Genomic DNA, 123,557 nt, shown 5'->3' with positions numbered 1-123,557 from the left:
GACCACAGTGATCCTCATTACATGTATGACACGCGCAAAACGACCGACTACCGGTCCGCGGATAATAAACGTCCTCATTACGACGACAACACAACCGTGTACCGTAATGTACGTAATACACGCAACCAAACTTACCGCGTCCACAGACCGGAACCACGTCACGGACCACAACATAACCCTAAATCCTATTATGCACGGAAACCACAACGGAATCCACGCCAAAATACATCCCGCGAAGACGCGCGAACCAACAGACCACTCTCAGATGATCCGGACTTTACGGCTAAAGTCCGCATTTTCTACAGAATTATTAAAACTGTACATCACCTCAAAAACGTCTCGGAACGGGACCCTCCCGTCACGATAACTCGTATGACAAAAAATCTTGCAACGGTTATTAAACCATTAGCACCCAGCTATGATACGGCACAACTAATTGGGGATAACGCTAAACATTGGGAATACACCACGTTAGTTATCCTACGTAACCACTACACAGAGGCGCTGAAAACTGTAATCACACAGCTAGTCAACTTGCCTAACCTTGAGTACCAGGACCCTCTCCAGGTGGCGACGGGCTGGGCCAGACGCAGCTTGGGCCGCCGTCTCCTACCGGAAACCCTGCAACGGACTGAGACATTGCTGGCAGCGCTTCTGTCGACCCAGGAGACCGACGAGGACTCCGACACCACATCAGAGAGGACTGACGCCGACCAGCTCATCACGGCGATCATGGCCCAGACGGTGGGACCTAGGACCGCACGGGGACCTCCTCCACCACCTGCCAGGAGGACGGCAGGACCGGGGACGGCAGGACCGGGGACCCTACACAGACCCCAACAGCCCAACACAGACACTGCGGGACCAGATACTTCGCAGAGACCTTCTCAACCACCTAACAGAGATACTACGGGACCAGCAACATCGCAGAGACCTTCTCAGCCACCCAGCAGAGACACTGCGGGACCAGAAACCTCCCAGAGACCTCCCCGACGTTCTCAACCGCCCAACAGAGACACTACGGGACCTGAGATCTTCCAGAGATCTTCTCGACCTTCTCAGCCGCCCAACAGAGACACTGCGGGACTGGAGAACACACAGGGACCTCCTCTGCGGTTCTCCATTCCACCGATGGCCACACCCCCACGCCCGGGGACGCTGCAGACGACGCTACAGGTGCACGACCCACCCCACGTCGTCACAGACATTGTTCAGCTCGACGCGGCTACCCCGACACCACAAGGGGCCGCCTCGAAAGTTCAGCCGTCCAACAGAGACACTGCAGGACTGGAGAACACACAGGGACCTCCTCTGCGGTCCTCCACTCCACCGATGGCCACACCCCCACGCTCGGGGACGCTGCAGACGACGCTACAGGTGCACGACCCACCCCACGTCGTCACAGACATTGTTCAGCTCGACGCGGCTACCCCGACACCACAAGGGGCCGCCTCGAAAGTGAAAATCCCCCCCACGGGGCCCAATACAGACTGTTTTGCTACCCCAGATGGAGGGGATATGACCACAGACTTGTACACCATTACACCGGTTAAGAAGGAAACAGTTGAGGAGAACTCAGAGTTTGATATACTGGACTCCGACTACGTCGACATTCCCGAATCGGAACTCCGGTCTCCCTCCCCCTCTCCTCCTCCTTCTGCTCAGAGACGATTGCGTAAGGCCAGAGTCAAGACAACCCCCTTGGTTCCAAAGATTGTTTGGGACGTGAACACTCCAAAAGGGCCTGATCCCTTTCCCTGTATCAGCAGCACACGCAGACCCACCAACACTGCCAGGAAGATACATGCCCGTCTAAATTTAAATTGAAAGCAGACTTCCCCATAAGCCTACAAAATTAGGAGGGGAAATTAAAGGATTTAAATAAAACCAAAACGTTGGTTTATGCCCTCTTCTTTAGACACCAGACATGTTTGCAAAACACACACAATAACAACTTTTTGTATTAAAAAAAACAGACTGTCATGGCAAGGTTAAAACACAAACTGTATACATGTCATGAACTTTTTAATATGTTGTTTGCAATATGTCGGGGAAACCCAAAACACCCTACTCGAGGAGGACTGAATGAGAGATGACCACTGCCTGCACTGCGACGAGGGAGGAGTCGTGCTCGGGAGGAAGAGCTGCAGATGGACAGTGCATCGGACTCCGCCGCTGCTTTGCAGCGTCGGAGTCCACCACCCCCTCCTCCCCCTTACCCTAACCATCACCCTGACCTCTATACCTAACCCTAACCACCTAACCCTAACCCTTTTGGTGCCTTTAAAGGTGCAGTACCTCACGGCCGGGAAGTACTGCAGCTCGAGTGCTGCGAAGCCTGCCACCAGATAGATGGTGTGATCCTCCTCCTCGGCCAACTCCATTAGCTCCATGGCCCGGGGGAGCACACAGGGGTAGCGGAAGTGGCTGATGTGCTCCACCACCTGCTTCGCACACTCCCCGTACTCTAGGGAGTCTTTGGGTCTGATCTTCTCATCACTCTTGCCCTGCAGCTGGGTGATCGGCAGATATTGGTTGGTCTGGAATATGTCCTTGAGGAGAACAAGCACCAGCTCTGTGCCCAGGACTGCCGGATTTGCACTCATGCATTCAGTCAGGGGGAACAGCCGCTCCACCCTGAGCTGTTGCAGAGGGACTTTGGTCCAAAGGTACAGCGGTGGGGGCACTGTCCCCGCACTCGCTGAGCTCCATGGGGCAAGCCCGAGGAAGCCACGCCGCCGACTTAGGCTTTCAATGTGGACCGAGCTTGTGCCCAAGCTCACACTATACTGGCGGCTCAGTATGCTGCGGGGCTGGCCATGGAAGAACTCCTCCAGAGCTAATTCTAACTGGTAGGCCTTCCAGGACGGGTCGTAACCACCCTGGCTTCTGGCCGACAGGAACATGGCCTCCAACACCATGTGGACCACCGACCGCAGACCCCCACCCTCCAACTCCCTGAAAGGCACGAGCATTGGCTCCTCCCTCAGGAGCTCCTGAAGCCGCTCAATGCGGAAATACGCCAACGCCGTGAGGGTCTTTTGCAGCCTCTTGCCCTCCATCAGGATGACCGCCTCAATACGGGCTGGCAGCTGATATCCACCCTTGCTGGCAAGGTCTGCCATGTGCCGCCCATACCGCTTGGCCCATTTTAGGAGCTCCTTGGTGGTGTTATGATGAAGGAGCCCACAGGTGGCGATGGCACCACTCACTGGGTGGGAGTAGAAGGGGGTTTGGTGCTGGTGGGTTGCATCGCAATACATTTGCAGGAAATTCACCTTGTTGCCCTCATGCACCCGGATTACCTGCCACAACTTCTGGTGGACGTCAATTGGTTTGCCATCCAACAATGACTGGTAGTTGGCAGCCTCGTGCAGTGACATGTTAGTATAAATGTTGGCATTCAGGCCACACAGTCTATCGATGGCATAACGTGACCACATGAGGTCCACTAATGGGTCGGCGTGGTAAATGCTGGTGGCAACGTGCACACTCATTTTGTGGATTTGGCCAAGATCTGTCACAAGGTCATTGACAAACAGCGGCTCGATGTCCTTCTGTCAAACTGGCCAAGGGTAATGAAAAAAGACAGCCCCGGGTCAAGCTGGACAGCTGCCAAAGCTTCATCCAGCAGCTGCAGGATGAACAACTGGTCCTCCCTGCAGACACGGAAGGTGTCTAGCTCCATCAAATTATTTTTTTGAATGGAGGGCCTGTACCTCTCTTCGACTGGGATGCTGCCCAGAGCTTCACTGAAGGCTGTGGCCAGCATGCCCGACACCTCGTTCGTGTACTTCAGTGCAGTGAAGCGACTCTCTAAGCTGCCGCCACTGCCTGAGTCGGTCCCGTCTGGCACAACGGCAAGCTTCAGTGCCCACCCTCCATCCAAGAACCCGATCTGGACTGCGTGGACGTGGCTCCACAGCTTCAGGGCGCTTTGGGATAGGGTGGTGAGGTGCAGGTGTTTCTTCAGCTCAGGCCATTGAGGCCGAGCCGAGTTCTTTACCCGCAACTGTGGCAGAAAAATACGGTGCACCAACACCTTTATTCCCGAAAAGCTCTTCAGCTCGAGTATTGCCCCATCGATGTCATGGGTTAAGTGCATGCTGCTTGGATCGCTGTGCACCGTGGGGTGCACAGCTACTTTGACGTCCTCCGATCGGAGGAAGTCCTCGGTGCAGGGAAAGGCGTTGTAGGACTCCAGCAGCAAGCTGGAGTTCTCCTCTGCTGTCTCCAAGAACTCCATTGAACCCCTAACACTAACCACACTGACTGCTGTTGAATGGCTGTTGTTTGCTGAGAAACTGAGCTCTCCCCAATGCACTCACTTATATAGCCTCTGTTTCTCGCCTTTTTTTTATAAACACTATAAACTTCAAAAGCCTTAGGGCATCACAGTTTACGTCTTAAAATGTTTTTTTTATTTTATTTTGATGTATTTTCTCACCCTCTTTCCATTTATGGAGTCAAATTTGAGCTAGGACTTATAGTTTTTGCGTTATTCAATGTTTTGCTTATAACTCATCACAGGAGTGTCCCAGCGGCTTGGGACCACCACAGGCGTGTTCAGGGTGCTTGAAACTATAAGATTATGTATGTTGCCGATGTTTAGTGTTTTGCCATCATATAGATATACACTTTTTTTCGTTTTTTTTCTTATAACTTGCCAAGAGAAGGTCGGACACTGTCGGACGCGACGTCTTTCCCCCATAATTCGACCACGCTGAACACGATGGTGTGTGTCTCTTACTGCAGTTATCAGTACTCTTACAGTAGTTATCAGTACACTTACAGTAGTTATCAGTACTCTTACTGCAGTTATCAGTACTCTTGCAGTAGTTATCAGTACTCTTACTGCAGTTATCAGTACTCTTACAGTAGTTATCAATACTCTTACTGTAGTTATCAGTACTCTTACTGCAGTTATCAGTACTCTTACAGTAGTTATCAGTACACTTACTGCAGTTATCAGTACTCTTACAGTAGTTATCAGTACTCTTACTGTAGTTATCAGTACTCTTACTGCAGTTATCAGTACTCTTACAGTAGTTATCAGTACTCTTACTGCAGTTATCAGTACTCTTACAGTAGTTATCAGTACTCTTAATGCAGTTATCAGTACTCTTACAGTAGTTATCAGTACTCTTACTGCAGTTATCAGTACTCTTACTGCAGTTATCAGTACTCTTACTGCAGTTATCAGTACTCTTACAGTAGTTATCAGTACTCTTACTGCAGTTATCAGTACTCTTACAGTAGTTATCAGTACTCTTACAGTAGTTATCAGTACACTTACTGCAGTTATCAGTACTCTTACTGTTGTGACGACCCCACCACTCCACTAGGGGCCTCTGTGTTCTTTGCTGCTTTGCTCTCCCTTTGCAGGTTCCAGGTCGTGGGAGGGTCATCTTCTTGATGAGACGCCTGGCTGGTGTGCTGTCTATATAGTGCTCACCCTTCTGCAGATCTGGGCTGGCTCTTGCTGCTGCAGCCATTGCTTTGTTCTATTTGTTTGCCACACACTCACACACATGCTTACACTACTGATTAGTGACATTTATATATGTTCTGTTGTTTATGGTCTTGGTTGGTTGTGAATAAATGTTAAGTTAATTTCACTCGATAGTCTGGTCTCCCATCTTTGCCACAGTCAAGAGCCGGGCTGTGACAAGTGGGGGCTCGTCGGTTTTCTTGTTGACCGGGTTGTATTAGTGTAGTTGGTAAGATCTGCTAGGTGTGACGTCAGTGAGCGGTTGTACCATGTTAAGTTCAGTGATTGGTGAATGACTTCACATTCTGTTGACGCGGGAGACTTGGACTAGAGTGGTAAGCAAGGCATTTTTTTTTGGTTAATTTAAGTGGCTGTAACAGGAGGAAATTGTGCTAATGTTTTCTGTGTTTTGTCCTATGTGTGATCACTAGAGTTGCCGTTGTTTTGTCCCTGATAGGTGAAGAGCAACTTCCCTTGGAAGATTGCTGGGGGGTTTTGTAGTGTGGTGTTAAATGTGGCTGGAGCAGTAGTCTCGGGAGCACGTCCCAAGCTGCTGGTGGGGTCGGCATTTACTGCTTGCTCCACCGGGCTTGCGGGTTTCAGTGCGTAAATACCCACCGCAAAAACGCCTGAAGACTAGGGGGGGGAGTTAGTTAGTTTTGATTAGGCAGTTAGAGGGACAAGACCACGGTAAGGTTTTTGTTGTGCTGGAGCTGAGTGATGGCTAGTGTGGAGGATTTTTTGCGGGCTCCATCAGAGGAGTGGTTGGAGCGCTGCTCACGGGAACAGTTAGTGAAAATTGCTGAGTATTATGAGTTGGATGTTGGGGATAAAAGAATGAAGGAAAACATTAAGGCAATTGTGAAAGCTAATCTGTTTGAAACAGGGGTTCTCAGACCCAAGTTGCATGTTGCTGGTGCCGGGCTGGATGTTTCGGATGCGCTTGTTAGTGAAGTTGGTTTGACGTTTGAGCAGAGGAGGGAATTGCTTCTGCTGGAAACGGAACGGGAGAGAGCGAAAACGGAACGAGAGAAATTTGTTGTGGAGAGGAAGCGACTTGAGTTGGAGGAGCGTAGGCTGAGTTTGGGTGGATCTGAGACAGGGGTGAGTTTTTTCTGCTCTAACTATAGTTGAGATTAGAGAATATGCGACAGTTAAAGCTGCAGTGTTGCGCTCATATGAGCTTGTACCTGAGGCATATAGGCAGAGGTTCCGGACATGGGAGAAGTCGAGTAGGCAGACACATGTTGAGTTTGCGAGAGAGCAGTGTACTCATTTCAGTCGCTGGTGTTCTGCTGTGAAGGTGGATACTTATGGTGCTCTATGTGATCTAATTGTTTTGGAACAATTTAAAAACTCTGTTCTTAGTCATATTGCTGTGTATATCAGTGAGCATAAAGTGAAGACTGCCGCAGAAGCTGCCACCCTAGCAGATGAGTATGTGCTCACACACAGGATGGAACATGAGTATAGCGGTAGAGATTGCAGGAGCGATGCCGGGTTGCTCAGTACTGCAAGTAAGTGGGAGGAAACGCATTATCATGGCCTGAGTAGACCAGGGCGTTCTGTGCAGGGTCGAGTGCCAGTGGACTTAGGGAAGGTGTGCCACTTCTGCAAAGGCCAGGGGCATTGGAAGGCTGACTGTCCCAAAGCTGGACGTGGGAAGGAAGGAGTACAGGTTAAGTCGGCTGCGTGTGCTACCTCTGTGCCATATGTCGGGCCTATTTCTTGTCAGCAGGTGGAGGCTGAAGTGAAGGAAGGTTTGAAGGAGTCGTTCTCGGCTTTTCTGTCTGATGGGTGTGTGTCTTTGGTGGGCAGCGACAGTTCTGTACCTGTAAAAATCCTAAGGTATACTGCTGCTTTTAATTCATATATTGTGAGTTCGGTGTTGCCATTTTCTCATCAATCTGATACAGGAGATTATGTCCTCATGAGAGGCATGAGTTTGACAGTGTCACCTGTTCCATTGCACAAATTTGTGTTAAACTGTGGGTTGGTCCAGGGTGAGGTTGCTATGGCGGTGCGCCCCGCATTGCCTATTGATGGCGTAGATATCATTCTAGGGAATGATCTGGCAGGCAGTTGTGTGTGGGCTAAGAGTTCACCACCGCCAATTGTGACTACTTCACCCTTGGTTACAGGAGAGCTGGATGGAGGTGCTCGGGGGTTTCCTGAGGTGTTTACAGCTTGTGCAGTAACACGGGCCATGTGCCATGCTGAACGGGACCTTGACCAGATTGAAAAGGGTGACAAGGAGACATTCCCGGTGTCCTTTCCTGATCCTCTTTTGTCTGTTTCCTGCAGTGACCTCATGGCAGAACAGAGAGCAACAGTTGTCACTGTTGCAGATGGAAGGAGCACTGCTAATGGTTATTTTGTGCAGGATGGATTGTTGGTGAGGAAGTGGATGCCACATGGTGACAATTTTGTTGGTGATCCAGTGTTGCAGGTTGTTGTCCCGACTAAATTTCGCACTGAGGTTCTGAAGGCTGCCCATGATCACTGTGGGCATTTGGGAGTGCGTAAAACATATGTATATATTTTGCGTTACTTTCTTGGCCTCGTGTGAAGAGTGATGTGTCCAGCTACATCAGAACATGGTCTCTGGTTTAGCTTCTTAGGTCTTCACATCTCACATTCTCATCACATCGCCCTCACGCCCCTCCTCCGCTCCTCGGCTGGAGGGGACGGGGAGGGCCCCAGAGGAGCCTTAACTCCTATCCCTCACCCTGACCTCTAACCCTTACCCTAACCATCACCCTGACCCTAATTAGGAGCTTCCCTAACCGAAACTGAAATTTTCAGAAAGGTCGTAGAGAGACGGGACCACCACAGAAATGTTTCTCTCGGCCCCCTGAGCCACAAAATGGGCTCATTTCGACTTCTGGAATTTTCATTTAATTGGCTTTTAAAAATTCCCTGAATGAGATACAGGTTTGATTCTTGCACAGATGGATTCGTCATATTTTTCTGCAGATTTTGATACTAATTTCATCAAGATTGCTCACCATGCAAGAAAAAACCAGACACCAGATGGCGCTTGACCTAATATATATGAAAATGGATGCATTCCCCCATCTAATCTATTTCATTCATTTTTCTCGACATTCTCAGAGCTGTCACGTGCCCATATGTTATCCAATTTGAATGATTTCAATGTCAAACTAAACATTTTTTTACACTCTTTCGATTACAATTGACTGTTTGCCATTTTCGAATGGAAAAAATTTTAATTGTCTTGTTGTAATACAAAGATGGTATATATGCGCCACATGGCTCAGATGACTCAAAATGGTCTGAAACATGCTCCTAAACACTTTTGGGAAGTATGATTTTTCTTAGTGACACTGGTGAAATATCACCAAATGAAAACATTGAAAATTTCAAATGTTATTATAGGGTCCTATCGACTCCAAATGGCCTGAAACGTGCTCCTATGCATGTTCTGGAGACACGTTATTCCAAAACACTGTCGTTTTTCAGTCACTCCCACTGACTTGAATGGGAAACTTCAAACGATTATAACTCGGGAACCGTAGGTCGTAGAGACTTGCAACCAAGATCCGTCAGATGGTTTGTGAGGGTGCTGAACACGCCTGTCTTGGTCCCGAGTCTCTACGACCTACGGTTCCCAAGATACAGAACTTTTGGAACCCAAAAGTCACGTGTATCTCCAGAACGGAAGCTCGTAGAGAGTCGAGGGTGGTACCGTTGGAAAGCCCACCCCGTGAGATGGGGGGGTAGGTCTTGGTTTCAAGTCTCTATGACCTTCACATGGGACGTCACTCAGAATGTGGCTCAGATGACTCAAAGTGGCTCAGATGACTCCAAATGGTCTGAAACATGCTTCTAAGCAGAGACTGAAACAACAGTTTTCCCAAACTCATGTCACACAGGCAAATTTACACTTCCAAGGCCCATTCTGGGACATGGAATGTATGGGGCCACATGGGACATCACTCAGAATGTGGCTCAGATGACTCAAAGTGGCTCAGATGACTCCAAATGGTCTGAAACATGCTTCTAAGCACAGGCTGAAACAACATTTTTCTCAAACTCATGTCACACAGGCAAATTTACACTTCCAAGGCCCATTCTGGGAGATGGAATGTATGGGGCCACATGGGACATCACTCAGAATGTGGCTCAGGTGACTCCAAATGGTCTGAAACATGCTTCTAAGCACAGGCTGAAACAACAGTTTTCCCAAACTCATGTCACACAGGCAAATTTACACTTCCAAGGCCCATTCTGGGACATGGAATGTATGGGGCCACATGGGACATCACTCAGAATGTGGCTCAGGTGACTCCAAATGGTCTGAAACATGCTCATAAGCACAGGCTGAAACAACAGTTTTCCCAAACTCATCTCACACTTGCCCATTCTGGGACATGGAATGTATGGGGCCACATGGGACATCACTCAGAATGTGGCTCAGGTGACTCCAAATGGTCTGAAACATGCTTCTAAGCACAGTCTGAAACAACATTTTTCCCAAACTCATCTCACACTTAGGCAAATTTACACTTCCAGAGCCCATTCTGGGACATGGAATGTATGGGGCCACATGGGACATCACTCAGAATGTGGCTCAGATGACTCAAAGTGGCTCAGATGACTCCAAATGGTCTGAAACATGCTTCTAAGCACAGTCTGAAACAACATTTTTCCCAAACTCATCTCACACTTAAGCAAATTTACACTTCCAAGACCCATTCTGGGACATGGAATGTATGGGGCCACATGGGACATCACTCAGAATGTGGCTCAGATGACTCCAAATGGTCTGAAACATGCTCATAAGCACAGGCTGAAACAACAGTTTTCCCAAACTCATGTCACACAGGCAAATTTACACTTCCAGGGCCCATTCTGGGACATGGAATGTATGGGGCCACATGGGACATCACTCAGAATGTGGCTCAGGTGACTCCAAATGGTCTGAAACATGCTTATAAGCACAGGCTGAAACAACATTTTTCCCAAACTCATGTCACACAGGCAAATTTACACTTCCAAGGCCCATTCTGGGACATGGAATGTATGGGGCCACATGGGGCATCACTCAGAATGTGGCTCAGATGACTCAAAGTGGCTCAGATGACTCCAAATGGTCTGAAACATGCTTCTAAGCACAGTCTGAAACAACATTTTTCCCAAACTCATCTCACACTTAGGCAAATTTACACTTCCAAGGCCCATTCTGGGACATGGAATGTATGGGGCCACATGGGACATCACTCAGAATGTGGCTAAGATGACTCCAAATGGTCTGAAACATGCTCATAAGCACAGGCTGAAACAACAGTTTTCCCAAACTCATGTCACACTTAGGCAAATTTACACTTCCAAGGCCCATTCTGGGACATGGAATGTATGGGGCCACATGGGACATCACTCAGAATGTGGCTCAGATGACTCAAAGTGGCTCAGATTACTCCAAGTGGTCTGAAACATGCTCATAAGCACAGGCTGAAACAACATTTTTCCCAAACTCATGTCACACAGGCAAATTGACACTTCCAAGGCCCATTCTGGGACATGGAATGTATGGGGCCACATGGGACATCACTCAGAATGTGGCTCAGGTGACTCCAAATGGTCTGAAACATGCTTATAAGCACAGGCTGAAACAACATTTTTCCCAAACTCATGTCACACAGGCAAATTTACACTTCCAAGGCCCATTCTGGGACATGGAATGTATGGGGCCACATGGGACATCACTCAGAATGTGGCTCAGATGACTCAAAGTGGCTCAGATGACTCCAAATGGTCTGAAACATGCTTCTAAGCACAGTCTGAAACAACATTTTTCCCAAACTCATCTCACACTTAGGCAAATTTACACTTCCAAGGCCCATTCTGGGACATGGAATGTATGGGGCCACATGGGACATCACTCAGAATGTGGCTAAGATGACTCCAAATGGTCTGAAACATGCTCATAAGCACAGGCTGAAACAACAGTTTTCCCAAACTCATGTCACACTTAGGCAAATTTACACTTCCAAGGCCCATTCTGGGACATGGAATGTATGGGGCCACATGGGACATCACTCAGAATGTGGCTCAGATGACTCAAAGTGGCTCAGATTACTCCAAATGGTCTGAAACATGCTCATAAGCACAGGCTGAAACAACATTTTTCCCAAACTCATGTCACACAGGCAAATTGACACTTCCAAGGCCCATTCTGGGACATGGAATGTATGTGGCCACATGGGACATCACTCAGAATGTGGCTCAGGTGACTCCAAATGGTCTGAAACATGCTTATAAGCACAGGCTGAAACAACATTTTTCCCAAACTCATGTCACACAGGCAAATTTACACTTCCAAGGCCCATTCTGGGACATGGAATGTATGGGGCCACATGGGACATCACTCAGAATGTGGCTCAGATGACTCAAAGTGGCTCAGATGACTCCAAATGGTCTGAAACATGCTTCTAAGCACAGTCTGAAACAACATTTTTCCCAAACTCATCTCACACTTAAGCAAATTTACACTTCCAAGACCCATTCTGGGACATGGAATGTATGGGGCCACATGGGACATCACTCAGAATGTGGCTCAGGTGACTCCAAATGGTCTGAAACATGCTTATAAGCACAGGCTGAAACAACATTTTTCCCAAACTCATGTCACACAGGCAAATTTACACTTCCAAGGCCCATTCTGGGACATGGAATGTATGGGGCCACATGGGACATCACTCAGAATGTGGCTCAGATGACTCAAAGTGGCTCAGATGACTCCAAATGGTCTGAAACATGCTTCTAAGCACAGTCTGAAACAACATTTTTCCCAAACTCATCTCACACTTAGGCAAATTTACACTTCCAAGGCCCATTCTGGGACATGGAATGTATGGGGCCACATGGGACATCACTCAGAATGTGGCTAAGATGACTCCAAATGGTCTGAAACATGCTCATAAGCACAGGCTGAAACAACAGTTTTCCCAAACTCATGTCACACTTAGGCAAATTTACACTTCCAAGGCCCATTCTGGGACATGGAATGTATGGGGCCACATGGGACATCACTCAGAATGTGGCTCAGATGACTCAAAGTGGCTCAGATTACTCCAAGTGGTCTGAAACATGCTCATAAGCACAGGCTGAAACAACATTTTTCCCAAACTCATGTCACACAGGCAAATTGACACTTCCAAGGCCCATTCTGGGACATGGAATGTATGGGGCCACATGGGACATCACTCAGAATGTGGCTCAGGTGACTCCAAATGGTCTGAAACATGCTTATAAGCACAGGCTGAAACAACATTTTTCCCAAACTCATGTCACACAGGCAAATTTACACTTCCAAGGCCCATTCTGGGACATGGAATGTATGGGGCCACATGGGACATCACTCAGAATGTGGCTCAGATGACTCAAAGTGGCTCAGATGACTCCAAATGGTCTGAAACATGCTTCTAAGCACAGTCTGAAACAACATTTTTCCCAAACTCATCTCACACTTAGGCAAATTTACACTTCCAAGGCCCATTCTGGGACATGGAATGTATGGGGCCACATGGGACATCACTCAGAATGTGGCTAAGATGACTCCAAATGGTCTGAAACATGCTCATAAGCACAGGCTGAAACAACAGTTTTCCCAAACTCATGTCACACTTAGGCAAATTTACACTTCCAAGGCCCATTCTGGGACATGGAATGTATGGGGCCACATGGGACATCACTCAGAATGTGGCTCAGATGACTCAAAGTGGCTCAGATTACTCCAAATGGTCTGAAACATGCTCATAAGCACAGGCTGAAACAACATTTTTCCCAAACTCATGTCACACAGGCAAATTGACACTTCCAAGGCCCATTCTGGGACATGGAATGTATGTGGCCACATGGGACATCACTCAGAATGTGGCTCAGGTGACTCCAAATGGTCTGAAACATGCTTATAAGCACAGGCTGAAACAACATTTTTCCCAAACTCATGTCACACAGGCAAATTTACACTTCCAAGGCCCATTCTGGGACATGGAATGTATGGGGCCACATGGGACATCACTCAGAATGTGGCTCAGATGACTCAAAGTGGCTCAGATGACTCCAAATGGTCTGAAACATGCTTCTAAGCACAGTCTGAAACAACATTTTTCCCAAACTCATCTCACACTTAGGCAAATTTACACTTCCAAGGCCCATTCTGGGACATGGAATGTATGGGGCCACATGGGACATCACTCAGAATGTGGCTAAGATGACTCCAAATGGTCTGAAACATGCTCATAAGCACAGGCTGAAACAACAGTTTTCCCAAACTCATGTCACACTTAGGCAAATTTACACTTCCAAGGCCCATTCTGGGACATGGAATGTATGGGGCCACATGGGACATCACTCAGAATGTGGCTCAGATGACTCAAAGTGGCTCAGATTACTCCAAATGGTCTGAAACATGCTCATAAGCACAGGCTGAAACAACATTTTTCCCAAACTCATGTCACACAGGCAAATTGACACTTCCAAGGCCCATTCTGGGACATGGAATGTATGTGGCCACATGGGACATCACTCAGAATGTGGCTCAGGTGACTCCAAATGGTCTGAAACATGCTTATAAGCACAGGCTGAAACAACATTTTTCCCAAACTCATGTCACACAGGCAAATTTACACTTCCAAGGCCCATTCTGGGACATGGAATGTATGGGGCCACATGGGACATCACTCAGAATGTGGCTCAGATGACTCAAAGTGGCTCAGATGACTCCAAATGGTCTGAAACATGCTTCTAAGCACAGTCTGAAACAACATTTTTCCCAAACTCATCTCACACTTAAGCAAATTTACACTTCCAAGACCCATTCTGGGACATGGAATGTATGGGGCCACATGGGACATCACTCAGAATGTGGCTCAGGTGACTCCAAATGGTCTGAAACATGCTTATAAGCACAGGCTGAAACAACATTTTTCCCAAACTCATGTCACACAGGCAAATTTACACTTCCAAGGCCCATTCTGGGACATGGAATGTATGGGGCCACATGGGACATCACTCAGAATGTGGCTCAGATGACTCAAAGTGGCTCAGATGACTCCAAATGGTCTGAAACATGCTTCTAAGCACAGTCTGAAACAACATTTTTCCCAAACTCATCTCACACTTAGGCAAATTTACACTTCCAAGGCCCATTCTGGGACATGGAATGTATGTGGCCACATGGGACATCACTCAGAATGTGGCTCAGGTGACTCCAAATGGTCTGAAACATGCTTATAAGCACAGGCTGAAACAACATTTTTCCCAAACTCATGTCACACAGGCAAATTTACACTTCCAAGGCCCATTCTGGGACATGGAATGTATGGGGCCACATGGGACATCACTCAGAATGTGGCTCAGATGACTCAAAGTGGCTCAGATGACTCCAAATGGTCTGAAACATGCTTCTAAGCACAGTCTGAAACAACATTTTTCCCAAACTCATCTCACACTTAAGCAAATTTACACTTCCAAGACCCATTCTGGGACATGGAATGTATGGGGCCACATGGGACATCACTCAGAATGTGGCTCAGATGACTCCAAATGGTCTGAAACATGCTCATAAGCACAGGCTGAAACAACAGTTTTCCCAAACTCATGTCACACAGGCAAATTTACACTTCCAGGGCCCATTCTGGGACATGGAATGTATGGGGCCACATGGGACATCACTCAGAATGTGGCTCAGGTGACTCCAAATGGTCTGAAACATGCTTATAAGCACAGGCTGAAACAACATTTTTCCCAAACTCATGTCACACAGGCAAATTTACACTTCCAAGGCCCATTCTGGGACATGGAATGTATGGGGCCACATGGGGCATCACTCAGAATGTGGCTCAGATGACTCAAAGTGGCTCAGATGACTCCAAATGGTCTGAAACATGCTTCTAAGCACAGTCTGAAACAACATTTTTCCCAAACTCATCTCACACTTAGGCAAATTTACACTTCCAAGGCCCATTCTGGGACATGGAATGTATGGGGCCACATGGGACATCACTCAGAATGTGGCTAAGATGACTCCAAATGGTCTGAAACATGCTCATAAGCACAGGCTGAAACAACAGTTTTCCCAAACTCATGTCACACTTAGGCAAATTTACACTTCCAAGGCCCATTCTGGGACATGGAATGTATGGGGCCACATGGGACATCACTCAGAATGTGGCTCAGATGACTCAAAGTGGCTCAGATTACTCCAAATGGTCTGAAACATGCTCATAAGCACAGGCTGAAACAACATTTTTCCCAAACTCATCTCACACTTAGACAAATTCACACTTCCAAGGCCCATTCTGGAACATGGACTGTATGGGGCCACATGGGACATCACTCAGAATGTGGCTCAGATGACTCCAAATGGTCTGAAACATGCTCTTAAGCACAGTCTGAAACAACATTTTTCCCAAACTCATGTCACACTTAGGCAATAAACATGCTGAGTTTCAGACTCCTGTGACCTTGGAAAAGGTCAAAGGTCAGCCGTTTGCTGACCTAGAGTGACACAGACTCCTGTGTTTGATGCAGCAATGTCGAAGCTTCCATTTAGTATAGAAATGGGCCTGATACCTCTCACTGTCTTTGAAATATGAGCCTTTGAAATACTTCCAGATTTACATCTATGAATTCCAGATTTACATCTATGAGCACCAAAATAGATGAGAACTTGGAGGCACTCTCTGGCTTGATAACTCACTGGTCATGGTACCTAGAGTGACACAGACTCCTGTGTTTGATGCAGCAATGCCCAAGCTTCCATTTCCTATAGGAATGGGCCTGATACCTCTCACTGTCTTTGAAATATGAGCCTTTGAAATGCTTCCAGATTGACGTCTATTTTGGTGCTCATAGATGTAAATCTGGAATTCATAGATGAGAACTTGGAAGCACTCTCTAATTCAAAAAGGCAGTGAGGTAGGGGTTTGAAATTGGAGTATGTCCATCGGAGCGCCACAGGCGACCAGGGCACCGAGTTTCAGACCCCTATGACCTTCGGAAACGTCAAAGGTCAGCCGTTTGGTGACATCGGGCCTATAAAAGCCTTAAGCAAAGCTTTTTTGGAATAATTCAAAGAGGAGTATGTGCATCGAGACACCACATGCGACCAGGGCACCGAGTTTCAGCCCCCTATGACCTATGGAAAGGTCAAAGGTCAGCCGTTTGGTGACATTGGGCCTAAAAAAGCCTGAAAAAAAGCTTTTTTAGAATAATTCAAAGAGGCATTGAGGTAGGGGGCTGAAAATTGAGTATGTGCATCGGAACACGACACGGGATCAGGGTGCCGAGTTTCAGACCCCGAGTTACAGACCCCTGGAAAGGTCAAAGGTCAGCCGTTTGGTGCCATCGGGCCTAAAAAAGCCTGAATCAAAGCTTTTTTGGAAAAATTCAAAAAGGCAGTGAGGTAGGGGTCTGAAATTGGAGTATGTCCATCGGAGCGCCACACGCGACCAGGGCACCGAGTTTCAGACCCCTATGACCTTCGGAAAGGTCAAAGGTCAGCCGTTTGGTGACATTGGGCCTAAAAAAGCCTGAAAAAAAGCTTTTTTAGAATAATTCAAAGAGGCATTGAGGTAGGGGGCTGAAAATTGAGTATGTGCATCGGAACACGACACGGGATCAGGGTGCCGAGTTTCAGACCCCCAGTTACAGACCCCTGGAAAGGTCAAAGGTCAGCCGTTTGGTGCCATCGGGCCTAAAAAAGCCTTAAGCAAGGTTTTTTTTAAATAATTCAAAGAGGAATTGAGGTAAGGGGCTGAAATTGGAGTATCTGCATCGTGACACCACAGGCGATAAACATGCCGAGTTTCAGACTCCTGTGACCTTGGAAAAGGTCAAAGGTCAGCCGTTTGGTGACCTAGAGTGACACAGACTCCTGTGTTTGATGCAGCAATGTTGAAGCTTCCATTTAGTATAGAAATGGGCCTGATACCTCTCACTGTCTTTGAAATATGAGCCTTTGAAATACTTCCAGATTTACATCTATGAATTCCAGATTTACATCTATGAGCACCAAAATAGATGAGAACTTGGAGGCACTCTCTGGCTTGATAACTCACTGGTCATGGTACCTAGAGTGACACAGACTCCTGTGTTTGATGCAGCAATGCCCAAGCTTCCATTTCCTATAGGAATGGGCCTGATACCTCTCACTGTCTTTGAAATATGAGCCTTTGAAATGCTTCCAGATTGACGTCTATTTTGGTGCTCATAGATGTAAATCTGGAATTCATAGATGAGAACTTGGAAGCACTCTCTAATTCAAAAAGGCAGTGAGGTAGGGGTTTGAAATTGGAGTATGTCCATCGGAGCGAGTATGTCCATCGGAGCGCCACAGGCGACCAGGGCACCGAGTTTCAGACCCCTATGACCTTCGGAAAGGTCAAAGGTCAGCCGTTTGGTGACATCGGGCCTATAAAAGCCTTAAGCAAAGCTTTTTTGGAATAATTCAAAGAGGAGTATGTGCATCGAGACACCACATGCGACCAGGGCACCGAGTTTCAGCCCCCTATGACCTATGGAAAGGTCAAAGGTCAGCCGTTTGGTGACATTGGGCCTAAAAAAGCCTGAAAAAAAGCTTTTTTAGAATAATTCAAAGAGGCATTGAGGTAGGGGGCTGAAAATTGAGTATGTGCATCGGAACACGACACGGGATCAGGGTGCCGAGTTTCAGACCCCGAGTTACAGACCCCTGGAAAGGTCAAAGGTCAGCCGTTTGGTGCCATCGGGCCTAAAAAAGCCTGAATCAAAGCTTTTTTGGAAAAATTCAAAAAGGCAGTGAGGTAGGGGTCTGAAATTTGAGTATGTCCATCGGAGCGCCACACGCGACCAGGGTACCGAGTTTCAGACCCCTATGACCTTCGGAAAGGTCAAAGGTCAGCCGTTTGGTGACATCGGGCCTATAAAAGCCTTAAGCAAAGCTTTTTTGGAATAATTCAAAGAGGAGTATGTGCATCGAGACACCACATGCGACCAGGGCACCGAGTTTCAGCCCCCTATGACCTACGGAAAGGTCAAATGTCAGCCGTTTGGTGAGATCGGGCCTAAAAAAAAATTATTCAAAGAGGCATTGAGGTAGGGGGCTGAAATTTGAGTAGGTGCATGAGGACAATACTAAGGATCAGGGTACCGAGTTTCAGACCCCTATGACATACGGAAAGGTCAAATGTCAGCCGTTTGGTGAGATCGGGCCTAAAAAAAAATTATTCAAAGAGGCATTGAGGTAGGGGGCTGAAATTTGAGTAGGTACATGGGGACAAGACTAAGGATCAGGGTGCCGAGTTTCAGACCCCTATGACCTACGGAAAGGTCAAATGTCAGCCGTTTGGTGAGATCGGGCCTAAAAAAGAATTACTCAAAGAGGCATTGAGGTAGGGGGCTGAAATTTGAGTAGGTGCATGGGGACAAGACTAAGGATCAGGGTGCCGAGTTTCAGACCCCTATGACCTACGGAAAGGTCAAATGTCAGCCGTTTGGTGAGATCGGGCCTAAAAAAGCCTGAAAAAAAGCTTTTTTAAAATAATTCAAAGAGGCATTGAGGTAGGGGGATGAAATTTGAGTAGGTGCATCAGGACACGACCGGGGATCAGGGTGCCGAGTTTCAGACCCCTATGACCTACGGAAAGGTCAAATGTCAGCCGTTTGGTGAGATCGGGCCTTAAAAAGCCTGAAAAAAAGCTTTTTTTAAATAATTCAAAGAGGCATTGAGGTAGGGGGATGAAATTTGAGTAGGTGCATCAGGACACGACCGGGGATCAGATTGCCGAGTTTCAGACCCCTTTGACCTACGGAAAGGTCAAAGGTCAGCCGTTTGGTGCGATCTGGAAAGTTTATGGCAACGATTTTTTGCTGTTTTGGGGAATTTCTGCCTGATTTTTGACTATGTCGTGTGCCACCGAGCCTTCCATTAGGATTTTTTGGTCCCATTGCAATAGGACCCCCGCAGAGCTAGTTAGCTTTGCTGAGGGTCTACAGAGTTGGGACTTTGGGAGCCTAATAAGGGTCAGAGGAAATGTCTGTAGACCAAGTTTCATGCCGTTTAGTCTATTTTTGTAGCAACGGCGAGCACTCAAATGTAGGAAAAGCCGAATGTTCACAGCCCCGCCCATCGAAAAGTACACGTCCGATCAGCACGAGATTGACGTCTACCCGCTCGTCTCGGGACCCCAAACGACATATCAAAGATTCAGACTCCTGCGACCTCTGGAACATGAGTTCCTCCTAAAACATCCACCCGGGCCACAGGGTCTAAGACTGTATAATTCTGACAGGATCTGATTTTCACTTTTTGACAAGGGCAAAAAAAAATTCTAAAGAACTTTGGGCTTTTTTTCCTTGGGATTACTGTTCAGTGTCTCCAGGGGATCATCTGTTCCGAATCTGGGGGCCCTGGGGTCAAAGGTCGCCGCACAGTGGCCAAAAAGACAGTGTGAAATATTCGAATTCATTTTTGGAATAATTCAAAGAGGAATTGAGGCAGGGGTCTGAAATTAGAGTATGTCCATCGGAGCGCCACAGGCGACCAGGGCGCTGAGGTTCAGACCCCTGTGACCTACGGAAAGGTCAAAGGTCAGCCGTTTGGTGAGATCGGGCCTAAAAAAAAATTATTCAAAGGGGCATTGAGGTAGGGAGCTGAAATTTGAGTAGGTGCATCGGGACACAACCGGGGATCAGGGTGCCGAGTTTCAGACCCCTATGACCTACGGAAAGGTAAAATGTCAGCCGTTTGGTGAGATCGGGCCTAAAAAAAAATTATTCTAATAGGCATTGAGGTAGGGGGCTAAAATTTGAGTAGGTGCATGGGGACAAGACTAAGGATCAGGGTGCCGAGTTTCAGACCCCTATGACCTACGGAAAGGTCAAATGTCAGCCGTTTGGTGAGATCGGGCCTAAAAAAAAATTATTCTAATAGGCATTGAGGTAGGGGGCTAAAATTTGAGTAGGTGCATGGGGACAAGACTAAGGATCAGGGTGCCGAGTTTCAGACCCCTATGACCTACGGAAAGTTCAAATGTCAGCCGTTTGGTGAGATCGGGCCTAAAAAAAAATTATTCAAAGAGGCATTGAGGTAGGGGGCTGACATTTGAGTAGTTGCATGGGAACAAGACTAAGGATCAGGGTGCCGAGTTTCAGACCCCTATGACCTACGGAAAGGTCAAATGTCAGCCGTTTGGTGAGATCGGGCCTAAAAAAAAATAATTCAAAGAGGCATTGAGGTAGGGGGCTGAAATTTGAGTAGGTGCATCGGGACACGACCGGGGATCAGGGTGCCGAGTTTCAGACCCCTATGACCTACGGAAAGGTAAAATGTCAGCCGTTTGGTGAGATCGGGCCTAAAAAAGCCTGAAAAAAAGCTTTTTTAGAACCCACAGCCTGACATATGTGTTACAGCTCTCTGAGAGCTTTCCAACGGTGTATGTCACACACCCCAGGCTGCTTCCTTTCAAAAGATACAGCACTTAACGAGGTAAAAAAGCTCAATATTTGGCGCCCCCTAGCTCTGGATAGGAAGGGTGTGGAGCTTTTGTTCAAAGACGCCCCGACTCAGCTCGTTGGGCCCTTACCGTAGATGCCTTGCTCATGGCCATCGGACCCACGCTTTAAAAGTTACAAATTTACCCCTCCCCCACCTTGATTTCTGCCTCTCCTGAGCCAGCTCATGTTGCTTTTCTCAGTTCTGAAGCCAATTTTAATGGGATATTCAAAAGTGAGCTAGCTCCCTCTGCTTCGCATATGTTTTGCAGCTGTATGAGTTGTACCCATCACCAAATTTAGGTGGTCCTAACCCTAATCCAACCCCAGCTATGATGTCATCAATTGCACCCACATTTCCATTCCAGATGCCAAATATTGGCCTATACCATAGCAATTTCACATGACTTTAGCCCACATTTCTCGGCAACGATGCGACGCAGCCAGCTCATTTGAAGGCCGCTATACTCAGGACGTAGAGAGCTACGAGAAAGCACGTGTTTCGTGGCGCTTGAGCAAACTTTGGTCCCAAAGATGGCAGTAGCTGTACGGCGCTGACGCATGTTTGACAGCGTCTCGGGGTTCCCCCTCTCCCGATTGCCTTGGTTTGCCTTTTGCAACTCCAGAGACAAAATTTGATGATTGCTTTCAATGTTGCCAAACAATGGGATAGAGACTAGGGAGCCCTTCCGGCTGAAAGCTGGGGTCGTGCTGGTAAAGCGTGTCAATTTTGACACTTCTGACACAAAAGGAAGTCATTAAACACTTAATTAAAACATCTGATTAAGATTTGACTTTTTACAATGGCAGTAGATAAAAATCTGGATTTAGTGGAATCTATATTAAAAAATGGAATATTTAGGTTAAACTGCCCCTAGTGGGCATTTTTAGAATTAAAAATGGAATGTTAGGGTTATACTGCCCCTAGTGGTCATTTTTGGAATTAAAAAATGGAACCTGGAATATGGGGCAAGACTGACATCTAGTGTTAAAATTTTATATTCCGTATTTTTTATTTTTTTTGGAATATCAGCCTTCACCATTCATTGTGTATGGCAAGACCCTACCCTCTATACCTAACCCTAACCACCTAACCCTAACCCTTTTGGTGCCTTTAAAGGTGCAGTACCTCACGGCCGGGAAGTACTGCAGCTCGAGTGCTGCGAAGCCTGCCACCAGATAGATGGTGTGATCCTCCTCCTCGGCCAACTCCATTAGCTCCATGGCCCGGGGGAGCACACAGGGGTAGCGGAAGTGGCTGATGTGCTCCACCACCTGCTTTGCACACTCCCCGTACTCTAGGGAGTCTTTGGGTCTGATCTTCTCATCACTCTTGCCCTGCAGCTGGGTGATCGGCAGATATTGGTTGGTCTGGAATATGTCCTTGAGGAGAACAAGCACCAGCTCTGTGCCCAGGACTGCCGGATTTGCACTCATGCATTCAGTCAGGGGGAACAGCCGCTCCACCCTGAGCTGTTGCAGAGGGACTTTGGTCCAAAGGTACAGCGGTGGGGGCACTGTCCCCGCACTCGCTGAGCTCCATGGGGCAAGCCCGAGGAAGCCACGCCGCCGACTTAGGCTTTCAATGTGGACCGAGCTTGTGCCCAAGCTCACACTATACTGGCGGCTCAGTATGCTGCGGGGCTGGCCATGGAAGAACTCCTCCAGAGCTAATTCTAACTGGTAGGCCTTCCAGGACGGGTCGTAACCACCCTGGCTTCTGGCCGACAGGAACATGGCCTCCAACACCATGTGGACCACCGACCGCAGACCCCCACCCTCCAACTCCCTGAAAGGCACGAGCATTGGCTCCTCCCTCAGGAGCTCCTGAAGCCGCTCAATTCGGAAATACGCCAACGCCGTGAGGGTCTTTTGCAGCCTCTTGCCCTCCATCAGGATGACCGCCTCAATACGGGCTGGCAGCTGATATCCACCCTTGCTGGCAAGGTCTGCCATGTGCCGCCCATACCGCTTGGCCCAATTTAGGAGCTCCTTGGTGGTGTTATGATGAAGGAGCCCACAGGTGGCGATGGCACCACTCACTGGGTGGGAGTAGAAGGGGGTTTGGTGCTGGTGGGTTGCATCGCAATACATTTGCAGGAAATTCACCTTGTTGCCCTCATGCACCCGGATTACCTGCCACAACTTCTGGTGGACGTCAATTGGTTTGCCATCCAACAATGACTGGTAGTTGGCAGCCTCGTGCAGTGACATGTTAGTATAAATGTTGGCATTCAGGCCACACAGTCTATCGATGGCATAACGTGACCACATGAGGTCCACTAATGGGTCGGCGTGGTAAATGCTGGTGGCAACGTGCACACTCATTTTGTGGATTTGGCCAAGATCTGTCACAAGGTCATTGACAAACAGCGGCTCGATGTCCTTCTGGCCAAACTGGCCAAGGGTAATGAAAAAAGACAGCCCCGGCTCAAGCTGGACAGCTGCCAAAGCTTCATCCAGCAGCTGCAGGATGAACAACTGGTCCTCCCTGCAGACACGGAAGGTGTCTAGCTCCATCAAATTATTTTTTTGAATGGAGGGCCTGTACCTCTCTTCGACTGGGATGCTGCCCAGAGCTTCACTGAAGGCTGTGGCCAGCATGCCCGACACCTCGTTCGTGTACTTCAGTGCAGTGAAGCGACTCTCTAAGCTGCCGCCACTGCCTGAGTCGGTCCCGTCTGGCACAACGGCAAGCTTCAGTGCCCACCCTCCATCCAAGAACCCGATCTGGACTGCGTGGACGTGGCTCCACAGCTTCAGGGCGCTTTGGGATAGGGTGGTGAGGTGCAGGTGTTTCTTCAGCTCAGGCCATTGAGGCCGAGCCGAGTTCTTTACCCGCAACTGTGGCTGAAAAATACGGTGCACCAACACCTTTATTCCCGAAAAGCTCTTCAGCTCGAGTATTGCCCCATCGATGTCATGGGTTAAGTGCATGCTGCTTGGATCGCTGTGCACCGTGGGGTGCACAGCTACTTTGACGTCCTCCGATCGGAGGAAGTCCTCGGTGCAGGGAAAGGCGCTGTAGGACTCCAGCAGCAAGCTGGAGTTCTCCTCTGCTGTCTCCAAGAACTCCATTGAACCCCTAACACTAACCACACTGACTGCTGTTGAATGGCTGTTGTTTGCTGAGAAACTGAGCTCTCCTCAATGCACTCACTTATATAGCCTCTGTTTCTCACCTTTTTTTTATAAACACTATAAACTTCAAAAGCCTTAGGGCATCACAGTTTACGTCTTAAAATGTTTTTTTTATTTTATTTTGATGTATTTTCTCACCCTCTTTCCATTTATGGAGTCAAATTTGAGCTAGGACTTATAGTTTTTGCGTTATTCAATGTTTTGCTTATAACTCATCACAGGAGTGTCCCAGCGGCTTGGGACCACCACAGGCGTGTTCAGGGTGCTTGAAACTATAAGATTATGTATGTTGCCGATGTTTAGTGTTTTGCCATCATATAGATATACACTTTTTTTCGTTTTTTTTCTTATAACTTGCCAAGAGAAGGTCGGACACTGTCGGACGCGACGTCTTTCCCCCATAATTCGACCACGCTGAACACGATGGTGTGTGTCTCTTACTGCAGTTATCAGTACTCTTACAGTAGTTATCAGTACACTTACAGTAGTTATCAGTACTCTTACTGCAGTTATCAGTACTCTTGCAGTAGTTATCAGTACTCTTACTGCAGTTATCAGTACTCTTACAGTAGTTATCAATACTCTTACAGTAGTTATCAGTACTCTTACTGCAGTTATCAGTACTCTTACAGTAGTTATCAGTACACTTACTGCAGTTATCAGTACTCTTACAGTAGTTATCAGTACTCTTACTGTAGTTATCAGTACTCTTACTGCAGTTATCAGTACTCTTACAGTAGTTATCAGTACTCTTACTGCAGTTATCAGTACTCTTACAGTAGTTATCAGTACTCTTAATGCAGTTATCAGTACTCTTACAGTAGTTATCAGTACTCTTACTGCAGTTATCAGTACTCTTACAGTAGTTATCAGTACTCTTACTGCAGTTATCAGTACTCTTACAGTAGTTATCAGTACTCTTACTGCAGTTATCAGTACTCTTACAGTAGTTATCAGTACTCTTACAGTAGTTATCAGTACACTTACTGCAGTTATCAGTACTCTTACTGTTGTGACGACCCCACCACTCCACTAGGGGCCTCTGTGTTCTTTGCTGCTTTGCTCTCCCTTTGCAGGTTCCAGGTCGTGGGAGGGTCATCTTCTTGATGAGACGCCTGGCTGGTGTGCTGTCTATATAGTGCTCACCCTTCTGCAGATCTGGGCTGGCTCTTGCTGCTGCAGCCATTGCTTTGTTCTATTTGTTTGCCACACACTCACACACATGCTTACACTACTGATTAGTGACATTTATATATGTTCTGTTGTTTATGGTCTTGGTTGGTTGTGAATAAATGTTAAGTTAATTTCACTCGATAGTCTGGTCTCCCATCTTTGCCACAGTCAAGAGCCGGGCTGTGACAAGTGGGGGCTCGTCGGTTTTCTTGTTGACCGGGTTGTATTAGTGTAGTTGGTAAGATCTGCTAGGTGTGACGTCAGTGAGCGGTTGTACCATGTTAAGTTCAGTGATTGGTGAATGACTTCACATTCTGTTGACGCGGGAGACTTGGACTAGAGTGGTAAGCAAGGCATTTTTTTTTGGTTAATTTAAGTGGCTGTAACAGGAGGAAATTGTGCTAATGTTTTCTGTGTTTTGTCCTATGTGTGATCACTAGAGTTGCCGTTGTTTTGTCCCTGATAGGTGAAGAGCAACTTCCCTTGGAAGATTGCTGGGGGGTTTTGTAGTGTGGTGTTAAATGTGGCTGGAGCAGTAGTCTCGGGAGCACGTCCCAAGCTGCTGGTGGGGTCGGCATTTACTGCTTGCTCCACCGGGCTTGCGGGTTTCAGTGCGTAAATACCCACCGCAAAAACGCCTGAAGACTAGGGGGGGGAGTTAGTTAGTTTTGATTAGGCAGTTAGAGGGACAAGACCACGGTAAGGTTTTTGTTGTGCTGGAGCTGAGTGATGGCTAGTGTGGAGGATTTTTTGCGGGCTCCATCAGAGGAGTGGTTGGAGCGCTGCTCACGGGAACAGTTAGTGAAAATTGCTGAGTATTATGAGTTGGATGTTGGGGATAAAAGAATGAAGGAAAACATTAAGGCAATTGTGAAAGCTAATCTGTTTGAAACAGGGGTTCTCAGACCCAAGTTGCATGTTGCTGGTGCCGGGCTGGATGTTTCGGATGCGCTTGTTAGTGAAGTTGGTTTGACGTTTGAGCAGAGGAGGGAATTGCTTCTGCTGGAAACGGAACGGGAGAGAGCGAAAACGGAACGAGAGAAATTTGTTGTGGAGAGGAAGCGACTTGAGTTGGAGGAGCGTAGGCTGAGTTTGGGTGGATCTGAGACAGGGGTGAGTTTTTCTCCTAGGGTCTCTGGTGTATTTGATGTTGTGGGTAGCTTGCGGTTGGTTCCTCAGTTCTGTGAGCGTGACCCAGACATTTTTTTTTCACTCTTCGAGCGTGTGGCCGAGGGTAGGGGGTGGTCCGACTCCGATCGCACGTTACTTTTGCAGTGTGTGTTGACGGGTAAAGCACAGGAAGCGTACTCTGCTCTAACTATAGTTGAGATTAGAGAATATGCGACAGTTAAAGCTGCAGTGTTGCGCTCATATGAGCTTGTACCTGAGGCATATAGGCAGAGGTTCCGGACATGGGAGAAGTCGAGTAGGCAGACACATGTTGAGTTTGCGAGAGAGCAGTGTACTCATTTCAGTCGCTGGTGTTCTGCTGTGAAGGTGGATACTTATGGTGCTCTATGTGATCTAATTGTTTTGGAACAATTTAAAAACTCTGTTCTTAGTCATATTGCTGTGTATATCAGTGAGCATAAAGTGAAGACTGCCGCAGAAGCTGCCACCCTAGCAGATGAGTATGTGCTCACACACAGGATGGAACATGAGTATAGCGGTAGAGATTGCAGGAGCGATGCCGGGTTGCTCAGTACTGCAAGTAAGTGGGAGGAAACGCATTATCATGGCCTGAGTAGACCAGGGCGTTCTGTGCAGGGTCGAGTGCCAGTGGACTTAGGGAAGGTGTGCCACTTCTGCAAAGGCCAGGGGCATTGGAAGGCTGACTGTCCCAAAGCTGGACGTGGGAAGGAAGGAGTACAGGTTAAGTCGGCTGCGTGTGCTACCTCTGTGCCATATGTCGGGCCTATTTCTTGTCAGCAGGTGGAGGCTGAAGTGAAGGAAGGTTTGAAGGAGTCGTTCTCGGCTTTTCTGTCTGATGGGTGTGTGTCTTTGGTGGGCAGCGACAGTTCTGTACCTGTAAAAATCCTAAGGTATACTGCTGCTTTTAATTCATATATTGTGAGTTCGGTGTTGCCATTTTCTCATCAATCTGATACAGGAGATTATGTCCTCATGAGAGGCATGAGTTTGACAGTGTCACCTGTTCCATTGCACAAATTTGTGTTAAACTGTGGGTTGGTCCAGGGTGAGGTTGCTATGGCGGTGCGCCCCGCATTGCCTATTGATGGCGTAGATATCATTCTAGGGAATGATCTGGCAGGCAGTTGTGTGTGGGCTAAGAGTTCACCACCGCCAATTGTGACTACTTCACCCTTGGTTACAGGAGAGCTGGATGGAGGTGCTCGGGGGTTTCCTGAGGTGTTTACAGCTTGTGCAGTAACACGGGCCATGTGCCATGCTGAACGGGACCTTGACCAGATTGAAAAGGGTGACAAGGAGACATTCCCGGTGTCCTTTCCTGATCCTCTTTTGTCTGTTTCCTGCAGTGACCTCATGGCAGAACAGAGAGCAACAGTTGTCACTGTTGCAGATGGAAGGAGCACTGCTAATGGTTATTTTGTGCAGGATGGATTGTTGGTGAGGAAGTGGATGCCACATGGTGACAATTTTGTTGGTGATCCAGTGTTGCAGGTTGTTGTCCCGACTAAATTTCGCACTGAGGTTCTGAAGGCTGCCCATGATCACTGTGGGCATTTGGGAGTGCGTAAAACATATGTATATATTTTGCGTTACTTTCTTGGCCTCGTGTGAAGAGTGATGTGTCCAGCTACATCAGAACATGGTCTCTGGTTTAGCTTCTTAGGTCTTCACATCTCACATTCTCATCACATCGCCCTCACGCCCCTCCTCCGCTCCTCGGCTGGAGGGGACGGGGAGGGCCCCAGAGGAGCCTTAACTCCTATCCCTCACCCTGACCTCTAACCCTTACCCTAACCATCACCCTGACCTCTATACCTAACCCTAACCGCCTAACCCTAACCCTTTTGGTGCCTTTAAAGGTGCAGTACCTCACGGCCGGGAAGTACTGCAGCTCGAGTGCTGCGAAGCCTGCCACCAGATAGATGGTGTGATCCTCCTCCTCGGCCAACTCCATTAGCTCCATGGCCCGGGGGAGCACACAGGGGTAGCGGAAGTGGCTGATGTGCTCCACCACCTGCTTTGCACACTCCCCGTACTCTAGGGAGTCTTTGGGTCTGATCTTCTCATCACTCTTGCCCTGCAGCTGGGTGATCGGCAGATATTGGTTGGTCTGGAATATGTCCTTGAGGAGAACAAGCACCAGCTCTGTGCCCAGGACTGCCGGATTTGCACTCATGCATTCAGTCAGGGGGAACAGCCGCTCCACCCTGAGCTGTTGCAGAGGGACTTTGGTCCAAAGGTACAGCGGTGGGGGCACTGTCCCCGCACTCGCTGAGCTCCATGGGGCAAGCCCGAGGAAGCCACGCCGCCGACTTAGGCTTTCAATGTGGACCGAGCTTGTGCCCAAGCTCACACTATACTGGCGGCTCAGTATGCTGCGGGGCTGGCCATGGAAGAACTCCTCCAGAGCTAATTCTAACTGGTAGGCCTTCCAGGACGGGTCGTAACCACCCTGGCTTCTGGCCGACAGGAACATGGCCTCCAACACCATGTGGACCACCGACCGCAGACCCCCACCCTCCAACTCCCTGAAAGGCACGAGCATTGGCTCCTCCCTCAGGAGCTCCTGAAGCCGCTCAATTCGGAAATACGCCAACGCCGTGAGGGTCTTTTGCAGCCTCTTGCCCTCCATCAGGATGACCGCCTCAATACGGGCTGGCAGCTGATATCCACCCTTGCTGGCAAGGTCTGCCATGTTCCGCCCATACCGCTTGGCCCATTTTAGGAGCTCCTTGGTGGTGTTATGATGAAGGAGCCCACAGGTGGCGATGGCACCACTCACTGGGTGGGAGTAGAAGGGGGTTTGGTGCTGGTGGGTTGCATCGCAATACATTTGCAGGAAATTCACCTTGTTGCCCTCATGCACCCGGATTACCTGCCACAACTTCTGGTGGACGTCAATTGGTTTGCCATCCAACAATGACTGGTAGTTGGCAGCCTCGTGCAGTGACATGTTAGTATAAATGTTGGCATTCAGGCCACACAGTCTATCGATGGCATAACGTGACCACATGAGGTCCACTAATGGGTCGGCGTGGTAAATGCTGGTGGCAACGTGCACACTCATTTTGTGGATTTGGCCAAGATCTGTCACAAGGTCATTGACAAACAGCGGCTCGATGTCCTTCTGGCCAAACTGGCCAAGGGTAATGAAAAAAGACAGCCCCGGCTCAAGCTGGACAGCTGCCAAAGCTTCATCCAGCAGCTGCAGGATGAACAACTGGTCCTCCCTGCAGACACGGAAGGTGTCTAGCTCCATCAAATTATTTTTTTGAATGGAGGGCCTGTACCTCTCTTCGACTGGGATGCTGCCCAGAGCTTCACTGAAGGCTGTGGCCAGCATGCCCGACACCTCGTTCGTGTACTTCAGTGCAGTGAAGCGACTCTCTAAGCTGCCGCCACTGCCTGAGTCGGTCCCGTCTGGCACAACGGCAAGCTTCAGTGCCCACCCTCCATCCAAGAACCCGATCTGGACTGCGTGGACGTGGCTCCACAGCTTCAGGGCGCTTTGGGATAGGGTGGTGAGGTGCAGGTGTTTCTTCAGCTCAGGCCATTGAGGCCGAGCCGAGTTCTTTACCCGCAACTGTGGCTGAAAAATACGGTGCACCAACACCTTTATTCCCGAAAAGCTCTTCAGCTCGAGTATTGCCCCATCGATGTCATGGGTTAAGTGCATGCTGCCTGGATCGCTGTGCACCGTGGGGTGCACAGCTACTTTGACGTCCTCCGATCGGAGGAAGTCCTCGGTGCAGGGAAAGGCGTTGTAGGACTCCAGCAGCAAGCTGGAGTTCTCCTCTGCTGTCTCCAAGAACTCCATTGAACCCCTAACACTAACCACACTGACTGCTGTTGAATGGCTGTTGTTTGCTGAGAAACTGAGCTCTCCCCAATGCACTCACTTATATAGCCTCTGTTTCTCGCCTTTTTTTTATAAACACTATAAACTTCAAAAGCCTTAGGGCATCACAGTTTACGTCTTAAAATGTTTTTTTTATTTTATTTTGATGTATTTTCTCACCCTCTTTCCATTTATGGAGTCAAATTTGAGCTAGGACTTATAGTTTTTGCGTTATTCAATGTTTTGCTTATAACTCATCACAGGAGTGTCCCAGCGGCTTGGGACCACCACAGGCGTGTTCAGGGTGCTTGAAACTATAAGATTATGTATGTTGCCGATGTTTAGTGTTTTGCCATCATATAGATATACACTTTTTTTCGTTTTTTTTCTTATAACTTGCCAAGAGAAGGTCGGACACTGTCGGACGCGACGTCTTTCCCCCATAATTCGACCACGCTGAACACGATGGTGTGTGTCTCTTACTGCAGTTATCAGTACTCTTACAGTAGTTATCAGTACACTTACAGTAGTTATCAGTACTCTTACTGCAGTTATCAGTACTCTTGCAGTAGTTATCAGTACTCTTACTGCAGTTATCAGTACTCTTACAGTAGTTATCAATACTCTTACAGTAGTTATCAGTACTCTTACTGCAGTTATCAGTACTCTTACAGTAGTTATCAGTACACTTACTGCAGTTATCAGTACTCTTACAGTAGTTATCAGTACTCTTACTGTAGTTATCAGTACTCTTACTGCAGTTATCAGTACTCTTACAGTAGTTATCAGTACTCTTACTGCAGTTATCAGTACTCTTACAGTAGTTATCAGTACTCTTAATGCAGTTATCAGTACTCTTACAGTAGTTATCAGTACTCTTACTGCAGTTATCAGTACTCTTACAGTAGTTATCAGTACTCTTACTGCAGTTATCAGTACTCTTACTGTTGTGACGACCCCACCACTCCACTAGGGGCCTCTGTGTTCTTTGCTGCTTTGCTCTCCCTTTGCAGGTTCCAGGTCGTGGGAGGGTCATCTTCTTGATGAGACGCCTGGCTGGTGTGCTGTCTATATAGTGCTCACCCTTCTGCAGATCTGGGCTGGCTCTTGCTGCTGCAGCCATTGCTTTGTTCTATTTGTTTGCCACACACTCACACACATGCTTACACTACTGATTAGTGACATTTATATATGTTCTGTTGTTTATGGTCTTGGTTGGTTGTGAATAAATGTTAAGTTAATTTCACTCGATAGTCTGGTCTCCCATCTTTGCCACAGTCAAGAGCCGGGCTGTGACAAGTGGGGGCTCGTCGGTTTTCTTGTTGACCGGGTTGTATTAGTGTAGTTGGTAAGATCTGCTAGGTGTGACGTCAGTGAGCGGTTGTACCATGTTAAGTTCAGTGATTGGTGAATGACTTCACATTCTGTTGACGCGGGAGACTTGGACTAGAGTGGTAAGCAAGGCATTTTTTTTTGGTTAATTTAAGTGGCTGTAACAGGAGGAAATTGTGCTAATGTTTTCTGTGTTTTGTCCTATGTGTGATCACTAGAGTTGCCGTTGTTTTGTCCCTGATAGGTGAAGAGCAACTTCCCTTGGAAGATTGCTGGGGGGTTTTGTAGTGTGGTGTTAAATGTGGCTGGAGCAGTAGTCTCGGGAGCACGTCCCAAGCTGCTGGTGGGGTCGGCATTTACTGCTTGCTCCACCGGGCTTGCGGGTTTCAGTGCGTAAATACCCACCGCAAAAACGCCTGAAGACTAGGGGGGGGGGAGTTAGTTAGTTTTGATTAGGCAGTTAGAGGGACAAGACCACGGTAAGGTTTTTGTTGTGCTGGAGCTGAGTGATGGCTAGTGTGGAGGATTTTTTGCGGGCTCCATCAGAGGAGTGGTTGGAGCGCTGCTCACGGGAACAGTTAGTGAAAATTGCTGAGTATTATGAGTTGGATGTTGGGGATAAAAGAATGAAGGAAAACATTAAGGCAATTGTGAAAGCTAATCTGTTTGAAACAGGGGTTCTCAGACCCAAGTTGCATGTTGCTGGTGCCGGGCTGGATGTTTCGGATGCGCTTGTTAGTGAAGTTGGTTTGACGTTTGAGCAGAGGAGGGAATTGCTTCTGCTGGAAACGGAACGGGAGAGAGCGAAAACGGAACGAGAGAAATTTGTTGTGGAGAGGAAGCGACTTGAGTTGGAGGAGCGTAGGCTGAGTTTGGGTGGATCTGAGACAGGGGTGAGTTTTTCTCCTAGGGTCTCTGGTGTATTTGATGTTGTGGGTAGCTTGCGGTTGGTTCCTCAGTTCTGTGAGCGTGACCCAGACATTTTTTTTTCACTCTTCGAGCGTGTGGCCGAGGGTAGGGGGTGGTCCGACTCCGATCGCACGTTACTTTTGCAGTGTGTGTTGACGGGTAAAGCACAGGAAGCGTACTCTGCTCTAACTATAGTTGAGATTAGAGAATATGCGACAGTTAAAGCTGCAGTGTTGCGCTCATATGAGCTTGTACCTGAGGCATATAGGCAGAGGTTCCGGACATGGGAGAAGTCGAGTAGGCAGACACATGTTGAGTTTGCGAGAGAGCAGTGTACTCATTTCAGTCGCTGGTGTTCTGCTGTGAAGGTGGATACTTATGGTGCTCTATGTGATCTAATTGTTTTGGAACAATTTAAAAACTCTGTTCTTAGTCATATTGCTGTGTATATCAGTGAGCATAAAGTGAAGACTGCCGCAGAAGCTGCCACCCTAGCAGATGAGTATGTGCTCACACACAGGATGGAACATGAGTATAGCGGTAGAGATTGCAGGAGCGATGCCGGGTTGCTCAGTACTGCAAGTAAGTGGGAGGTGATATGGAAATTTTGTACTTCTTGATGAGAGGCATCTGAACTGAAGACTTACACATGAGAAGGTTTGGTGAATGTAAATGTGTCCTGTGACCTGTGACGTGTGGCCTGTGGCCATTTGTGTGCGTTTTGCAACCCATGGGTGTTTTGCGACATAGGTGTGGTTTATGACCCAGGTGGGGTTTGCGACCCATGCAAGGTTTAGATAAACATCGGAGTTTACGACTTCCATCCCTGTGAACTGAGTGAAAACACACCCACAAGAAGATGGATAAATATCATGTTTGTCTCACAATACGTTGAGTCTACACTTTGCAACAGACCAGCATGTTGTTCTGTGAATTCTCCTCTTGATCAAGATTAAATCCCTGTTTGGACCTTGAGCTGACTCCGATCTCCTTCCTCCAGTTCTATACCAACGGGTAATTATTTTAACACTTTGGCGCCCAACGTGGGGCCCCAATATCTTTCCCTCTCTTCGTACCAGAGGACCTGAAGACCTTAAGGCAGAGGAAATAGAAATCCTCTGAAAGACCTCCACCGCGGGGCTCATATAGCCTCGTTTGGGACAGGAGGCCAGGTCCTCTGAAGAGGGGGCGGTGACGGGGCCAACCACAGAGGGGAGACGGACCAGCCAGGCAAACAGAGTCAGGGACTCATCGAAAGGGTAAGAAATTTCTAATAAGTAAAGCAAGTCGGGAACTTGGGGGATCGATCTCTTAGAATAGGTCAAAGGACCTAATAGGAAAAAGGAAATAAATAGAATCAAGCCCAGGCTTGGGGGAGCAGGACTCTCTTAGATTTAGGGCAGGACCCTAAATCCAGGTAAGCTGTCTTTGGAAGGACAAGGATTAAACTAATCCCGAAGGCCTGCGAAAACAAAAAGACGTCAGGGAGGGTTAGAGACCCATAGGTAAGAGTACTCAAAAGGAAAAGAATTGAAAAGACCGGTAAAATAGAAAAAACGTTTAAATAAAAATACGTATTGAAAATAATTAAATAGATAAATAAATAAATAAACAAATAACTAACAAATTCAAGCTGGGAAATTGTAATAGTTGTTTTAAATTGTTGTTGTTGTTTTTTTTTTTTAAATATTGTTGTGAACCTGACGAGGTTCAATATATATGAGATGCAAAACGAATGAGCCAGAAAGCTCTAGATAATGTAAAATATATAAAGAAGTGGGAAGAGAAGTATGGGTTTAAAGGAAAGTTGCAGGTGGAAGAGTGCAAAGAATTGGTAGAAAAAATAGAGGAAAGGTCAAAGGGAAGTGAGAAAAGGCAGAACAAAGAGGGATACACACAGGCGAAAGCATGGTTAGAAGAGGCAGAACCAAGGAAGAGAGGAATGTAGAAACAGAAAGTAAAAGTAAGTGAGACAATGTAAAGAAGAAACTGAGAAAAGAGAGGTTGAAGAAAGGAAAAGATAGGAAGAAAAGGAGAAAAAGGAAAAGAAAAAGATTCAGTATGTAATAAACTTTATCCTGTTTTGTACTCCAACCGAGATAAACAGGATGACAAGTATGTGCCTCTGGGTCTCCACCCTCCCCCGTACAACATCCCTCAGCCACCACTGCCTCTTGTCCAGGCCTCAGCTCCACTCCTTCGCCCTCCCTCTCTCTTCGCATCTACTCTCTCCACTCCTGCACCGATAGCAACAGCCCTAGGAAGCACCTAATTGGTGTTGGAACTGCTGGGATACAAGTTACGACTGACCATGAAAAGCCAAGAAAGGCGGAACAAAAAAGGCAAGTGAAATATTTGTCATGGATGATGATGATGATGATGATAATGATGAAAATTATGCTAATTCATTCACTGATGTGTATTTCCGAGGCAATGTCAATCGTGGAGGCTGGAGAGGGAGAGGAAGAGGAGAAGGACGGGGAGGACGGAGATTTGGAGATGAGAGCTGCTACAGTTGTGGTAAATTTGGACATTGGGCTCAAGAACGCAGAGCTCCAAAGGGCAGAGGTCAAGGAGGCTGGCGGGGGAGAGGAGGAGCAGGGAGACCCAGACGAGTTGATGATTCATCGGCGTGACTAGCCAATAAATCAGGTCATGCACAGTCACACACACACACACACACACACACACACCAAGACACAGAAGATGAGGAAGAAGAAGTATGTTCACTAGAAAGTGCTGAAATATTTTTAAGCATGAATCAAAAACCGATTACCGATCTAAAGACAAATACAACAGTCTTAGCAGTGGTTGCAATCTCAAACCTGTGTCCAGTGAATCTGTTAGGGAGAGATTTAATGGAAAAATTAGGAATAGGAGTAATTCCAACCCCGTTGGGCATGGAAGCCTGCAGGATGACAAAAATACAAATGTCTCAAATGACAGAATGATACTTACTGACTGATAAAGAAGAAGAGGAACTGAAAGTTGTTCCTGAAAAACTATGGTCTAAAGGGACAGCAGATGTAGGGCTAATACGGGGTATATGACCAGTAGAAATAACCCCGAAGGGTTCATTTAGGCCCTACCAAAGACAATATCCATTGAAACAAGAAGCAATAACAGGAATACGGCCAATAATCAAGGATTTATTGGCTGGAGGGATAATCAGAGAGTGTCCAGATTCACCATGTAATACACCATTATTCCCTGTAAAGAAGGCGGCACCGTCACAAGGATGGCGCATGGTTCAGGATCTGCAAGCAGTAAATCGAGCAATAATACCAAGAGCTCCTTTAGTTCCTGATCCACATACTTTATTAAACGATCTGGACCCGAAAGTAAAATACTTCTCAGTAATAGATCTGGCAAACGCATTCTTCTCAGTTCCAGTACATAGAGATTCACAATTCTGGTTTGCATTCCAGTTTGAGGGTAGAAAATATACATACACGAGAATACCTCAAGGTTACTGTGAAAGTCCAACTATCTTTTCTATGGCCATGTCTGCAAACTTAGCAAAATTTGAACCCCCGTGTAAAAGTCAGATACTATTATATGTGGATGACATCTTAATAGCGTCTAAAACTGAAATAGATTGTAAAACAGATACCTTAGCTATATTAAAGTTCTTAGCTGAACAAGGACATAAGGTCAGCAAAAATAAATTACAATTGTGGCAAACGGTTGTAAAATATTTAGGTTTTAATATTTCACAGTCAGGTAAACATCTAGACGAAAAAAGGAAAACAGCTATTTTACAAGCACCAAAACCTACAACCAAAAGACAAATGATGTCTTTCTTAGGTATGACTAATTTTTGCAGACAATGGATTGCTAATTATGCTGAAATAGCACAACCGCTCCAAAATACTATATATGACCAACCTATGGCAGCTCAAGACAAAATAACATGGACTCAAGAAACTAATGATGCTTTTGTTAGACTCAAACAAGTTCTAGTGAGCTCAGCAGTATTAGCTTTCCCTGATTACTCAAAGCCGTTTGTTCAGACTTGCGATGCAAGATCTGGTTTTATGACTAGTGTTCTAACACAACCATTTGGAGGAAAACAGAGACCTATTGCATATTATTCATCAAAACTTGATAACATCACAAAGGCTATGCCACCTTGTTTGCAGGCAGTACAGGCAGCTGCACTCAGTGTGCAGAGTTCTGCTTCTATAGTGTTATTTCACCCACTGACACTTCTGGTGTCACATGCGGTCTCAGCACTTCTAATGCAGAACAAAATAGCCTTTATGTCACCAGCGCGACATCTTAGTTGTATGACTATCTTACTGTCACAGCCACATCTCACTATAGAGAGATGCACTACATTAAACCCATCAACCCTGCTACCAAATGAAACAGATGGAATAGCACATGATTGTGTAGGAGAAACTAGTGCTAGAGTTTTACCAAGACCAGATCTCACCGATGTACCACTTGATGCTGCTGATATTGTGATATTTGTAGATGGCTCATGTAAAAAGAATCCTGACGGGACAAATGTAAGTGGATATGCTGTAGTAACATCTGACAAGGTTTTGAAGTCAGGCTCCTTACCGTCGCATTTCTCTGCACAGGCAGCAGAACTTGTTGCACTTACAGAGGCGTGCAAAATAGGGAGAAATAAAGATATAACTGTATATACAGATAGCCAGTATGCATTCTCGACACTTCACGTGTTTGCACAACAGTGGAAAAATAGAGGCATGGTAACATCTACAGGGAAACCTATTACACATAAAGATCTCATTTTGCAGCTACTGGATGCCATTCAACTGCCAAGAAAAGTTGCAATATGCAAGTGTGCTGCACATACTACGGGTAAAGATTTTATTTCAATGGGAAATAAAAAAGCGGACGAGGAAGCAAAACGAGCGGCTGCTACTCAGAAAAATGTAGATGACATTTATACTACTGAGACTACGCTTACACATATAGATCATGACATTTTGAGAGACATGCAAAATAGTTCACCTGAGACTGAGAAAAACATGTGGCGAAATAAAGGAGCCACACAGACAGAAACGGGGATTTGGGAGAGCCTCGACGGAAAGCCTATACTACCAAAAAATGTATTTAGATTTGCTGCGATATTGAGTCATGGGATTACCCATGTCTCAACAGGAGGGATGGTATCCACAATAGAGAACATTTTTACTACATATGGATTTCACAATTACACAAAAAATTTTTGTGCCTCATGATTGATTTGCTCTAAACATAATGCTCAAGGTAGATTACGTCCTAAACCAGGTAAATTTCCAGAAGCGACATACCCATTCCAATGTATCTGTATGGATTTTATTGAATTAAACAAAGCTGAAGGAAAGAAATACTGTTTAGTAATAGTGGATATGTTCTCCAAATGGGTAGAAATTACACCAACAGTGAACAATGATGCAATAACTGTGGCCAAAATTTTAGCTACAATAATAGCTCCAAGGTATGGTTTTCCAGAAAAGATTTATTGTGATAACGGTCCTCATTTTAGGAATCAAGTAATACAAAAGCTATCGGAAATATTTCCAATCCAACTCAGGTTCCATCGTCCACAGTCAGCAGGACTGGTGGAAAGAAACAATGGAACTATTAAAGCAAAACTGAGGAAGGCTATGGAAGAAACAGGGAAGAGTTGGGTAACATGTCTACCAGCTGTAGCATTAAGCTTACACATTCAACCTAACAGTACAGGATTATCACCATTTGAAATATTATATGGAAGGCCATTTAGGGTACCGCTAATAGATACAAAGGGAGATGATACAAGATTGACTGAAACAATCGTTGACTACATGTCAAAAATGATGAAGAACAAAAGTGTTATGTCTACAGTATCTCCTCCTACAGATCCAGCACCAACAGGAGGGCCAATAAACCCAGGAGATTGGGTGTTTATCAAAGTCCTGAGGCGGGGGATTGGTCAGCTCCCTGCTGGAAAGGACCCTATCAAGTGTTACTGTCTACACCCACAGCAGTCCGCATAGCTGAAAGACAGACTTGGATCCATCTCACACACTGCAAAAGAGCACAAATACCACTGTCAGATAAGTAGAAGCATTCACCATGCCGGATTTAAAGCTATGCTTGATAACTGTTTTATGTGTGACCACAATTGCATTCCTTATTTCAAATATAGTGACACAAGGCCAGGTATACGATAAAATGAGGGAAAGAGCTATAGGAATACAATCCAGGTGGGACACTAGTAGAGGTGTAGTGATAATAAAATGTACTGAAGGGATGAATTGCATTGCTCAGATTGATGCATGTCAGGTTTTCCCCTGTTCAGGACAACACTTTCACTGGCCGGAGACAGAAAATTATATCTGTGTCACCACGGAGGTATGCAGCGCATATAGAAAAGCGTGGGGTAGAACTGTTCATATAGGTGGGTGTGCGTGTGAGAAGTGGAGTTGGGTAATTGCTAATACAGGACCACGGGATTGGGGATACAACCCAAATTCTAACTTGAAAAACCGACTGAAAATTATCAAGATATTTGCAAAACAAAATATTTGCAAAACAAACAATTGCATGCCTGTAATAATAACACTTAAGACTCCTAAACACACTGATAACGGAACATATGTGTTGGGAGCATGGGGGAGTGGAATAAACAAGGTTGGGATATTCCATATAATAGTGTCCCCAAGCCCGAGAAAGCAGATAACATCTGTAACAGCCACACCAACCAAACCGACTTCGATGAAAAATAATCCTGTAAAATATATAGACATAAGAAATATGAAGGAAACGTATGCCCTAGAAACAGGATTCACAGACTCAAATGTATGGCTACAATGGATCGTTCACACAGCCCGAAACAGCAAGTTATCCTCTTCCAATTGTCTAGCATGTGCAGCAGCCAGGCCGGGGTTAGGCACAGTGCCTTTTCCCCTTAATCCAGATAATGATCCAAAAGGTTTTCGTTGCATGCTAGAATTATACAAATCAGAGAGTGCTACAAACTGCACCACTTTGAAACTTCTGTTCCCCCCAGTGTCATCACAGATTAAACCACCTTGGTTTACGCCATACACCGGGAATTATACCTGCTTGACACGAAGCAGAGGTACTGTGTCAGTAGGAGTATTGACAACCTGTAAAACCATCATTGATGTAATTAAGGGCGAGAGCAATGTCACTGATGACATAGTGAATGATCAAACCATGGCCAGAGCTGATGTATGGTGGTTCTGTGGAGGTAAGATACTCAGAGCAAAATTACCAACTGATTGGAAGGGAACTTGTGCTATGGTACAATTATTAATGCCGACATATATTTTACCATATGACACGACATTAGAAAAAGTGACGACACATAATTTACGAACAAAAAGAAATGCACCAGCAGGATCTTTTGACAGCAGAGTTTATATAGATGCAATTGGTGTTCCTCGAGGTGTTCCTGATGAGTTTAAAGCCAGAAATCAGGTTGCTGCAGGATTTGAATCACTCCTGGCTTGGTGGGTAACCGTTAATAAGAATGTGGATTGGATAAATTACGTCTATTATAACCAACAAAGATTTTTAAATTACACTAAGGAAGCAATTGGGGGCATACATCAACAGTTAGATAAGACTAGTTTAATGGCATGGCAGAATAGGATGGCGTTAGATATGTTGTTGGCTGAAAAAGGAGGAGTATGTAAAATGTTTGGAGATATGTGTTGTACGTTTATTCCTAACAATACAGCACCTGATGGCAGCATCACTAAGGCGTTGAATGGATTGACCTCCCTATCTGCAGAGTTAGCTGAAAACTCTGGTTTTGAAGATCCTCTGACAGGATGGCTCCAGGACATTTTTGGAAAATGGGCAGGTTCTATAAAAACTATGATGTTATCTGTAACCGTAATGATTACCATTCTAATCGTTTGTGGATGTTGTTGTATCCCCTGTTTGAGAGGACTGTTACAGAGACTCATTGACACCGCTGTGACTAAAACAACTATGCTGTACGAAAGGATCCCCACCACCGATGATCACCGAGGGGACTATGAGAATGCAGCACAAGAAAATGTTACTTCTGATCTGACAGATGATGATTTATATGGTAACCTCTTTGATGAGGATAAGGACACTACGGACTAAGAGATAATTGCTGTTATATGTTTATTCTACTGATTATGATGAGACTACAGAAAATCTAACGGAAGTTGTAGTTTTCTGAATTGGCCGACTAGAGCCACTTAGGAGAAAAATATTCACAGCATTTGTACATATTGAAGGTGACCCCATTGTTTTTGTTCTTTTTACGTGCAAGGGATAGTTGAACTAGGTAGGGATAGGTCCGTAGCCAAGCCCGATAGGTTGACTAGCTTGGCGAGGACATTTATGTTTTGTTTTTGGGGGCAACAATGTAATCAAAATGCTTTTGAATTTATGCTTATTTTTATATAATTTCTGTGCCTTGTTAAATGGAGTACCTGCGGGTGGTTGCCGGGGCAGCGGGACCGTGAGAGAGTTTCCCTTTCTAGAAGGATAATGGATAATAAGAATGTTTTGAACTGCCTGATAGGGTTTTCGATCTCACACTTCACAAAATGTATGTTATGATTATGCTTAGAATCAGCATAAACAGGAGGGATATGATATGGAAATTTTGTACTTCTTGATGAGAGGCATCTGAACTGAAGACTTACACATGAGAAGGTTTGGTGAATGTAAATGTGTCCTGTGACCTGTGACGTGTGGCCTGTGGCCATTTGTGTGCGTTTTGCAACCCATGGGTGTTTTGCGACATAGGTGTGGTTTATGACCCAGGTGGGGTTTGCGACCCATGCAAGGTTTAGATAAACATCGGAGTTTACGACTTCCATCCCTGTGAACTGAGTGAAAACACACCCACAAGAAGATGGATAAATATCATGTTTGTCTCACAATACGTTGAGTCTACACTTTGCAACAGACCAGCATGTTGTTCTGTGAATTCTCCTCTTGATCAAGATTAAATCCCTGTTTGGACCTTGAGCTGACTCCGATCTCCTTCCTCCAGTTCTATACCAACGGGTAATTATTTTAACAGGAGGAAACGCATTATCATGGCCTGAGTAGACCAGGGCGTTCTGTGCAGGGTCGAGTGCCAGTGGACTTAGGGAAGGTGTGCCACTTCTGCAAAGGCCAGGGGCATTGGAAGGCTGACTGTCCCAAAGCTGGACGTGGGAAGGAAGGAGTACAGGTTAAGTCGGCTGCGTGTGCTACCTCTGTGCCATATGTCGGGCCTATTTCTTGTCAGCAGGTGGAGGCTGAAGTGAAGGAAGGTTTGAAGGAGTCGTTCTCGGCTTTTCTGTCTGATGGGTGTGTGTCTTTGGTGGGCAGCGACAGTTCTGTACCTGTAAAAATCCTAAGGTATACTGCTGCTTTTAATTCATATATTGTGAGTTCGGTGTTGCCATTTTCTCATCAATCTGATACAGGAGATTATGTCCTCATGAGAGGCATGAGTTTGACAGTGTCACCTGTTCCATTGCACAAATTTGTGTTAAACTGTGGGTTGGTCCAGGGTGAGGTTGCTATGGCGGTGCGCCCCGCATTGCCTATTGATGGCGTAGATATCATTCTAGGGAATGATCTGGCAGGCAGTTGTGTGTGGGCTAAGAGTTCACCACCGCCAATTGTGACTACTTCACCCTTGGTTACAGGAGAGCTGGATGGAGGTGCTCGGGGGTTTCCTGAGGTGTTTACAGCTTGTGCAGTAACACGGGCCATGTGCCATGCTGAACGGGACCTTGACCAGATTGAAAAGGGTGACAAGGAGACATTCCCGGTGTCCTTTCCTGATCCTCTTTTGTCTGTTTCCTGCAGTGACCTCATGGCAGAACAGAGAGCAACAGTTGTCACTGTTGCAGATGGAAGGAGCACTGCTAATGGTTATTTTGTGCAGGATGGATTGTTGGTGAGGAAGTGGATGCCACATGGTGACAATTTTGTTGGTGATCCAGTGTTGCAGGTTGTTGTACCGACTAAATTTCGCACTGAGGTTCTGAAGGCTGCCCATGATCACTGTGGGCATTTGGGAGTGCGTAAAACATATGTATATATTTTGCGTTACTTTCTTGGCCTCGTGTGAAGAGTGATGTGTCCAGCTACATCAGAACATGGTCTCTGGTTTAGCTTCTTAGGTCTTCACATCTCACATTCTCATCACATCGCCCTCACGCCCCTCCTCCGCTCCTCGGCTGGAGGGGACGGGGAGGGCCCCAGAGGAGCCTTAACTCCTATCCCTCACCCTGACCTCTAACCCTTACCCTAACCATCACCCTGACCTCTATACCTAACCCTAACCACCTAACCCTAACCCTTTTGGTGCCTTTAAAGGTGCAGTACCTCACGGCCGGGAAGTACTGCAGCTCGAGTGCTGCGAAGCCTGCCACCAGATAGATGGTGTGATCCTCCTCCTCGGCCAACTCCATTAGCTCCATGGCCCGGGGGAGCACACAGGGGTAGCGGAAGTGGCTGATGTGCTCCACCACCTGCTTTGCACACTCCCCGTACTCTAGGGAGTCTTTGGGTCTGATCTTCTCATCACTCTTGCCCTGCAGCTGGGTGATCGGCAGATATTGGTTGGTCTGGAATATGTCCTTGAGGAGAACAAGCACCAGCTCTGTGCCCAGGACTGCCGGATTTGCACTCATGCATTCAGTCAGGGGGAACAGCCGCTCCACCCTGAGCTGTTGCAGAGGGACTTTGGTCCAAAGGTACAGCGGTGGGGGCACTGTCCCCGCACTCGCTGAGCTCCATGGGGCAAGCCCGAGGAAGCCACGCCGCCGACTTAGGCTTTCAATGTGGACCGAGCTTGTGCCCAAGCTCACACTATACTGGCGGCTCAGTATGCTGCGGGGCTGGCCATGGAAGAACTCCTCCAGAGCTAATTCTAACTGGTAGGCCTTCCAGGACGGGTCGTAACCACCCTGGCTTCTGGCCGACAGGAACATGGCCTCCAACACCATGTGGACCACCGACCGCAGACCCCCACCCTCCAACTCCCTGAAAGGCACGAGCATTGGCTCCTCCCTCAGGAGCTCCTGAAGCCGCTCAATGCGGAAATACGCCAACGCCGTGAGGGTCTTTTGCAGCCTCTTGCCCTCCATCAGGATGACCGCCTCAATACGGGCTGGCAGCTGATATCCACCCTTGCTGGCAAGGTCTGCCATGTGCCGCCCATACCGCTTGGCCCATTTTAGGAGCTCCTTGGTGGTGTTATGATGAAGGAGCCCACAGGTGGCGATGGCACCACTCACTGGGTGGGAGTAGAAGGGGGTTTGGTGCTGGTGGGTTGCATCGCAATACATTTGCAGGAAATTCACCTTGTTGCCCTCATGCACCCGGATTACCTGCCACAACTTCTGGTGGACGTCAATTGGTTTGCCATCCAACAATGACTGGTAGTTGGCAGCCTCGTGCAGTGACATGTTAGTATAAATGTTGGCATTCAGGCCACACAGTCTATCGATGGCATAACGTGACCACATGAGGTCCACTAATGGGTCGGCGTGGTAAATGCTGGTGGCAACGTGCACACTCATTTTGTGGATTTGGCCAAGATCTGTCACAAGGTCATTGACAAACAGCGGCTCGATGTCCTTCTGGCCAAACTGGCCAAGGGTAATGAAAAAAGACAGCCCCGGCTCAAGCTGGACAGCTGCCAAAGCTTCATCCAGCAGCTGCAGGATGAACAACTGGTCCTCCCTGCAGACACGGAAGGTGTCTAGCTCCATCAAATTATTTTTTTGAATGGAGGGCCTGTACCTCTCTTCGACTGGGATGCTGCCCAGAGCTTCACTGAAGGCTGTGGCCAGCATGCCCGACACCTCGTTCGTGTACTTCAGTGCAGTGAAGCGACTCTCTAAGCTGCCGCCACTGCCTGAGTCGGTCCCGTCTGGCACAACGGCAAGCTTCAGTGCCCACCCTCCATCCAAGAACCCGATCTGGACTGCGTGGACGTGGCTCCACAGCTTCAGGGCGCTTTGGGATAGGGTGGTGAGGTGCAGGTGTTTCTTCAGCTCAGGCCATTGAGGCCGAGCCGAGTTCTTTACCCGCAACTGTGGCTGAAAAATACGGTGCACCAACACCTTTATTCCCGAAAAGCTCTTCAGCTCGAGTATTGCCCCATCGATGTCATGGGTTAAGTGCATGCTGCTTGGATCGCTGTGCACCGTGGGGTGCACAGCTACTTTGACGTCCTCCGATCGGAGGAAGTCCTCGGTGCAGGGAAAGGCGTTGTAGGACTCCAGCAGCAAGCTGGAGTTCTCCTCTGCTGTCTCCAAGAACTCCATTGAACCCCTAACACTAACCACACTGACTGCTGTTGAATGGCTGTTGTTTGCTGAGAAACTGAGCTCTCCCCAATGCACTCACTTATATAGCCTCTGTTTCTCGCCTTTTTTTTATAAACACTATAAACTTCAAAAGCCTTAGGGCATCACAGTTTACGTCTTAAAATGTTTTTTTTATTTTATTTTGATGTATTTTCTCACCCTCTTTCCATTTATGGAGTCAAATTTGAGCTAGGACTTATAGTTTTTGCGTTATTCAATGTTTTGCTTATAACTCATCACAGGAGTGTCCCAGCGGCTTGGGACCACCACAGGCGTGTTCAGGGTGCTTGAAACTATAAGATTATGTATGTTGCCGATGTTTAGTGTTTTGCCATCATATAGATATACACTTTTTTTCGTTTTTTTTCTTATAACTTGCCAAGAGAAGGTCGGACACTGTCGGACGCGACGTCTTTCCCCCATAATTCGACCACGCTGAACACGATGGTGTGTGTCTCTTACTGCAGTTATCAGTACTCTTACAGTAGTTATCAGTACACTTACAGTAGTTATCAGTACTCTTACTGCAGTTATCAGTACTCTTGCAGTAGTTATCAGTACTCTTACTGCAGTTATCAGTACTCTTACAGTAGTTATCAATACTCTTACAGTAGTTATCAGTACTCTTACTGCAGTTATCAGTACTCTTACAGTAGTTATCAGTACACTTACTGCAGTTATCAGTACTCTTACAGTAGTTATCAGTACTCTTACTGTAGTTATCAGTACTCTTACTGCAGTTATCAGTACTCTTACAGTAGTTATCAGTACTCTTACTGCAGTTATCAGTACTCTTACAGTAGTTATCAGTACTATTAATGCAGTTATCAGTACTCTTACAGTAGTTATCAGTACTCTTACTGCAGTTATCAGTACTCTTACAGTAGTTATCAGTACTCTTACTGCAGTTATCAGTACTCTTACAGTAGTTATCAGTACTCTTACAGTAGTTATCAGTACACTTACTGCAGTTATCAGTACTCTTACTGCATTTATCAGTACTCTTACAGTAGTTATCAGTACTCTTACAGTAGTTATCAATACTCTTACAGTAGTTATCAGTACTCTTACTGCAGTTATCAGTACTCTTACAGTAGTTATCAGTACACTTACTGCAGTTATCAGTACTCTTACAGTAGTTATCAGTACTCTTACTGTAGTTATCAGTACTCTTACTGCAGTTATCAGTACTCTTACAGTAGTTATCAGTACTCTTACTGCAGTTATCAGTACTCTTACAGTAGTTATCAGTACTCTTAATGCAGTTATCAGTACTCTTACAGTAGTTATCAGTACTCTTACTGCAGTTATCAGTACTCTTACAGTAGTTATCAGTACTCTTACAGTAGTTATCAGTACACTTACTGCAGTTATCAGTACTCTTACTGTTGTGACGACCCCACCACTCCACTAGGGGCCTCTGTGTTCTTTGCTGCTTTGCTCTCCCTTTGCAGGTTCCAGGTCGTGGGAGGGTCATCTTCTTGATGAGACGCCTGGCTGGTGTGCTGTCTATATAGTGCTCACCCTTCTGCAGATCTGGGCTGGCTCTTGCTGCTGCAGCCATTGCTTTGTTCTATTTGTTTGCCACACACTCACACACATGCTTACACTACTGATTAGTGACATTTATATATGTTCTGTTGTTTATGGTCTTGGTTGGTTGTGAATAAATGTTAAGTTAATTTCACTCGATAGTCTGGTCTCCCATCTTTGCCACAGTCAAGAGCCGGGCTGTGACAAGTGGGGGCTCGTCGGTTTTCTTGTTGACCGGGTTGTATTAGTGTAGTTGGTAAGATCTGCTAGGTGTGACGTCAGTGAGCGGTTGTACCATGTTAAGTTCAGTGATTGGTGAATGACTTCACATTCTGTTGACGCGGGAGACTTGGACTAGAGTGGTAAGCAAGGCATTTTTTTTTGGTTAATTTAAGTGGCTGTAACAGGAGGAAATTGTGCTAATGTTTTCTGTGTTTTGTCCTATGTGTGATCACTAGAGTTGCCGTTGTTTTGTCCCTGATAGGTGAAGAGCAACTTCCCTTGGAAGATTGCTGGGGGGTTTTGTAGTGTGGTGTTAAATGTGGCTGGAGCAGTAGTCTCGGGAGCACGTCCCAAGCTGCTGGTGGGGTCGGCATTTACTGCTTGCTCCACCGGGCTTGCGGGTTTCAGTGCGTAAATACCCACCGCAAAAACGCCTGAAGACTAGGGGGGGGAGTTAGTTAGTTTTGATTAGGCAGTTAGAGGGACAAGACCACGGTAAGGTTTTTGTTGTGCTGGAGCTGAGTGATGGCTAGTGTGGAGGATTTTTTGCGGGCTCCATCAGAGGAGTGGTTGGAGCGCTGCTCACGGGAACAGTTAGTGAAAATTGCTGAGTATTATGAGTTGGATGTTGGGGATAAAAGAATGAAGGAAAACATTAAGGCAATTGTGAAAGCTAATCTGTTTGAAACAGGGGTTCTCAGACCCAAGTTGCATGTTGCTGGTGCCGGGCTGGATGTTTCGGATGCGCTTGTTAGTGAAGTTGGTTTGACGTTTGAGCAGAGGAGGGAATTGCTTCTGCTGGAAACGGAACGGGAGAGAGCGAAAACGGAACGAGAGAAATTTGTTGTGGAGAGGAAGCGACTTGAGTTGGAGGAGCGTAGGCTGAGTTTGGGTGGATCTGAGACAGGGGTGAGTTTTTCTCCTAGGGTCTCTGGTGTATTTGATGTTGTGGGTAGCTTGCGGTTGGTTCCTCAGTTCTGTGAGCGTGACCCAGACATTTTTTTTTCACTCTTCGAGCGTGTGGCCGAGGGTAGGGGGTGGTCCGACTCCGATCGCACGTTACTTTTGCAGTGTGTGTTGACGGGTAAAGCACAGGAAGCGTACTCTGCTCTAACTATAGTTGAGATTAGAGAATATGCGACAGTTAAAGCTGCAGTGTTGCGCTCATATGAGCTTGTACCTGAGGCATATAGGCAGAGGTTCCGGACATGGGAGAAGTCGAGTAGGCAGACACATGTTGAGTTTGCGAGAGAGCAGTGTACTCATTTCAGTCGCTGGTGTTCTGCTGTGAAGGTGGATACTTATGGTGCTCTATGTGATCTAATTGTTTTGGAACAATTTAAAAACTCTGTTCTTAGTCATATTGCTGTGTATATCAGTGAGCATAAAGTGAAGACTGCCGCAGAAGCTGCCACCCTAGCAGATGAGTATGTGCTCACACACAGGATGGAACATGAGTATAGCGGTAGAGATTGCAGGAGCGATGCCGGGTTGCTCAGTACTGCAAGTAAGTGGGAGGAAACGCATTATCATGGCCTGAGTAGACCAGGGCGTTCTGTGCAGGGTCGAGTGCCAGTGGACTTAGGGAAGGTGTGCCACTTCTGCAAAGGCCAGGGGCATTGGAAGGCTGACTGTCCCAAAGCTGGACGTGGGAAGGAAGGAGTACAGGTTAAGTCGGCTGCGTGTGCTACCTCTGTGCCATATGTCGGGCCTATTTCTTGTCAGCAGGTGGAGGCTGAAGTGAAGGAAGGTTTGAAGGAGTCGTTCTCGGCTTTTCTGTCTGATGGGTGTGTGTCTTTGGTGGGCAGCGACAGTTCTGTACCTGTAAAAATCCTAAGGTATACTGCTGCTTTTAATTCATATATTGTGAGTTCGGTGTTGCCATTTTCTCATCAATCTGATACAGGAGATTATGTCCTCATGAGAGGCATGAGTTTGACAGTGTCACCTGTTCCATTGCACAAATTTGTGTTAAACTGTGGGTTGGTCCAGGGTGAGGTTGCTATGGCGGTGCGCCCCGCATTGCCTATTGATGGCGTAGATATCATTCTAGGGAATGATCTGGCAGGCAGTTGTGTGTGGGCTAAGAGTTCACCACCGCCAATTGTGACTACTTCACCCTTGGTTACAGGAGAGCTGGATGGAGGTGCTCGGGGGTTTCCTGAGGTGTTTACAGCTTGTGCAGTAACACGGGCCATGTGCCATGCTGAACGGGACCTTGACCAGATTGAAAAGGGTGACAAGGAGACATTCCCGGTGTCCTTTCCTGATCCTCTTTTGTCTGTTTCCTGCAGTGACCTCATGGCAGAACAGAGAGCAACAGTTGTCACTGTTGCAGATGGAAGGAGCACTGCTAATGGTTATTTTGTGCAGGATGGATTGTTGGTGAGGAAGTGGATGCCACATGGTGACAATTTTGTTGGTGATCCAGTGTTGCAGGTTGTTGTCCCGACTAAATTTCGCACTGAGGTTCTGAAGGCCGCCCATGATCACTGTGGGCATTTGGGAGTGCGTAAAACATATGTATATATTTTGCGTTACTTTTTCTGGCCTCGTGTGAAGAGTGATGTGTCCAGCTACATCAGAACATGGTCTCTGGTTTAGCTTCTTAGGTCTTCACATCTCACATTCTCATCACATCGCCCTCACGCCCCTCCTCCGCTCCTTGGCTGGAGGGGACGGGGAGGGCCCCAGAGGAGCCTTAACTCCTATCCCTCACCCTGACCCTAACCCTAACCCTAACCTTCTTTTATCTCTAAGCCTCATATGAGTTATTAGCCAATTTCTTTCTCCGTTTGTTCCCCTTACCTTATTACTGTCTCTGAGTCCTACATTATTTGCACACACACACACACACACACACAAAAACACCTCCGGGGGACTCCCAGCTGGATGCCCTCACAGTAAGGCCGGTTGCGCCTGGCGCTCCCCGTCTCCCTACGCCGGGGGGGAGCCCGGTGTTCTTTTCTTTTATACAAACACATACACACACATATACACATGGGAGGTACTATCAGTTTCTGTAGGCCAGTGCAACCTAAAGTCTAATAAACCACTTCAAACCCCAATCCTAACCCCAAACCTATCCCTTACTGCGCCGACGTCGAAGTGCTTCCAGTTGTTATTCCGCCATACTATATAGTTATCCTTGTTATCCGCTTAGAAAAATTGGCATGTTTCATTTTGTGTAACCAAACTTGGGTCGTGTAACTACTCACGTAACCGTATTTAAATAGGGACAACGTGGAAGTGCTTGGTCGCTTCTAACTTCACCCCCCTTTGGATCCTAAGGACAAGCTACATGCTAGCAAATTAGCGCTGCACTGAGTGCGCGCAAGAGCCATTGAGTGCACGCACAGAGGAGAGGGAGGTATGTATCACCTCGTCTAAGATCAGAGCAGAACATAGTTCAGTATGGAAATGCGGTGGTGTTTTCCTTTAAGTCTTAAAATGTGTTGAATCACTTAATCATCATTTAAATGTTGATTATTAATTCAGCTGAATTATTTATTATAAGAATTATAGATGAATCTATCTTAAGTCCCAAGTTTTGTTTAAAAAAAAAAAAAAAAAAAAAGCTAATGACTTAGACTTTTGTAGAGCTTTGGCTGCTAATCCAGTTGATTGATAAATTCCTCTTCTATAGGACTAGTGAACACATAATGAAATATTTTATTTATTAATATTTTCTTTGCTGAACAGACTGAGAGAACTATTTTTTACCACTTGACCAGAACAACAATACAAAATGGCTAATTTCGAGGATGTTTCCGCACTCATCCCTCAACAACCGTTCATCCCAGGTTGGTTGCTCTGGTGATCCCACAAAAGAGCGGCTCTGTGCAGCGGGGGGGGGGGGGGGGGGGGGGCGTGGCTTCACCGCCCTGTGGTGTGACGTGACCTTGTCAGTGGGCCCCGCGCGCTCGAGTCCAGCATGGCGTCCGCAGTGAATTCTCCGGCCTCACAGACTCGTCTTCCCTCCCCTGGAGTCCAGCACCAGCGGCTACTGGAACAGCGACGCTAGCAACTCAAATTGTGTAAGTTTTTGCCGCCACGCTTGTTTGTCACCTCAATGGTGGAACAGACTTGGACAGAACACCTGCTACACACCCCTGCTAATTAGTTAAATTGATACACCTGCTAACTATATACCACTTGTATTTCTGACTTGTAGCTAGCCGTTTCTGAATGCTAGTAGCCACCCTTGGGTGTGCTTTTCCCCCCATGAACCCACCTGTCATGGCAGGTGTGGCCATTTTGCTCGGGACCCAAAGAAGGGCGGTGTTGTTGCTAGTATGAGCGCTTCTAAAGAAGGTTGCAAGCAGCATCACCAGGCCAGTTACGGACAGCCATGTTTTGCTGATGCTAAAACTAATAGTAGTTGCAATAGTCTATATAAAATAGGGCTGTTTGATTTTGCCCAAAAATAAAATCCAGATTTTCTTCTCTCAAAATCCAATTTTCGATTAAGATTACGATTATTTTGTGAAATGACAAAAGGCAAAGAAATTATTTCAAATATGCTGTTTTTTATTGAGCATTTGGCAAATAATTTCCCCATTGGGATTTGAGTGCAAACCTTGCTCTTATTAAACAAAAAATCCCTGGAGGGATTAATATAAAGAACAATTAATGAACTTTTGCCATCTGGCTTTGCTCCATGTTATCTTCTTGTAGACCTCTTGTAAAAAAAACAAAAAAAACAATCCCTTTGGGATGAAGAGAAAAACCTCACTTTCACATGTATCTTAAGGTGTGTCCATTAAACAAAAATGAATGAATAAAGTGCAGAACTTTAACTTTATCGATTTTACGATTTTCACGTTTTTAACATCGTCCTAACTACATAATCGCGATTACAATTTAAAATCGATGAATCGAACAGGCCTAATATAAAAGTAGCCTGCTGTTCTGTATCTGAGGGTCCAGGCAACATGATGAGGCTCGACAGTGACACAGAGCACATAGTGGGAGGGGAACGAGGGACCAGCAGGCCCCCTAGTGGTAGAATGTGGGTGTTATTACAGGCATAAAATGATGTCCGTGTTCATCTGTACAGGATAACAGCAACATGAGGAGCTCAATCGTGTTGCTTCATTGCAATTTGTCACTTAACTGTAGTCCTCCTTTTAAACTTGAAACTGTCCCCTGTATGTATCAGGACCTTGCTCTATTTCCATGCCATGTAAAGTGATCATAATTGTTTTTGTGATGATTAAAATATAAAATATTTTTGGTGTACAGTATTCCATAACATAAAAATGATCCTCCCCAATACACAACAGAGCACATCATGATATTCTTGCTTATATTCCATACAGGATGAGTTTGTGTGTGATATCCTGCATCACCAGGAAAGCCTTCTGGAAAAGAGTGGAGGACCTAGTGAGAACCCCGAAGATGCATGAAAATGATGTAAGTGTGTTCTTCTGACAGATGGGACCATTTGAAAAAAAAAACCTTTGTCTTTTTCATAAGAAATATTCATGAAGCACTGACCTGACATGAAAAAAAACACGTTGGCAACATCTCAAACACTGTCCAGCAGAGAGACAGTGGGAGTAAATTAAAGCAGGTCTAGAATACCGCCAAGATGCAACAAAATGATCAACAACAAGTAGAAAAATACAACATTCTTGAATGGAGTGTGTGGGGAAAGTGTTTTGTCCCGTGTGGCATTTTAATCAAATGTTAGTGAACACAGTTGTGCTGTTAATGGGTCTTTAGTGTCACATTTTATTGAATTCCAAATAGACGTTGCAGAGATGATCGTAAATAATCAAATAAGAAAAATAAGAAAATGTCAATACTTAGTGATCGGTTGATTATTTGCTTGTCAACGGGACCAGGGGGAATCGCACAATAAAAGTATGATGTTATTTACGTGCGTGCAGAAATGGCAATGCAGAAACGTTTAGAAGTTCAAATGATTGCTCAAATATTAATGGATTTTATAAATCATTCAGCCCCCAAAGAACTTCTGAAGAATCCTGTTTTTTTGAGTGCACTCAACCAATCGCTGCGCCCCAGAAATACATTTGTGTGGATGCTGTCTGCCTGGCTGCGGTGAGCTGGGAGCTCTCTGGGAGAAACATTTTTCACCACTCTTTTCCCTCTTGCCTTGGACAATGTACCCGTCACTCAGTGACTTGATGCAATGTGAGAGCTGCGGGGAGGCTTGCTCTTGGTGGTGGTTGGGTCTCCGTGTGGCGCTCCGCTGTGTGTGTGAGCGCTACTGAACCGTGCCCCCCCCTCCCCCCCTCATTATTAAATAAATAGAATCTCTCTCCTTTTCAACGGTGCTTTTTATAGAATCTTTTGTTAGGATATTCCAAATACTTTCCCTCCCATGTGTTTCTTGAAGGACTTCAAAGGACAAACTCTCAGAGCAGTTTAACATGTGTAATGAGAAGATAAAGGGCTATGTGCCCACCACACTGCACGGCCATTTTCTTGTGGACTGTTGACTGATTAATAGTGGTGTAAGAAGTATTCAGAGCCTTTACTTAGAAGTAAAAGCCACAAAGCAGTGATATAAAAATACATAATTACAAGTAAATGTTCTGCATTCACAATCTTACCAAATACAATCCAGAAGTATTAGCAGGAAAAAGTGGTAAAACTATTCATTATGGCTTCCTCCAGTGTTATTTGTATTTGTATTTGTATAAATGTAATTGTTTTTACTCACACATTTACACGTGAGCAGCTTTTTAACATTGTAGCCGGTTGAGAAGGAGCTAATGCCGACTCTATGTACCGGTGGGTAATTTTAGAAATTTCACAAAGACACCACAGTAACGAGTTTGTCTAAATATTTGAAATAATAATAATTGCTGTGCGTCAAATTCATCTGTAACTTTGTTTATTGTGCATTTGGTCCCTTTTTTTGATGAATGAATTACACTCAAAATCCAAGAGTGGGAGATGAAGAGACAGAGACTCTATATATATAAAATAATTTAAGAGGTGCTGCATTATTTGTCATATTAATATTATATCAATATTTCATTCAATACCAGTATATCACAACACCCTTAAAGCGATCCTTATTTGGATCAAAATATATTCCACAAAATTGCACTTTTGCAGTTTTAAATTGGCTACATGTAACTTGGATACGTTCCTCCAGCTCTGTTAAATGTTTCTAGAAGAAGGAACACACTACTTTGTTCCTTGTTGAATCAGAAGTCCACATGGCTCTCACATGTACTTACGTGATTTAAAGAAACCTGCATCACCAGTGGTATCCTTTGGTCTCATTAAAGGATAAAATAAGATGTGTTTAGAGCTGCTATAATGGCTTCCAATCCAAACCCCATGTGGGAATGTTTGAAAGTATGCAAATGAGCTTGAATCACCCCAAGGCAATCTAACCTGACCGGCTATTCAACCACATCACACCATCTTTGTTCTTCTACCTGATCTGATGGGGTCCAGCGGGTGCTGTCACACATCTCAGATGAGATCTTTGCTTCCTGACCAGCATGTAGACACGGATCTCTTTTGGTGTGTAAAAGGCGGAGCTGATCAGGATCATTCCTTGTATTTCAAGCGGCTTGATAAATATTGTTCCGTTCCTCCTCTTGATCTGTGCACATCAGACATCCGCTGAGCTCTGCTGCTTCTTTATTGCGTTCCTGGTCGATTAGCCTCGGGGCTGTCTTCAGGGCCTGGGGCCAGTGGGAGCAGACGGGGGGTAGGGGAGGGTGGCTGCATCTGCTGGGGGACCTCCTCTAGGGGCCCCACTGTGGCCTGGCTGGGTTTTCATGACTGTCTTCAAAAGCACAGTCCCGTAGAGGGAGGGTGAGAGGGGAAGGCGCTGCGTCGACTGTGGCGCTGCCATTGTTATTTCCCATATGCCCTCAGTCTCTGTGCAGGTCTGAGGTGGCGCCGCATGTGAACACCGAGCTGCTTTTCACTTCCTTGTTTACATGTTTTTCAGCCTCGAGGCGATCAGAAATGCAGAATGTACACGGCACTACCATCCAATGAGAAGCATTCTTAATGGTTTTTTATTTTCTGGCAAATTGTCATGTAACCTTTACTTCATAAGCATCAGATTAATACTCATAAAATGCTAATATAAGTTGCCATATTGGTAAACAAAGTAGAGAATGTCCCCACAGGCCTAGCGTACTTAGGATGCCTATAAGATAATGTAATAAAGATTGCTTTTAAATTGTCTGTAACACTTGGCCCATCACATTTCCAGCCCATCAAATTTTCAACCTCATTGCAGCTTTAATATTGTATTTATTTTTAATCATAAATAAACAGTTTGTTTCTTTTTTACCCTTTTTGTGTGTGTATATTTGGGTTTTTTTCAACAGTGGGTGGCAGCAATACACCAAGATTACATCTATATGTTTATAAATGAAACCAGAAGAACAATAAGAAACGGCTGTCAACATGTTTTAAATATGATTCCATCCCTCTTTAAAACACGATTGCAGCCAAATGTATAACTGCAATGTCTGGTATTTATATTCCGTTTCCCTTCTGCACGAAATGAACATACCTCAGGAGCTAATTAACAAGCTGTGGAAGTGGACAGCACTTTGGATTGGATGATGCGTCTCCTGTGCAGGAGGGCGTAGCCTCCTCGTACCTCCTCTCCTCTTGACAGTGGGTCCTCTGGGTGCTCCTGCTGTCACACAAGTTTAGTGTCAGACAGTCGGGCCGGCAGGGACGCACTCACCTTGACGTGATCAACTCGGAAATGAAGAGAACTAAATCCGGACCGTCAGGATGACGGACGTGTCGACCCTGAGGGATTTAGTCTTTTTATTTCTTGCCTTTTCTTTCTTTTCCTCTCCATTCACACGTCATTTCTCTCCGGCCTCCCTTTCTTCTACCAATCGTTTCTGTCTTCCATCCATCCTCGTTTCACCCCTTCCTGTCTGTCGTGTGTCGCCTCTTAGTTCTTATATTTTTCTTTCATATTTTCTTCCTGATTGCAAAGCCTCTTCTCACGTTTCCTCGGTCTCCACTACAGCCACGTTTTCTTGGAGAGGATTATTATGTTCAGCAGACTGTATTGTGATTACATGTTCACATACTCTAATCTGAGTTTAGGTGCAGACCTGCAGCTGACCAGCTAAGTGCTTTTGTTTAAAAAAAAATAAAAAATCACGCCACAGTGTGTTATTTCTAGCTGGGTTAATCTTATTTCTCTGGGCACTTTGATAATGGAGAGGACTTGAATAATGAATGGAGTGTATAATACTCTTCTTCAGGCCTGCTGAATGAATTAAGCAAGTGCCTATAAGTGAGTTTCACTAATACAGTTCCCTTCATTTCTCCTTTCAGTTCAACTCTTATTTAGTTTTTTTCATTTTATCATAAATATACATTTATATTATAGAGAAGTAGAATGATAAAATGTTATATACAATTGTTTCTCCCATGTCACGACTAGAAGGATCTCTCTCTCTCTCTGCTCACATCTCTGGCTGGAGTTTATTTATTTTGATAGATGTTTCATTAACTCTTAAATACCTGATTTGGTTTATGGGATAATATGAAAGAACTGACATGGACCACGTTTTTGCTGCATGTCCACTTAGTCATATTTGCAGTGAGGAAAAAAACACCAAATTATTGTAATTATTGAAAATACTCTGTAAGACATTTGATTTCAGTGATGCCACTATTTTGAATGCTTAAGTATCCATTACATTATATGTGAAATATGCGAAATCAAAAGAAATAATGATGATGAGAGAGAGAGAGAGAGAGAGAGAGAGAGAGAGAGAGAGAGAGAGAGACTGAATAGAAGGTGTAGAGAAGGGAAGATGGACAGCAGCATCTCCAGCTAAACCTTTTTAAAAGACATCCATCACCCTGGCCTCAAGTTTCCAGAGAGTAACACAATATCTGTGTCTGTGTGTGTGTGTGTGTGTGTGTGTGTGTGTGTGTGTCCATACTTGAACACAGGTAGCCTATTGCGTGTAGACTCCAGCAGTCGCCCGGTCCCAAGCTGGTTTGTCTTCTGATGATAATAGAAGGTGACTAATAGCGAGCGCAGAGGTAGCTGTCTGCCTTCGCTCCGGTCACATTCTCATTTGTTGCTTCTGGCATCGGATGAATTATTGAGTTTGGGGTGTCTTGGCTCCCACCCCTCCCCTCTTTGCATTCCCTTACTCTGCTCCCAAGGATGACAGCCACCATGTGTGTGTGTGTGTGTGTGTGTGTGTGTGTGTGTGTGTGTGTGAGAGAGAGAGAGAGTGTGTGAGACAATTAAACACAGCTTCCATCCTCATTCTGTCATAAAAAGTCTTCCCTGCATGAAAACATCTCTCTCTCTCTCTGTCTCTCTCTCTCTCTCTCTCTCTCTCTCTCTCTCTCTCTCTCTCTCTCTCTCTCCGTTTTTCTATCCCTCCTTAAATAAATGTCTCGCCAGTCTTAGCCCAGCTCTATAATTCTGCTTATTCATGGTTCTTTTAAATCCACTTGCATAAGGAGGTGTGATTCATATTAAACATATCGCCCAGATTGGACCCAACACATCTCCATTATTGCACGAGAAAATGCAATATACCTTTCAGCTGCTTGTGAATAATGCAGGTGCCCTCAGTCTCCACATGCCGCTAACGCTTACACGCCTTCAGCTCAACTTACCGCACAGCGAGTACGTTATGATATCAATACGGGTATTACGAAGATCAATTATTCACGCGGCGGAGCCCCTTTTTTTCACCTTTGCGTTCACGTCAGAAACACGCGGCGCTGTGGTGCGTTCGAGGCCCAATCCGTTCTTAGAGGGTTTAATTCTATTTATAATGACGAAACGCCACGTAAAAAGTCAAGTCTTTGCACGTGTGTGACTCAGTTTAGAAAGAGTGCGTTTCGTCCCGCCTTCCCTGTGATTAAACACCACTCAGCATCAAAGAGAATATTAATAAGAGCCACAAACGTTTCCGCCTAATTGTGGAGTATTGATCCCCTGGCTGAAACAGCAGTCTCACTGGGGAAACGGAGGATTCCGGTGGAAGATTATTATTATTATTATTATTATTATTATTATTATTATTAGTAGTAGTAGTAGTAGTAGTATTATTAGTAGTAGTAGTATATTTAAAAGTTTGCTTAATACTAGGAGAAATGTAATCAGGAATTATGCGTAAAATGATATTTAATCAATATGAATTGTCAGCCGAGTGGATGACAAATACGTTAAATATAAAATAATAATTGTAATAATTTTAACCACAGCATTATATTAATAATTTTAGCATTGTTGGCCTATGTTAAAGGAATAATACACCGGACTAAGCCGAGTGAGAGTGTGCCTCTATCATCTGAAATGAAAATAATTTAAGTAAAGCAATACAACAAAGAGGAAAAATACTTACTGATTCAATCGATCAAACAAAAGAAATAAAATGAAAGTACGTCTTAATAATGTCCCCGTTTCGTCGGCAAACCTGTTGTGTATCCAGTGCGTCTCTCCCTAGAGTTCCCAGCCAGACTGCTACTCCCAACTCCTCCACATAACTTTGTTTTATACCAATATATAATTAATATTGCATCGTCATTACTTAATAATTTCAAACCCCACGCACGACACAACCCGGTGACTGAGTGCATCCATAATTAAAAGCGCACTAATCAGAGGAGGAAGAGGCCTTTACGCAGCGTGGAGAGGACGCACATTCTGCCGTCCGCGGTGTGAAGATGGAGGCCCTTTACTTTTCAATGGCGCCAATATCATGTACGACAATGCATATTTAATCCCAGCAGGGATTTAGGGAGTCATCAATAAAACAATCGAGCGACTTCCCATTAAACAAAGATCGTATCGCCGAATGCGGGATGTGAAGATAGGAAATCCAGTTTGTTAGAAAGTTCACGACCTTTTTAAGCCTTAATAAAATAGATGCTGCCCTTACATGTCTCAAAATTAAAAACAATACAATTAAATAAAGCACAATAAAGTCGCTGCCTCAGAGATTTTTCTTTTTTGTTGTTAGAAAATAACCAATAATTTATTAAGTTTAAACTTCACACATTTTTTTTTCTTCAAGTGAAATCAAGAGTGAGAAAGAAACGAACACTTAAATTAGGTGATGCCGTATATATCTGGGCTAAATAATAAATATATATAGCTCACCTGTAATGTTCACATCAAAATACTAAAATATAGCAGCAGCCAAAGCCACATGGATGTGTCTCATATGACAGTTTTTTAAATAATTCAAGATAAACAGACTCGGTGTGTCATACCGTGTGAAATTAAATTACTGTAATGATTCATATTTGTGCGTAAATTACCACCAAACAGTTAATGAAGAAATCAGATTTCTTTCGAGGTAATACAAAAAAAAAACGTGTTGTAAAAAGTGTCTGAATTAATAGTTTTTAAAAATGAAGACGTGAAAACACAGTTGGTGGTGTGCTTCTGAGCGTGAGAGCCAGTGATGTGGAGGATAAATTCAACCAACATTACAAAAAAAAAAAACATCATCATCTTTCTCTTTTAAAATGACAAGTTAACAGCCCGTCCATGTCGCCTCTAAACTCCGTCTATAGTTATACAATAAAAAGTCCCTGAATGTGACAAACTGTCAGGGTGGGTTTGCTGAAAGTTCATATTCAGTGTGTGCAAGAAACATGATCAACAACATTAAAACCAGCCCCTCACAGATCCATCACGCGATCATTTATCAGTCCAATATTAATAATACAATCGGGAAAAAAGTGCAACAACGAAGAGAGAGAGTGACACAAAATGAAAAATTTAAAAACGTCTTTTTTGTGTGTGGAGATAATCCCAGATGAGACGTGAAGAGCTGTTGATAAATCCCTGTTAGTTAGGCTACTTAGGCTATTATTAATCACTCGATCAAAAATGTAGTAGGCTATTTTATTCATGATGTGTGAAACTCAGTGGACCGCAGAGTATTTCATTCGTTTCTGTTTTTGCCGCTGGTTGCAAAACCACACTCGAACCACATTCTTTTTCAGGTCCAGTTTTTCGGCGATGGCCGCGATTTTTTCCGAGGAGGGCCGCGGCTGGATGGCAAAGTACGCCTCCAAAGAGCGCTTCTCCGGCGCGGCGATGGAGGTGCGCTTCCTTTTCCTCTCGTTCCCGCTGAAAAGGTCCGGCTTGCTGCTCTTCTCCCGGTACGCAGCCTCGGCTTCCTCCAGCCAGGCCTGGAGAACCGGCTTGAGCGCAATCATGTTGTTGTGGGACAAGGTGAGGGACTCGAACCTGCAGATGGTGCTCTGGCTCAAGGACCCCACGCCGGGGATCTTGAGGTTGGCCAGTGCCGACCCGACGTCCGCCTGGGTCACTCCGAGCTTGATCCGCCTCTGCTTGAAGCGCTCGGCAAAGGCTTCCAGCTCCCTGGGATCCGACTCCACGTCGTTGACGCACGCCATGCCGCCGTGCACCGACAGAGAGTGAGGGTGGGCCATGCTGGCCATCGCCTGGTGCAGCTGCCCCATGGTCTGCAGGTGGTGGTGCGGGTGCTGGTGGTGGTGCGCCGACGTCGTCATCCCGGGAGGCTCCGGAGCACCCATCCCGGTCACCGCCAGGCTGGTGGAGAGGTGGTCCAGGAGGTCCCCGGCCTCCAGGCTCTGTCCGAGGTGGTGGTGGTGGTGATGGTGGTGGGAGGGGACGTGGGAGATGGGCACGGTGGTGGAGGAAGAAGAGGAGGCTGAGGTGCAGGGGACACTGCTCATGGTATGGTAAGTCACGTCTGGTTTGAACGGGTGACTCTTGCCGTGAGAGACAATGCTGTCAGCAGCCGCCAGAGCCTCTGCCCGTGCCAGCAGGCTCTCATCAAAGCCTCCGAATATATTGCCCTGCAGCTGCAAGCAAGAGTGCGCATACTGCAGTCAGTGGGGAATTCTGTCAGGCAGCTCTCAGGATCTAAAAAACATTTTCCAAAGGCAAGCAGCGCCGAGGAGAGGAGAGAACCCTCCTCAAAGCGCAGGTCATAAAAATTAATATGAAAGCCAGAGCATTGCTTGAAAAGACATGTGGATGAGAGGGGGAGGGGGTGGTGGGAGGGAGGGGGGGGGGGGGCAGAGGAGAGAGAGACGAAGAAAGAGAGATAGTGGATAGAACAAAGTCCTGTCAAATCAACTTTACAGACATTTCCAGTGTGATATTTCCCCTCCTCTCCCCCCAGTATCCTCTACAGCCGTCCCCCCCCCCCCCCGACCTGAACGTACCTGCGGGGCGGGCAGACAGACTCTGCGCATGCCCTCCGAGCCTGAGTGCAGGCCGGGATACTTGGGCTCGTGCAGAGCCGGGTGCATGGAGAAATGCTGCTTGCCGTTCATGGTCATCATCCTCCCTGCAAGCACCTCGCGAGCAGTGTGGCCCCTGACATGAAAGCCGGGGAGCAGGACAGCTACAGAGCTCCTCTGCTCTCCCTCACCAGACTGAGCTGTTCACATCAGCCGCGCCTCCCGGCAGCCCTCTCTCCCTCTTCCTCCCCTCCTCCGCCTCCTCTCCTCTCCCTCCCACCTGCTCAACTTACAAGTTGCAAACATGTTGGCCTTTGTGCGCAAGCGTCAAATGAACCCAGCCACAAAAAATCACTAATAATATTCAAATGCAACCTTGTTTTTGTGGTGATATCATTATAATTACGCCACAGTTGACATGAAGTCTAACAGAAAGAAAACCAGCGGTCCAATGACATCAGCACCATGGACAGCGAAGCGCCACGGAGGCGGCAGGCTGCTCTAGCGCTGTCCGTGGTGCTGACAGCGCTCCCCGTGTAAATCTACATCGTAGACCGATAGATTCAATACAATGTGATTCGCATCAAAGCCTACAATAATTGAACGATGATTTTGGTGCTTCAAATCTAAGAGGCGAGGCCTGCAGGTTGCTGAGTTGACCCAAGGGCCTTGGCCTGCTCCCCTTCCATGGGAACGCCCATTCTCGTGTGGCCGCCCGGTAACTCTCAACGTCGGCGCGGACGGGGCCGAAAGAGGAGCCAGGCGGGCACAGGCAGACCGACGACACAGCGGGTCCATCCGATCCTGCTCGCAGCCTCTCTGGTTCCCCCCAGACTCTGAATAATTTAGCTGCACGGTGGCAGGCATCCATTACCACGCCGGCGTGTTCTTATTCATTACACAGATTAAAACAGACGAGGACTTTTCTCACCATGCAAACCTGTTGCTGTCTGGGGAGACAACTAAAGGGCTTCACTCGGATTTGTGCATCTTGCAGATGGAGATAACTTAAAAAAAAAATCATTTAAAGTGTGTTTGAGATTTTTAATCACAGACATGGAGTCTATATGTGAAACAGTATAGCAATAAAAATAATGTATTTTAAGAATATATATATATATATATACTGTATATAAAAGAGAAATGGCCTAAAAAGGCAACATGCGAAAAGCTGTGAGAAGACTGCGCATGATCTCATGGAATTTATAAAATGTTAAGCCCGAATTCCCTTTTCTCACCCTACCCTTTTCCTTTCTCCTTAATAGCTAGGACCATTCATAATTTAGACGCCAGTGTTTACAACTCTGTCATCTCTGTGCCTTTTCATATTGTGAAGATTGAATGTGACATGTTTTATGAAGAGCGGTGTCATATTGTGGCCACATGTGACAGAGGCTCTTTTCTTCTCATCCCCCATCTGGCCTGCAGAGTACACTCCACCACATGACCTGACTACTGTCACAGCATGTATTACTGCCCCCACTGGGGTGAGACATTTAGATCAACACTGTTAAGGTAACCCTCGTCTTTGCGTCTTACTCAGTAACTAACAATGTTACAGTTGGCAGGCTACTTGTTAATAGCAGTTAGTGGAGTCTGTGGTTTTAAAAATCAATCACAGCTTCTCTTGTTTTGTCTGTGGAATATGTGTGAATACAATAATGCACTTCAAAGTGTTCTTATTGTATGAAAAATAGCGAATGAGCAGCCAATATTTGTTTTGATATATGAACACCTCATCACAGGTGTTGAGTGTAGTTGGTTGTCATCGTGAGTAAATGTCTGCATAAACACACAACATGCATAATTAAGGAGACCACACAAGAGTTTAAGGTTATATTTTCTGGAATGCTTTTGCTGGTATTTTTTCCCCCTCGCCAATATGGTTTTTTTTTTTCAATGTTCTTTTTTCATCAATGTTTTTTTTTTCCTGTCCCAGATCGAATTCAAATTGTATTTTTTTTTCTTCTCTTTTTTTCCCTTTTGATCATCTTCCAAGCGCCCCATTCCTCCATCTTTATTGGCAAAAGCAAACATGCTAGTAAATTAGAAATCCATTTTTTTTTTTACAAACAAAATACATGAAGAAAATACATCCACATCCTGCAAATATAAACAGTAACAAATCCAAAACTATTATCCAATAAACATTTACATTTTTTTTACACCGTTGTGATAGTAGCATACAGGAGATAGTACAAAAGGTGGGAGAGAGACCACTGAATCCTCACACAAGCAAGAACCCTGCCCATATAGGTTTGTCCTATACAACTGCCAGTGACCTCATATAAAAACAAATGAGCAAATCATGTGAAGTACCGTGTGCCAAAATAGAAGCTTCAGCTTTCCATCGCACACCTGAATCTAACTAAATGGCACAGAACTCAATGGTTTGAATGGGACAATGACATCACTGGCAGGAGGCGTCCGAGTCATCAGTGAGATATGCGATCCAAACAAGAGGCTGCCAACATTGTAGGTGGGAGGAAATCACGTAATGCGTTTCAAGCAGATCTTCATCCCTGTACACGTGGTGCTCGTTAACAGTAGGGAACAAAACCTACTGTTAAATTCTCCGTTACCGACTGTATTCACATGCAGGCAGAAATCGGCATGTTAATATTAATGCAGATCTCAACCCGCATATTCGTGTAGTGAGACTACTACCGTTTAAAGTTAGCGTCTCTCCTTTTTTGGTGCTTCAATCTGACTGGCTGTGTTATTGGATATGATTACTATAGTTGAGTTATGATACGGATACACCAAACAACACTTCCTTAGGCCGTATGTAAACATAGTTATTCGCTTAAGGGACGCACCTAAAGCAAAAACCTCCCAAACTGTCAAAAAAATGTACATGTCATATCAACTTTAATGAGTTTCATTCCTCCCTTCTAAAATACAGTATTTTGCAAAGAAGGCAAAATGCAAAATAATTTTTTTTTGTCATAAAATGTGTACATGTGCACTTGTCGAGTGAGTTAATATGGAGAACTGTCTGACAATGTCCAGATGCAGGCGAAGCTGCACTGATGCACCAATAATATTGTGTGGTACATGACTCCCCCACTGCTTCTACACCGAGTGTTTTGCACAGCTCGGCAAGATTATTATTATTATTTTTTTTTAAAGAAATATCCTACTTAAAATGACAAATTTAGTGAAATAACAACATGGACTAGTTTAACACAAAAGAAAAAATTCTTGCGAATAAGCAGAGATGCTAAGCACTCTTGCTTGACCTTTTCTACCTGACTGAACCTCGTCATTTGTTTAAAATGACAGAAAAAGAAACTCAAAGAAAGCAAAAAAAAAAAAAAAAAAAAAAAAAAGTACAACAGTAATTTCTCTTTCAAGCATTTACAAAATTTACAAAAGTAAATCACATTTCTTGTAAAAATTCAGCCATCTGCTGATTGTGTAAGGCAAAGAAATTATATATATATATATATTAAAATCAACTGTTCAGGTTTACATTCAAACACCTGTCTATGGATCTCACATTTCTGAAATGGGTGATCTGATCCTCCTCCTGCCAGGCCCTTTGGATGACCCAAGAGACAGAATTAAACAAGTGAAAAATGTTGCACACTCTTAGAAAATGTAGAACACCCATGCAGGCGTTTAGATTCACACCGAGCGGCACCGGACATGTAGTGAGCAACAAAACTAGCAGGGGAAATTTGAAGATTTACTACAAGATTGCATCTGACATGCATGGACACGGCAATTTGTAAAAACAGTTTAGATTTTCCTATTGCACTGGTGTCCTTCTGTACCTGCACTGGCTCCAATATGGTTATGGTATAGTACCAGCACCTTAAGGTGCTGGGCAGGGGATGCTCGGTTTGTTTAGAATACAACATGCGCAAACTAGCATGTATTCATGCCACCACAGTGAGTCACTGTCAAAAACATTTTGGGCATACCCCTACCAAAACAAATTGAGCAGAGTGAAATGGAAAACCATACCATACTGTGCCAATATAGGTACCATACAGTGCATGTATGCAGTGGAAAAATAAATAAATATCTCTCTGGTAGCAACAGAGAACGTTCTATTGGTGAAGGAATGGCTGTCCCTGAACTGAGGACAAGATTTTTCAAAAAACTGGTGAGAAAAGAGCTTAAATACAGTATGTATAAAAATACCTATTCACAGTAGACACAAATGTTGTGCATTACTGATATTAATCATCTGGTATGCACACTGAAACTTACATAGGTTTTTTTCTATCTATAAGAACAACTTAACATTTATCTTTCTCAGCAAAAGTGAGATTTTTTAAATAATTGTTCAGTCGAGGGATACAAAAAATATCTGCCCTCTAAACTTCTTCTGATGCACAGTAAAGTAAAGTTACTTTGATTAGTCTAAAATTATTTAGTTTGAAAATAGTGGAAAGGAAAAAATACGTGAGTTCTGTCGTGTTGATTTTATCTGGATGTGGGGGAAAGTAATGACCCATCCTGCTGGAGAGCAGGTCACGACGAGGTACAGTGCCTTCACCGTCTCCAAGACCGGCTCTCATACTCGTCATCTTCATCGTCATCCTCCTCCTCCTCCTCTTCCTCCTCCCCAGGCAAATAAGAGCTAGCTTCCTTCTGCTTATAGAAAAAAAAAGAAGACATGTCTGGTGTTCAGCTTAAACACTTAAACCTTTACATTGTGTCACATATTTGCTTTACACAGTGAGGGGCTCTCATTCTATCTGAGGCCTGAAACACAAAATGTTGGCCCCTAGGACATTAAACTTACTTAGGCACAAAAAAAGACTGCGACCTCAAAAGCCCAACCAAAAATATGAAAATACAGTATGAGGATTTCACCTGACAGTAATGCAGTTTTACTCAAAGGGCTAAGAAGCTCTTAGTACTGAGAGGCTTGCCCTGATTTTCCATCGGGAGCAGCAGTGAAAAATTTAGAAGCACTGGAAAGAAATGTACAAGTAAAATCTGTGAATACGACTAAAACTTTCAAAAGTTTCCCCACTATGACTTTTGTCTGTGGTTTCTGGGTGGCTACATGTTAACTGTGATTACACATGAAGCCATGCTTCACATTAAGCGCTTTGGTTTGTGTGTGATTCGTCGTACCGCGTTGTCCTCATCTTTGGCCTCCTCCTCCTCTGGCTCCGTTGTAACAGAGGGCGTCTTGGGCTTGTACCAGGAAATCTGCAGCACACGACCTTTGAACTTAGCTCCCTGGTTGGCTGCCTAGAAGAAATAAAAAAACAGGACAGTTATGAGCTTCCACTCCTTTTGTAAAAGCTAAACAAAAAGAAACAAAAGTTAATATTCTTTGTTTAATATTTTACTATTTCAAATAATTAAGGAAAAGAAAGAAAGAGGAAAAAAAGTCAAATACTGACTGGTCTGGTTTAAAGTGACGTGACTTACATTCTCTGCTTCGCTTCGCGTCTTAAAGGTCATCACAACACTGTTGGCGTCTTGGTCACGGACGTCTTCGACCTCACCATATTTCTAAGATAAACAAAAGATCAGTATTCATTGTAGTTCTTCAATAATCAATTAATTTATCAGTGTAACTCCTGAAGCTGTAAATAAATAATAAAACAAAGTACAAAGTCCTCACCACAAAGTGTGGCATTAGCTCTTCCTTCTCATCCTGAGTGACCCCCAAAATAGCCAGGGCTCTTGGTCTGTGGTCCACCACCATGCGGTTCACGGACCCGCCTCGAGGCATCAGCTCCCGGCTTCGGCCCCTGCCGCGGCCCATGTGCACCGAACCAGGATCCAGCGCCATCTTTCCCCGCCCCCGACCTCGACCTGCTGGGGGCCTGATCAGACCCAACCGAGTCGCCTAAAGGAAGACAGTTCCGGAGGTTATATAACAACTTTCTTTTTATTTATTTATTTTCTTTTTTTAAATCACACAGACGAGAATAAATGGGCGCCGCCTGGTTGTGTTAAAAATAATAATTAACAGATATGGAAAACTTGTGTATGCCAGGAAAAACCACGAGCGTAACCAAATAAAATCTTAATATATACCGTAAAAACTCAAAAATCTCATACAATATCAGCAAATTACATATTTTCCTCATCTTTAGAGCTAAACTATTTTCTAAACTTGACACTGGCCTCCTCCTCTATCACTCCCTGCCCTTTGCCATTAGTTGACACTCCTCCATTTTTTAAGTGACATCTCCTTGCTTCCTAACCACTCCACAACCTCACAGCCACTCTCTCATCCATTTGCCCCTCGCTCACGTCTCCCTCTAATTGTCATCCCGCAAATTTTCTTACAAGGACCGGCGTCTCAAACTTTAATGAGACGGCGCTACATCGGCGTAGGACCTGTGTCTGATTTGGCTTCGTTAGCGGCTGCTCCTCTGGGCTTGCTTAAGTGGCTGCAGTTTAATGTGCAGAAGGAGGATGGATGGGGGGTGTGGAGTATGCATTTTTAATAACCAGCTAATTTAGGACCCATAGGGGTAGAGGAAAAAACATGCTAGGCAGGGTGTTGCTAACAAAAGTAATGTTCTTGTTAGGCTGATCTTGTGACACGGCCGACCTTATCCGTGTTTGTGTGCAAGATATGGGAAAAGTCTGAGATGACTAACGCCTGGTTTGCAGAATAGAGACATGTTTAAATGCAAATAACACTGTAAACTTGAATTCAGACAGAGAAAAACTATAATTGCATAATTATACTTCTTACTTTTTGTATCATTTTTGAATTGATATAACATATTAAATTCAATAGTGGGAATACACAAAATGTATTATGTATTCCTCCCTCGGGATCACAGTGTGTGAATACTACTTGTATCCTTCCTGTGTAGAAGTGCTTTTCGTGGACACGTTATTCAGATCTGCATGTTACTTTTCTCTTTCCTTTTTTATATATCTTAATTAATCCAGCAGTGATGAGTCATATATGTGACTAATATATTAGTATGTAACTAAGGTACTTCTTGGTGTGACATGGCCTCAAAAATGCTACTGATGCAAGATCCTGTCACCGTCTGTCTCCTTGTTTGTGGTGTCATTATAGACTTGTTTGTGGCAGATCGTTCGCCTTACCTCCACCTGTAACTGTCCCAGTTTTCTCTTGAGGTCTGTTGTGTCTTCTCCAGAGCTCATCTTCTTGTGAAAGTCCAACTCAGCATCCAGCAATTCCTTCTGGGCCTGGTTACATATCATGCAAAAAATGAGAAAACATTTTATTCACAAAGAAACACATAAAAGCAATGAAAAGCCTATCTTTCTGCCGACCAAGATGGACCAAACTTACATCGGTCTTGGTCTTGGCCTGGCCGTGGTTTGGTTTTACGCTTGATACCTGGGAGGCGGGGTTCATTTCATTCTGCAGCTGTGCGATCTTCTCCGTCAGCTCCTTCAGGGTCTTCATGATGTTGGCTCGCTCCTCAGGTTTCATCCCTCGGTTCTTCTCCAGGCGGTTTATCAAGGCCTGGAATGACAAGCGGTAAGAGAGAAGATGAGGTAAAAGACAGGGAAAAGAGAAAAGGTGGAGTGAGAGTTGAGTAAACACGAGAGAAAACATGACACGGTGAGAGCGAAGGAAAGAAAGGATGACGAGAAGGATCACAGATAAATGGATGGGAAGGGATGTTGACGCTGGTCTCACCTTCTGGCACTCAATCTGTGTCTTTAACATCTCTTGCTTCTTCTTTGTCATGTCCTGCTGGAGTTTTAATGCCTCCTAAAGGAACAAAGACAAAAAATACAATATATTCACTGAAGTGGAAAATACACTAGTTGCTGTTGGTGGACATTTAATTTCTCAATGGTAGTCTGCTTCTCACTGCTGGCCCCTGAGAGAAACGGGCTAATCTCAAATCTGCTATTCTCCTACCAGTCAAAATATGTATTAAAAGATTAAGCCGCATGCCTGTTTCTTCTTGAGGACTTCCTGCGCTTCTAGTGCTTTTCCCGTTTTCCCAAAGCTCTTTGAGGATGACTTGAGGGCTGTGGAAGTGTAAGGGCCCTTCTGGGTGTTCGTCAGTGCAGGCGCAACCTAAGTGCCACAGAGAGAGAGAGAGCTACATATTTAGGCCATCAGAATGAGCTTGTATTCAGCCACAATAGACATGAGCAAGAATGTGTTTCAACAAACTATTCTTCATTCTCCTGCATTGCTTCTTTTCTTATATCCTGTTAAACTGTGTGAGGCTGGCTGGGCAGCATCACTGGACTGCAATCTGTTTGTCCCTGACGTCCCTCAAGTGTCATGGTGGTAAACTGGTGTTAACAGCGTTCTCCCGTTGGCACAAACATCGCAGGGCTGGGAGTGTTGATCCTGATACTGACGCGTTATGAATATTCCACGTAGACCGCCCGGCTTTGAGAAGTGCAGGAGGGCAGTAGGAAGTGCACGTTTGAAAGACAACTGACTCAGACTGACTCATAGGGATTATAGGAAATATAAGGCTGAGCATACGAATAAGCTAAACTACAATAGTTGACATTTTACCCGTTTAAACGAGACACAACATGCCTGACATTATCTGTATTCTGCTGATGATGTTTAGAGTCGTAATCCGAGCTTGTTGAAACAGATCATTTATATGAAATTGCCATTTCGCCCAGGTATGGCATCACATGACACACAGACAGACGAGGACGTACAGTGACAGCATCCGTGTTTGGGTTCACGCCTTCCAACTTGGTTGTAGCTAATATCCCAGGCGATGCTGGCAGGCGATGCTTGGGTACAGTCTTGTTCAACACGTAGGCCGCTGGATTGTGCTGCTTGATCACCTGCGGATAGAAGAAAAGAGAGAAAAAAAGTTAATGTGATGAAGCGTGGAGCGTAATGTGATGGACGTCTGTAGATTTCTTAATTCTAACCTTATGCATGTTGCTGTGTTGCAGCCCCTGGTTGGGCACCGTTCCGGCCACCTGGCTGCCTGAGCTCTGCTCCTGCTGCTGCTGCTGAAGCCCTGTAGTGTTGGTGCCCGGCTCGCGGTGCCAGTACACAAGGATAAAGCGGTTGTTGAGGACCGCCTCGATGCTGGATATGGCCCGCCTGGCCTCTTCATTCTTTGTGTACTGGATCAACGCTGCCTGTGGATCTCCGCCAAACACCACCTTGCACGGAGAGTGCAGATTAGGTATGTGTATACGAGGAAACAAATTCTTCTACAGAGCTGATACTCTCTAGAACTGTGTATTGGCAGAAATCTAGCAAGCAAATGTTGGACTGTAGTGACCTATTTTGATAATGTGTTTTTTTGGATATAGTTTTTGTTGGGTGTACAATTAGATTTTATACTGATGTACTAACGTTACTGGGCATGTTGATGCCAGTGTATCCATACTGATTAATAATGATGCTGTTGAGTAGCCTATGTTTGGACTTGGATGGGCTCGGCCCACCTGATTTTCTCACTGCCCACCCACACTGGGATTTCTGCTTACACCATTTACCTGGATGTTGACGATGGTTCCAAACTTGCTGAAGTGCTCATTAAGCTTGGTGATGTTGTTGAGCTCACGTGGGATCTTGCGCACCTCCAACTTAGTGTTCACATAGTGATACCTCTTGGGAAAAGTGTTCTTATGTTGGTTGTTAAAGGGTGGCCTGGAATCAGAAGAAGACGATATTTGTTTTAAAGAGAAATCAACATTTTGGGCAAGATCACCAACAATGACAAGCAGACCCCTTGCAAGGAGGAGCATCTTAGTCATGGAGATGAGGTTTGTGCACACTGCCTTCCCGAAACGGACGAAAAAGATAGGCTCTTGACCTATGAGTCACCTTGGTTTGAAACAAGGCTCCCATTGTTGTAACAGGAAAGGGAGGGGGGGATTTGATGACTCAAATTTCAACTATCCAACTAGTTTCTTAAAATGTCTTCACAAAACAAAAACCTGTGAGATAATATCTATGATCACACCTCCATTTCCTTTCTTTGCACTGCTTTATTGCCATGGCAACAGTGTTATCCATATGATTTTATGTGATGGGATCCTTGCATGTCACCCTGTTGCAGGGTAGTTAACATGCAATCCAGAATTAAGAATGTTCTCCCTTTCAATTTTTACCATCTTATTTAGGAGAAACTTATTTAGGATATTTAAAAAAAAAAAAGTGCACATCTTTAAAAATCCATACTTGTCCATCCAGGGTTTTTTAGCTGCTGGTCCCTCAGCTGTACTGGGTCCCATGGTTCTCTTCCTGGTGTCCTGCTCTGTGTTAAAACGGGACACATTACTTCCAGGAGTGCTTGCTGCAGTGGCAGGCTCTGTCTGGATCACAATGTTGGCAGCTAGAAGACACAAAATGCAGAGAAATGATAATAAGGACAAGGGAGCGTTTGCATTTTTCTATATCCACGATAAAGCTGTCCATCATCACGCAGAGTATTTACGTTTGGACAAGTTTCCCAATCAAATATCACACCAACAGAGCCTATTGCCCCAGATTAGTTTGGAGAAACGTGCGAGCACCAAGAAAGCTACCTCTGGATCCTTGTCCTTCGTTGGAGGTGAGGCCGATGAGATTGGACCGCTGGGTCTGCACTCGGGGAATGAACTGACGGTACGGATTACGACCTGCTCCAGTCAGAGCTGGCGATTCTGGGTTATAGCCCTCTGGATCATAGTTATCTAATGTGTAAAAATAAACACAGGCAAAAACACAGGCTTAGAGGGAATAATACACATTTTCAAAAGCCATAAAAAATGTGAAAGTAATACAAAAAAATCACCCAAGGTGAGTGACTGTAATAACACAATGAAATCAAGCAGTCCTGTATAAAAACTTCCTGGCATTCATCAAACAAATCAATTTTGTAAAGATTGTGACGATAAATGTGTCCAATGGAGCGACAGCAACCTGTGACAGCTTGGGCAAACTTTAACAAAAGAGGATCTTTCATAACATTAATGATTTTGGCTATTTGAGTCGAGTTAAGGTCGAAAACCTCAGTTTGGAATCAACTAAAAACAGACCCATTCCATTTAAACTAAGCCTTAGTTTTTCTGTTTTATTGGAATTATTCATGAGCTGAAGTATGGGGAAAGCACTGACCACAATAAGATGTGGCAGAGTTCATGTTAATTGCTCATAGCTTCTTTGTCTTAGGTTAACAAACAGTGCTACTCTCTGGTCAACTACCATTACTGCAGCCTGAAGAAATGGATGCGTCATTGCATACACTTCCAAGTCAGAGATCAACAAACTTTTGACAGAAAATCTAAACACAGGGTGCCTAAAAAAAGCTCCCAAACTTAGTTATTATAGTTCAACTTTATGTCATATCTACCATAATTAAACAACCGCAAGAAAACATGAACTAGACCAGGAAAAAACAAACAGATAGAATCTGAATAGAAAAAGCATCGCTGCCTACATTCAGACTGGACATATTGGGGACGAAGAGACACAGATGAGGATGAAGAGGGAGGAGGTGGAGGAGGAAGAGTAGGCGGCAGCCCCACACCAGGCGGTCCGATAGGAGGAGAAGCAGTGATTGCTGTTTGGTGGTTGGGTGGATCAATCCCACTAGTTGCTATCAGTGGGGGTCCTGCGGGAGACACAAGCCCAAGTTAATATCTCAGGTATATCTGTGATATACCCGAGATATATATACACCAAACAGATTTATGATCCATTAAAATCCAAACTGTCCAGCAATCACAGAAGTTAAGACGTACATTACAACATATGCTAAAAATGTTTACTTAGTTGGTGGTGGAAGACAGAAAAAAGCATAGTCACTTTTATCCACTTTGAGAAATTGATGAGGGAGCACATTACCAGAGATGGGGGGAAATGTGCCTCAGGGTGCAAACATGAGGTGGAGAATAACTAGCTGCAGTGGTTTGTAGGAATCACAAGTCAGCAGTTGCTTTCACAATCATACTAGCCACTGGATATGTTGCCATTCACATCAAATGGCAGCACGTAGCCCATGTGTTTTCAGTTTTACTTACCAGTCATGGGGAAGACACCTGGTGGTGGGGGCTGGCCATAGGGTGGCATCGCAGGCATTCTGAGGGGAGGGGGTGGCTCAGTGATCGGGGGCATGGGCAGGCCAGCTGGGGGCATCACAGGTGGGGGAGGGAACGGAATCATGTTCGGTAGATTCACATCATCAACGATGAGAGGGTCGTTGCCATGGTCGAAGGGACAGAGGTCACCACGTACACAAAATCCCTTTTCTGTGTGAGGTAGACAACAGACAGACAACTAATTAGCCTTTTCATATTCATGTAGATATCTAGAAGTTTAGGACAGATGCACCCAGGTAACTGAAAGGAGAACGAGAACAAATGAAAAGAGCAACGAGAATTAACAAAAACAAAACAAGATGAAAGTGTGTACAAGTTAAAAGCAGCCAAGTTATACAGTGCATGTATTTACCCCACAGTCTCATTAAGAAACTAGGTCCCTAGTGGCAGTGTTTGAGCACTGTGACAGATAGCAGTGTACTTCAGGGACAGTGGGTAAGTTTAAACCCTTGCGTGTCTAGGGGAGGGTGAGTGTAAGCCTGCTTGCTTTCCTGCCTTACACTAGGGAGAAGGGAGGGACTGCCTAACAGTGGTCATTAGTGATGAGTCTAAACAAGGCAATCAATAACCCTCATGGGAAGACAATGGTAGCGTGTACACAACTTTACAATGACCATGTCATTTTCTGGAGAAATAGTGCTGAAAACCAACAGGCTCAAAGATGGAGGAAGGAATGTTTCAGCAAAATTGAAAAGTATTGAAAGTAGAAATCAAAGGAGGAAATGATGATTCACTGGTCCTACCATCATAATCCCTGCAGCGCTGTTTGAGCGAAACACTCTTATTGCTGAATGGCTTGCCGACACCATCTTGCCTCTGGGCGCCATAGTAGTTGGACCAGCTGTCTGTAGTGCTATCGGGCAGGTGAGCCGGTGTTACTACGGGAACACCTCCAGCTCCCGAGACTGCAGCGGACGACGAGGAAGAAAAAGGGTGCGGAGGTGTGGGCAGGGGCAGGGGCAGGAGAGGCGACGGGTGCTGCTGCTGCTGGGTGCCGGATGTGTTGAAGCAGTCTGTGTCCTTCCTTTCTAACTCAAACTTTGACTTGAAGTCTGTTAAAGTCAAGCAAAAAATAGGAGACATTTTAAGAAAACACAAATACTAATTACATTGGAGTACCAGCATGAATTTACATCTGATGAATTGTAAGCTTTTTCAAAACGGACGCTTCTTTCATCTCGCTTATGAGTTGTACATTACCGTAACCTTGTGGGAGATATGGACAATTCCAGGCCATGTTGGTGAATCCCCTCTGATGTGATTGCAAAGCTGTCCACATTGTTCCTTATCAATAATAACTCCCAGGAATACTGACCGACGATTCAATAGAATATAATACAAATAGCTACATCCAGAAGGCTGCTCAGTCTCCTATCAATATGTAAAGCACCTCAATGCATTCCAAACTGCGGACGTCTCCAGCAGTACTTCTGCATCACTAATGTGCAGATCGACTGACAGGGGCTTCAGGATCTTGTTCACTCCTGGGTCTGGTCCCCTCCCTGTGCTGTTGTTATTGGTTGTTGGGGGGTGGGGACTTTCTCACCTCTGCCTCCTCTGTGCTCCCTGTCCCTGCTCTTTCCTCGGCTGCCGCTCCTGCTCCGGCTTCGGCTCCGGCTGTAGCTCCTCCCGCGGGGGCTACCCCTGCGACGCTCGTGACGCTCCCGCTCGCGGTGGGAGTCGCCGACGCTTTTCCCGTGCCGATCGAAGTCACGGCGCTTGCGCTCATCCCGCCTCCTGTCATCGCGGCACCTGTGTGGTTGATGAGTTTGAGGGAATATATTTTAATAACTATCTTCATGCCCATTTTAAATGCAAGAGGCCAACATATGTATGTAAGAGGTTGTTGCTGCAGCATGCTGTTAATGATACCTAAGCACCTCTCAGTTATTTTATTGTATCTACTGAACACTGAGGCGTCATTAAGCTTAAAGCAGGACTTTGGAATTTCAAACTAACCATGCAAATATAGCCACATGTTTAGATCTCTACACCAACTACAAAATGCAAATTATGCATTTTATCAGCAGTTGGAAATCAAAGCCCTGTGTATTGGAGATTTTAGCCTGACTGGGACTGGAATTACGTTTCTGAGATGTCTTCTCTCAGAATTGTATCTGCATATACGCATCAAGCTTTGCCGGTTAGTTGAAAAGCAAGATGAAACATATCCATACCTGGACTCGTTGAAGTCAGGGCGGCTTCTCAGAGGACTTCTTCTCCGCCTGTTTTCTCTCTCCTCATCTGGAGTTTCAGCCTTAAGTGGAAAAAATTACTTTTCTCTCTTTTCTTCTGGGGTTTATGAATTTAAAACAGAAGATTTATATACACACTCACCAGCCACTTTATTAGGTACACCTGTCCAACTGTTAGATAATGCAAATATCTAATCAGCCAATCACATGGCAGCCACTCAACGTATTAAAACATGTAGACATGAGCAACTGCATGATGCTATTATGTCAATATGGACTAAAGAATTAATGCAGTTCTGAAGGGGGTGCAAACCGGTACTAGCAAGGTCTACCGAATAAAGTGGCCACAAATGATTTGATCCAAAATCCTACATAGAAGAAACACTACTTGTTGTGTTCTGCTATACCTACTTAGCTTCAAGTATTTCAAATATGCTTGTTGCAGCCAATAAACTCTTCTTACCTCCACAACATCAGATTTGACTGCAGGTGGTTTGACCTCTTCTTTAGGTACTTCCTTGACAGCAGGATTTCCCAGGTAGTTCTTGGTTGTCAGGCTTTCAAAAAGTTTATCGACAAATCCCGTCGTTTCTGCACAGAAAACATGAAATACATGTAAATAGATTCCATGTTTTACTGAATTATCTGAAGTTATGCCCGATCACTCTAAATGAGCAAAGCGGCCCTTAGGCATGAAATGACATTCCTCCTGAATCAGTCGACACTAAATTATTTCCTGCTCTTCTATTATCTCCTGCACTCAATATATCCAAAGTATAATAAAACACCAAATGAATAACGGATACAGACACAGAACAGACATTAACCAAGGAAAAGCTGCTTCATATAAACGTAAAATAATAAAAAGGACATGAAGTGGAAAATGCAAACATTCAAAAGGAGGTAATTTGAACCATTTGTTTGAGTGTAATATGTTATTCCAAAGATCATGGGCTGTGATAGGAGAGTTCTGACAGGCTTTAGACTTACTAACTTATGTGGCCTTCCAGTGTGGTTTTGTGCAGGAATGGTGTCAGGGAATAATCAATTAAAATAGAACCTGTTTCAATGCTTCATGCAATACAGGCTGGAGACATTACATGGGGTAAAAATTAACACACCCCCTGGTGGCCTTCTGTGGTTCCACAAGTAGTACATTGTGCTCATGTACAGCTCATCTTTAAGTGTGTAACTTTAAGTAACGTAAATAAAATCAATTCCGCTTGTTAACTGAATGATGGAACTCTCGACTGAAGCACAACCTTCTGTGCAACTTTTTGACCAGTAAGAGCTAGATATAAAATAAAAAAAGCAACATAAAATTGTCATGTTGCATTCATTCACACTGGCAGAAGCAGAAGCTTTGTGTGACATGGCGTTCATACCTTTCTGTAGGAAGACATCAAGCTGATCCGCACAAAGTGCTTTCAGCTCTTTCTCTGGTTTGTCCTTCTTCACAAGAGCCACAACATAGTTGGCTAATGCAGAGGGGTCAGCATCACATCTGTAGGTTCAAATATATACAGTCTCAATTTCATCGAACTGAAATTTTACTTCAACAATACAATGCAAAAGGAAAAAGCAATAAAATGTTTGGGAAATTAATTAAATACTAAAATAGGAGGGAAGCAGCAGACTAATTTTAGAGAGTACACTGAAATCATATCTATAAATAAACCAACTGTAATATACTGTATGTCAATCCAGTGGGGCCCAACCATGCATGCAGAAAATACCAAAACAAACCTAAACATAGTCAGTACCAAGTGAGACCATAACGACACACGCCTGGCAGAACAGTGCCACGAAGCTTTCAAAAATAGCATCCAAACAGTTGCACCAAATGGCACGCCATATATTCTATTTCACAAAATCTTTACATGCTAACAGATCATACTAAACGTCCTCGTGGAGCTTTTACACTAACACCACAGGCACACAAAGCCACAGGAAAGCACTCTTGACAACGAGGTAATATATTACTAATTACATGGCTAAATGGCTTATGTATCATAAACTCTTAAAACTACCTTTACTTCCATTTGACCTTCATGAACCAATAGGGCCAGAGATTAATGTGCCTGAAACTAAACAATCAGTCAGAAATGTGTGTGCAAAGCTAAGAAAGTGCACCTCTGAGAGCTTCATATGTGAGACAGCTGGTAATGTGCACACAGGCACTGTTTGGGTGATGCACCATCTAAATTAATCCCTGTACGAAATCAATTTATTATTAGTAAAAACAATAATGTATTTTATATGCGTTTGTAGCAACACATGTCCTAATAATTACAATGTAATTTAATGATTTGAGGGATAGAAAGAGAGGGAGACAGAGTACGAGTTTGTGCAACTATGCTAACACTATGGTATTAACTTACATAACACTTATAACTCAGTAACATGACGCTGGATATCGCCCAAATTATTCGGCACTTATTTAAATCTCAAGCAGCAGCATGCAAGTTGTTTGATGCAGCCTGATAGCTTGCTACAGAGCTGTAGTAAAGCCACATTATCGTGGGCTAACTACGCGTCTAACTACCCTAAAATAAAAGTGAGACAAACGCTCCCCACCGTGCATATTTGTACGTCTTTAACGTTAGGTAACGATACTCTCACAGTCTCTCTTTGCTATGAAAGCCAGCTAGCGGCAATGGTGGCTTGCTAACTCGTGCAAGAATTTGCCATCAGATTCTAGCAAGCCCCCCATTGATGCCCGGCTCACCCACTGGCTAGCTAGCTAACGTAGCTACGTAGCATGCATGCTAAATGTCATCTCAATTCAACACTCACATTGGTTCCAGGAGTTTTGCCAGCCACGACTTCAGTGCTTCAACATTCTCAATGATCATCGTGAGAAAGTCTCTAATACTGACTATGAAATGAAAGTGCGTGTCGATAATCCTGCTTTCATCGTCTATAAATTTATAAGCTTTAAGGCCTTCTGTCTCTCTTCACTGGCAGGTCGGACAAAAGTGTTTTACGGCATGGCAACACAAGTTGAGTTGTCGTAACGCAGGCCAAGGCGACGAAAATTAAAACCATAACGTATCGTTTTTTTAACCGCGATTCATGAGTCATATCAGATGCCAAATAGTCGTTTTATATAAATAAAATGATTAATATGAGAATATACATCCTGGTTTGTTAGATATCTAACGATAAGACGCCTGGAAAGTTCTTCGGACTTCATTTCCCAGAAAACCATGCGAGAAGCTGATTGTGGGGTGTCATCAGCCAGGCACCGGTGGCGTGGGTTCCCCCGTGTCAAACTGAAAACTCTTGCTACCGATTCTTCTGTGTAAACAATAGAATAGTCAGCTTAATTGGGTCGAGATGACGGTAGGTCCAATGCTCCATTTATCTACAGTTTAAAATGCTTAATGTCCGTTTGTAGGCGTTGAGTACGTAGCGTCTTATTAACTTAGTGTAGCTATTGGCTAAGTTAGCTACATTTAGCTAGCTAGCTTTCCAGCCAGCTGCAGAAATAGACTTAAGGGAAATCTGTCTCCACTAGACCAGAGATCACGTCTGTTTTCTTGTTAAACGCGTGCAGAACGTGTCTTTATTATTATGTTCCATTATAATCTATTATTTTACATTCTCGGGGATTTAAGTGTGACGTTATTTGTTCTTGTCAAATAATTTGTATTCCGTTCAGTTGCAGCTATTACTCAACTGGCTTTTCTTTAATGAACTGTCATCTTGCTTGTCATTCCATTCCAGGAGCGGAAGGGAACAGCGAAGTTGGACTTCTTGCGAAAGATCGAGATAGAGATCCAGGAGAAATGGGAGAAGGAGAAGACCTTTGAATGTGATGCACCGACAACGGTTGGAGAAAGCACAAAGTGAGATTCTGCTATCATCAGGAAGGACAACATGTTTTATTTCTGTGTTTGGTACTCTCTTTACACGCTTAACTGAGGAATAGTGAAGTATGTAAGACCATCTGTGGAGAAGTCTTGAAGGATTGCTGTACTCAGGAACACCAGATCAGTTTTCAGGTGTACTTCCTTTAACTGATCTCTTCCTGGTGCAAATATGTATTGCAGTAGTTGCATAATGTGCATTGTTTCCTTTTGAAAACAAGCCATGCAGGAGTGAGGTTTTTCTTTTTTATCTAGGGTGAGCCTTTGAAACTGATAGTTTTCATGTCATATCCCAATTGAACGCACTTTGCTCTGAAAAAGATATCCAACTTTAAATAATTTTCCATATTTTGATTAAACTCTTTTTTTTTTCTCCCAGCAAAAACAAGTACTTTGTCACCTTCCCCTACCCTTACATGAATGGCCGATTGCATCTTGGTCACACATTCAGCTTGTCGAAGTGTGAGGTAAGTTTGCATACAAAAGCACCGTCTTCAGTCTGCACCGGTGATGGTTGCTTGAGATGCAAATGTTCTTGTGATCACTGGTCTCTGACTCGCTAATGTTCTCATTTTTTTGTAGTTTGCAGTTGGTTACCAGTCTCTGAAGGGGAAGAAATGCCTCTTCCCTTTCGGGCTGCACTGCACAGGAATGCCAATCAAGGTTAGTGTTGTTGTTTTGTTTACAGTCCCTCACATTATGCCTGTATATGTATTTCAATGACGTTTAGAGTTGGAAGTAATTTAAGATACATTTTTTAGCATTTCTTGATCTTATCATTGCACTTTTCATTCATAAAACAATATGCAGGTTTCCACCATCTTTATTCTTGTCATAACTTCCCTGCACAATGAAAATAAACAAAGCAACACGTGGTATTCATTCAAACAGTAATGCATCACGCTGATATACTATTTTATCAACCATTTTGTAATTCACTCCTGTTGTCAACCCCCTCACTGCTACCTTTTCCTTCTTTCTGGTATTCATACATACATGTTGTATCCACCAGGCATGTGCAGACAAGCTGAAGAGAGAGATGGAGCTGTATGGAAACCCTCCACAGTTTCCAGATGAGGATGAAGAGGAAAAGGAGAAGCCAAAGATAGATGATGAAATCATCATCAAGGACAAAGCAAAGGGCAAGAAGGTAAGGATCCGAGGGACTGGACTGATGCCATTTCCCACACAAAAGTACAGAATTTAATTTTTTTGTCACAACATTATTATTTCTTTTGGTTCAGTATTCACAAAGGGTGTGTCAATTGAAGTATGTGTTTTCCTCTGTTAGAGTAAAGCAGTGGCCAAATCTGGAACCGCCACTTTCCAGTGGGACATCATGAGGTCTTTGGGCCTGAGTGACCTGGAGATAACCAAGTTTGCCAATGCTGAACACTGGCTGGAGTACTTTCCTCCTCTGGCTGTCAAAGATCTCAAACTGATGGGAGTCAAGGTGACTAATTGTAATAATGTAACTCTGGCAATCACTGTTTGTTTTGTTTCTGTACGTATGACCCTTTTAAATGATGCAAACATACTGTTTGTTTTAAGAGGTGTGCCCGCAGTCATTGTTTTGTTTGATACCTAGAATTTGCCAGAATTGATTGGCCCTGAAGATAATCATGTAATTAATTTAATCAATTGTACCTAAATCTTCATGCTATCGTCATGTTATCACTTAACAGGTGGACTGGAGACGTTCATTCATCACCACCGATGTGAACCCCTTCTATGACTCCTTCGTCAGGTGGCAGTTCATCACACTGAAAGAGAGGAAAAAAATCAAGTTTGGCAAAAGGTGAGATGCTTCAGGGGTTTCCCTGTAACAGCTTTACTTGTTCTGTGCTACTGTCTTTGTAGTGACATGTAGAGAAAAGGAAGGGGAGAAGGAAGAGCCTGACATTAAGTGATATGATGATGTCTTACACTTTTTGTTTGTTGCTAGCAGGATCGGTTGAACTGTCTCGCCTGAAACAATTTACAGCCCCAATGTCATTTCTTTCCATGGGGTAAAAGGGATATTTAAAATTAAGAGATTGGTAGAAAACTGAGGTTAACGTTTGCCTTTTTTGTCTCTGGCAGTTAAATTTGCATTTGGCATTGTGTGTTCTTTCATTAATATATTGTGACTGTCTATGACTCTTCTGCAGGTATACCATCTACTCCCCCAAGGATGGACAGCCATGCATGGACCATGACAGGCAGACAGGAGAGGTAAACTTACCTTGCTCAATGAAATAATCTATTTGATGTGAAAACAAAATTATGATATGATTACATATGATCAATTATCAGTCCTGCAGCAAACAGTAGATGAACTGTGTTCTGACAATTTTGAAATTATTATTATTCTTTTGTGTACTGCAAATTTACCTCACATTCAAAGCACTGTGGGATAACTCGTGATAAGGTTTTGTTCTTATTCTGACAACTACCGTTTTATCTTCACCTGCAGGGAGTTGGCCCTCAGGAGTACACTCTCATCAAGATGAAAATAGTTGAACCATACCCGGCAAAATTCAAGTCCAAAGTCTTTTACAGCAGGTAAGAATTACAAACGCTGACTTAAAGGAAGGAGCTACGTCACAGGAAACTTCTACATGTACTCCAGCATAAAAACACACAGTACTAACAACACTTTAGCTGAAATGGAATTAAAGTGCGTAATGCTGTTTTTCTCACAGTGCCATGAAAGGCAAAAACATCTTCCTGGTGCCGGCCACTCTGAGACCAGAGACCATGTTCGGTCAGACCAACTGCTGGGTGAGGCCCGACATGAAGTATGTGGCCTTCGAGACAACCAGCGGAGACATCTTCATCTGCACCAGTCGGTCTGCCAGGAACATGGCTTACCAGGGCTTCACCAAAGAGAATGGAGTGGTGCCCGTGGTCATGGAGATACTGGGACAGGTACTCGCTTTGTGTGTTTTCTTGCATTCAGCTGCAATTAAATTCTAATTCATATCGGGCATTGAAGACTTTAAATGTAAATTAACAGCTGTGTAAACAAGGCTTCATGGAAATTTGTTTTTTTTTTACTGGGAACAAGCAAGTCATATTTTCCAAACCAGATCATGTATTTACAGTGTAGATCAAATCATTACTTTTGTCTCTTTCAAGGATATCCTTGGCTGTGCCCTGAGTGCTCCTCTAACCTCCTATAAGATCATCTATGCTCTGCCCATGCTCACAATCAAGGACGACAAAGGTACGATTCACGTTTTTTGGGTCCTTTTTGTCCTAACTGAGTTAGGACTGTGAGAGTGAAAGGGGGAGAAAGAGGGGAACCACCTGTCACATAATTCGTTTTTTCTCCTCGTTGCTCCAATGTAGCTGCTTGGCGGTTGAAATGTGGTGACAATAGCATTTAATATGTATCATTTAAATCACAATGAGAAATATACTAATAAATGTCTTGGCCTCTCTACCTTGTTTTGCTTAGGTACGGGCATTGTTACCAGTGTGCCTTCTGATGCTCCTGATGACATAGCTGCTCTCAGAGACATGAAGAAAAAACAGGTGATGTTACAGACCTTGTAAAATGTCTTCTATGCTGCCATACAGGAACTCTTTATCACTCAAATAACGTTTACTGCAGAGATGATGTGAAACTTCGACTGCTGTTAGAAATTCATATTGTGAAGTGTTTTAACAGATTGTGCTACTTAATGACTGCTGTGCTGTTTGCATACGTTCAGGTGGACTAACCCCCTAATTATTCAGGAGGAAACATGACCATTTAATGACACATCCATTGATTAAGCATGCACTTCCTTTTGCATTTGATTAATGCTTGCTTTTCCAACAGGCTCTACGGGAGAAGTATGGCATCGAGGACAAGATGGTGTTGCCTTTTGAGCCGGTAAGCTGATGTATTTTATTTCAGTCAGGTTGCATTGAAGACATTCAGTCTGAGTTGCTTAATGGAGTCCTAATTCGTGTGTGCACTTGTCAGATCCCCATCATAGACATACCAGGCTACGGGAACCTATCCGCACCTCTGGTGTGTGATGAGTTGAAGATCCAGAGTCAGAATGACAAGGAGAAGCTGGCCGAGGCTAAAGAGAAAGTCTACCTCAAGGGGTTTTATGAAGGGGTGAGTCCACCTAGTGGGTAATACGTTGAAAACACTGCACAAGTCAGCGAAATGAAACCCCCTTTGGATTGATCTTGGTTTGAAGCTTTTATGATTTATCTTCAATATAACAAGTTATTCACACCTTAAGGCTAGACTAAATGATTAATTAACTGGCTATTGGTTGCATGTTGCCCTCAGAAAGTTAGGTTCTGTCTACTATTGCAAAACTGGCAAAACTGCCTTTGCTGTCAGCTGATTGTACATTTGAACAAAATACGAATTTAAATGGTGCTGCAAGGGGCCACTCAACAGCACATCTCATGTGTTCACCGAGTATGTGTCATCCTGCTGAGCAGTTTATGATAATGTGTGATTGTAGAGAACTCTGCAGGGGCATGACCCACTTCGTGTTGAATCGTGTAAAGTATTGCATCGGTATGAATGAAATCAGTTTGTGAATGAATTCCTGTCTCAGATCATGCTGGTTGATGGCTACAAGGGGCAGAAGGTCCAGGATGTCAAAAAGCCCATCCAGAAGATGATGATTGAAAGGGTAGGACATTCTGTTTCTCATGCAAAAAAGTACAAATAGGGTATATTCTAATATCTCATCTTCAAATTCAGGTTTTTATCCTGTGTTGTTTGGTAACAGACCATTTTAGGAGTTTGATGCATGCCATGTGTGATTGGTGTTTGATCTGTGCTTACCTGTGACGATGTTGCCTCTGTATAAATGTATTGCAGGGCGAGGCCATCATCTACATGGAACCAGAAAAACAGGTCATGTCGCGTTCAGCTGACGAGTGTGTGGTGGCTCACTGTGACCAGTGGTAAGTGTCATGGGAATTCTGAGCACAGAAATAATAGTTTTTTTTTTCATTTGAGGTGACAGTCCTACCAGCATATTAATGTTATTTGTGTCTTTCAGGTATTTGGACTATGGGGATTCAGAGTGGAAGCAGCAGGCTAATGAAGTCCTCAAACCTTTGGAGACGTAAGACCCTCTCCTGTACTCTGACGTACTGAAATCCCTTCCATGTTGTATTTTGCTCTGTGCAGTTTTTGTCAATGTTAGTGGGGGCTTTAGTGGAGGTCTAGACAATCTGGGGTTGACTGTAGAAAATACTAAAGTAAAAAATTACTGTCGCACTGAAAACTGAAAATAAATCTATGCATGCCAAAGTCTGAAAAACATAATTAACGACTCTGTCTTTGTACAATACTTCACAGATTTTGTGAGGAGACCAGGAGGAACTTTGAGGCAACTTTGGCCTGGCTACAGGAGCATGCCTGCTCTCGTACCTACGGACTCGGTGAGCGATTGACTTCATGGTTGTTGTGTGTGAATGATTGTGTCGCAACCTCAGTCACAGTTCATCTAGGTGGGATATGCAACCCTGTTATGGCTATCATTGCTGCATATTTCCAAAAGAATATTGTTTCTTTTTTTGGTGCATTAAATGTACCACCCAGCCAAATATGAGCAGGACTGTGTTTTTGGTCTATAGATGGAGACAGAGGACTGATGTTAAAGCAACAGTCTGCTTTTCTGTTCATACAGGAATAGATGCAGACTGAAGGTCAGCTGGCACACAGTACAGGCCAGTGTAGGAGTCTAGGCCTGTTGTAGACTACTGTAAACCTCTCCACACATGTTCAGAATATGAAGCAAAGTTTGCTGCAAGATGCTGTTTGAATTGTATTTTGATCAAATGATCACAGAGGAAAAGAAACTTAGATTCTATATTTCATGCAAAGATGCCCATGAGGAATACTCACTGTAACCCAGTCACAAGTTTATGTGTAAAAACTATTTAGAAATATTATGTGATTTCTTTTTATTTCTCTCAAGTGCTTTAAAATGACCGCAATTAAAGCCTGAGAAATCAGTGAAGGGGGGAAATTGTTGCTGGTGTCTGTCAAAGTGGCATGTTAGCCACTTGTGTTTTGCTTGAGATTGACAAATATATATTTACTCCTTAGCTTGTTTGCCAAGGATTACACAATGAAGCCCAGGACTCATTATGTTTGTGTTCTTCTTGGCACCAGAATGCAACTCGCTTGATAGATAGGCATGAAGAGGAGACAACGCTTGTCTGTCTTAATAACTTTGTGTCTCTTTTGCTTTCTCCAATGGTTGTGTGCTTGCGTGTATTCCTGGATTTGTGTGCGTGTGCTTGTTTGTGCACGCCTCCTGGTTACCATAGGAACACGGCTGCCTTGGGACGAGCAGTGGCTGATTGAGTCACTATCAGACTCCACCATCTACATGGCTTACTACACCGTAGCCCACCTCCTCCAGGGAGGTGTGCTCAACGGACAGGGAGCCTCACCACTGGGCATCAGGTATGGACACAACACACGTACACCTGCACACCTGGATAAACAAGGATTAAGCTTGAACTGATTCACTCCGTCTCCTCTCCTGGCCTCGTCCTTCTCTTTCTGCCTTTTAAACCACCGTAGTCGTGGGTTCACCTGAGGGACAAAAGACTCCAATTTAATAACTAAATGTAATGATTTCAAATGACAGGCGTTACGTTGCAGACAAAGTCGATTTGTTGCTCAGTATTCACCCGTGACATAAAATAAATTACATATTCACTCAATGACAAATGCCACATTTCAGAAACAGTTTAGAAAAATCTATTCATAACTTAATGTTCATTTAAGTATGCTCAAATCTCTTCCCCAGGCCTAAGATGAAATGATAAAGAGAAGTGAAAAACTCTGCATTTAATTAATAATACAACCAATACATCCCTCGTTATACTCCTGACCATTCTTGTCTTTTTTCCCCCCACAGGCCAGAGCAGATGACCAGAGATGTGTGGGACTTTATCTTCTTTAAGACGTCTCCTTTCCCCAAGACCGACATCCCTAAAGAGTGTCTACAGAAGCTGAGGAGGGAGTTTGAGTACTGGTACCCTGTGGACGTCCGTGTGTCTGGCAAAGACCTGGTGCCGAACCACCTGTCTTACTACCTGTACAACCATGTGGCTATGTGGCCCAAAGACAAGTGAGTTGGCCCGCTGGATTGACCAGTACACAGAATAGGAGAAATGAATTGGGATTCATAGCATGTCTTGTAATTCATAGCATTAAGGTGATTTAATATATGAGAAAGTTTGAGTTTTTGAGTTTAAATGAACTTTTTTTTCTTGTACGTTTTTTTTTTTTTTTATTACGTTCGTTATGGTTTGCTTCATGCAGTTTTTAATTAGGGACCACTTAGCTGGTTTTTCCTAGAAGTTTGACTTTTTCTCTTCATTACCAACAGTTGGATGAAACGATTATACAGCGTATTCCAGCTGTTTTACATTATATCTTGAAAATCAAGCTATATTATTATTAATTTTTACTATAGATTATTTGAAAATCATATAATGGAAGACTACGGGAGGAATGATCTGTTAAATTACCCATTTATTTAATTAATATGTTGTTTTATAGGGATGCATAACAATAAAGGAATAATCACCCAGGCTTAATATGCATTTGTTCTTTAAAAAGTGAGAATTGGATGAGGGCGAACTTGATTATAGTGATGATGATGGTGATGATGAAGCTAATGATAACATTCTCTTTTGCCCATAGTGGGAAGTGGCCACAAGCAGTGAGAGCCAACGGACATCTGCTCCTCAACTCTGAAAAGGTCTGTCAAATCAATGATGGGGAATTTGAATCTGTTGAAATGAATCCAAATCTCTTTCATAGTTTGATGTTAAGATTATAATCTCAGGTGAAAAGTTCAAGTTCCATTTGATCTGGTCTTTTTTTCTGGGTTTTTGAAACACTGAATAACAATATTATTTTGCTGCAAACCTTTGTATCTAAACACTTATCTTCATATGTGCCAGTATTTAACTAGTGTTTGATGCTGTTAGGAATTTTAATTACTGTTTGTGCTGTTGATTTGCGCTTGTTTTTCCTTTTGTGTTGATTTAAGCGCACACAGTCTGTGACTTGACGGTTTTATTCCACTAAGCTTTGTAATGAACTTGTGTGGGTGGGCATGCATGCTTGAAACATTCTGGTTGCTAACATCTGTTCTCCATTCACCAGATGTCCAAATCAACTGGAAACTTCCTCACTCTCTGCCAAGCCATTGACAAGTTCTCAGCAGACGGTACACTTACTTTCTTCTTGATTTATCCCCCTCCCGTGTTCTTTTTGTGATTGTTGACGCTCCTGTGTCGTGCGTGTTTCATTGAAACGGGCAGAGAAAAGGCATGAGGCGTTCGAATATAAAGATCAGAATGTGTTTTCATAGTATACAGGCCATTTCACTTGATTATGCTTAAAAAGTATATAATGTATATCTGTTACTCCACGCTGAAGATATTTAGAACACAACCATCTTCATACGATAGCTGAGGTGTTGAAATTGGGTGCTATGATCTATTGAATACATCAGAACCTTTTACTGTGTTGTAAGGGAGGGAAACGCACACACGTCGAGGAACACCTGTGAAATACACTCAGCTTCTAGATGGTTATCCACTTGACTCCAGGCAAGTGATGAAGAGTTTGGTTGTAACGTGAATTGCAGTCAGTGAACCGTGGTCTCTGTGGACAACATGCTAGACCCGGTCTGCAGAGACCTGAAGCTCCGACCCGGCTGCTGAACAGAGTGCTTGTTTACTCAAAAGTCGAATAATGTCGAACGTGTCGGGTGTCCAAACTGCACCAAATTCAACAAAGCACTCCCTTGGGTCCCCATAAGTACAGCCGCCCACAACTGTGAATTCATCGATACCTGGTAGGGACTTATATTAACCCTGGTACCCCTCCTGCCATCAGCATCCCTCAAGAATAGCTTACCATTCTCTTGTTTTGTTTCTTTTTACGTTGGTTGTTATTTCTACCCTCTGTGTGTGTTTTTATGTTATGAACATACTTAATAATAGATAGATGCGTCTGTTGTGTCTCGAGAGGCCGCTCTGCTGTGGGAGTGAAAAAAACAAAACACGGCCTGACAGCAGCTGGACGTATTAAGTTGACTTCCTGTCTAAGAGCTTTGAGTGATCCCCAAATCCTGTGAGCTTCATTTATTGTTGAAGTATTTTGCGAGAAAAGAAGAGAATAAAGGTCCTTTTGTTCGGTGTTTTCATGTGTACTCTGATTAAGGGGCCCCATATGGTCGAGCCAATTATTAAGGCAATGATGACAATGGAGGCTTCGGCCGTGTGAGGTTGTGCTCTGTTATATAGCAGCTGCTCTGTCCTCCTGCTAACACATCTATGCATTTCTCAGGCATGCGTCTGGCTCTAGCCGATGCCGGGGACACCGTGGAGGACGCCAACTTCGTGGAGACCATGGCTGACGCCGGCATCCTGCGCCTCTACACCTGGGTGGAGTGGGTGAAGGAGATGATTGCCAACCAGAACAACCTGAGGACTGGACCTGTAGACACTTTCAACGATCGGGTGTTTGCCAGGTAGGTACAGGAATGAATCGAGATGGGGTGATATTGCATTATAGCTCTCGTACATTTATTTAGGTTTCACATTAAGCAAGGCCATACCTGGGTTTTGAAATGAAGGAGATGGTAAACACAGAGCCGAATTTCACTTTGAAAACTCAACGTCCTTGCATGTCAGTGGAACTAGGAGTAAGTGTGGAAAAAGTGAATGGCTTTGCAGATTGTAAGGATTTTGTGTCCCGTCTGCCTAGCGAGATGAACGCAGGCATCTTGAAGACTGAGCTACACTATGACAGGATGATGTACAAGGAGGCTCTGAAGAGTGGCTTCTTTGAGTTCCAGGTAAATAAAATTATAAAAACAAATAATGCATGTTTGTTCTTCTTTTATATCTTGAGGAAAAGCAAGCTTTTCATCCCCTGTAAGCATATTATGAATACTGCAGGAGATGGAAAATAACATGACCTGAGATTTAAGTAAATAAATAAATCGCATAATAACACGATGATTAAACTCATTAAACTGTTTGTTTATGCAGGCAGCCAAAGATAAGTATCGTGAGCTTGCCATCGAGGGCATGCACCGAGACCTCGTCTTCCAGTTCATAGAGAGACAAACTCTGCTGCTGGCCCCCATCTGCCCACACCTTTGTGAATACACTTGGGGTCTGCTTGGCAAGGTAAGGAAATATGGATTGTGACTTTCATCCTCTCATTTCCTCCCGTCTTTCATGTTCCTCTCTCCTTTTGTACTTAAAAAAATAAAATAGAAAAATCCTTGTGAAAGAAATCTGTAATCTTCCCGTGCTCATTGACATTCATAAACACACCTGTGATCAACAAGTTAACATCCGTAGCTTTGCTGCAGCACTTTTCCCACCGCTACTGACAAAAAAGCATCCCCTCAGCTGGTGAACATGTCCACCAGGAACCCGTCTTCACACCATGGGCTTGTCACCAGTATGAAAGGAATGCACACACTGTTGCACCCTCCCAACAGCAGAGAGAGCCAAGAATATTTTTAACGCTGAAATGCATGAATTTGAAAGAGTGCTGCTGCTCTGGACATGTTTTTTCTCGGTTGGTTGTGGGGCTTTTGTTGTTGCTAAGCGACGGTGTTTCTCCAATCATGTGTGCAGCCCCGCTAGCTAAAGAGCTAAGAGGCACTCGGTGGACACGGTGGTACACACATCAGTCTGGCACACGTAGTTAACATGGCGTTTGTGCCTACTTTTCTTCTCCGCCACACAAAATCCTTTACATGCATTGTTTTTCCCCCGATAGACTGGTTCTCTGATGAAGGCGTCGTGGCCTGTGGCGGGTCCTGTAGACGAGGTTCTGATCCGTTCCTCTCAGTACCTGATGGAGACGGCACACGACCTCCGGCTGAGACTCAAAGCGTACATGCAGCCCCCCAAAAGCAAAGTAAGAAACATGTCACGCGCTTCACTGCCGCCATACTTCACTGCTGTAATGGCTTTTTAAAGTAATTCTGTAAATGACTATTGATTTCACAATTGATTGCTTTCTTTTTAATAGCTTCTATGAAATCCAACATTTTTCTTAAAGTGTTTGTTTGCTAATTAAATCGGGGGCAGTATTGTGTCAGTCTTTTCCCCCTTAGGTGTTGTTTAACAGTTTCATCGTTGTTTGATGGGGAGCACAATGAGGCAGAACATAATAAGACAGCATGCCGAAAGGAGAGTTGACGTTCAGAAGCATTTTATCATATCTGAATCCAGTACACAATCTGCTTATCGACTCTATTAAAGTTGAGAACTAATAACAATAGCTAAAACCAAGAATTAAACCTTGGGCTTTGTTTATTGACATCTGCTGGTTAGATAGTCTTACCACTGCTTCGCTCCCCCATCTGTACTCTTGCCTGTCTCTGCTAACCGGGGTTGTGCTGACCACCATCTACTGTAGGTAATGTGCCTCATACAAAGCTGCTTAAAAAAATCCAAACTATTCCTCTTCGTGTGTGTTGTGTTTTCACAGCAGGGAAGTTAGTCTATTGTTTAACGGCTTGGCACTTCGATAAGTGGCCATAGGCAGCTGGGAGAAAAGCAAAACAAGTATTGACAAGATCTGAGACAGCCGATATCTCAGGCTTCCAGACCACTGTTATCGATTTGCTGTAAATGTTTTGTTGCCATGGCGGCAAGATGGAAAGATGATGATGAGGAGGGAAAGGAGAAGTCTCCTTATGATGATAATAATGTATGTCAAGGAAGCAGATAGATTTTGTTAGCAAATGACTCTCTAACGCTAGCCTTTTCCTGGCTGCAGCTTTCAGAGGACGTTATTTTCCAGCACACTTTCTTTTGCAAATGTGCAAAAGACGATATTTGAAGAGTTAATTGATTAAAAACAAAAAGTCATTTTCAAAGGTTTTATTGTGTGCTTTATGTGTTTAGTTTTATTGTGTGCTTTATGTGAATTGTGGACATAAAACTTCCTTTACAAACGCGATGGAATGTACCATGAGTTCATGCACGGGATTTTTCATTGATACAATAACATTTTGTATGACTTGAAATGACTTTAAATAAATATATTCATTAACATCTAATTTTGATCATGTTTAATCCTTAGTGGAAATACACTGTACATCAAGACTAATTTGTGAAAACACATATAAGCACACATACAATACAGGACTCAAGTAGACTTGACAGCTGTCACATTAAATAAATTCACAGATCGTCTTTATTGTAGACGATCACACACACACAAACACAAATGTTGACTAACCCAAAGGCAATATTTGCTTCCCATTGAGGCCACACACACCCTACATTGGTGCTGCCACTGTATTAAATAAAAGCAAAACCATCAAAATCTCGTCTATCTGCCTGTATGGATGTGAAATACTCCTTTCTCATGCTGTTTACCTCAACAGAAAGGCGACACAAAGCCCCCAGCCAAGCCCTCCCACTGCAACATCTATGTTGCCAAGAGCTACCCGCCATGGCAGCACAGTGCCTTATCCCTGCTCGGCAAGCACTACAAGGTGACAAACAACATGCAACACTCATACACAGCGGCCATATGCAAAAGCACAGGGGTCCACGGCTTAGGCATGCACTCGAACGCTTCCGCTTTTGTTTTTAAATGATGGTGTTACGTATGCTGTGCAGTTTTGCCCAGAACATCTGCCTCCGTCTTGTTCATCTGCTGGCGTTTTTGTTCCACTTGTGTCCGTCCAGAGCAACAACGGAGCCCTTCCAGACAACAAAGTGATAGCGAGTGAGTTGGGAGCCCTGCCCGAACTAAAGAAATACATGAAGAGAGTCATGCCTTTTGTAGCCATGATCAAGGTAAATAGGGAAGTCGGGTGACTGTGAGGTCGCCTGTCCCTTCTCCATTCTCCTATAGAATCTAATATGTCATTTGTTATCTAATCATTTTTTTTGCCATTATTCTACACACATTTGTCCTCTTTTTGCTCCTTTTTTCCATCTGTGTTTAAGTTCTGTTTGTTTACCACCCAAGAGGCTGTTTACACACGGTGGCTTATCTTTTGTTTGGTGTACGGCTCCAAATTCTGTTGTGAGATTGAAATCGGCATCTTCAAAAGCCATTTTATTTTAAAAATGATTCCTTTCTTTTTGTTGCACAATGCCAAAACTGCAGCCAATACTGTGTTGAACAACAGGGTTACATGGAAATTCCAAAGAAATGCCTGCAATACTTGGAGTTCAATGTTTTTATTGATCGAAAGAGTACAAAACACATTGTTGACAGGCTGTCTCGGCTTGTTCTTCTGTTATGTTTGCTAGGTTCCTGACAATTAATAGAAAAAATAACAAAAAATCCCAGTTAACAGCTTGACTCCACATCTATGTCCACAATTCTTACTCCAACCTTTCACATTTTGGCAGCTTTGCTTTCAGATTATATTAAATTCCATTGAGATAGCTGGATTAGCAAAACAATTCACTTTCTCCATAATGCTATGGAATATTGTATTTCCTCCTAGTAATCTACTTCCTTTTCCTCCCTCAGGAGAATCCATGGCCATCGTTCATGCTTATATGATTGATTCTGACTGTATTGGTTCTACTTTGTGTTCTGCAGGAGAACCTGGAGAAGAACGGGCCCAGGGTCTTGGATCTGGAACTGGAGTTTGATGAGCGGGTAGTTTTGATGGAAAATCTGGTCTACCTAACCAATTCCCTCGAGGTATGTTTTAAAATATAACAGACCTAAAATTAGACATTTAAGCAAGGCCACACTCAAACAGTGTTTGTCCCAGCGTAGAAGACAAAAAACCGGTACTGAAACACTAGATTTGTTGAGATTAGACAACAAACTCAAAAGATATCTGCTCTAGCCATATATAAAGCTAAGAATTCCCTCAAATGTGAGAAATAAACAGAAGAAAGTTGTTTGATTATGTTTGTCTTTTACAATAACATGCAGTTGCAGCATTTTGGTTTCCTCAAGAATATCTGCTTTAAAGCCGAGTTTCGCTACTTCTGCAAAAGTCAGTTGAGAATCCTGAGCTCAGTTGTCCTTCAGGAAAGCCCTTAATACTTTTGTCTGTACAGAAGCTTTGACGAGTCGAAAAAGTAAAACCCAAGTCCCAAAGATACTTTTTGAAACCAGCACACATTTAACCACAGAAAGAAAACGACACAATCTACGTCAAACTAATTCCCTGAATCCAATTCCTGTGTTCCGGATGGATCATAGCTGAAGATAAGCCGCCCCCCAAAAAAAGACAAAATGATAGAGAAATCTCATTTATGACGTAGGAGAGAGTGCACAATGGAAGAGAGAGCTAGAGAGAAACTGGCGTTGGTGAGAACAAAGCCATGAATCATGAAAAATTAAATGTTTATGTTCTAAAGCACAAATAAACGCACACAGGGGAAGGTGCGGGATTTGAATGAATGCTTCCCAAGGCACCGTTCATCCTGCATTGGCCTGTCTGCTCTCTCTGTTACATCTCTACACTTGGACACATATAGATGTAGCACCAAACATCATGGGAGACTGGCAGGGAAACGCATACACAGCGATGTAACAACCTGTTCCTTCCAGCCTTCCTCTTACCTACATGTTAACTAGTTTACAACCCCGTTACTCTACAGTCTCAAACTGCAGTGCCGTCCCATATTTGGAATGTGTGACAGATTAGCGTGAAGCCAAATCCTGCCTCTCCGATCTCTGCAGGAGCCTGGTTAACACCTGCAGCGTTTGCCAGCGTGCATACCAAACACCTGTATACACACTATCTGATGGTGGCCTGATCTCGGCTGATAACGCTTCTTTTTCACATCCTCTACAGTTGGAACAGATTGATGTCTTGTTTGCATCCGAGGGTGACGACAAAGTGAAAGAGGACTGTTGCCCAGGGAAACCTTTCAGTGTTTTCAGATCAGAGGTAAATGCTTTTGGCTGCTTTTCGGACCCATTTATTTATTTATTTCATCAGATTTTAACGTTTTTGTGCGTTTGTAGTTGCGTTGTTTTGAGTGTCCCTGATGTGCGAAATGTTTGTTTATAGATTCAAATCGACAATTAAATAAGTGTGGTTTTGCATTCATGCTGTGCCTCCGTCTCCCCAGCCTGGAGTGTGCGTGTCCCTGGTCAACCCTCAGCCCTGCAACGGCCAGTTTTCTACAAAGGTTGACATCCGACAGGGAGACAGCGGAGACAGCATCATCCGTCGGCTCGCCAAGGTCAACAGACTCATTAAAGGTGAGTGAGATAAAAGGATTTACAGCAAATATTCATAAACTAAGGCTTGGGTTTCAAAATGGCTCTATTATACAAACATTAAGATTAAGGTAAGGATGAAAATATTTACTGACGTTTGAACCGTTTAAAGGTCGTTTATAAGGGTGTGCACAGATTATTAGTCTCGTTCATTATGTCCTTGTTTCCTTAACTCTCAGCTACCGTGAATCCAATATCTCCATCACTGTTTTAAAGCCCATCTCTCTGAGGAGTTTCAACAGACTTTACATCATGCAGTTATGGCATTCTAACCATCATTATATCTAAAACCAAGCTATGCACTCCATGTGAAGCCAATTTACCCACACTCTCTCCATCATATTCACATCTAGATTCTAATAACACAAGGCACTCTGCCATCTCACAGTAGATGATTCCCTGCTGCTCTCTATTGTCAGCTTTTGTTTTGAGTTTTGTACTATTATTTTTTTAAAGATGCTGGTAGATTTGAAAAAAATAACAAATGTATGTTGAAGTGCATTCCCTTATGTAAGCCTCAACAAGTGTGCGGTTTAAACTTTGTCTGAAAGAGACACCACCTCAGAGCAATCTCCGTTCAAAGAAACAATGAAAATAATGCAGCTCTTGAGGGGTAATTCAGCAAACACATAATACATCAAAGAGCATATATTAAAATGTTATTTTAATTATATCCAGGTATTCACCCACCGTGTTTCTCATTGATGTGAAAAGAAAGAAAAGCAGTCTGGCGAGAGCGACATACTTGGACGTTACTGTGGTGTCGTCTTGATTTTAGCAGCTTTTCTCTCGTTAACTCCTCACAAAACATAATCTGAATTTACCATCGTTTTCCTCCCTCTTTAATCCCCCCCCCCCCCCCTGGCAGATTTGTCCAGAGTCAAGTTGATGAGGTATGAGGACCCTGTGCTGGGGCCTCGCCGGGTGCCAGTCCTGGGACTCGAGGAACAAGGCAAGCTGCCCATTTCCAGCAAATCTGTGTTTAACATCAATCTGGAGGAGAAGAGGGTCACTCTGGCCGACAACGGCCTCACTGTGGACATCGGGGACTCTCTGGTTTATCTGGTTCATTAGAGAAACAGTCTCCCTCACACACACAGGCACACGTGGGCTCATTCAGTGGTTAATTATTTGCGGTTCAATTGCATCATTAATCGTTGCGACAAAATGGATACTTTTGAATCAAAGCCATAAAGCCACCGACTCAAACACACATGTATGTTTTATAATTCATGTTTCTGTGGATCTGACAGATTGTTTTGTACCTTTTCTCACTGCGGAATGCGACCCAAGTGAATACTCAGAGCTGGGTCTGTACAGCCCATACCGCTGCAAATCTGGGACAATTGGATATTTGGTACTTCAATTAGGTTCTTCAATGGTGTGGAAAATAACGCTTTTGAAAGTATCCTCAACATTCCCTTAAGGATTATGTTTGAGAGGAAAACACAAGGATGTATATTCTGTTCATCAGCTCTTAAAGTTAAATCTCATATTTTTCTCTTTGAGCTCTTTTTCCCTATTTGACATTAAATATTTAAATGTATGTATTTTCTAAAGGCGACAAACATCTAGCACCATGTCCCCGTTTTGTCAGCGGCCAACCACTTCTTTTATTACATTGTGAGTCTGCCGCTGCGTCCGCCTGAATGCCTGTTTCATATAGATGCTAATGTGTCTGCTGTGTTGTTTTATACATTGAAGGTGAGGCATATGACTCCCTCATGTTTCGTCGGCCTGTCGGACAGCTTTCCTGTTTTTTAGCGGCGGATGGTGCTCGTCTCTCTTGTGCTTTCCAGAGAAATAATAAAACCGATGAAATATTCAGCCCCTTGTTTATTGTTTCACGCTGTCCTCGCCATCACGGCATAAATAAGACTGCTGTTTCACACAAGAATAAGTAAGGATTAATAATACTTCTGTATGTGTGTGATGGTTTTGGTGAAGCCAGAGATCTTTGCCGTTTAAGTGTATAAACCTACACTATTTATTGGCGGTGATATGCAAAGGAGATAAAGCAACATTCTCATTCAGTTGACTGAATAAATAAAATATTAGCAAAACGAAATTGTTTGTCAAGTCAAAACACTGCATGAAAAGTTGACACACGTATTTGACTTGTTGAGTATTCGGTGGAGTGAAGCTCATCACCGGCAGCCTCCTAACTTAGCTCAGCACAGAGAGTGTAAATGACTAGCCGGCTCTGTCCAAAGGTTGTATCTGCCTACCAGCACCCCTAAGGCTCACCAATTAACATTGTATGTAGTTAATCCGTGTAGAACCATCAAACGCTCGTTTTCATCTCTGGACCGGTGTAATTCATGCAGTCTCCCCCGGTTGCCTGGTAACTGGTTCCGACAGGGAAGCAATAATGTTTTTCACCGTACGGCTACGGGGCTAAGAGCTGAAACCAAACACCTTAAACCTGACACGGTAACGTTGCATAAATAGGCAGCTTGTTAGAGCTATACTTGTGAATCCAGGCCTTTCAGTACACTTTGATTCTGGCACACGACTACATTTTGAGTTACATATTAACCACATCTGTTTGTTTCTGAACTGTTCCAGGGATTTGTCTCTGTTCTCTGCTTCAAAGGCTTTTAGGGACTCCATCATCGATCACTATTAGTGAAAGTCCTCCCAATAATCAAATGCAAGTCGGCTTCATTTTCAGAAAACATTATGTGAAGCACAGCCCACACATTGATGTCACATTTTCAGCTAGAAAAGCCTCCACTTGTCATGTGCTACATGTTCCTCCCAAGTTGGGGTTAAGCCCTCCAATGTGCCTGTGACTGAACGTCTCGACCACCAAACCCACGGTTGTTGCTGTACGTGTCCTTCCACCACGTACAGCTCTCCTCACTTCTCTTTCTCTCACACACACACACACACACACACACACACACACACACACACACACACACACACACACACACACACACACACACACACACACACACACACAGTTAAATGTCAGAGCACAGGAAATGCATAAATATGAACCACATGTACATCTTGGGTTCAAAAGGACACCTTGCACATCCCAGCTCTTAACTGCACGACTGTGTTCCTGCCTGTTTCCTGGTAAGTGTAATAATGTCTTTTTAACAGAAACAGTGTGTCTTTGAATGTCATGGGTCCAACAAACTGTTAGAATTGAATTAATGTGTTATTTGACATCTTCCCACGCCTCATCTTTTAGAACTAATTTGACATGTTTGTCTTTCCTTATTATCTTTTTTTTAATACGATGTCGGCCTTGTCTGACCTACCTGGTGTGTTTGTGTCAAGTGTACGAATGCATTTCACATCTGATTATTTCCTGCCAGACGTTCATGCTCATGCACCCCGACGTGCATCTGCCCTCTTTTGCATTTGCTGTATTAGCGAGGGTGCAGTGAAGTCACAGGCGGAAGACAACTATGAGACTTATCTCTGTCACACAGCTTCTGGCCGAGCCATTCGACTGCTGGTTTATCTGCTCTGACACACACCCTCTCGCTGGGGAAGTGTCACCCCCCCCCCCCCCCCCCCCCCCCCCACCTCCTCCTCCTCATTCCTGCTGACTCCCCTCTCTCCTCTCTCGCCTCCTCTCCTCACCCCGTCTCTGGATGCCAGTAGCTTCTAGTAATGGAGGAGACGACAGTCACACACCAGTAAGTGTTTTGTTTTTTTTACACATCGTTGTCACCGCTGAGCACAATGGACTTACAGGAAACAACTCTCTTATTCTGCGTTCCGCTGGTTCCTCTTTCTAATTGTATGCCTCAGACAAACCATAATATGAATTAAACTGGAGCATTGCTGAAATCCGTTGCTGCTGCATTCTCAAATTCTAACTTTTCACAAAGATTTGTGGTGAATAAAGTATTGCTGATGACCTTAATCACTTGTATGCAATAATACGTTATTTATAACATAGAGTGGTAGGATAATATTAGTGGGATATTAGTGTTCAGTTTAAGTGAAGATTAAAAAAAATGAAATTAGCTGAATGAATTACAGGAAAAGAAAAGAGTTCTTATTTGAGAATAACATGAAGCGTGCGGTCGGGTATCAGAAGAATTCACCGAGCATATTTCTGAAAGACTGATACATGAAAATATGATCTAATTTCTAGAGGTGTAACGATTCATTCGATTAATCGATTAATCGATTGTCAGTCCTATTGATTCAACTAAATCGATCTGCTAAAATAAATAAATAGAATGAATCGTTTTGGCTTCACCAATAATCGATATAAATGCATTTAATCGGATTAATCGTGATTCTTACTTATGATTAATGTTTTAATACGTTTAAGACACTCTCTCCCCTGCCAGCATGTAGTCTATTGAAAATTGTTAAAAATAACCAAGCATATTTTAATTACATTTTTGTATTCAGCATTAAATATTATGCAGGTTTACTTTTTTTCTAGAATAAATATGTTATTTTTCACCTTTCAGAAGAATACAGATAGTCTCACTTGTATTATTGCATGTTTATTTCATGGATATAGAATTTTGGTTACAAGTTACTGAATCGAATCGTGGTTTACAGAATCGAATCGAATCGTTACAAAAAAAAAGAAAAATCGTCCTTGAATCGAATCGCCAACTACTGTATCGTTAATCGAATCGCTGTGAAACCAAAGATTCACACCCCTACTAATTTCAGACCAAGGGTGTTGCTCAGCAACGCCTCAGAATCGTTCCAAGAGGAGGAAGTGGAGGGCTGCGCCACAGGAAGCCAAGATGACTTGAGGTCAAACAGCGTACCTGCCATGATGGACCCGGTGCTCACGCAGCCCGGCCTCGGCGTCACCAAGACAACCATCACCACCATCACACAGACGGGGGGAGACTGGAGCACTGGCCTTTTTGATGTCTGCGGGGACAAGACTACATGTAATATGACACACGCACACACACACTTATTCTTCGTCTTTTTTTGGTTGTGGTTGAGTCTCTCAGCATCGCTCACACACGTGCTAACCTTGTGCTTGCAGGTGTTCTCGGTGCTCTGGTGCCTTGCTGCTTGGACCTGAGTCTAGCACACCAGTATGGCGAGTGTGTGTGCATGCCGCTGCTACCGGGATCCACTTTCGCCATGCGAGTCGGGATCAGGGAGCGGTACAAGATACGGGTGAGTGTGGGTGTACTTTGTGTGCAAACGAACACATTTCTCAATAGCAAATGATGGTTTGTTGTTGCGTCCTTGAACGCACCTGCAGGGTAGACGTAACAAAATGGTTTTAAAGACACGGCAATGAATGGAAAACAGGAAAATAGATTTTTTTTCTCACGTTGTTCCTGCTGCGTTGTCGTGTCTTGCATTTGCTTCTTCTGTATGTGTTCGCTGTCCGCATGCTTATCCACAGGGGAGTGTGTGTGAGGACTGGAGCACAGTGTGTTGCTGTTACCCTCTGGCCGTGTGTCAGATGATAAGAGAGATGAAGCTGAGGATGAAGACACAGACCTATCACGTGTCCACTGCTCTGGAATGCTCCTGAAGAAACCCGAGATGGTAAACGAGGACCGGAGAGAGCCGACGAGCTGTACGAACAGCACAAATAATCAATAGTATGAGCTTTTAAGTGACCTTGGGGATGCCTTGGACTATGAATCACGCCTGACCTACAACGCTCAAAGAAGATTGGAAAGGCTGACTCAGCGTTTCAGGGCTTTAAACTGCTTCTTTTAAACTGCCGTTGGGCCTCATTTGAGAGCGGATGTTATGAATGAACTTGGTAAGAATATTCTACTTTTAATAACTCATCAACCGCATTTTGAGTTGGGTGAAAAGCAGGTGGCAAGGCATACGCTTATTTGGATTCAGTAGCGATCACTGTCAGCAAAACGCACTAAACATCTGGTACAACTTTCAGTCAGAAGAGACTTTAAAAAAGTAATTAATTCTATCTCACCCCCCAAAAAGTAAACATTCCAACTACTGAAACTGGAGTAGCTTAAGTCATTTTGATTCTTTGAAGCATTGTGAGTTCAGTCCACTAAAATAAATAGTAAAAAAACAACGTCCCCGATGCTCTGCATATTTGAGGATGCTCGCTGAAAAATGTTCAGAGGGACACAATCTTCACTAGAGTGCTACAAATTAATTTTGTCTCGCCTTCTAAAGGTCACCAGACGTTGTGTTCAGTCTCCCTCGGACATAAAGAGGAGATGAAGTGAGGAATCGTAGAACTTTCTAGACCTTGAGGCACAGATTGTCTACTAAATCTCATTTTCAGCATCGCTTTTAGGATTAAATCCAGCAAAACCTGGAGCAGCACAAAAAAAACGGGCCGAGTCAGCTCATGTTGGTATAAACAGTCATTTGAGTTGTTTTATTTATCTCACAGCGTGCCGCTCCGTTCAGCATGCAGAACCACTAACGCCCGATTACAGTTCAGTACAGTCTGATGATAATAAAGCCCATTTCCATATTTCTGATATTCTTTTCATCCCTTATGTTCCATAGTTCGCCTCAGGCGTTCAATCATGTTATTAATCCAGTCCTGATTGCTGTGGTTCCCTGAACCCCAAATGCCAAACCAGCGAGCCCCGAGTGTGGAAAATGCTATTCCTACACAAAGCAGATGGGTCCTCAAAGGGCAAATATGTAATTTGTTAACTCTAAAGGATGTGGTCCCCTACCTGGCTGCTGCTTCAAACGAAACGGGGAGAGAAAGATAATGGATTTGGTCTCAAAAAGAGGAGAGAGACGTGAAGAATGAAAGCGAACCTAACGTACCGTACAGAAGAAATAAACATGTTCAAATCACTGCAGTTCTTGAGTGTATGTTCATCTCTTATCTGATGGTTTTAGAGAATTCCCAACTTTAAGTACTCATTTTATAGACTACGATATAAGATACCTACACAGATTAATAAAACGACCCTCGAAGCTACATTTTCAGTCCTCGCTTCCTTATTGAAGTAAGAATGTAAGTTTCATGACAGCTGTGACACCCTATGAGGTCCAGATGGACACGGCGGTAATAAGGTCGTGGTATCTTACGTATGTCTGCATTGGCTCCAGTGTTTTGTGGTTGGATAAATCTCTCTGCAGCTCCACTGCTCTCTTCCTACTGGGGGTTGTTAGCGAGCGGGATCTGCCTCCAGCTGAACTGCCTCCCTCCCGGCGCCGTGGCAACACCCCCACCGTGTAATGACCAAACATTTATTGCTTCAGCATCAATAAGTTTGAAAATTGGGTTGGTCAATTGGAAATCTATTTGCTTTGCAAATCAAATGCACCCTTAAAACGTCCTGCATGCTCTTGCAAACTTTATATCTGTATTTACACCGACTTATTTTTTTTTAAACGGCTCCTTCCGAAGTAGCGGGCTGCCATTACGAGGGACATTTAACAATTCTCCCAAGAACCCATAAAAGCCTGTTTTTTCCCCTTGGCTAAGCAATACATAATGCATCCCTTATGGCCAGTGTCCAACGTTATTACAGAATTTCTACTTTTAAAGGGTAATTTCATACAATTTATTTGTCATTTGGAGTGAACTGACCCTTTAAATGTGTCGTGTGTTTGTGCTTTACTGCCGTTTTATTAGAACAGAGCCCCAAAATACAGCGAATACATCACTGAATCATCACATGTACTTAAAGTTGAACCCAAAAACCCATTTACACCTTGTACGTTTAGTGTCCTGACGTCATCTACCAAATACACATCCACGCCTGAGCCATTAGGGGGCAGTGTTGTCCCAGATCTAGACCCCCTGTTGTCTGTTTTTCTAATCCCACAGCTGCTTAGTCTTAAATGCTGGTCTGAGGTCAGAGTTGGGATTTCCACAGCGGTAGTATAGAGGTCAAGATTTGGAAGAGTGAAGCCCGTCCTCGGTCAGCAGTCAGACAGGGATCATAAAGCATCTCTGCTGTTCTTTCCTGCTGTTTCAGCACGGAGACGGATCCCTGCGGACGCATCAGGTGTGGAGTAGTACAGGCCGTTATCGACAACAGCCCCTCTGGGAGCCGTGTGTGTGTTTGTGTGGGTGTGGAAATGTGTGCGATATATGCAGATGCTTCTGGAAGAAAGAAAAGAAAAAAAGCCCCGTGATCGTGCTCATTGCAATCTGTTACAGAGAAACCACCAAAAACAAACAAACAAACAAAAAAAACGCAGCAGCGTGGAAAATGCATCCCATCCTCCCGAGCTGCACGTGACTGAATAACAACCAGCCCAAGGGGTGGAGTGTGTGTTTTTCAAACTACACACTGACATTTCTGAAATGTTTCCTTTAAAAAATGCATTTCCCTTCTCTCTCCGCTCCCTTCTCTGTCATCTCCACCTCCTCCATCCTCTTTTTTCTTCTCCTCCCTTCACATTGCCCTCTTTTATTGTTTCTCTCTCTTCCTGACGTGTGTGTGTGTGTGTGTGTGTGTGTGTGTGTGTGTGTGTGTGTGTGTGTGTGTGTGTGTGTGTGTGTGTGTGTGTGTGTGTGAGCCGGAGAGAGGGAGGTGTGGAACGACCGGAGCAGCCGTCCCCCTGGTGATACTTCTATCCAGGACAACAAGCACCACCTGGGGTTTACATAACACACACTTCCTCACACTCTCTCTTCGTATCACTTTCTCGCTGACACTCTTTTGTTTAATCCTTGCCATTCCTATTCCTCTGTTTTTCCTTCCCTCTCTCTCCCTCACACACACACACACACACACACACACACACACACACACACACACACACACCAGGCACCATCACGGCGGAGGCAGGCGGGTTAGCCTGCAGCTACAGCTGTAGAAAGCCTTGGCAGTTTGTACAGGAGTCTGGGAGCTCTGCTGCTGAGTGGAGTTGTCTTCTGTTGGGTTGTGTGTGTGTTTGCGTGCGATGAGAGAAGCTTGGAATTTGTTGGCGCCGCTCCACTCCTCAGACTAAGCAGGCGGTTTTATAGATTTTTTTTTTTTTTTCTTCTCGAAGATAGACAGGGGGAGGATTTTATTTTCAGGAATGATTTGACTTCAAAAACACTGTCATACACAAGGATTACCATGCTAGAGATTACCCGTGCTAGACATTTGCTTTGCTTTTGTCCTTTTGTTTTTAGGACAAGGTTGTTTTATTGCTAAAGAATTCATCCTTAAATTCATCCGATGATGAGATAAAGGAGGGTCATGTTCTTCACACGCTGTCATTAAAATGTGGCACCAGAACTAAAAAGATATATATTCTATCAAAAGTATTGTTCACATGTTATTTATATCATTCACATGCATTTTTGAGAGTGTTTCAATCAGAAATGCCTCTTGAATGTCAAGGATGTCTCTCATACTTGTTTGAATGCAGAGTTTTCCCTGCTTTCTTGATTTATTCTTGCCCTCCTGCGTAGATTCTATCAATACTCACAGTTGTCAGGGTGCTGCTTTACTTTACTTTATATGCGTCTCGCTATTCTCACGGAGGTGTAATTTCCCACCGTTTCTTTGAGCCCATGCAGAGTTCCAATACAGAAGCCCAACTGATCCCACTACCACTGGCGTTTAGATTTTTCCTCTTGCAAAAAAAAAGAAAAGAAAAAAAAAACCATGCATATTCTGATGTGAGCGTGGATTGTGAAAGGTCCTTGATTTCCCCCTGTGTGCTTGAAGGGCCAATATTGCATGATGCCAGCGCCGAGCGCTCATCCTAAACATCCAACAGGAACCTGAGGGGAGGCTGCCTTTGAAGGTGTCGCGGGGCTCCTTTCTTGTGACAACTTCAAAGTGTCGATTTAGGCCAGAAGGCCTTTTTGGCATTTTCACTGTGCAATGAGAAACCCTGATGGCAGTCACTTCACACGGAGGCTCTTTGCCTATAGGGGACCCCCAGCACCTCCGATCTGAAACCCATCCACGGGGGCGAGGGACGCGCACTTGAACTCATGAGAAAAAACGTTTTTTGTGATCTGATGAGTCATCTGTTTGCCGTCTGCCAGCTGTGATGCATCTGATTGTTCTGCGTTACGGCCAAAGAACTTCCAAACCGTTTGAGGGCGCCGCACTGCTAAAGAATGCAAAGACACGGTTTTAGAAACATCAGAGTGATGTGGCGGGGGCTTTGTGCCTCCCCAATCACCACATGTAAACACTGTTCTATTTCAAATACAGGAAGCAAACCTCTTCCTCATTCGCTGCTCAAAGGCGGACACTTTTTAACCTTATGACGGCGGTCGCATATCTCACATGCAGATGGGGATTTGTATGACGGACTGCAAATCCAAGTGGACTGACGTTGTAGACGAGACCTTAGAGTCCCAGGGGACTTCCTTCTCATTATCCAGTCTATTTACTGCTGACTGATGTCGCATCGGAAGGATAGGTGGCATGCAGCTCTGACAGGACGATGCCTCACTTTAAGTTTGTATCCTGGGATGTCATCGGTGCAGGACTGGTGGCTGGAAAAGGTCAATTGTGCTGCATCGACTTGGGGGGGTTTGGTCAACATGTAGTCCAGGTATACGCTGTGGCATCTTAATTATTTGGCAAGTATGTCAGAAACCCTTTTTTTTTTCAAACAAACCATCTAATTTAGTTTAAGTTACATCACGATGTAGTCTAATTCGGTTTCATCTGGGGAAACTCCTACAGGCCGTTTTCAATCCGCCCTGTCACATTAATTTTTTTCTGTACTGCATGTCTCCTACAGTATATGTCTCTCCATACCTAATGTCTTGTGACCTATAAATGTGTACATACTGTGTGTGTGTGTGTGTGTGTGTGTGTGTGTGTGTGTGTGTGTGTGTGAGCCTCATAACTGACTTGACATAAAGGGTTGTTACAGGCTGGCATGTGTTGCATAATGCTTCTATCTCTACGACACACACGCTTCCACCGTCCTGCCATTGTGTGTGTGTGTGTGTGTGTGTGTGTGCGTGATTACTACATGTCAAAAGCCTGCAGTGCCTTAGTAAGTGTGGAAATGTGTAGGTGTACGCTGTGAAGGCAGTTGCAATGGTGCAGAGAGAGAGAGAGAACAAATGATGCAAAGTCTTTGGGATTCCTCCCCTCCATCCTCTCTCTCTTTCTCCACACTCTCCCCCCAGACTGTGTGTGTCGCAGCCTCAGATGTGGTCCAGAGACATTTCTCATCTTAACTACAAACATATCAGCCGCACGTCTGGCACGCTAATTCTCTCGGCGTGATAAAGATACACTCTAATAAGCCTCCCACACGTACGAGCACATTGGAAACACGAGCGAGTCGATTCGCTGACGTGTGGCGCTCCTTCTGCAAACAACTGGAGGGGAACACATCGTTGTCATTCTGTCATTCCCGTTGTGTGTTACTCAGGATACCGAGTCAGTAAAGTGACTCGTGTGTAAGAAAGGAAAAACCTCTCACAGTTAGAATATGTGCATTCTTTTTAATATGATTATATCAGGCTTGTTGTTTCACATGCAACATTTGGCTCTGTAGTTATTTAAGTAGACCCTTTGTTCGATGAGAAGACCGATGCCACTCTCTGGATGGGATTAGCCTAGCTTAGCATAAAGACTGGAAGCAAGGGGAAACAGCTAGCCTTGCTCATTTCAATCTTATTTCATCTTAATTTTGGATTGAAGTTGCAGGTTTCAACTGTTTTTAAATTAACTTCTAACTACTCTTAAAGTATTTCTACCATAAACTTCACATTCACTGGTTCACACTGTGGCTTGTCTGTTTATTCGGGGTGTTATGTTGACTTCATTCCAGGCCAATTTCAGCGATCTAATTACATACAAGATACATTGCAAACTGTACGAGGGGAAATAGACCTAGACAATGTTTACATGCATGTGATAATCAGGTTATGGCCAATCATTAGAGCAGGGCATTAGTCCAGTTAGGATGTTGGCATGGGTGGACTGCTCCATTAACAGTCCTGTTTCCATGCTACAGACTCTGACTAATGGCTGGAAACACATCCTGCACATAATGCTAAAATGTCACAGCCTCTCCACGCCTCGGGTTTTTCCCATGATGCCTCAGCGGTACAACCTTGTAGCTAAATTCATGAATGTTTAGCGGTAGCTTCAACGTACAAAGATGTATTTTTAAGAGAAAGACCATGACTTGTTAAATGGTACGCGGCCTCACTGGAGGCATGAATGAACAATGTTCGTAACTTTACATAATAGTTATCATTTTGTGCATTTCATAAAATTTTAGTACAATGTCAATAATTCAATAAAATGCTTAATTGTGGTTGTATTTGATAAAAGCAGGATTTCCCAAGCTTGTCTAATTTAAGGGCTCACTTCTGATTGTTAAATAAGAAAATCATTAAAATAAATAAATTCAGGAGAGAAAAATAAAGTGGGCTGACAGTAATTGGTATGCCTCAGTCAGCTGTAATGATGAATTTAAAATAAATATTATGCTTATCCTCACCCATCACTGCCTGCCGTTATGAATTCAAAATGAATGTATGCAGCATCATATTTCAGCACAACATCCTTTGGAGGGCAGGTTGTCTTCCTCATCACTTTTTAGTTTAAAAAAACAATCCATTTTGTCTCATTGCATTAGCTAACGGTGAAAAGGCGTCTCTATGTATAGTGTTTGGTGTGATGATATTCAAAAAACGTCTATTAGGGATTTTAATACATAAATTCATTTATGTGAGCTAATGGGTAGATTTAGAAAAGCACCATTGTCGCTTTGTTTCCATAATTTTTCCAGAAATGTTTTCTCATGTTTTGATGGTTCTTTGAGGAACGTTTGTGGGTTCTTTTAAAGAACCATTTATGTGTAGATGGTGCAGTTGGATTAAAATAGCTGGTTTAAATAATAATATTTATTTTATTTAAGTATCTTCTGAGAATGCTTGTCAATGTTCAAGTGACCCATTCAACATTTGCTTTAAAATCCAAGTAATTTAATTATGAATTAATTCAAGAACACATGAGTATCCTTACTGTTCTCTTTACCTTCAGGTTAGTAACGACCCATTCAGACATTTATTTTGCTGATGTGCTTTTTTCCAATCACATATTGTGTGATGTAACCAAATCCGCCGCCTCTTCAGCGATTTTCCAACAATTACCATGTGATCAAGCTGCGACCTTTCTTTGTTTCACAGAAGACGGTCCTCGTTTGTTGATTTGAATTTCCTCTGGGACTTTACCTGGAACATCAGTCAATCGGCTTCCATGTCCAGAAGAAAACAATAATGAGCAACAACTAAAGTGCCTATGCATGTTTACACACACACACACACACACACACAGATACAAACAAACAAAGAGACACAGATGTTAATACACACGATGCCAAATGCTCTAGATCTTAATCGAGTAAACAATGGAATAAATCATCAAAACAACAAGTAGCTCTGTGGAGCTTATTAACACACACACGCACACACCCACACACACGCACACGCACACACACACACGCACACACACACACACATTATAAGGGGGAAAGGGGGGGGGTGTGCGGTATCCATAGAGGCATGGCCTTTTTACAATTTTCATCAGAAGGCTGTGCCTGTATTATTGAAAAGGACCAAAATATTGAGGATACATTCTCTATACACACTTGTCATCACTACCATCATAACAATTATAACTTAAAGTAAGGAACATCATCCAGGGTCGAGCCTCAGTATTCATAACTAACCTCTGAGAATCCATCGCTGGAAATTGTTTGTATATTTCTCAGCCGGCGATCTTCTTCCTCTCGCTGGCCTTCAGCTGCTGCTGCTTAGACAACGTTCCTGAATTCTGTTCCTCTCCTCTGTGCTTTGTACTTTTACACTCATAACACATTTTAAGCCTCTCCACCTCGTTGCTCAAGGCCTTCCGATGCCTCTCCGAAGTTTGGAGTCCGGGTTGAAGTTTCCTCTCCGGCCCCTCAGTTGGAAGCCTCGTTTGTTGGAGGACCTTCTCCCCCTCAGAGGTCTCCAGCTCCTCCAGGGCACCGATATCATTTTCATCATCATTGCCAATCAAATCGGCCTCCTGAATTTTAACTCCTTGCTGGATCACAGTAACTTTCTCAGTCCCGTCCCTCTAGGACACACCTTTGAACTTCAGTTATCCTCCATGCAGCTCATTGCAAGTTGTCTGACTAAATAAGCCCATTTTCTCTCTCTCCGAGACTCTCCATCCAGATAGTCTGAACCTTCTCTTTGGATCTTCTTACTATTATTATAATAATATTATTATATTTATATTTCCAAATATCTTCAAGTCTTTTTTCCTATATCGATTCTTGTCTGTTGAGTGTCTTCAAACACGCTGATTTTCCAACTGAACGTCGTGATGTAATTTGCTGGGAATGGAACATATCAATGGATCACACACACACACACACACACATACACACACACACACACACACACACACACACACACACACACACACACACACACACACACACACACTCTCACACACACACACACTGACAGATGGACCATGGCTTAATTCAGAATAATCCAACAATTAACTAAATGTCAGAAGCCCCTCTTCTGTGAGTGAGTGAGTGAGTGAGTGAGTGAGTGAGTGAGTGAGAGAGTGAGTGAGTGAGTGAGTGAGTGAGTGAGTGAGAGAGTGAGAGAGTGAGTGAGTGAGTGAGTGAGTGAGTGAGTGAGTGAGAGAGTGAGTGAGTGAGAGAGAGAGTGAGAGAGTGAGTGAGTGAGAGAGTGAGTGAGTGAGTGAGTGAGTGAGTGAGTGAGTGAGTGAGAGAGTGAGAGAGTGAGAGAGTGAGAGAGTGAGTGAGTGAGTGAGTGAGTGAGTGAGTGAGTGTAAATGTTCCTGACTCTTTTGTCCTTCCAGATCTGAAAATATTTTCACAAGTGCCTTCAATAATGTTCCACTCCACGGAATCATGAACAGAATTAAACCAGAACCCTGATTGAGTTACATAACACCTTCCTACCGACTCACACAAACATTCCACTGCTTGAGAGTTTTCTTCTCACCACCTACATAAACTCATAAACTGATTAATCCTTGAAAATGATAAACTGTGTGAGAGAGAGATAGTTATGTACAGAAGGGAGAGAGTTCAATGATGAGAGCTGGTTTCCATCATTCTGCATGATGGCAGGATACGAACCTCCACCAGTAAATGGATTAACTTATCACAGACCTCTAGATGAGTGTGTGTGTGTGTGTCACAGTTGTCACTTGGATATATGACCAGAGAATTTGCCCCGCAGGTTGATTTAAACGTGCACATTTAAAAACAAGTTTTCACATGATGTGACACTGAAGGCTTCGACGTGATGAAGATATCCACCTCGTAGTCACATTGCAGAACATTGCAGCAGCCGAGACAGAGGTTTCTGACGTCTTACTGGGTCATTACGTGTCTGAAGGTTTTTTTGTTGTTGTTTCTTTTCTGCTCCTCTGCTGCTCAGCTCCAGCTTACATAAATGCAATGAAAATAACTTTTTCCTCCCAGCTTTCAGCTGTACGATATAAACTGAACTCTGCCTACGATGAGAAGAGCAGGCTAGTTGAAGCCTGAAAGGACCTTCACTTTTCTCTTAAGCGTATATTTCACCACCGTTGACATAATGTGTGAAGGTTACAAAATGCAAATCCCAGCAATCTGAATGGGGATCTCACAGTGAGTTCATAACCCTGCTAACGTGCTAACATGACATGAGACACCATCACCATCTTGCATCCTGTTGCACTAAACGAGGAGTGCAGCTGAGGCTGATGGGAATGTGGTAAAACTTGTGCTTAGTCGTGTAAGAGTTGGACAAAGTGAAATGCTGACCTTGTGAACATTTAAGGGATGACTGAAGTGATTGTAATTCATCCTGACAAGGGAAATGAATGTGTACTGTGTTTGGCTGCGATCCATCCAAAGGAAGGGAAAAGTTGGGGGATCGCCATAGTTACTGGCACTTATCCCTTTGGGGGCGATGAAAGTCTGCAGACCGTGTCGTGGCAATCCTTTCTCCAAAATGTCTGGATACAACCTTCTCCAGTAAAAATAAATAAATAAATACTAAAATGGAATACATTCCCTGGGAATGTCAGTATTCCCTTTAGCATCCTTAGATTATTTTACATTTTAAAGTGTTGCTGATTCCCGGTCGGAGAAGTTGAAAACCGTGCACGTTGCAGCCCGGCACAATGTGGCGCGCTGCTGTTCAAGAAGTTCCAGCAAATCTCCCCATAATGGAAAACACTCCAATCAGAGAACATTATAAAAAACAACAAATAATACGGTGTAGCTGCTGATGCTCTCTTCTCCCTGTATGAGATGTCTAATCAAAACACAGTCCCCCGAGTGTGAACAAGTGTGGGAGACTATAAATAAACCAGGAGCGAACTGCTCTTGTCTCTCAGCAAACACGGCGCTGGCTGGGATCGCGCGAGCGTGTCCAATCTAGAGCGCCTCGGCGATGCAAACATCTTTTTGAGGATGACGTGTCAGTCAAAGGAACGGGAAAACAATGGCGAGCGATGAGGCGTGGAGGAGACTCACTGGCTGAGTTGTCATTCAGAGCACAGAGGACACACACACGCAAGACATAAATGTGTATATTTGTGGTGTGCATGACCCAACAGATGCCTGTGGGCCACACAGGAACGTCGTACTGACGAAAGTAGCCTCTTGAAGGACCGAATCTGAAGGAAATGGAGATAAGAGGGCGGGAAGCAAAGAAACAACCACCTTTTGAAGCGAGGGTTTGACTCTGAGTGAATGTTGCCACAATGAGAGAGAAGGAGTGAGGTGGCAACACAAGGGAATATATTACAGGGTGTTGTTTTGACTCCCACTCAGTCGGACAGGTGACGTCTGTGGTCGAGGTGAGTCTGGCCCCGGGCTAGCTGCCCGCGGTGAACTGGAAAAGAAATGACAGCCCCCCGTCTCCCAGCCAACACCTACATCAGTCATCCTTTCATGGCATACAGCTGGGAAGAGACAAAGTAAAGGACAGAAATGCATCGGGGAGGAGACCAAAGGAGTAGACTGGAAGAGAGACCGGGATAAAAATAGCAAGACGGATACGGATCGGGGCAAAGACAGACAAATATTTATGTAAAACAGAGATGAGAGGGGGGAAAAGAAAACGAAGCCGCCGACGTGCTCGACATCCTCCGCTCAGAGTTTCATTGACGAACAGAAACGAGAGGAAAAGTTGACATTTCAAAGTCGACATCTGCTGGAACAATGTGGAAGAAGGAAATGAGGAGGCAAGGATCAGAAGGGAAGAAGACAAGGAGAGAGACGCAAATAAACAGACTCAAATGACAGCCGCAGTGTATGGAGCTCCTCTGATCTTATATATGACAGACAGGAAGGTGGGAACACGAGGAAATGAGTGGATTCCAAGCACTGATATGTTCATTTCCTCTCCATCCCACTGATAATAACCGTAAATCCACTAAATGGACCTTGTAGTAAGATTCATAATGGTTATTAACCTCTGTGAACTGCTGACGTTGTGAGATGTTTGTGCTCATTTCAAGGAAGGTTCAAGGAGACCCACCTGCACGTTTAAGACAGAATTAATAACAGACTGCGGTTCATTGTGAGTCAAGGCAGCTGAGCGAACACTTTTGGCAATAAAGTGTATCAGATGACATCCGTTATGTCCATGAGGGTTCAGGGCTTGAGGCCTTTGGGGGACTCAGGGATTTGGCTTTGGATTTGGGATTAGTGTCTACCCAGTGACATATGTGTCACATGACTGGCCACTCACAGGAGTCACGTGACTAACGTCAACAACTCACCTGACAAAATGCACGTTTAGACTTGCACGGGACACAAACAGCAGTGTCCTGCATGAAAGTCCTGTGTTTGATGGCTCCTCCCCACCCTGTGTGTGACCGTCCAACATCGCTGCAGGTTTCATACCGACGCCGGGGCGTTCTTTACATCCCTGATTGTGCATACGGTCGCTCCGTTCCTGTTTTGAGCCCCACTTTCATCATGTGTGGAAATGTGACTTTTATCGTTCGTGCCCATATTTACGCTAAAATCCACCACAGTTGGCTCAGGATGTGCACACACACACACACACACACACACACACGTTATGGCCTTGCAGGAGCGCATCACCTGCTGCAGCATGCATGACCAATGGAGCTGAATGGAGAGAATGTGGCACCAAAGGGCTTTTTTCCACCGGAGACAACCATGCCAGAATATGGGTCTCGCCTTGGTTCTGCAAGTCATTTTGCACTAATGCATCCCCCAGAATGCCTTATGCTATAACTCATTACGAAGACATCAGCTCTTCTCCTCACTCGGGTAATGGCTGGGAGAGGGATGCACACACAGTGCGTGATCATAATAAAAAATAGAGGTGAAGTAAGGTCAAGATGACGTTTGGAGGAAGGGACGGTAAAGGAAAATAAAAAAAACCCACTTCTTTCCACTGTTTAGCACCTGAACTTAATGGTAACACCAAGTCAGGCTAATTGTTTAACGGGTAATTAAAATGCATGGACATCCCTGCTTGCATGTTGATATTAACAACACAAGGTCATTCAAATGAGGACTGCGAAACAAATCAATAACTTCAAATAATGCCTTTCCAACTGTCCTGGATCTGCCTGAACACGATCACATCCCTGCAGCAGTTTAACCCTGACTTGTTCCAGCTGCCCTGGCTGAAATTAGCCTGCTGTCTAAAAGGACTATATGTCTTAATCTTTGTTGTCTGGGGTGTATGAATGATTATTTTCTCCTGCAAATACAAATGCTTATGTGTCCTTTTTTAAAATGAAATACCTATCAGAATAGTTATAACATCCCGGATAGATATGATGTGCGTGTAAACAAAGTTTCTCCCACAGGAACTGATTCAAATATGATGTCATTTAAAAAGTTTGGGAAGAGGGATTTTCTGCACGCCAATTTTGTTTTATTCAATAACAAGTCCATTATCTTGATCCCACCGGGTTTCAGTGCAATATCCTGCACTGCGTGGAGAACTACATACTGATGTATTCAGCTGAAATTCTAATCTAACAGGGACTGTGAGGTGTTTTATGGTTGTAGCACAACAATAGGAACATAGAGGGAAAGAGTTTGGTGACGTGGCAAGTTGGGGGTACGATACATTTCAGCAGCCGAGGTCACGAATATGACACATTTTGGTGCAGAAACCTAATAATAAAAATCCATCACCGTTGGTCTCTCTTTCTCTCTCTGATAGAACATATCTTGGATGAAATAAGCACCCAGATCATGCAATCACAATGTAAAGATGTTCACAACCAAGAAAAACACATGGGAAATAAGCATATTCACAGAAATTCACTTAGAAATATTAAAGGTTCTTCATTCTCCTTTCTTTTCAAGGTTTCAAAGATAATTCCATTCATCATGCACAATATATAATGTAGTTGTGGATCATTTGCTGGACAAGAAAATCATATAGAATAAACAAACAACAAACAGTTTAGTGTTCATGTTGTACATTTAAAACATGTGCATTTGGAGGGATGTAAACATTATCTGGCAGATAATATGGCCAGCATCATAAAAGTGATCATTCGACATCAACTCTGACTATGTTTGAGCACCAAACGTTTGGATGCAGCATCCCCGTGCTCTGCAATCCCAATGTAAGACGTTTTGGGCCGAATGGAATCACATGACGGAGCCGGAAAATGGAATTCCACCGTTTGGTCACTATTTCAAATTGGCTTTAAAGCCTGATGCTCTTCCTGGGGGCTTGGTGAAGAGCCTTGATATCTCAAAAGCTCTGTTTTTGAGCCTTTTAAAAAAAATACATATTTATTTATTTATCAGTCTAGATTTCGATTTTTTTGGCGTTAGTTGCCTAGCATTTGGAGACGGCTATATATTCTTCTTCCGTCCACCAGGTGGCCAGGAAGGTGATTTTTTAACCTGTAGTCTCACATCCAGCCACACCCTCCTGCCCTGCAGTCACTCCTGGACCTTATCCACCGACATCTGTTTCCACTTCCCCTCATCAGCCCTGCAGCACATATACCAGACCCCTTTGTCTTGTGCTTTGCTTTCATTTGCATGTACCTGACCCCTGTGACCCAGCAAGCAGGGACCAGTGTCTCTACCTGAACCCCACCTGGACCTGCCTGCACCTTTTTCAGCATTTCTACCCGTGCCGGTGAGCTCATGTATCTCTATTTTTGTCATTTTCCTCTTTGCATTCTGGTCCTTCATGTTTCTGCAGTGCTTGTACATTCCAGTCAAACTGAGCAGTGTATTAAGTTTAGTGCTTCCCTCGGTCATGGTCCTACTATTCTGCAGCGGGCCGTTTATTGGGGAGCGAATGGGCCACATAAAACCAAGCATCAAGTATGATGTCTGCTGCTCTTCTACCTTTTTATGACATGAAGCGAATGGTGTCCGGCACAGTCCACATGCCCCCCAAACGGGTGGCCTTGAGTTGACAGAAGCAATAAGCTCTGATTCAGATGTTACTGCAAATAAAATAATCTGGTTAAGGTGATATTTGACATCTGTAATAATCCCAATATTGCCTCGGTGTGATTAAAGTGCGTGTGAACATATTTTCAGAGACAGGAATCTCATCATTGGGGAATTGTAACTGTCAAACCCTGTAGATGATCAACATTTGATGGATTTAAACTTTTTGAAGGACCGCAGGACAAATATGTCTCTCTGGGTCCACCCTCCACCCCCCCTCTGCCTCATCCTCTCACCATACCATCTTCTTTTCCTCTCTTCTGTCACTATGGCTTTGTGTCATACTATAGTAATCACACGGACAACTGTGTGTTATTGAAGCTACTTGTACGGGAGACAAGTTGGTGCAATACAGGATGTCCCAGCCTTGAAAGGGAAGACCCGGCGTATCAAATACATCAGATGTCCGAGTCAGAATAAGGCATCGCAGCTGATCAGAGTATAAAAAGAGATGGGACAGTCAGGAAGAAGGGGGGGAAGCAGAGACCTGCAGGGGGATGCGATGGTGTGACAAATCAGGGAGGAGAGAGAAAGATCAGAGCCTGAAGGGTGGAGAGCAGGAATGAAGGTCAGGGTGGGGGAAGGAAAGAGTTGAGAGACAACATCGTCAGGCTGTTGGAGTGCTCAGCTCTGTTCTGTCAGAAAGCAGTGGACTAGACGGATGATTAACGCTAGCTTTTGCTGTTGTGTGTATTTATTTAAGACGTGTCAGTTGCAACTCCGAACACAGCTCTTTTGCTCATCTTCAGGTTGTACTTTAGGTTTCTGCTAGTTCAATGTTTACATGCTTTAATGTACAAAAAAACATACTTGAATATATGGTATGTACACAGCATTGACAAAGTGAGTTTCTATGTCCTCTTTAAGTAATATTCGATCATCCTTATGGTTAAAAGGTTCATAGTGTTTCTGAAGATAATAAGTGAGTGTTTTTCCATGTTAAAATCTAGTTTAAAAAACACTTCCTTCGCTCCCTTCCACAGTTTTTGTTATTCATGTGAAGCACATAACACCTTATGTTTGTAGCATTGTTGAAATGTAGAGAGATACTTGTGATGTGATGTTTCATTGTTCATTTTTACATATTTTCCCAGAATGCTTTCAGCAGGCATGCGGTAGCTTTTTTAATTGTCGACGTTTGGCAAACCGAAACTTTAGCTGTTGGTTCCATTGTTGCAGGTCTCTTTGTGTGCATGTGCGTGTGCGTGTGCGTGTGCGTGTGTGTGTGTGTGTGTGTGTGTGTGTGTGTGAGAGAACATCCCTTGTTTTGGGCTTATGTACAGGATTCAGGGGGAGATGGACAAAGTAAGTAGATGGAATGAAGAAGCAGACAACGGAGCCAACCAGGTGATGTAAGCTGCTTTTTGTCTTGCGCACACACACACACACACACACACCAGCACAACTAAATGCCTTAACCTGACCATAACCTAAATCTAAAAACCTGAACCTGAAAACCAAGTTGAATAAAGGAGGACTTCAACTCAAACTGGCCCTCACAGCGATGGATGTACAAGTCTGCTCGGACCAGAAAGACTTAGTTAGACAGGGTGTTTTAAAAATAGCGAACTGCTTGCCTCGCTGCTTTCACAGCTGCTCTAACCAGTCAAGCATCGTGGTTCTTACCAGCTCCAGCAGAGTTTTTCTCTCCCTCCTGTTTGTGTCAAGGATTCAGAAATGTCTCGTACAGTTTTCAGCCACAGGAATCACAAAACAGTTGATCTAATAAATCTAATTTTAGATAACGTGTATGATATCCACGGTGGAGCATCCTGCATTGTTTCTGGTGTTCTGTATTTTGGCTTGAGGATTATGAAGGTGATTTCCTGAGGAGGTTGGACCTGAAAATAACAGCGACGATAAGATCCAGCAGCCTCCGTTATAATATATATGAGATGATGCTTGTTATTTCATCATTTCTCTGGCGAAATCCCACTCTGCATGCTCATGATTATAAATTTAGAGATATCCCTCTGAAGGTCATCAGTGGATGTGATGGATCCTATAATAACCAATGTGATGTAAACACAGCTGAGAGGAATAGTATTCAGACTTTATTCTTCTCATGCAGAGATCTTTAACAAAAAAAGCTTTAAATGCAACCAATGTTGACACACAAATACACTGTCTTTTCTTAATCTCCATTAACTTCCTTGAGATAAAATGATCCTAATAGAGGTCCTTCAGAGAGAGCTATGATAAATAATGGAAGTCTATTACAGTCAGAAGCCCTGCGTTAGACTGAGCGCAGAGCCGCAGCCATAGGCTGTCATCTACACCATTATTAGATCAATTATAATGCTGGATGCGAACGGGGAAGAAGGAGACGGGGAAAGACAGCAACGGGGGGAAAACAAATGTGACACCTCAGGGAATTAATTTGCAAAACTTGCATAATCACAAAGTGTCTCCAGAACTCTGTAGACTTCTTGTGGGAGGTAATGTACGGCAATAGAGAGCCGGATCTGTAAAAGGTGTGAAGAGTTCATTATAATTTACTTTCTGACATTCACATTGGGCCCTGAAGAAAGAATTATGGATTTAAATGTTGTCTTGAAAAGAGAAAGGAGCCATTTATTTGGAGCCTAACCGCCCTCCTTTGTTCCCTGACATTAATTGTGTAAAACTTCCCCTCATGGATCTCTTCTTCAGGAGCCAGTAGTAGTACTACTGTTCATGTAGAGAGAGATTTCTCAGAAAGAGTGAGTATTTATTTGACTAACTCGTGAAGCATAGAATTGGTTGAATGTTTGATACAATAGACAGAGGACTGTTGAGTCTACCGCAATTACTTGCATCAGAATCACAATAGTAAGGGATCTTAGGGTTAGGGAGTTAGGTATAGGGTTGGGGTTAGGTGTTAGCGGATTAGGAGTATGGATAAATGTAGGATTAGGGTTAGGGTTAGGGTCAGAGGGGGAGGATTAAGATTAGGGTTAGTGGTTAGGGGTTAGACGTTTAGGGCAAGGGTTAGGGGGTTAGGGTTAAGGTTAGAGGGTTAGGGTAAGGGTATTAGGGTTAGGGGGTTTGGGTTAGGGGATTTGTTTTAGGGGTTTAGGATTAGGGTTGACCCCATTCCCCAGCCCTTAAAATATTCATCCACCAGATGGAAAAACAAACATTTTTTGACAATCAGGTTGAAGAGGACTTTACACACATTTAGTCATGGTTTTTACAAAAACACTGTCGATGTTGAACTTTCTCTTTGAAACTGAATGTGTCATTACTAAACAAGCTAAGTCAAGTAGTCTACTGCTGGAGTAGGTTAAGTATAGAGAGATTTTTTCAAGCCACTTAAAGGAGAAATCCGGTCATTTTTGACCCCATTTCCATTGTCCTCAGGGTCATCCCGACTTATTAGAAGCAAAAAACCCGACAAAAATTGACGTTGCCTAGCCCGAGATCTGTACCTGCCTGGCAGCCTTCCAGACTCGCTCCAATGCTAACCCATTGGGGCACGTTATATCTGCTTTCCTGGGCCTCAGAAAACAATTCCAAGACCTATGCAACACAGGTTGGGTCCGTACGAGACACCACGGTGCTCGTTTAGCTCAAATAGTGTGGCAAAACGACATAAATGTGTGTTTTAGCATGAAGTTACTCACCTCAAATCACCCCGTAGACATTAGCAGTAGATAGCCGAGCGCCTGTCGTCCCTCCCAGTCACCGCAGAAACGAAAACGTTTTCCTCGTAGTTTTGATTTTGTATCCATAAAGAAACGACCGAGCTGTGCAGTCGTCCTGTCCGTAATAAATCCAGGAAGCTGTCATGTCCATATGTATGACTATGTTACACATAGCAACGATGTTACACATAGCAACGATAGCTTCAGCTAGTAACGTGCCGGGCGCTCGTCCGTCCGTCCCAGTCACCACAGAAAACGTTTTCCTCGTAGTTTTGATTTTGTATCCATAAAGAAACGACCGAGCAGTGCAGTCGTCATGTCCGTAATAAATCCATGAAGCTGTTACGTCCATATGTATGACTGTTACAACATAGTAACGATAGCTTCAGCTAGTAACGTGCTGGGAGCTCGTCCGTCCCAGTCACCGCAGAAACGAAAACGTTTTCCTCGTAGATTTTGTATCCATAAAGAAACGATCGAGCTGCGTAGTCGTCCTGTCCGTAATAAATCCAAGAAGCTGTTATGTCCATATGTGTGACTATGTTACAACATAGCAACGACTGCTTACAGCTAAACAGTAGCCTGGAGCCAAAACAATGCAAGTCTCGCGCAAGTTCCCGTCTGCCGTCCTCACTCTGGAGCTGTTTTCAAGCCAATACAGTGAAAAACTTCTTTCCATCGAGCAGTGCCGTCATGTCCATATGACAGTGTAACTAGCGCTAGCCTACATAGTAAGATTGCTTAGCCTGTGTGACAGTTGAACCTGCTACAAAGACAACAAACCTCGCGCAGTCTCGGTAGGCTAGTTGTGTTGACAGCACGAGTGGGAGTCGCATGTCGCGTGTGCAGACTGCAGTCTCTCATCAACAGAGTGAGATCAAAGTGACCCTCGCGCGACTGTCCAAGATTTTTCACTGTACTGGCTTGAAAACAGCTCCAGAGTGAGGACGGCAGACGGGAACTTGCGCGAGACTTGCATTGTTTTGGCTCCAGGCTACTGTTTAGCAGTAAGCAGTTGTTGCTATGTTGTAACATAGTCACACATATGGACATAACAGCTTCATGGATTTATTACGGACAGGACGACTACGCAGCTCGATCGTTTCTTTATGGATACAAAATCTATGAGGAAAACGTTTTTGTTTCTGCGGGGACTGGGATGGACGAGCGCCCGGCACGTTACTAGCTGAAGCTATCGTTGCTATGTTGTAACAGTCATGGACGTAACAGCTTCATGGATTTATTACGGACATGACGACTGCACTGCTCGGTCGTTTCTTTATGGATACAAAATCAAAACTACGAGGAAAACGTTTTCTGTGGTGACTGGGACGGACGGACGAGCGCCCGGCACGTTACTAGCTGAAGCTATCGTTGCTATGTGTAACATCGTTGCTATGTGTAACATAGTCATACATATGGACATGACAGCTTCCTGGATTTATTACGGACAGGACGACTGCACTGCTCGGTCGTTTCTTTATGGATACAAAATCAAAACTACGAGGAAAACGTTTTCGTTTCTGCGGTGACTGGGAGGGACGACAGGCGCTCGGCTATCTACTGCTAACATCTACGGGGTGATTTGAGGTGAGTAACTTCATGCTAAAACACACATATTTATGTCGTTTTGCCACACTATTTGAGCTAAACGAGCACCGTGGTGTCTCGTACGGACCCAACCTGTGTTGCATAGGTCTTGGAATTGTTTTCTGAGGCCCAGGAAAGCAGATAAAACGTGCCCCAATGGGTTAGCATTGGAGCGAGTCTGGAAGGCTGCCAGGCAGGTACAGATCTCGGGCTAGGCAACGTCAATTTTTGTCGGGTTTTTTGCTTCTAATAAGTCGGGATGACCCTGAGGACAACGACAATGGGGTCAAAAATGACCGGATTTCTCCTTTAACACATTGCTTTGGATTATTCCTGCTATTTATACTTTGCCATAATGCAAATTTAAAGTATAAATAGCAGGGTAACATAAGATGTCATCCCTTGTGACAAAATAAGAAGAAATATTGTTTCTCCGATGATATAATGCAACAAGTATTCATTGACACCATTATCTCCAATGCATACAAACACCGACACATCCTGTGGGATTTCTATCTATCTTTGGTGGTGCTGAGCAACATGCACCATTCTAATCGTCAGCTTTCTGTGGGCCGCCATTGTGTTTATATTGGATTAAGAACTGGCTGTTCACTTGATTCCACTCCAGAGTAAACTGGCTCTTCTCGAATGACATCTGCCACGACCGCTTCTCTCTTTGAAATGCAGCCAGATCCTCTTGAAATGAGGGCCTCCTATAAAAGCCAAGAAGAAACATTTAGATGTAGAGCGTTTGGCTGCCTTGGTTTCCTTTTTGCTCCTTTAGTTATTTTTGGAAACTGCAGAAACTCTGGTATCTGGCACAGCACAAAACAAACAAGAACACACCGCCATTCCTATGAAAATCCAAAATTGGAAGAAATCAGCTTCACTTCACCGGACTTAAAAGAGCAATATATGACAGATAATTAACATAGCATTAATTAGTATATGAATTCTGAATATCCCTTTTGGTTTTATTGTGCTGCTGGATACATGTAGAGTGGCTCATTCTGAGTCAGACTGTCGTTTCAAACAAATAGTCCGATTTCTATTGATTTCAGTTTAAAACAAACTATAATAAGCCGATAAATTCAGTAACACTTGAGTACACTGGGTCTGGCAAAGAACGGCCTCTGGAGTGATCATTTATTCAAACAACATTTCAAATATTTACATTTAATTTGACTGCCTGACTAGATTTAAACCATCTTTCAGTTTTGAAAGTTATGTCAATTCAGAGATACTTCATTACACATTTACACTGCTTCCAAAAAAAATGTCTAAATTGGCCTCCAAAAAGAGTGTGACATTTTAATACCCAGGTTCAACAATGATGGATTATGCGTTTGTCTCTGATAACCTTTATTATGCTAATACGACAGGTTTGCCCATCTTAACTTTAATACCTTGTGACATGACAACGGCACAGCAGTTCGGAATAGAAAGATAAAGATTATTCTGTCAATATTAAAATAGATATAATTTGGATGGAATAACTTCCTTCTTTCTGTTCGGAAATCGAGCGTTTAATTTGACAAAATGCCCATGGAGTTTGTACAGTCGTCATGGAGATTGGTTCAGTCATTGTCCGTAGACCTGAAACAATACTACTTTCACTGAGTGTTCCCCCACAGCTGTCGGCTGTGATGTCATACACCCCTGTCGTTTTCCTCTTGTGGGGTTTCTGTAGGTTGTGTGTGTCGTGGAGCAGCAGAGACCTTTTTCATTCCTTGTGACTTTAAGACTCCGGCTGGATGTTCTGACAGCCGGAGTCCCGTTGGTGGGTTTAGTGTGAGATCCTCTTCATTCTTTATACCTGTGTGTGTGTGTGTGTGTGTGTGTGTGTGTGTGTGTGTGTGTGTGTGTGTGTGTGGTATTTCCTCATTTTACAAAGAATTTTTGTGTTTTGTGTTTCAAGTGAAAGTGATAAAAAATACATATCAATATTTCCTGCTTTACACTATGACTATATTTACATGAGGCAAAATACATGATAGAGTAATCCGGTTAAGACAATAGTTTGATTCACATCTTCTTATTAATTCATATTTTCACATTTGTTACACATTTTTTTCACATGGACCTGTTTTACAAAGCAGGTCCATGTGATGTGGGTTTTCTGCATCGTCTTGTCAGCCTATAAATGAACGGTGGAGTCGAGGGATGCCAGCTTAACATTTCCTTTCTTCCTGCATACTTGATGTTGTTGCTGGGTGAAGCTGCTCGTACTACAGCAGTGCTGTTTGGGGACATTGTTGTGACAACACCGTTGTCCACTTATCAATTTCAGGTGTCGGGTGGGACTTACCTCGGACGGCAGCTGGATTCTTGCAATATCATAAGATCATGTGAAATTGTGGGATCACGTACCGCATGAAAATGCATCAGGCTTCCAGTAACCAGTTTGTGTCCAATAAGCCAGACCACGGGCCAATCGGCGTCCTGTGAGGAGCTTCTGGCAGCTAGGGCACGTGGGTAAATGACACAGAGAGTCTACTGTTCATCGCAACAGTGGTGGCTCCTAAAGAGAACACTGTAGGTGTTTACAAAAAAGAAAAATATGATTTTATTCAAAGGCGAATATTAATATTGGCCAACTTGGATTTTTTTCTCTCCAGATAATTAATAACTCTGAGATTTCCATACGAGCCTTGCGATGCAGGGCGAGCAGGCCGAAGTGCTGATGCCTGCTGATTGCAGTCGGTGGAAACAGTCTTGAACAGTCTTTGTCTTTTTTTTTTTCTGAAGATGAAATGAGATTATGATGAAGAGGTCACAGGTGGAAGCTCGTGTAGCGTCGCGTGTGCTTAAGGATTCATGAGAGGCGAAAGCCATCACTAACCAACACACAGCTAATTAAAATAAGAGAACATCAATCCCAGGGAAATATGAAATATTAATTTGACTGACTTGCACCATCTATATTCGATAGACGCTGTAATTAAGCTAATGACATTTAAATGCATAGTGCTCTTTAAAACATTGTTGCTTTGGAACAGAGTTTCTGTTTTTTAAATGATCTATAATCTGTGTTAAAGGTTGCTGCTTTGTCATGGTTTAAGTAAGCCTGGACAGCTCATGCTGTATCACAGTTTTCATTTTATTTTATTTTATTCCAGTTAATTAAGCTAAATGCTTTATGATCTCATCCGGGGCAGGTAATACAGTAAATTTAAATGTCAAACCACTTTGAAATTGTAGAAACATCTCCCCATAGTCAAACGTTTTGGGTGGAAAAAGGTCAAAGCAATCTCTCTCCATTTTTCTTTTTTTGGTAGCAGACATTTTTATGCTAGATATACTTAATCCGTGTATAATCAAGGCTATTTGTGAAGTCTTTTTTTTTTAGATGTAAGATCTCTATTTTGTTTTTAGCTAGAGGTGTTAGAGCGGGAGAAAACACACTGTGTTGTTTTACAGCAAATGTTGCATCTTAACCTTTTATCCAGCTATTATCCAGGTCCCTTACCGCCCCCCAATCAATAAAATATCAGCTAATCGTCTTCCCTGAATATTAATGTTGATTATTATTCTGTGTTATATCATTAAAAGGGCGTGTCATTGAATGTCAAATAACAGATTTAATTCAACCAGACAGCTGACATATCATTATCATTAATTTCCCGGGGAGCAGAACAGCCATGTGAACAGGAATTCTATTTATCCGTGTTAAAAAGATGAACGGCTGGAAAAGTTGACATTCAAACTTTAATTAAGTCTCGTTATTGATCGCCAAAATCCGCCAATCACTACCCCTTTGAAGCTATATCGGCTTGGATCAGATTGGAGTTGTACAAAAGCGTAGGTTTTATTTCAATATTGGAGGAACACATATCACACACTTTTGAG

At 44.1% G+C, this 123,557-nt stretch overlaps 4 protein-coding genes across 6 annotated transcripts; 2 read left to right on the top strand and 2 right to left on the bottom strand.

The window, feature by feature from the left end:
- Positions 1-58,859: 58,859 nt before the first annotated feature.
- pou4f3 (POU class 4 homeobox 3) lies at positions 58,860-61,046 on the bottom strand. The gene is made up of 2 exons (XM_084028933.1): positions 60,809-61,046; positions 58,860-60,442 (listed from the first exon to the last, which is right to left on the bottom strand). Exons 1-2 carry the CDS (start codon positions 60,926-60,928, stop codon positions 59,513-59,515), a joined length of 1,050 nt encoding a protein of 349 aa, XP_083885059.1. The 5' UTR covers positions 60,929-61,046; the 3' UTR covers positions 58,860-59,512.
- A 1,596-nt stretch (positions 61,047-62,642) lies between these two features.
- Positions 62,643-78,003, bottom strand: rbm27 (RNA binding motif protein 27). Of its 3 annotated transcripts, none has more exons than XM_084028930.1 (21): positions 77,824-78,003; positions 76,413-76,531; positions 75,491-75,618; positions 75,010-75,089; positions 74,379-74,584; positions 73,576-73,884; positions 72,755-72,982; positions 72,172-72,345; positions 71,279-71,425; positions 70,932-71,085; positions 70,244-70,397; positions 69,665-69,904; positions 69,443-69,574; positions 68,706-68,831; positions 68,442-68,516; positions 68,088-68,264; positions 67,877-67,981; positions 66,423-66,650; positions 66,227-66,310; positions 65,924-66,043; positions 62,643-65,431 (listed from the first exon to the last, which is right to left on the bottom strand). In XM_084028930.1, the coding sequence occupies exons 1-21, from the start codon at positions 77,880-77,882 to the stop codon at positions 65,333-65,335; spliced, it is 3,144 nt and encodes a 1,047-aa protein (XP_083885056.1). In that variant the 5' UTR covers positions 77,883-78,003; the 3' UTR covers positions 62,643-65,332. The 3 variants fall into 3 exon arrangements, with proteins under 3 accessions (XP_083885056.1, XP_083885057.1, XP_083885058.1); XM_084028931.1 differs by having other exon boundaries at positions 68,136-68,264; XM_084028932.1 differs by lacking the exon at positions 72,172-72,345.
- Positions 78,004-78,248: 245 nt separating this feature from the next.
- On the top strand, positions 78,249-95,958 carry lars1b (leucyl-tRNA synthetase 1b). Its single transcript, XM_084028030.1, has 32 exons — positions 78,249-78,372; positions 78,757-78,878; positions 79,279-79,366; positions 79,482-79,562; positions 79,912-80,049; positions 80,191-80,352; positions 80,585-80,697; positions 81,050-81,113; positions 81,355-81,443; positions 81,584-81,809; positions 82,020-82,107; positions 82,342-82,418; positions 82,708-82,761; positions 82,855-82,995; positions 83,453-83,530; positions 83,722-83,807; positions 83,906-83,971; positions 84,208-84,290; positions 85,185-85,323; positions 85,784-85,996; positions 86,575-86,632; positions 87,043-87,106; positions 88,234-88,417; positions 88,654-88,744; positions 88,941-89,081; positions 89,686-89,826; positions 91,307-91,417; positions 91,614-91,724; positions 92,485-92,589; positions 93,701-93,796; positions 93,981-94,113; positions 95,000-95,958. Exons 1-32 carry the CDS (start codon positions 78,367-78,369, stop codon positions 95,203-95,205), a joined length of 3,555 nt encoding a protein of 1,184 aa, XP_083884156.1. The 5' UTR covers positions 78,249-78,366; the 3' UTR covers positions 95,206-95,958.
- Positions 95,959-97,589: 1,631 nt separating this feature from the next.
- On the top strand, positions 97,590-101,031 carry plac8l1 (PLAC8 like 1). The gene is made up of 4 exons (XM_084029435.1): positions 97,590-97,790; positions 98,794-99,023; positions 99,125-99,261; positions 99,497-101,031. Exons 1-4 carry the CDS (start codon positions 97,765-97,767, stop codon positions 99,626-99,628), a joined length of 525 nt encoding a protein of 174 aa, XP_083885561.1. The 5' UTR covers positions 97,590-97,764; the 3' UTR covers positions 99,629-101,031.
- Positions 101,032-123,557: the final 22,526 nt, after the last annotated feature.

This window comes from Eutrigla gurnardus (assembly GCF_963514095.1).
Source record: "Eutrigla gurnardus genome assembly, chromosome: 15".
NCBI lineage: Eukaryota > Metazoa > Chordata > Actinopteri > Perciformes > Triglidae > Eutrigla > Eutrigla gurnardus.
This window is presented reverse-complemented; position numbering and strand designations above follow the sequence as displayed.

Bases quoted from the DNA above. Each gene is read 5' to 3' on its own strand.
- pou4f3 (XM_084028933.1), bottom strand. From the start codon at position 60,928: ATGATGACCATGAACGGCAAGCAGCATTTCTCCATGCACCCGGCTCTG. The intron at 60,443-60,808 runs GTACGTTCAGGT...TCTTGCTTGCAG, and splicing joins TCTGTCTGCCCGCCCCGCAG to CTGCAGGGCAATATATTCGG.
- rbm27 (XM_084028930.1), bottom strand. From the start codon at position 77,882: ATGATCATTGAGAATGTTGAAGCACTGAAGTCGTGGCTGGCAAAACTC. The intron at 75,090-75,490 runs GTAAGAAGAGTT...TTTCCACTTAAG, and splicing joins TCAAATCTGATGTTGTGGAG to GCTGAAACTCCAGATGAGGA. The intron at 73,885-74,378 runs GTGAGAAAGTCC...TGACTTTAACAG, and splicing joins GGAGCACAGAGGAGGCAGAG to ACTTCAAGTCAAAGTTTGAG.
- lars1b (XM_084028030.1), top strand. The intron at 81,444-81,583 runs GTAAGAATTACA...TTTTTCTCACAG, and splicing joins TCCAAAGTCTTTTACAGCAG to TGCCATGAAAGGCAAAAACA. The intron at 87,107-88,233 runs GTACACTTACTT...TGCATTTCTCAG, and splicing joins TGACAAGTTCTCAGCAGACG to GCATGCGTCTGGCTCTAGCC.
- plac8l1 (XM_084029435.1), top strand. From the start codon at position 97,765: ATGGAGGAGACGACAGTCACACACCA. The intron at 97,791-98,793 runs GTAAGTGTTTTG...TACTAATTTCAG, and splicing joins GAGACGACAGTCACACACCA to ACCAAGGGTGTTGCTCAGCA. The intron at 99,262-99,496 runs GTGAGTGTGGGT...GCTTATCCACAG, and splicing joins GGGAGCGGTACAAGATACGG to GGGAGTGTGTGTGAGGACTG.